Source organism: Oncorhynchus nerka, linkage group LG23, assembly GCF_034236695.1.
Source record: "Oncorhynchus nerka isolate Pitt River linkage group LG23, Oner_Uvic_2.0, whole genome shotgun sequence".
NCBI classification, from domain to species: Eukaryota; Metazoa; Chordata; class Actinopteri; order Salmoniformes; family Salmonidae; genus Oncorhynchus; species Oncorhynchus nerka.
Window position 1 is genome coordinate 15,125,191 of NC_088418.1, and position 143,481 is coordinate 15,268,671.

General features: G+C 45.7%; 6 protein-coding genes and 2 pseudogenes across 18 annotated transcripts in view; 3 read left to right on the forward strand and 5 right to left on the reverse strand.

Moving 5' to 3' along the window:
- Positions 1-4,576: 4,576 nt before the first annotated feature.
- si:dkey-21e13.3 (uncharacterized protein LOC100150043 homolog) lies at positions 4,577-10,432 on the reverse strand. Its single transcript, XM_029628710.2, has 5 exons — positions 10,057-10,432; positions 8,989-9,093; positions 7,513-7,635; positions 7,307-7,432; positions 4,577-7,194 (listed from the first exon to the last, which is right to left on the reverse strand). Exons 1-5 carry the CDS (start codon positions 10,280-10,282, stop codon positions 6,719-6,721), a joined length of 1,056 nt encoding a protein of 351 aa, XP_029484570.1. The 5' UTR covers positions 10,283-10,432; the 3' UTR covers positions 4,577-6,718.
- A 1,816-nt stretch (positions 10,433-12,248) lies between these two features.
- On the reverse strand, positions 12,249-22,616 carry LOC115106153 (uncharacterized). The gene is made up of 6 exons (XM_029628711.2): positions 22,552-22,616; positions 20,848-20,910; positions 19,734-20,419; positions 18,239-18,419; positions 17,993-18,122; positions 12,249-17,795 (listed from the first exon to the last, which is right to left on the reverse strand). The coding sequence occupies exons 1-6, from the start codon at positions 22,562-22,564 to the stop codon at positions 17,135-17,137; spliced, it is 1,734 nt and encodes a 577-aa protein (XP_029484571.2). The 5' UTR covers positions 22,565-22,616; the 3' UTR covers positions 12,249-17,134.
- A 1,482-nt stretch (positions 22,617-24,098) lies between these two features.
- LOC115106336 (uncharacterized) lies at positions 24,099-28,018 on the reverse strand. 2 transcript variants are annotated; one of them, XM_029628948.2, is made up of 6 exons: positions 27,896-28,018; positions 27,485-27,559; positions 26,197-26,722; positions 25,479-25,679; positions 25,277-25,406; positions 24,099-25,177 (listed from the first exon to the last, which is right to left on the reverse strand). In XM_029628948.2, exons 3-6 carry the CDS (start codon positions 26,570-26,572, stop codon positions 24,685-24,687), a joined length of 1,200 nt encoding a protein of 399 aa, XP_029484808.1. In that variant the 5' UTR covers positions 26,573-26,722; positions 27,485-27,559; positions 27,896-28,018; the 3' UTR covers positions 24,099-24,684. The 2 variants fall into 2 exon arrangements, with proteins under 2 accessions (XP_029484808.1, XP_029484806.1); XM_029628946.2 differs by lacking the exon at positions 27,485-27,559.
- Positions 28,019-36,669: 8,651 nt separating this feature from the next.
- LOC115106337 (neurotrypsin-like) lies at positions 36,670-66,336 on the forward strand (annotated as a pseudogene).
- Positions 40,719-46,083, reverse strand: LOC115106338 (E3 ubiquitin-protein ligase TRIM21-like; annotated as a pseudogene).
- A 3,884-nt stretch (positions 66,337-70,220) lies between the features above and the next one.
- On the reverse strand, positions 70,221-107,581 carry LOC115107178 (calcium/calmodulin-dependent protein kinase type II subunit gamma-like). 10 transcript variants are annotated; one of them, XM_065007882.1, is made up of 23 exons: positions 107,362-107,579; positions 104,978-105,072; positions 93,195-93,254; positions 92,339-92,393; positions 92,124-92,189; positions 89,506-89,578; positions 85,627-85,729; positions 84,075-84,158; positions 83,672-83,766; positions 83,235-83,357; positions 82,193-82,276; positions 80,159-80,201; positions 79,136-79,195; positions 76,120-76,160; positions 75,850-75,933; positions 74,853-74,891; positions 74,709-74,754; positions 74,463-74,543; positions 73,468-73,605; positions 73,217-73,292; positions 73,039-73,133; positions 72,719-72,955; positions 70,221-72,475 (listed from the first exon to the last, which is right to left on the reverse strand). In XM_065007882.1, the coding sequence occupies exons 1-22, from the start codon at positions 107,427-107,429 to the stop codon at positions 72,723-72,725; spliced, it is 1,842 nt and encodes a 613-aa protein (XP_064863954.1). In that variant the 5' UTR covers positions 107,430-107,579; the 3' UTR covers positions 70,221-72,475; positions 72,719-72,722. The 10 variants fall into 10 exon arrangements, with proteins under 10 accessions (XP_064863954.1, XP_064863953.1, XP_064863956.1 ...); XM_065007881.1 differs by having other exon boundaries at positions 74,463-74,546; XM_065007884.1 differs by lacking the exon at positions 74,853-74,891 and having other exon boundaries at positions 107,362-107,580.
- Positions 107,582-125,916: 18,335 nt separating this feature from the next.
- Positions 125,917-130,459, forward strand: LOC115107179 (endothelial PAS domain-containing protein 1-like). 3 transcript variants are annotated; one of them, XM_065007891.1, is made up of 9 exons: positions 125,919-126,192; positions 126,692-126,858; positions 127,047-127,345; positions 127,470-127,554; positions 128,695-128,795; positions 128,975-129,138; positions 129,307-129,413; positions 129,541-129,742; positions 130,034-130,459. In XM_065007891.1, exons 1-9 carry the CDS (start codon positions 126,167-126,169, stop codon positions 130,080-130,082), a joined length of 1,200 nt encoding a protein of 399 aa, XP_064863963.1. In that variant the 5' UTR covers positions 125,919-126,166; the 3' UTR covers positions 130,083-130,459. The 3 variants fall into 3 exon arrangements, with proteins under 3 accessions (XP_064863964.1, XP_064863965.1, XP_064863963.1); XM_065007892.1 differs by lacking the exon at positions 129,541-129,742 and having other exon boundaries at positions 125,917-126,192; XM_065007893.1 differs by lacking the exon at positions 130,034-130,459 and having other exon boundaries at positions 125,917-126,192; positions 129,654-129,741.
- An 8,515-nt stretch (positions 130,460-138,974) lies between these two features.
- Positions 138,975-143,481, forward strand: part of LOC115107180 (glutamate dehydrogenase, mitochondrial) — a 28,426-nt gene continuing 23,919 nt past the window's right edge. Inside the window, exon 1 of the mRNA XM_065007894.1 lies at positions 138,975-139,558. Within this exon, the coding sequence (XP_064863966.1) occupies positions 139,171-139,558 (388 nt within the window). The 5' untranslated portion in view covers positions 138,975-139,170. The remainder of the gene's footprint in view (positions 139,559-143,481) is intronic.

Genomic DNA, 143,481 nt, shown 5'->3' on the forward strand with positions numbered 1-143,481 from the left:
CTCCAAACTGTTCCTGGATGGTTGGGAGAAGTTGCTCTCAGAGGATGTGTTGGTACCATTCTTTATTCATGGCTGTGTTAGGCAAAATTGTGAGTGAGCCCACTCCCTTGGCTGAGAAGCAACCCCACACATGAATGGTCTCAGGATGCTTTACTGTTGGCATGACACAGGACTGATGGTAGCGCTCACCTTGTCTTCTCCGGACAAGCTTTTTGTCCGGATGCCCCAAACAATCGGAAAGGGGATTCATCAGAGAAAATGACTTTACCCCAGTACTCAGCAGTCCAATCCCTGTACCTTTTGCAGAATATCAGTCTGTCCCTGATGTTTTTCCTGGAGAGAAGTGGATTCTTTGCTGCCCTTCTTGACACCAGGCCATCCTCCAAAAGTCTGCCTGCTGCCATTCCTGAGCAAGCTCTGTACTGGTGGTGCCCTGATCCCACAGCTGAATCAACTTTAGGAGACGTCTTGGCGCTTGCTGGACCTTCTTGGGCGCCCTGAAGCCTTCTTCCCAATAATTGAACCACTCTCCTTGAAGTTCTTGATGATCCGATAAATGGTTGATTTAGGTGCAATCTTACTGGCAGCAATATCCTTGCCTGTGAAGCCCTTTTTGTGCAAAGCAATGATGACGGCACATGTTTTCTTGCAGGTAACCATGGTTGACAGAAGAAGAACAATGATTCCAAGCACCGCCCTCCTTTTGAAGCTTCCAGACTGTTATTTGAACTCAATCAGCATGACAGAGTGATCTCCAGTCTTGTCCTTGTCAACACTCACACCTGTGTTAACGAGAGAATCACTGAAATGATGTCAGCTGGTCCTTTTGTGGCAGGGCTGAAATGCAGTGGAAATGTTTTTGGCAGATTCAGGTCATTTGCATGGCAAAGAGGGACTTTGCAATTCATTGCAATTCATCTGATCACTCTTCATAACATTCTGGAGTATATGCAAATTGCCATCATACAAACTGAGGCAGCAGACTTTGTGAAAATGTATATTTGTGTCATTGTCAAAACTTTTGGCCACGACTGTACTTTCCTGCAACACGCCTCACCCAATGTGGTACGGATCTGCAATTGTTTTATACCTTATAACTGTAACCTTCATCATTAGCTAGCCAGCAAACTAGCTACTAGCTAGTAGTCATTGTTGGCCACTGCTAGCGGTCTTCACCTTTAGCTCAGACGCTAGCCAGCTTTGGCTCGGATGTTTACCTGCCAGTCTGCACAGCGCGAAATCAACCCTGAGCATAACGTACTGCTTTTCTCCACCGCATCACCGGATTCCAGCCGCAAGCTCTGGACCATTACACCGGATCGTCGCAGCTAGCTAGCTGAAACCGAGTGACTACTGTTGGCTAACGCCTCTGTCCCGAAGAAAGCACCAGTTATCCTTGAGCTAGCCTCGAGCTAGGCCCATCTCCCGACCAGCCGACGGAGTATACCAGCTAATTATTGGGCTACAATGCCAATTAGCCTGGAACCTTTATTGTCGACACGGAGCGCCGCCGATCCACCACGACTGGTCTGCCGACGTAATCATCCGATGTGGTTTCAACAGGCTTTTCCATTGCCATGTCCCCGAAGACCCATCTGCTAGCCCCGGCCAGCTAGCTTTCTGATTGCCGTGTGTCCCGCTCCCCTAGTGTAGTAGCGACTACCGAATGGCTCCGACTCACCTATTGTTGCTCATCGGACCCTAAGATCACTCGGCTACACAGCTGATGCCTGCTGATCTGTTCATTAACACTGTACCTCATTTTGTTTATCTGTCGGCCCCAGCCTCGAACTCAGGTCCTGTATCTACCTAACTGACCCTCTCTGCCCATTCATCGCCATTTACCCATTGTTGTCTTAGCTCTCCCGACAAACACCCACGATTGCTTTATGCCTATCTCTAATGTCTATATGTATTGTCTACTGCTCAACATGCCTAAAATAGCTCTTTTGTCCCACCCCCCACGAATGCGGAGACCTCACCTGGCTTAACTGGTGCCTCCAGAAACGCAACCTCTCCCATCGTCACTCAATGCCTAGGTTTAACTCCACTGGACTCACTTCCTACCATACCCTTGTCTGTATATTATGCCCTGAATCTATTCTACCACACCCAGAAATCTGCTCCTTTTATTCTCTGTTCCCAATGCACTAGACGACCAGTTCTTATAGCCTTTAGCCATACCCTTATCCTCCTCCTCTGTTCCTCTGGTAATGTAGAGGTTATCCCAAGCCCTGTAGCCCCCAGTTCTACACCTATTCCCTAATCGCTCTCATTTGTTGACTTCTGTAACCGTAAAAGCCTTGGTTTCATGCATGTTAACATCAGAAGCCTCCTCCCTAAGTTTATTTTATTCACTGCTTTAGCACAGTCCGCCAACCCGGATGTCCTAGCCTTGTCTGAATCCTGGCTTAAGAAGGCCACCAAAAATTCTGAAATCTCCATCCCCAGCTACAACAATTTCCGTCAAGATAGAACTGCCAAAAGGGGGCGGAGTTGCAATCTACTGCAGAGTTCTGTCTTACTATCCAGGTCTGTACCCAAACAGTTCGAGCTTCTACTTTTAAAAATCCACCTTTCTAGAAATAAGTCTGTCACTATTTCCACTTGTTATTAACCCTCCTCAGCCCCCAGCTGTGACCTGGACACTATATGTGAATTGATTGCCCCCCATCTATCTTCAGAGTTTGTACTGTTAGGTGACCTAAACTGGGATATGCTTAACACCCCAGCCGTCCTACAATCTAAGCTAGATGCCCTCAATCTCACACAAATGATCAAGGACTCTACCAGGTACAAACCTACATCTGTAAACAAGGGCACCCTCATAGATATCATCCTGACCAACTTGCCCTCCTACTGCACCTCTGCTGTCTTCAACCAGGATCTCAGCGATCACTACCTCATTGCCTGCGTCCGTAATGGGTCCGTGACCACCCCTCATCACTGTTAAATGCTCCCTAAAACACTTCAGCGAGCAGGCCTTTCTAATCAACCTGGTCCGGGTATCCTGGAAGGATATTGACCTCATCCCGTCAGTAGAGGATGCCTGGTTGTTCTTTAAAAGTGCTTTCCTCACCATCTCTTCAACCGATCGCTGCCCGCACGACTAGCATCACTACTCTGGACGGTTCTTGCTTAGAATATGTGGACAACTACAATTACCTAGGTGTCTGGTTAGACTGTAAACTCTCCTTCCAGACTCACATTAAGCATCTCCAATCCAAAATTAAATCTAGAATCGGCTTCCTATTTCACAACAAAGCCTCCTTCACTCATGCTGCCAAACATGCCCTCGTAAAACTGACTATCCTACTGATCCTTGACTTCGGCGATGTCATTAACAAAATAGCCTCCAACACTCTACTCAGCAAATTGGATGTAGTCTATCACAGTGCCATCCTTTTTGTCACTAAAGCCCCATATACTACCCACCACTGAGACCTGTATTTATGTTACATTTATTTAACTAGGCAAGTCAGGTAAGAACAAATTCTTATTTTCAATGACAGCCTAGGAACAGTGGGTTAACTGCCTTGTTGAGGGGCAGAACAATAGATTTTTACCTTGTCAGCTCAGGGATTTGATCTTGCAACCTTTTGTTTTTTTGTCTAACACTCTAACCACTAGGCTACCTGCCGCCCCAAAAGCTCTTGTTGGCTGGCCCTCACTACATATCTGTCGCCAAACCCACTGGCTCCAGTTCATCTATAAGCCTGTGCTAGGTAAAGCCCCGCCTTATCTCAGCTCACTGGTCACCATAGCAAACAACCACCCATAGCACACGCTCCAGCAGGTATAGTTCACTGGTCATCCCCAAAGCCAACACCTCTTTTGTCCGCCTTTCCTTCCAGTTCTCTGCTGCCAATGACTGGAACGGATTGCAAAAGTCACTGAAGCTGGAGACTAATATCTCCCTCACTAACTATAAGCATCAGCTGTCTGAACAGCTTACCGAGCACTGCACCTGTACATATTCTGTCCCTCTCCTCGCCCCTACCTGGGCTCGAACCAGGGACCCTCTGCCCACCTCGTTACCCATCGCTCCACAAAAGCCACAGCCCTTGCAGAGTAAGAGGAACAACTACTTCAAAGTCTCAGAGTGAGTGATGTCACCGTTTGAAGCGCTATTAGCGCGCACCCCGCTAACTAGCTAGCCATTTCACATCGGTTACATACACAGCACATCTGTAAATAGCCCACCCAACTACCCGCATTCCCATATTGTTATTTTTTTTGCTCTTTTTCACCCCAGTATCTCTACTTTCACATCATCATCTGCACATCTATCACTCCAGTGTTATTGACTGTACATTTGTCTATCCCATGTGTAACTCTGTGTTGTTTTTGTCGCACTGCTCTGCTTTATCTTGGCCAGGTCGCAGTTGTAAATGAGAACTTGTTCTCAACTGGCCTACCTGCTTAAATAAAGGTGGAATAAAAATAAAAAATAAATAAAATGTCATCATCATTACTTAAATTAAAAACTCAACAATTCTCAGTTTTATAAATACAATTATTTGTGTGAAACTAAAAGTGAAATACGACTCAGACTCATCCAAACTCTAGCGGTATGGTAGCTCAATGTAGGGCCGTTTCATGCAAGAAACGGAAGTAAAAAAACACAGCTAATTCAAAATCCTCTAACCTAACAGCAGAGCACATTCGACACACCCCACACCCAGATAAAACAATGACATATATTTCACCGGATGTATAAATGTGTAACATCCGTTTGGCAAATTTACTAATCGACGAAAAATGTGATCCCAATAGTTTTCTGTTCCCAAAACTAAAATATGCTACGAACAGAGTGAACTAAGTTTTGTAGACTTTACCCTTTGCCAATTTTTAAAAATGGCATTGTTTAGGAGTGCAAAGGCGAATTGAGTTATTGAAAACGCGCACATCACAGTTGGCGTTTCCCAACGGAAATATGCAAATATCACAGGCACAAAAGCCGTATAGCGCGGCAAAGGTGACCCTATACTAGTCTCATCATTCTACGACAAACACACATCTATTTATATCTAATTGGATTAAAACAAAACTTGTCTGACAACTTAAAGATTTGAAACCACTGTGTTCATCACGAGGGACAAACATTATGTTAGATGACAGCTGAGGTATGTTCACAGGGAGCGTCGTAGTTACCACAGCCACAAAGTCAAAATCCCCGCCTATCTACAATTTATCTTCTTAAAATGTAAAAGGAGACTTTAAACCGTAACTACACTGCTAACCTTATATCTACCCTAACCTTAAATTATGACAAAAAAAAGCAAATATTTGTCTTCATTATTTTTTTACGATATAGCCAATTCTGGCTTTGTGGCTGTGCTATCTAGTGGAAACCCCAAGGGGAGAGACAACGAATTTGATTATTCCACCGGGAAATGAGTTAGATTTTCCCTGACCATTAAATATAAAAATTCTTACAGTAATAATTCAGCTGAAATCTTACAGCATGTTAGTTGTAAAATTGTGAGAATATGTAGATTATCTAAAAACGTGTTAAGCCCTATTTTTCCATTTTTAAATAATAGTTTGTTCATAGCATATGACATGTGAAAATGAAATCTACAACTTACTATTGTTCATACTATTTACTGTTGAGTGTCACAGTATGAGTCATAAAACCCGGAAATTGTTCCAATTGTTCCATCTGGGATGTTATAACTACTTCAAATGTCTGTTTCGTGTAAGAATACCCTGGCATTACGTTTCGATAACCACGCAAATCTCTCTGACAAGGTAACGTTCATCAATAATTAGCATTGCGAAATTTTGAGAGTAAATTGAGGCGCATTTATTGATAAAACTCACCTTGTCCGAGAGAGAATTACACGGCTATTAAAACGTCATGCCAAGGAACACCTACACCAAACACACAATTAATTATACTTTATTTATTCACAATGTGAAAAATTAATGTCGGAAAAAACATTGGAACCATTTCCGTTTTTTTAATGCATAAAATCAAAAAAATAATGAATAGCTAATAAAAAAAAGCACAATCTGAGCTTTCTAACAGTGTAAGGCATTACTAAGTACTGTTCATGGTGTGTGGGTAAATCCATTTGAATTTAATCACTTTTTGACAGCATCACTTTTGATTAAGCAAAATTTTTCAAACATGTTCTCCCATTTAAGAAGTGGTCAAAAAGGGACATCTTAGACCTGAATGCCAAAACCTTCAAAAGATAAAGGTTCTCAAAGTTGACCCATTTGCATACCCCGCCATACCATGACACATGTCTTCATCACTGACTGAAAAAGGTAAACAGTTGAGTTTGATATCATTTAAAAGCGTACAAAGCAGGGTTGTCAAACTATTTTAGAATTTCTTAAAAACAAAATAAAGAAATAGATTTGAATCTTTAACGTCAATTTTGAAAAGAAATTGATTTATTTCTAATTGGGTAAGGTACATCCAGATCCCCAACACCCACAGTCATCTCGGTTTCTGTCTGCAGTCCTGATGTATCTGTAGTGACTTTCAGAGTCAACCTGTTTGTAGTTCATAAAATGCCATGTTTGTAGTCCGTTCCTCTCTAAGGTGTGAATGAGTTCTCCTGTTTGTCATTGATAGAATACCATATTCATAGTCAATGAAAAATGTTTTTCGTTCATAATATGGTGCGTTGTTTGTAAACCATGATATACTGCCATGTTTGTAGTCCATAATATGCTGCCATGTTTGTAGTCCATCCCCCTCTCAAAGGAAGATGTGGAAGATCAGTGACTTGAGGCTCCTACTGTTGGGAATGTTCTGAACGGAGTACTTGATGGCTTTGTAGAACCTAGGACACGTTCCCAGGTGAGAGAGTGGTGAACGTCGCACTGTCCGGCGGTTGTTATGCATTGTCCAGAACCCGATGGAGTAACGGGATAACACCTCGATGCTGACGGTGTGTTGCCCGGGCGACCACTGGGTCAGTCTGACGACTGTAACCATGGAGCCAAAGCCGCAGGAGTGACAAGTCACGCCACGAAACACAGACTCCTCGGGACATAGTGACACGCCTCTCTCCCACGATATACCTCCATCCTCCCCCCCTTCTCCCATGTCACCTAGGTTACACAGGGCCACAAGACACACACCCTCCAGAGCCTGGTTGCTTTTAAAACCCAGCAGGATTCCAACCAGCCTAGGGACCGCGCCCAAACGCAACAACTGCTCCTGTTGACACCCTGAGAGAGAGAGAAATATGTGTAAGAATGGTTAGGTTAAGGGCTTAGACTTGAAGCGTTAGATATAAGGCTGTGGTCGAGGGTTAGGGGTCAGAGGTTAGCGATGACTCACGGCTCTCGTAGCAGATACGAGCGATAGCGCGGCCAGCGTGTATCAGCAGCTCCTGATCCCTGGAGACCAGCACAGACAGCAGAGCAGATGACACCCCTGTCTCCCCACACCTCTCCCTGATCACCGCTGATGGAGAAAGAAGCAGTGAATGACAACCATGAGAGGCAGAGAGAGAGAGGCAGAGAGAGAGAGAGAGAGAGACTTACTTTCTCTGGCCAGTTCTGACACCAGTTTAGCAGTCATTAAAGTAAGCGGTCCTCTCCTCCTAAGGGCTTGAGCCAGAGTAGGTAATACACCACTCACTGCCACCTGTTCCGCAGCCCCACGCTCTACACACCACACACACAAAGAGAGATGAAATGCACAGCATCATATTAACAAGCGCAATATACACTATTTACTGTATTCTCCCTCCATTTACCTACAAGCCATCCAGGCATGCATGTGAATACTGTGTGTGCGTGACTGTGTGAGTGTAACCGATGTGAAATGGCTAGCTAGTTAGCGGGGTTCGCGCTAATAGCGTTTCAATTGGTGACGTCACTCGCTCTGAGACCTTGAAGTAGTTGTTCCCCTTGCTCTGCAAGGGACGAGGCTTTTGTGGAGCGATGGGTAAGGATGCTTCGAGGGTGGCTGGTTCGAGCCCAGGTAGAAGCGAGGAGAGGGACGGAAGCTAAACTGTTTCATGAATAATGTGTGTGCCATGTAAACTCAACAAAAAAAGAAACATGCCCTTTTCAGGACCCTGTCTTTCAAAGATCATTTGTAAAAATCCAAATAACTTCACAGATCTTCATTGTAAAGGGTTTAAACACTGTTTCCCATGCTTGTTCAATGAACCATAAACAATTAATGAACATGCACTTCTGGAACGGTCAGGAGATGCACTGCAGTACTTAATGCAGCTGGTGGCCACACCAGATACGGACTGTTACTTTTGACCCCACCTTTGTTCAGGGACACATTATTCCATTTCTGTTAGTCACATGTCGGTGGAACTTGTTCAGTTTATGTCTCAGTTGTTGAATCTTGTTAAGTTCATACAAATATGAACACATGTTAAGTTTGCTGAAAAAAATCTGCAGTTGACAGTGAGAGGACCTTTCTTTTTTCGCTGAGTTTATGTACATTGTGTATGGTTTGTTTACGTGTGTGTGAGTTTAATCCAGGCAGGTTAATCAACCCTGTGACCTTTTCGCCTCTCCCTCCCATTTCGTCTCTCTTTCTCCCTCCCTCCCTCTCTCAGACACAAACGGCTTAGCGACTGTTTATTCCAATTGGTCACGCATCCAACTCTCCCGCTCTCAACCCCTTCCTTCCTTCTCTCTCTTGTTCCTCACTTGTTACCACAAATTTCTCTTCTTTAAATGTGATTTTAAACCTAACCTTAACCCTAAACTGAAAAACACACTGCTAACCCTAACCTAAAATAAAACCAAAAAGCTAATTTTGGTGTTCATGAATTTCTACGATATTTGGACTTTGTGGCTGTGGCAACTAATGGAAACCCCTCCCTCCCATCTTGTTTAACAATAGCTTGGCTACTGTACATAATATACTTTTGGAGAATAGACTAAATCGAAGTTCTCCCTTGAAAGAAAGGCCACCTTTTTGTGTCATTTTTGGTTTCGTTGGCAGGTAATGTCCTCTTTGCTGTGGTCAGAGGTGTGTGTGTGACTCACGTTTTTCCTGTATGACAGTAAGTACTGTTTCCAGGTGAGGTCGGAGTTCATCCTCGATGAGATCAGTGCTGACCACAATGGCATCTAATGCATTAGTGAGAGGGTCTGAGAGGATGAGAGAGAGATGCTTGAATATGAATACTTCCTGTACCAGTTTGCTTGTTACGATCTCCCTATAACCATAGTACAGCATTGGTTAATACGTTTGGCTGGGAGACCTGGGGTCAAGACCCTTCAATATGAACCCTGGCACAGTAAAATTATGGTGAGCTCTGGCATCGTTTTCATCCCACTTCAAGTACCGATTTGAAATGAATAACATTGTACCACATATACATGACAGCGCTATAGACACCACAAGCAAACGTAGCAGACATGAGTCGGCCTCGTGATGAGGTACCCCTGTCCGTGAACCAAGTCAGTTTCACCTTCAGCCCAGGAGGGAATTACCTATTGGTTTAACGGTCAAGACGTTGGTTTCTCCCATTGGGGACACGGGTTCAGATCCCAGCCTGTGACACATACAACACGTACCCTACAGAGTAGTGTAAACCTAAGTGACCATGTCAGTATATACTTAATATATAAGGCACGAGGGTTGTGGCATAAGGCATAAGGCCACGGCTAAGTGTCACTCCGCTTTTCGTTGTGCAACAGCTCTTAGCCGTGGTATATTGGCAAAATACCACAAAACCCCGAGGTGTCACTGGTTACCAACGTAATTTAGCGGTAAAACAAATAAACGTTTAGTCATACCCGTGCTATATACCACGCCTGTCAGCCAATCAGCAGGGCTCGAACCACCCAGTTTATAATGTACTGATATAGAAGTGTAAGGTACATAGCAACAGCAGCTGTGTCAGGTCGCATAGTAATCCCCTCTCCTGTGGCGCGCTGTACACACTGGTGCCATGCTAGTGTTCATATCAAATGAAGCAATATCCGTGGTGTAATGCTCAGTGCTCAATAGTATGTTTAGGTAGGTGTGTGGCTCAGTCCAACACAGCGTAGTGTCTATCTTCACACAACAAACTTTTTTTTAAAAACGCAATTCTACTCAACACTCACCTTTGGGTACCACTGGCAGTAGTCGACCGGAGTCACTGGTCGGCCGCAGTCTATCCATGTGTGTATTGTGGGTGTGTATGCGTGCATATGTGTCAGTATAGACTCCCATCCGGCCTTTTTGTTGCAGTTGTTTCTCAAATCGTCTGTCAGCCAGACAATGTTCTCTACACACTTCTGCACTCCCCTCCTTTCTTATCCGTATCTCTTCGCCAGCTTTCTGGAACATCTGTCTGTTGCTGTTTCAGACACCGTCTTATCCTTTCTTTCTACCTCGTCTCTCTTCCCTCCTCTATGGTACACTCAGCAAGCCCCGAATCCATTTATTTCCTTCTTGCGTTTTATGTTACATATTCCGTACTCCCGCTCTTTCAGGCGTTTTTCTTTCTCTCCCTCCCTCCCTCCTCCTCTACACTAATACAGAGTAAATCCTAATTCCCTGCCAAGCTGCTCTCCCTCGGTTCCTCCCTCCCTTTCACCCGCTGTGTTGGCAGACAATTCATTACCACAGTAAAAATATCCATATAACCTAGCGGTCATACAGTGACATGGTTCCAATCGTTTTCTACCCTTCATTCTTCTATGGGATTTTAGAAACACTTAAAATTCCTTTTATCAAGGTGACTTTTATCAATATATTTGCCTGTATTTCATCAAATGAAATGCTGATTAGCTGTTAATGTGGCTATCATAAAGAACTACGAATGCCATGATGATTTGGACGAGGCTGCCAAATCTCGGCAAAATTAAGAATCTCTGGATTAACTATCTAAAGTTAGCTAAATGTTGTAATCAATACATTGGCAACATTTCTTTAAATTAACAATTCTGAACCGTCTTGGGCAAGTTCTGAATTGACATAATACCTGTTAGCAAAGGTGTCAGCACAGGTGTCAGCTAGAGATGACATGAAGGACCTTGCAGGGATTTATAGTCTTGCATGATGTCTACTTTGATGTTAATTAGCACTTTCGAATCAGAGCTGAATATATTGATAAAAGTCAACCTTGTCCAAAAGAGATTTGCATGGTTATCAAAACGCCACGCCAGAGTAAGCCTACATGAAACACAGCCCTTATTCTAGGCGTTTCTAAAATCCCCTTTGGGAAAAACGAATGGTGGAAAAAGGATTGGAACCATTTCCCTGTTTGACCGCCAGTTTGATGGGGCTTTATAGGCCCTTGGCTTGTTGGTTGACTTGACCGATTTACATTCGGCTGAATGAGCAAGGTGTTTTGCTAATCCTTGTACGTGAGGATTTCTTACTGGGTAGTTCTTTAGAATGCAGGATGATTTGTAGATCAGTGGTTCTGCACAGCACCTTGCTCAAACCATTTAAAATGTCCTTATTGTTTTGTGTTTTGAAAAAAAGGTTAAGGCTAATAATGCTCTGATCATTGTCTGATCGCTCCCAACCCATAAGAATCCCCACCCAGTTTACGTTAAAATGGTGGAAACACTCTACGGGCGATTAACTCCCCCCTACTGCAAGCAGTGAGGACAGCAGGAAAGAGTGATCTATGATCCTGCCTGTCCAGATGGGAGGAAGGCTCATCTCAGGGGTTAAATACTTTTCAGATTTCTGCAGCATCTGTTTATCTAACTTGAGGTTTAGCCTCTATAGTCCAATGAGTGTGTGTTTGATACAGCCAGAGGCTGACTGTTAGTTTTATGGTTACTATCTGGTTGTCTTTAGTTTATAGATATTAAACATTCCACATTTTCTTTAGATGTACATGGTTTTTTTCCCCGATGAGGTGAACAAGCAATTAACCCTCCCAATTTGACTTTTGCTGTTCTAAAATGGATGTACAGCCTTGGAACAGCTATGATTGCAGCTTAGGCTCGCAGGCAGTTTTTGGCCTAGCATGCTGTTGGATTTGTTGATTTTAAGTGTGTAATAAGCCCAACCTTTCTAACCACCAAGAGGATAATCTAGCTAATTAGACAGGCATGTCAGTCTGTTAGCGCTTCATCAAACGCAGAACCAGATTGTCTTAGTTTCAATCTCAAGCCTGTTGTTAAGCACAATAACCTGTTCATGGTTGGAATTAAACACATGCTAAATCGGACATAGGAAAGTCTGAAATTTGGTTGAACGCGGCACGTGTATAACTACAATCAAGTGGGACATTACTGAGTTTCCTAGTTCGGACTAGCACGCGAACGAGGCAAGTCAGAGACATATTCAAGTCTTGTGTGGGAGCAACGTTTTTATTTATAATTGTAAACAAAACAGAAGTAACCAAGAGCTAAAAAGTATAAAGACATGTCTATGTGAAACTAAACATTTACCAAACCACATCCATTTACAGAGTAGAAAGTCTGCACTAGGCTCTACACATATATTCTGCCTCAATGGCAAGGTTCATGCTAAAATGGGTTATATCTATCTAGTCCGCCATCTCTCTCTACGTGTGAGGCAGAGCTGCTCGCTTCCTAAAATCTCTCTGAATTTACTATAACACCCAACCGCCAGTGAGTGAGATAGAGACATCAACTAGAGACATCAACGAGCTTCAGCAACTCTATAGAAAAGGATTCTCAAACCCCACTGCATGTGCAGGATTTTGGTCCATCCCTGCTCTAACACCCCTGATTCTACTAATTGTCTGTTCATCAAGACCTTGATTATCTGAATCAAGTGTTAGCAGTAGCTCTTCAGGACCAGAGTAGGAGAACCCTGATCTAGGCATGGCTCTCTCAACACAAAGGAATCACCATGCTTTGGAAAATTACAACTTTAATATATAAAGTTGTCCCAATAGTCCATATTACAGTAATTTACAATTTAGTCAATGTGTTCTTATATCCTTCTTCCATTTCTCTGTCCTCACATCACTGAGTGCTCAGTCCACTTCCAAAATCAACACTTGGCCCCTATACCCCCTAGGTATAATAATGGCATCGGAGGGGATGGCTGCCGTTTTACGGGCTCCTAACCAATTGTGCTATTTTGTGGGGGTTTTTCACATTGTAACTTGTTTTGTACATAACGTTGCTGCTACTGTCTCTTATGACCGAAAAGAGCTTCTCGAAATCAGAAAAGCAATTACTCACCTCGAACTGGACAAAGATATTTTCTTTAATGAGTCCGAAGTGAAGGATATACTGCTTCTCCGAGACCAGGCCCAAATCCCTGTCATTCGCGTGAAGAAAAGACGGAAATATAGGGGGTGGAGATCGGTTCTATTGGCCAACGTTCAATCACTGAAAAATAAACTGGATTATCTCCGTTCAAGACTGTCCTACCAACGGGACATTAAAAACGAAATATCTTATGTTTCACTGAGTCGTTGCTGAACGACGACACGGATAATATACATTTGGCTGAGTTTTCTGTGCATTAGCAGGACAGAACAGCTACGTCTGGTAAGACGAGGGGTGGGGGTGTCTATTTGTCAATAACAGCTGGTGTGCGATGCCTAATATTAAGGAAGTCCGGGGTATTGCTTGCCTGAGGTAGAGCACCTCATGAGAAGCTGTAGACCATACTATTTACCAAGAGAGTTGATCTATATTTTTTGTAGCAGTCTATTTACCACCACAAACCGATGCTGGCACTAAGACTGCACTCACCGAGCTGTATAAGGTCTAAGCAAACAAGAAAATGCTCATCCAGAAGAGGCGTTCCTAATGGCCAGAGACTTTAATGCAGGCAAATTTAAAACTGCTTAACCTCATTTTACCTCACCTAATTTCTACCAGCATGTCACATGTGCAACCAGTGGGAAAAAAATATTCTTGACCAACTTTACTCCACACAAAGAGATGCATACAAAGCTCTCCCTCGCCCTCCATTTGGCAAATCTCACCATAATTCTATCCTCTTGATTCCTGCTTACAAGCAAAAACTAAAGCAGGAATTACCAGTGACTCAATCAATACAGAAGTGGTCAGATGACGCGCCACAGGACTGTTTTGCTAGCACAGACTGGAATATGTTCGGGGATTCATCCAATGGCATTGAGGAGTATACCATCTCAGTGACTGGCTTCATCAATAAGTGCATCGACGACATCGTCCTCACAGTGACCATACGTACATAACCCAACCAGAAGCCATGGATTACAGGCAACATCCGCACCGAGCTAAAGGCTAGAGCTGCTGCTTTTAAGGAGCGGGACACTTATAAGAAATCCTGCTATGCCATCAGACAAATGATTAAAAATAGGCAAAGCGTCAATACAGGACTAAGAATGAATCCTACTACACCGGCTCTGACGCTCGTCGGCTGTAGCAGGGCTTGCAAACTATCACGGACTACAAAGGGAAACCCAGCCACGAACTGCCCAGTGACGCGAGCCTACAAGACGAGCTAAATGCCTTTTATTTGGTCATTAGTATTTTATTAGGATCCCCATTAGCTGTTGCAAAAGCAGCAGCTACTCTTCCTGGGGTCCAACATGAAACATAATACAGAATGACATAATACAGAACATCAATAGAAAACAGCAGCTCAAGGACAGAACTACATACACATTTTTTAAAGGCACACGTAGCCTACATATCAATACATACACACAAACTATCTAGGTCAAATAGGGGAGAGGCGTTGTGCCGCAAGGTGTTGCTTTATCTGGTTTTTGAAATCAGGTTTGCTGTTTATTTGAGCAATATAAGATGGAAGGAAGTTCCATGCAATAAGGGCTCTATAATATTGGATGTTTTCTTGAATTTGTTCTGGATTTGGGGACTGTGAAAAGACCTCTGGTCGCATGTCTGGTGGGATAAGTGTGTGTGTCAGAGCGATGTGTAAGTTGACAATGCAAACAATTTGGGATTTCAACACATTAATGTTTCTTATAAAAATAAGAAGTGATGCAGTCAGTCTCTCCTCAACTCTTAACCAAGAGAGACTGGCATGCATAGTATTTCAGCCCTCTAAATACAATTAAGAGCAAAACGTGCCACTCTGTTCTGGGCCTGCCGAAGCTTAACTAGGTCTTTTCTTGCAGCACTGACCACGACAGGACAATAATCAAGATTACACAAAACTAGAGCCTGCAGAACTTGCTTTTTGGAGTGTGGTGTCATAAAAGCAGAGCATCTCTTTATTGCGGCTAGACCTCTCCCCATCTTTACAACCATTGAATCTATATTTTTTGACCATGACAGTTTACAATCTAAGGTAACGGCAAATAATTTAGTCTCCTAAACTTGTTCAACATCCACACCATTCATTACCAGATTCAGCTGAGGTCTAGCACTTAAGGAATTATTTGTACCAAATACAATGCTCTTAGTTTTAGAGATGTTCAGGACCAGTTTATTACTGGCCACCCATTACAAAACATACTGCAACTCTTTGTTAATGGTTTCAGTGACTTCATTAGCTGTGGTTGCTGATGCGCATACAGTTGAATCATCAGCATACATGGACACACATGCTTTGTTTAATGCCAGTGGCAGGTCATTGGTAAAAATAGAAAAGAGTGGAGGGCCTAGAGAGCTGCCCTGCGGTACACCACATGCTCGCTTCGAGGCAAGCAACACTGAAGCATGCATGAGAGCACCAGCTGTTCCAGACGACTGTGTGATCACACTCTCCGTAGCCGATGTGAGCAAGATCTTTAAGACAGGACAACATTCACATATTACCAGGACGTGTACTCAGAGTATGCGCGGACCAACTGGCAAGTGTTTTCACTGACAATTTCAACCTCTCCCTGACCAAGTCTGTAATACCTGCATGTTTCAAGCAGACCAGCATAGTCCCGGTGTCGAAGAAAGCAAAGGTAACCTGCCTAAATGACTACTGCCCTGTAGCACTCACGTCGGTAGCCATGAAGTGCTTGGAAAGTCTGGTCGGCTCACATCAACACCATAATCCTGTAAACCCTAGATCCACTCCAATTCGCATACCACCCCAACAGATCCACAGATGACGCAATCTCAATAGCACTCCACACTGCCGTTTCCCACCTGAACAAAATTAACTCCTGTGAGAATGCTGTTCATTGACTACAGCTCAGCGTTCAACACCATAGTGCCCACAAAGCTCATCACTAAGCTGAGGACCCTGGGACTAAACACCTCCCTCTGCAACTGGATCCTGGACAACAACACATTACCACACTGATCCTCAACACGGGGTGCATGCTCAGTCCCTCCTGTACTCCCTGTTCACCCACGACTGCGTGACCAAGCACGATTCCAACACTATCATTAAGTTTGCTGACGACACAACATTGGTAGGCCTGACCACCGACAACGATGAGACAGCCTATAGGTAGATCAGATACCTGGCAGTGTGGTGCCAGGACAACAACCTCTACTTCAACATGATCAAGACAAAAAGGAGCGGATCGTGGACTACAGGAAAATAATGGCCGAACACACCCCCATTCACATCGACAGGGCCGTAGTGGAGCGGGTCGAGAGTTTGAAGTCCCTTGGTGTCTACATCACTGGCAAACTATCATGGTCCAAACACACCAAGATAGTCGTGAAGAGGGCACAACAACACCTTTTCCCCCTCAGGAGACTGAAAATACTTGGCATGGGTCCCATTATCCTCAAAAAGTCCTAGAGCTGCACCATCGAGAGCATCCTGACCGGTTGCATCACCGCCTGGCATGGCAACTGCTTGGCATCCAACCGTAAGGCGCTACAGAGGGTAGTATGTACGGCTCCGTAACAGCTTCTACCCCAAGCAATAAGACTGCTGACCAATTAACCAAATGACCAACCGGACTATTTACATTGACCCCCCCCCCTCAACTAACCTGTACCCCCGCACATTGACCCGTATATAGCATTGTTATTGTTACATTTCATTTTTTTGTTTATTTTGTAAATATTTTCTTAACTCTTTCTTGAACTGCATTGTTGGTTAAGGGCCTGTAAGTAAGCATTTCAAGGTAAGGTCTACTACACCTGTTGTATTCGGCGCATGTGACAAATCAAATTTGATTTGCTATACCTATCCAATTGCTTTCACCTATCCAATCCCCTCATATCTAGGCCTACACAAGTGTAGGAACCAGAAACTGTTTCTGGAACGAGGCTATGTTTCTGTTGGCGCAACTGTTGGGGTTTCCTTTCTGCTGGAGTTTGCAGCTACACATTCTGTAACTTTTCAATTCGTTTGTGTACATCCAGTTGCTGAGTTTCCTTCTGTGTTGCCAGGAGTTCTCTTTTTGGCCATCTTTGCATTCCCCTCTTCCTCGGTATCCGTGGCAACGTGTGGGGAGGGGTTTAGCTTAACCTTCTTACCCCTCCCCTTCTCCTGAGCCGCTTCCTGTTTCCTGTCTGAGGCCCCTGAAGCGGCTCTCTTCCTGTAAGATCCCCTGGGGCCACGCTGGACGCCTCGACCCTTCTGATGTTTCAGTGGTTCCTTAAGGAGCTGGGTGTCTGTCTGGGTCTCGTTCTGGGTCTCTTGGCAGCACCGCAGGGGCTTGTTGTGGGGCTGGGCTATCACATAGAGACGTTTCAAGGGGGGTTGGGAGGCGAATGGGCCCAGGGGCGTCGGATTGGTGATAACAGGGGGGGTGACGAGGGACACGGATGTCTGAAGGGCCGGAGAAGGCCTAATTTTGACAGCCGTCCTAGTGGGAGTTTGGTGTGAAGGCATGGTGTTCACTAGACAGGCGATTAGCTGCACCTGGTAGTCAATGAGGGTAGAGATGATGTCGAAGGTGGCGTCCATCACGCCCGTGCTCATACCGTGGGTCACGTTGTCCATCAGACGACTGTTAGCTGGGTCCCTGAAACACAGTCTCATCTCCTCTAGCTGGGCTCTGAGAGGGGTGGGGGAGGAGTGAGGGGACTAATTAACAAACTGACAAATAGGAAAAGATTAAACGATGACAGTTACATCATTTTCCTATCTTTGGGACATATTCAGAAGTTAAGATGCTTTGAAATACCAGTAGTAACTGGCATTGATGAATGGATAACCTTGGACCCAACAAAGTATACGTCTATGAGAGCTTACTTGGTATCGATGATCTTGGACCAGTGCTGCACAGGGTTAGTCTCCTCTATGAGCTGCTCGGCCATATTGGTGAAGTTGAGGTGTTTGATAGCTAGGGACTTCATGTCACTACACAGCATTGTGGTGTCACCTGAAGGAACATACACACGTTACAGAAGTTGAGGTAATCGCTTTAGGTAGCTAGGGACATGCCACTACCCAGCGTTCTTGTGTCACCTGGAGAAAATCTCTCTCTCCCTCTCTTACCCTCGGTGAGCCTGGAGAAGGCACTGGTGATATAGGCAGGGATCTCGATGGGGGGGATTCCAGCCTTAATCAGGTTTTTCACCAATCTGTTCTTGCTGTCTTGGTCTGCAGGGTTCTTCCCAGTGTACATCAGCAACGTTCTCACTGACATCTTCTCTGGCGCACCCATCCTCCTCAGCACCTATCAATCAATGGGTAAATATCAATCATTTCAATGACCATTGAACAGTCCCAGATCCCAAAGTGTACCTTTAATTTAAATGAAAACAATATATACTGAACAAAAATATAAAACACAACATGTAAAGTGTTGGTCCCATATTTCATGAGCTGAAATAAAAGATCCCAGAAATGTTCCATACGCACAAAAAGCTCATTTCTCTCAAATGTTGTGCACAAATTTCTCCTTTGCCAAGATAATCTATCCACCTGACAGGTGTGGCATATCAAGAAACTGATTAAACAGTATGATCATTACACAGGTGCGCCTTGTGCTGGGGACAACAAAAAGGCCACTCTAAAATGTGCAGTTTTGTCGCACAATACCACAGATATCTCAAGTTTTGAGGGAGCGTGCAATTGGCATGTTGACTGCAGGAATGTCCACCAGAGCTGTTGCACTGAGAATTTAATGTTAATTTCTCTACCATACGCTGCCTCCAATACCGTTTTAGAGAATTTGGCAGTACGTCCAACCGGCCTCACAACCGTAGACCACATGTGGAGCCCAGGACCTCCACATCCGGCTTCTTCACCTGCAGGATCGTCTGAGACCAGCCACCAGGTCAGCTGATGAAACTGAGGATTATTTATGTATGTAATAAAGCCCTTTTGTGTGGAAAATCCTATTCTGATTGGCTGGGCCTAGCTCCCCAGTGGGTGGACCTATGCCCTCCCAGGCCCATCCATGGCTGAGCCCCTGCCCAGTCATGTGAAATCCATAGATTAGGGCCTAATCAATTTATTTCAATGGACTGATTTCCTTACATGAACTGTAACTTTATAAAAACTTTTTTTGCCCTTTTTCTCCCCAATTTCGTAATATCCAATTGGTAGTTGCAGTCTTGTCCCATCGCTGCAACTCTCATATGGACTTGGAAGAGGCGAAGGTCCAGAGTCATGTCTCCTCTGAAACACGACCCTGCCAAGCCACACTGCTTCTTGACACAATACTCACTTAACCTGGAAGCCAGGAAACACCGTACAACTGCCGACTGTGTCAGCGTGCATGCGCCTGGCCTGCTACAGGAGTCGCTAGAGCGCAGGCCAGACCCTCCCCTAACCCGGACAACGCTGGGCCAATTGTGTGCCAACTTATGGGTCTCCCGGTTGCGGCCGGCTGCAACACAGCCCGGAATCGAACCCGGTCTGTAGTGACGCCTTAAGCACGGCGCTGCAGTGCCTTAGACCACTGCACCATTTGGGAGGCCTAAGTCGTTCAAATTGTTGCATGTTGCGTTTATATTTTTGTTCAGTACATGATATTTACTATTACCTCTTCTTTGTGGACCAGGTATGGCTGCGGTGCAGGTCTCACATCTCCGTGTTGCAGCATAGAGACCACCTCTGCCACGACAGTAGGGGTCTGAGTCTGGGCATCAGCCTTGGTTGGGGCTGCATCCCTGGCTGTCAGAGACTTGGGTTGGAAGTGAACCATCTTCCTAGTCTGCCTTGGAGCATTAGGAGGGTCTGTTCTCCCTACTGCAGGCTGGACTTGGGCTTTGACACTGGCTACAATCTGGGATTGAACTGTGATCCCAGTTGGAGTCTTGATCTGGGAATGTCTTGGCACTATTTTCCCAGCTATAGTTTGGGGTTTAATTGTGATCCTGGCTGTAGTTTGGGGTTGAGTCGTGATCCTGGCTGTAGTTTGGGGTTGGGTCCTGACCCCAGCAGCATTCTGGGGCTGAGCTAGTACATAGATCTGTTTCCTAGTGCCTGGTACCTGGGTTTGCGTCGAGCCCCCAGCAGAGAAAGGTTGGGATACAATAAAGATGCGTTTTGTGGATGGGACTGGAGTCCGGGTTCGGGTTGCATCTGTAGTGGGAGTCCGAATCTGGATTTGTGGCTCTTTAGGAGCCCGCCGGGGCATGGGTACTACGTAGATGCGCTTCTTGGGGACACCGACTGATGTTTGAGATTGGGTTACGACCACAACTGGAGTCGAGGCCTGGGAAGTCCCTGGCAGTTTGGAGGGAAGTAAAAGCATTTAAATCCACAGTAACTGTGTTGTTTTCTGACATGTACTTTGCAATTTGATACGTTTGTTAACGTGTATTCAGCCAGCACCTCCAAGTTCATGCTAAATGATCTGTCTTTTCTCTAGTCACAAAAATACAAGCCGAGAGAACCATATACCTACCGGCTCTCTAAAAAAGTTGGGTTAACAATTATTCCCTGTGGACATTTGTATATTTTGAGTGGTTGAAGGACTAACCGCTCAGACAACTGGTAGAGTAAGTTCAAATGTAATTTTATTCAACATTTTGGCTTCTAAGGAAAACTTTGACAATTTTGCAGGGAGAAGTTTCAGACTTTACATCAAGCATTGGTATAAAAGTCTGATTGTTATGGCAACCTTAAATTCAGGCTTCAGACAATGTACATACCTGCATATCTCTCTGCCTTCTTGGACAGATGGATCATATCCTTCCCCTCGGGGGTTCTGTTCCCTGCAATTCAATTAGAGAAGTCCTTAGTCACCAGCAAAGCAGGGTTTCTTATCAATCCTGGTCTTGGAGATGTGTACACATTTCATTATTGTCCAGTACGAACACATTAAATCAGCCAATCAAGGACTGGATAATTAGTTGATACTAGTTTGTCAGGTCAGGTGTGTTATTGGCAGTGCACAGCTAAAATGTAAATGTGCAACCCTTGTGGGTTCCGAGAACGATGGAAGCGTTGCAAGTCAATGCACACACCGAATCACCACCTTCCCTCCCACACACTCCCCTGCCGCATTCAAAACAACTGGGAACTCTGAAATCCCAGACTTACGAGCGTTCAAAACAACTGGGAACTCTGAAATCCCAGACTTACGAGCGTTCAAAACAACTGGGAACTCTGAAATCCCAGACTTACGAGCGTTCAAAACAACTGGGAACTGTGGGGGGGAATGAGCTCTGACTGGTGAAATTGTTTTTGAACAGTCTCCCAAGTCAGAAACTCTGGCATCTTTCTAGAACTGACTTTCCGACCTGAAGATGACTGACCTCATTTTTTCCAAGTTCACGTGCCGCGTTCAAAACAACTCCATGTCAAATCATGAAGTCTGATCTTCAGGTCAGAAAGTCAGCTCTCCAGAAAAAGGCCAGAGCTCCCGAGTTTGAATTCTGAGTAGGATGACCGTTCAAATCAAATTTTCCCAGTCAAAGCCAGTTTTGTTTTTAGTTCCCAGTTGTTTTGAAAGCACTGAAGTCTGAGATTTCCCAGTTCCCAGTTGTTTTGAACGCGGCAACAGTTGTCTTGAAAGCGCCATCCTTTTATTTCTCCTCCTGCTGTCTGTGACAGTCCAGACATATCAAAGATTTTTATAACTAACCCAAGATAGACCACAGCCTGTCGTTTCCAATGAGAGCAAATTAATCATAGTAGGTAGAACAAGCAAGGGGGTGGGCAGACCCAAGCATTAGCCAGTGAGATCCGTTATGGAACGCCTACCCTGTGACCCTGTACCCCGCACTTTTTTTTTTTTTTACTTTGGTAAAGTCTACAAAACTTTGTCAACTCTGTTCGTAACAGATTTGAGTTTTGGGAACAGAAAACTGTAATGATATCTAATGTTTAATTGATGAGAAAATTATCTGAATGTCAGCCAAAATCCATCTCACTCCATCTCCTCCCACTGCCGGCCACTAGGCTTCCTTTCATCACCATGTGGAAACGCCAACCGGATGCTTAAGATTTATACATCCGGTGAAACATCTGGATCATTGTTCAAGCTGTGATATCATCATCATCATCATCATCATACCCAACCAGCTAGCTAATTAGCTGCAACATCATGCTGATAGGCAATAACTAGCGTACAGCTAACACATAAATGCATGCATTTGAAATGCAAACAGTCACAAACTCGTTCATTTTCAGACTGGCTAGCAAAAGCAAACATCACAAACTAGCTATCGCTTGTTAGCTAGCTAGTTAGCTACTTTGCTAGTACAACAGTTAGCTAACATTACAGTCTGTGTTTACTAGTTAACAAACACCTTGTGAAATGTATATAGTTACGTTAATATTTACTAATTAATATCCATGCACTCCCAATCGCTAGTGTGTTTATGCGAGGGTGAAATAATTTAGCAAGCTACCTGAGGGCTCCATGTTGATGATGCGCTATAAGATAACGCTGATGTGCGGCCAAAAATATCTGCCGTCTGATTGGTTTGACGCTGAAAATAATAGTGCACAGTGATTGGCTTGAATCTACAACGACCCAATAATATCTCTGCAAAGTGAATATAAATGTCCTGTTCAAAACAACTTCCAACTCCGGAACTCGGAAATCTCTGACTTTGAAAAAACTTCGGAAATGTACATATTACATCGACTAACCGGTGCCCCCCGCACATTGACTCTGTACCGGTAACCCCTGTAGATAGCCTCGCTTTAATTATTTGTTACTTTTATTTATATATATATTTTTAAACTGTATTGTTGGTTAATTAAGGGCTTGTATAAGCATTTCAGTGTAAGGTTTGTTTGTATTCAGCGCATGTGACAAATCAAATTTGATATTTGGGCATTTTTGTGCTTTCAAGACAACTGATATACAGGTCAGAAAGATCCCGAGTACCCAGTTGTTTTAAACGCTGCTTCTTAATTATTTTTTTTTTTTTTTAAAGATGTCACCTTTATTTAACCAGGTAGGCTAGTTGAGAACAAGTTTTCATTTGCAACTGCGACCTGACCAAGATAAAGCATAGCAGTTCGACACATACAACACAATTACACGTGGAATAAACAAACAAACATTTCTAACAAACTTTCTAGAACTCCGACTTTGTGACCTTAAGATCACTGACGTCATGATTTGACCTTATCCCAGTTGTCTTCAAGACACCAAGAGATCTCTACTGTCTTTGCTGTAACATTATCCATTGTCCATGTTTTGTTGTATCAGTGCTACATTTTGAGGACATTTGACTAAATAGGTGTTCCTATAGGTTGAGAAACACTGGTCGGGTGTTCGGAGTCTCCACCGGCTGAAAAGTGATTGCATTTGTTTTGAAACTGATGGCTTGTGGTTTGTTGACAACTGTAGCATTTTAGCTAAACCTAATCCAGTTATGGTTGGAATGGAATGATAAACATATGGAAACCATGTTTGACTCCAATCCATTTATTCAATTCCAGCCATTAATGAGCCCGTCCTTCTATAGTTCCTCCCACCAGGCTCCGCTGACTTACATTGCAGGTTAGGAGAATGAGGTTAAGGTTAGCTAAAATGCTACAGTTGTTAATAACTGTTATCCCAGACAACTAGATGGAGCAGTACTGGTAGCCACAACCGTACAAACCACCAGTATCATAACACCGGCTGGCCCGTATGTCAACCGCGTGCAGTTATGACTTAAGGTTTAAAGGCATCACGTGAAAAACATTTTTGCTCTCGTGATAAAACATGTGATGTACTTTATCTGCCTTCTCAAAGAAAATTAATTTGAAAAGATGCACCATGTTTCTGAATGATGCTGCCAGATTACTATTCAATTTGAGAAGGGCGCTCCTTCCTTATGGCTTTTTCCCGGTAACGTCACAGGCCACCCCGGTTCAGCTTAGTCAAACTCCCTCAGTGAAATAGATCAGATACTGTGCCAGTGATTCTGTCAGAAATAAAGAACATCATGGAGGTTAATTAATAAAATGAAAGCTTTAATACAAGTATTTCAGCAATCCAGGTTTCAATATAAACATACAATCATTGACAAAGTACTGGCATGATGTGTTCCCTATGTTACAATCATGGAGATTGAGAGGGCTATAACTAGTCCACTCATGATATAAATAAACGGGGCTATCAAATACCAGATGAGTAGGTGGAATGAAGGGATTGCCTTAACCCAAAGACCAGAATTAAGACTCATTTCTACATTGTAGGTTTTTCAATATAATCAGTTATCTTTGGATTGACTTGAATTCCACTTGAACAAAGCTGCGTTCTTCACCTCTGTGCTAACTGACAACAAAAAAACTAAATTCAATTGATTGAATTTATCAGTAGGCAAGAGCTGCAACATTCAAAAACAAAACTCTAAACCAGAATGCTGTGAGGTCACTGAATGCCTCCCTCTCAGTGTTTAGGGTTCTGTGGGCCAGAGCAGAGTTGTGTCTTAACATCACAACGTTACTAAGACAGTTCCGCTCCCAGCTTCCCCATGGGAAAATATTAAGCAAAGTCTGATTCCCGTGTTAAGCATTGTTTGTTCAACCGTTAAACATCTTCAGATCTGTCCTGTGGCATTGAGGCCGCTGGAGATGGTCTCGTAACCAACAGAGACAAGTGTGAGAACACTGCTCTCCACATCCTCCGGCTGACAATGCTCTTGATCCTGCTGCTGGGTTGTATCCATGGCAACACCAACCGGAGCTCCAGACTCCTGCAGCCGCATCTTCTTCCTGCCTCTGCCCCTCCCTTTGCCCTTCCCTGGCCCTTTCTCTTGACCTTTAACCCCGCCCAGCGACCCGTGCAATTTGTCGTTGCCGTTGTCTCTGGGCTTGCGGTGGCGGCGGCGGATGCGTCTCATTGGAGGGCCGGTGTCGACGGGATCGGTTGCCGCAGCGCCAGACAGGATGCGAATTTGTTTGTCGATCACCATGGTAATCATGTCGAGGGCGGCGTCGAGCATCCCGAGGCCCAAGCCGTGAGTCACGTTGTCGAACGACGCACTGTTGACCGGGTCACGAAAACACTTCCTCATCGCTTCCAGGTGGCTCCTATCGCAGAATAAAGGTGTGTTAGGGTCGGTCTCACTGTACAGAAAACGTATAGATCATAGTTAACTCGTGATTACACCGTGCTGTAACCACACTAACCTGGTTTCTATGACCTTGGACCAGTGTTGGACAGTGTTGGTCTCTGGAATAAGCTGCTTGGCCATGTTGCCAAAGTCTATGTAGTCATGGGAAAAGTCCTTCATGTCGTTACACAGGGCTTTGGTGTCACCTGGAAAACACAACAATCTATAAAGCAAAGCACAAGAGATGCTCTCACTCACACACACACACACACACTTACCCTCTGTGAGCTTGGAAAAGGAAGAAGACACAGAAGTAGTAGTACCAGGAGTAAGACCCAGTATATTTAGAGACTCCTGCAGGGTTTTCTTGCTGGCCGGGCCACGGCTGACCCTGGTGTAGGCTGCTAGTGAACGCAGAGACATCTTCTCTGGAGCCTCCAGACGACGCTTGATCTCGTCATAGGGTATCAGGTACTTGCCTAGGACCAGAGGAACAAGAGACAAATTGTGTTGAGTTTTCTACTTATTCCATACTAATATTTTCTTAACTGACTTGCCTAGTTAAATTAAGGTTAAATTGAGGCCAACCTTCCACCTGGAAAGCTACTGGGTGTGCAGGGTTTTGCACCAGCACTGGTCTAACAACTGATTCAGTTAATTATGGTCCTGAGAATCAGCTGATTAGTACAACCAGGTGTGTTCGAGTAGTACTTTTTTTTCTTCTTCAATTTAACCTTAATTTAAATAGGCCAGTTAAAAAAATATTCTTATTTACAATGACAGCCTAACGCAGACGACGCTGGGCCAATTGTGCACCCCCCTTGGGACTCCCAATTACAGCCAGATGTGATACAGCCTGGATTCGAACCACTGAGATGCAGTGCCTTAGACTGCTGTGCCACTCGGGAGCCCATGAACATCCTGCAGAAAGAGAGGTCTCCAGTAGGAGGGGCCACACCTGGCCTGATTCCCTCCGTCTCTGGCTGTGGTACTTACGGGCCTTGGAACTCTTCATGTTGGGGTCCAAGAGAGACGACACCTCTGCAAACGGAACATGGGGTACGTGGTTGTGGTTCGGAGCGGCATCCTGGGTCTGGGACATGTCCTCTGCTGGGATCTGAATCTGGGCTTGCATCTGGTTCACGTCCCCCATTTGCTGCTGGCCCTGTCCATCCTCCAGCACCATGGAGGGGAGATTGGATAACCCTTGTAACCCTGTCAGCCCCCCAACCATCATCTGCTGCGACCCCCCCTGTCCGACAGAGTTGGTCTGTTCTGAGGAGACTTGGAAGATGCCCATGGCAGGTTTAACCACTCTGAACACCATGTTGCCCTGGGAGTCCACCCCCGCCAGGCTCTGATTTGATTCCATCTGCTCTGATGTCACTTCCTCTTCAATTCCTGGGTGACTGTTTTGGAGTGAGGAAGAGTTTCTCCTGAACCTTTCTATATTTGTTTGCAACGTCCGGGGTAGGATGAGAATGAGCTTACACACTGCTCTAAGGTCAGTTATGGGTAAAGTCTGTAGGACAGAAAAAAACAGACATCAAACTTCAGTCTACAGAGTAATAGTCATCATTAATAAGCCATTACAATAAAATAAAAATCTGTGATTTCATAATTAGATTCCCCAAGTACCTCACATCCAGACTAGGGTTGTTGTTTTTATGTATCTCTTATTTCATCGAGTCGCTATGCAGTCCATGCTTCAAAAATGTGAATTCTTCAACCCTTCCGTTAGCCCGCCATTTTTTGTTTGTTGAAATCCGTACATTTTAATAAAACGTTAATAAAATACAACGACCGACTGTTTCCTTGTTGATTTTCAATTGGCGAGTTACCCTCTTAGAGGAACAGCAATGAGAAAACAGTCGGTGGTTGTTTTTGAATAACGTTTTATTAAAAAGTATGGACTTCAGCAAACAAAGGCACGCAGATGAGAAACATAGGTACATAACAAGGGTTTGAGAATTTTCACTTTCGAAGTATCGACTGCATAGCGAGTCGGAGGTTCGTTTCTAAAACTCTAGTCTGTGCCCAACTTGTGAATCATCATGGAGTTGAGGTACTCGACTACCAATTAAATAAATAATTCCCACCAGTCGCAGATATTTATCCTCTTTCCCACCCTCTCCAATTCAGCAATGTATATTACTTATATTTAAGATTCTATTCTGGTAAATAATTAATGTCTATAACATTTGTATGACATATTGTGGGCTCGTAATAAGAACGCTTTGTCGTCATGCAAAAAAACAACATTAGGAGTTTTGACGTCACCCACGCGCACATCGGAGGCGCTCCGGCCGGACGTCGCTAGCAAGCTAGGTATCTTCTATTTGGCAAGGACACCTGCTTCCTATGTAAATCCAACACAGTGCATTCATTAAAAGCATGTCGCTAGCTACTCAGATGATAGATTGGGCCCAATAAAGTTTGTTAGAAGTACACAGTAACTGCTACCGTTGCAAGTTACCCGAACCACAGTCGCAATTCTGTTTAGTGAAAAGTAAACCGTTAATATTCGCTATTTTCGTCTAAACCTAAACATGGCTGGATAGGCCTCAAAGGGGGAAGGTAAGCGCCTTTGATAAGGCCCAATCGAAATTATTATACAACACATTCAGAACAGGTTGCACAACATTTTCGCGCTAACCTTCACTGCAGTGCAACTAGTGAGGGTTTTCCGACTCACCACTTTGCTGTTTGCGTTTTCCTAACGGCCAGCTGATCCTAGAACGGTGCGTGTGGAGACAGGAGACATTTTCCTTCTTCTCCAGATCTGCTTCGGCGGGTTGCAAATCAGCTCTAGATCTTCTTCTTCTTCTTTGATGAGGTTTAACGGAGGTTGGCATAATGCAAAAGTTGCATTACCGCCACCTACTAGACTGGAGAATAACTCCCTTATACGTTGCTTGAAAAATACATTAATATGCAAATACCCTACCATCTAACACAACACTCACAAAAAAGACATATATACAGTACCATTCAAAAGTTTGGACACACCTCTCATTCAAGGGATTTTCTTTATTTTTACTATGTTCTACATTGCAGAATAATAGTGAAGACATCAAAACTAAGAAATAACACACATGGCTCCATGGCTGTCATCAAGGCAAAGGGTGGCTACTTTGACGAATCTCAAATATAAAATCTATTTTTATTTGATTAACAATTTTTTGGTTACTACATGATTCCACATGTGTTATTTCATTGTGTTGATGTCTTCACTATTATTCAACAATGTAAAAATATTAAAAATAAAGAAAAACCCTTGAATGAGATGTGTGTCCAAACTTTTGACTGGTACTGTATATTTTTGGGATTTTCATTAACTTTAATCCATAGTCCTTCGAAAGAAGTATTGTTCACATATTTTTTTAAACATTTGTATCTAAAAGCATAATAGATATAATTCATATTTTGGCATATTTATTACATTTTGGCAATACCCAGGCCTCCACAGTATTTCATCTGTAGGTGCTACAGATATTGGTCTAATAAATATATCTGTAATATGAGTAGAAATTTTATTTCAATAACAATTTTCTTACATTAATTAAGGATATATGTCAACAATCCTTCCTCCAAATTACCATTCTATGAATTAGATTTCCTGAAATTCCCCCAAATCATGGTATTTTTGTTGTTGTTGTCCTGGTTTCATGTGGACTCACCCCATTTCCTGTTGTGACGACCTGGGCTCATAGTACAGGGGTAGTGTGTTGCCCCATAATGGTACAGAACTTCCGGTTCAGTCAGAGGTTATGTATGACATTGACCTTAAAATGGGTGTGGCCACACTTTAATCTCCACTCACTCAAGCTTACACACACACACACGCACACACACACACACACACTTCTTCTCATCACTGACTCCATATGGAGGGGGCGGAGATGCCGGTGGAAGAGAGAGTTCCTGTAAACATCTCTTGACGCACACACTCTGCGGTGGATGATATCGCTGAACACCATCCGTGCCGGCGGCAGGAGATGATAAACGATCTGTCGCTACACAGTGCTGCTGAAGACAAACACCCCCTCGCCTGTCTGTCTGTCTGTCTGTCTGTCTGTCTGTCTGTCTGTCTGTCTGTCTGTCCCTGTACCGCCTAACTCTCTGTTCATCTCTGTACCTGTCTGTCCCTGTACCGCCTAACTCTCTGTTCATCTCTGTACCTGTCTGTTTTCCTGTGTGACTCTCTATCTGTCTGTCTGTCTGTCCCTGTACCCCCTCGCTCTCTTTCTCCCTCTCTCTAGCAGTACAGCATATTCACACATCCTTACAACCCACACAGGGAGGGTTAGTACTGTGTCTGTCTGGTTGCCTCAGAGGGAAGGGTGTTGAAAAGGAGAGACTCTGAGTTTTACTGATCCGTTACCATACCAACTGTCTTAGCTGTGGGAGCTGGCTCTTTTTAATGGGACGGTTTGGGGATGAGGAGCGGGGGGGTAATGGGATTGGAACCTAAGCCTCTGGGTAGGATTGTGGAACACACACACACACACACACTCTACAACGGCATCATGAAACCTCATGAAAGCTTCAGATGTGCGTGTGCTGTCATCACTCAGCCTGTGTTAACTGAAGTTAAATCTTCAAAGCTCCACCTATTATGACCCAGTGAAGATATCCATCAGAATAGGACAGAAGCCTACTCATGGCCTGATTCCACATGTCTAACTCTAATGCTGCAGTCTAATTCTAAATTATAATTCTAATGTATTCTATACGTGATTATCCCTGGTCACATCCTCCCCTGTCGAACAGTATGAGTGCTATTGTAGCTTCTCAAATTAGCAATAGGAACTGGAGAGAGAGCTCTGTCAACCACTCAGATATGTAGTAACCCTTGTGTTGCCATGACAACTGCACGTTTGTAAAATCAGCACTGTACCATGTGACTCTTGTGTAGTAGGCGAGGTACAAGCTGGGTATGGAACAACAGCAACAAAGAAACAGGGACAGGTTGTGTGTGTGAGTGTGCCCTGTTTTGCTGAGTAGCAACAAGGTTATAGGTAGGTGTGATTCAGCCCGATTCCAATCCCCTCACTAGCCTCCATCATAAGGAGAGTCAAGAAGAGCCAAAGGAAGGGTGCAAATTATCTGATTTGAACCATGCTTCTTCTTTGGCTGGAGGAGGTGAAGGAAAGGAGACAAGGAGAGTTGGATGAGAGAGAGAGATAATACAATCATCTTCACATTGACAGGCTGGAGGAGGTGAAGGAAAGGAGACAAGGAGAGTTGGATGAGAGAGAGAGATAATACAATCATCTTCACATTGACAGGCTGGAGGAGGTGAAGGAAAGGAGACAAGGAGAGTTGGATGAGAGAGAGAGATAAGATAATCATCTACACACTGACAGGCTGGAGGAGGTGAAGGAAAGGAGACAAGGAGAGTTGGATGAGAGAGAGATAAGATAATCATCTACACACTGCATTGGCTTTCAGCTCAGCACAGAGCTAACCAGAGAATCAGCAGTCGCCTGCTCAATACACACACACACTCACACAGGCAGAGCAGAGATCTGGGTTAGAGATAACAAACCTTTAACAATGAACACCAAACTTCAAAGACTTGTGAAGACAAAAACACATTTAGCTTTTAACTTCATGAGGGCTTATGCCCTGAAGTCGGTAGATAAAACAAAGTCTGTAAAAAAAGACGAGTAGTTTTTCTAATTTCTCTACAATCCAAGAAAAAATACGTTCCATAAAGAACCGAAAAGGGTTCTATCGCTTGCTTCATACCCCTTAAAGTTCTAGAACCCTTTTGTAGCGTTCTTTCATCAGAACCCTAGGGATTCTTCTTCACGGAACCAAAGGTAGCCCCATTTATAACCCTGTATGGTGCAATTTATTAATTAAGGCTTCTACTAATGAATAGTAATATTTCTAGCAAAGAATATATTAAAATTGGGACTGTCAAATGATTGAAATGTAATTGAGTTAATCACAGGATTTGCTACGATTAATCGCAAATTCTGAAATTAAGATTTTGTTTATATAAAAACGTTACACTAATATTGACATATTGATTTGGTCAATTGAAAAAGCGCACTTTCTTTAACCTCAATGTCAATTTGTTTTTACATGGTGTTATTTTCAGTGCGTTTTCAGTGTGTTTTCAGTGTGTTTTGAACACTTTCAGACAATGTGATTAATCACGATTAAACAAAAATAGTGCACTAAAATTACAAACATACAATAAATAATTAAAGGATGGACAAAAGACTACCCACATAGTTTTTAGATTGTATTGTCATCACAGTCACATTCAAACACAGATCAGGTAATGCTAAGGCAATTTGGAAATATGCACTGGTGGCCAGGGAGGCATCTCTTTGTTCGAATGATGGCCCATGCCAATCATGGTACAAATGCTGGCTGACTTCTTTATGGAACAGTAGGCCTGCAGTATGGGTTGTTGCCTGGCCGGAGAAGAAAAACGGAGCAAAAACACGAGTTAATCTTCAGAAATAAACATGAGTTAATCGGCCAAAATGAAGACAAAATGCCATGCAGATACAGTTGAAGTCGGAAGTTTACATACACCATAGCCAAATACATTTAAACGAAATTTTTCACAATTCCTGACATTTAATCCTAGTAAAAATTCTATGTCTTGGGTCAGTTAGAATCACCACTTTATTTTAAGAATGTGAAATGTCAGAATAATAGTAGAAAAAATGATTTATTTCAGCTTTAATTTTTTACAAGTTTACATACACTCAATTAGTATTTGCTAGCAATGCCTTTAAATTGTTTAACTTAGGTCAAACATTTCAGGTAGCCCACAAGCTTCCCACAATAAGTTAGCCCATTCCTCCGGACAGAGCTGGTGTAACTGAGTCAGGTTTTTAGGCCTCCTTGCTTGCACAGACTTTTTCAGTTCTGCCCACACATTTTCTATAGGATTGAGGTCAGGGCTTTGTGGCCACTCCAATATCTTGACTTTGTTGTCCTTAAGCCATTTTGCCACAACTTTGGAAGTATGCTTGGGGTCATTGTCCATTTGGAAGACCCATTTGCGACCAAGCTTTAACTGATGTCTTGAGACGTTGCTTCAATATATCCACATAATTTTCCACCTCATGATGCCATCTATTTTGTGAATTGCACCAGTCCCTCCTGCAGCAAAGCACCCCCACAACATGATGATGCCACCCCTGTGCTTCACGGTTGGGATGGTGTTCTTCGGCTTGCAAGCCTCCCCCTTTTTCTTAAAAAAATAACTATGGTCATTATGGCCAAACAGTTCTATTTTTGTCAATGTAAATTGTCTAGTGGCGATTGTTATGAATTGTTCAGCAGTCTAATGGCTTGGGGGTAGAAGCTGTTGATCCTAGACTTGGTGCTCCGGTGCCGATTGCCATGTGGTAGCAAACAAAACAGTCTATAACTTGGGTGACTGGAGTCTCTGACAATTTTATGGGCTTTCCTCTGACACCACCTATTGTATAGGTCCTGGATGGCAGGAAGCTTGGCCCCAGTGATGTACTGGGCCGTTCACACTACCCTCTGTAGCGCCTTATGGTCAGATTCTGAGCAGTTGCCACACCAGGCGGTGATGCAACCGGCCAGGATGCTCTCGATGGTGCAGCTGTAGAACCTTTTGAGGATCTGGGGGCCCATGCCAAATATTTTCAGTCTCTCCCAAGCCCATTGGGGAGTTGCAGCAATAAGACAAGATCGTAAATACCAATTGATATCACGAAATTGGGGGTAAAATTTCATTTTTTTAAATAGATAAAATGTGAATGCATCATTAAAGTTACACTATCAGTTTTACATTTTTCTTTAAGAAAATATTAAAGTTTAGATTGAATAAACTTCCCCGTTCTTGAAAGGAAATTTGCCTTGAAAATATTAGAACCATAAATCAATTATCAAGTTGAGATGAATAGGAACAGGCAAAACATTATGTTAAAAGCAAAAGCAATAAAATTTTCTGTAAAACAGTTGAAAAATAACATTGAATGTAGTGACATCTGTCTTTGTGATGTGAAAATTAAAATGTAGGTTCATATCGGATTAGAATTTGGCAAACTTATGTGTGCAGGTTTCTGACTTTGGTTTCAAAATGATTTCCGTGTTCTCAACAGACAGGTCATAAACATTTCTAATAGTATGGGTAGTTAAGTGGGGCATGGGTCTAAGGCGCTGCATCTCAGTTCTAGAGGTATCACTACAGTACTTGGTTTGAATCCAGGCTGCATCACATCTGGCTGTGATTGGGAGTCCCATAGGGTGGTGCACAATTGGCCCAGCATCGTCCAGGTTTGGCTGGTGTAGGCCATCATTGTAAATAAGAATTTGTTCTTCACTGACTTGCCTGGTTAAATATAACATTCTAAACCAGCAAGGGTCATGCAACTGAAATGTGTTCAAATCTAGTAACAGGAAATAGAGACATTGCTGCGTCTTCAAACATGGACTAAATGGTTTGTGTAACCAGGTCACTGTTGTGTTTCTGAAAACAGAGCTGTGGAATGCAACAAACATGACAAAATCATTCAAAGATATGCAATAAAATTTGGCAGTGAGATCCAAACCTCACTGACTGCTTTTGTAAATCAGATATCAATATGAATTCAATAACTTGTAAGTCCAATGTGCCAGGTTCAAGGTAAAAGCAATTCATGACAGATATTCATATTTGCATTTTAGTAATTTAGCAGACACTCTTATCAAGTACAACATTAGGGGTGAAGCAATTAGGGTTAAGTGTCTTGCTCAAGGGCACATAGACAGAATTGTTTTTGTCTGTTCGGGATTTGAACCAGCGACCTTTCGGTTACTGGCCCAATGCTCTTAACCACTAGGCTACCTAAAGAAGTTAGACAATGACATCACAGGTGGGTGTGGCCAACAGGCCGATTTAACCATTTGCACCGTTGCAACACAAAGCGATCCTTTGCACATTCACATATTTGTCCAGCATTGTGTGTGACATCAAAGGGAGAAGACTATGATTTCATGTGGACACCGCGCATGGATTTGATGTTGTTGTTGGCATAAACTAAAGCAAAACTTGTTCGCTTCTTGTTGAGAAAACGTCAGGGTTGTTCTACAAGACAGGACACATTAATCAAGTAAGACATAAGACAACAAGGAACATATGACATGGACAAACATAGGCCTATATGGGACATAGAGGAGGAGTTGTCTGGTCAAGGTCTTCTGTAAAAGTCACTTCAAAATGGGGGAGAATCATAACCTCCCATTCACAATACTAAAATCCACTGGTTTCATTTCAGAGCTGAGTGTGCTATAGAAAACCAGCCAGGCTGACATGTTCCCCTACTAAATGTGCACATAAACAGGAGCATCGAGCCGATGCCAAGAAATCCATCCAAAGACTCAGCTTTCTGTAGAGCCAGTGATGAGGCATAATGTCAGAAAGAAAACCGACAGTAGAAGGTTGTCACAGAGTTGAAATCGGAAATCATCAGAACAGTTCATCTTCGCTGTGTAAAGGAGTCAATCGTCATTAGAACAACAAGCATGCAAATGTTAATTTCGCCAATGACATTAGACTATCGTGTGTAGGCTATCAATAAACAGCCACCCAGGCAGCTACTGGCTATCATAGGGAGTGAGATAGAGACATGCAGCATTGTCATAAGAGAGCAAGCTACAAACCAGAGATCATGGAGCCTACAAAACAATGGCAAGTGTGGGCGTTCTAAAGCTAAGATGACGATAATAGGAGTTTATCATCAGAATCCTAAGGGCTGTACAGTGCCGAGATCAGAACTGGGGTCAATTCCAATGGTTCCAATTCTAATTCTGCAGCAGTTTAAGGGACAGTTCTCAACCGAAAGTGGTGCTCGTCTCCTCAAGGTGCAGTGGGGATGTTTTATTTGATTAGGATCTCTTTCCGTCCTGTTTCGGACTAATCTTCCAAGAGTCCTTGTGTTTCTGTTCAGTGGAATGGATGTGAGAGAGGTTTAGGTTTAACCCAGAGGCTCTGGCTCCAATCCCAGTACCCCCCCCCCCCCCCCCACACTCCCCATTCCCAAACCGTCTCATCGAAACGAGCCAATCCCCACGCTAAAACCGTTGGTATGGAAACGGACCAGTAAAGCTCCAAATCTCTCATTTTTAACATCCCTTACTGACAAAGGCGCGCACACACACACACACACAAAAGAACCAAAGAATTCTATATACAACACTATATATACAAAGGTATGTGGCCACCACTCCTCTTTCTGTTTACCTGTCACTGTTCTGTATATCTTATTTTGTATTAGAATTTTTTTTTTAAACTATAACTCTTTCTGTCTGTCTGCTCTTTTATGTTTATATAGGAATTGTATGCTTGTCTTTACTACAAGGTACCTATACACCTTTCTTGTGTGTGTTCAATTAAACATATTTGATCAAGGCTACTGATCACATACTGTATGTTTGGTTCAGCTCTGTGAAGTCTTCAGCATCAAGCCTTCTCGTGGACCTGTAGCCAGGTCCAAGCTGGTAGGCCCGAATCCACTAATTTGAAGGGGTGTCAACATACTTTTGACCTTGCTCCCGAGTGGCGCAGCGGTCTAAGGCAATGCATCTCAGTGCAAGAGGTATCACTGCAGTTCTTGGTTCGAATCCAGGCTGCATCACACCTGGCCGTGATTGGGAGTCCCACAGGGCAGTGCACAATAGGCCCACCGTCGTCCGGGGTAGGCCGTCATAGTAAAGAATCATTTGTTCTTAACTGACTTGCCTAGTTAAATAAATAAAAACATGTGTATGACCTCTGATGTAACATGAAAGACCAAATAAAATGTATTTATTTTATTTCAGTGATTTAAATAAACAGGAATGTCAAAGTTATTTGTGACAGGACACTAGCGATATTCATAAAAACATTGAAATAATAAAAAAATCCACTTTAAAAATAAAATAATGTGCAGATCCCCTGCAGAACCTCTGTAGACCCCTAGGAGCCCGCGGACCCCTGATTAAATACCCTTGATTTAGTCACCTTCATTTTGGCCATCCTATAAAACATGGACCATTGGTTTTCTCTTACACAATTAACAAATGGTCAAAATATGCTTTTGTAATTGGACATCCTATTAATTAATTGATTAATTCTACGAATATATATGCTCTATGGCATATCTATTGATATTCATTTCCGGAGGGGGCTCTGTGGCTTCATCATAGGCAACTTTAGCCGAAACTCCCACCCCCAAAAAAATTTTTACGCCAGAATTGCAAAAGTGATGTGCACCGCAGTGTTCGTCTGGTCAATACTCGGGCCAAAAGGCTGTCCTGATGGTAGTCTAGTCTTCCTTTGAACTGACAGCAGTACCAGTAGTAATGGACCTCACAGCAGTAGGGGTGAGATGTGTTGAGACACTCGAACGCTTTTTCATATTGTCAGCGGACAATATGAAAAAGCGTTCGAGTGTCTCAACACATCTCACCCCTACTGCTGTGAGGTCCATTACTACTGGTACTGCTGACACATGTGGTGTGGCAATTAGATCAGGATCAGCTAACGGAACAATTAGATCAGGATCAGCTAACGGAACAATTAGATCAGGATCAGCTAACGGAACAATTAGATCAGGATCAGCTAACGGAACAATTAGATCAGGATCAGCTAACGGAACAATTAGATCAGGATCAGCTAACGGAACAATTAGATCTCAACCGAAAGTGGTGCTAGTCGCCTCCTCCACTCAAGGCGCGGAGGTGGTGTGGGTGTGTGTTTCTGTTCACTCGAAGGGGTGTGTGTTTTATTCCGACACCTCACATCATCAGAGAGAGAGAGAAGACAAAAGGAGAGGTTTTTGGTTGAAACGGGAGATGTTTCTGTCGTATCATTCATAAAACCAGTTTACCAGGCCTACACCTTCGCGCGCTCTATTGGCATCCTCTTTCGAGTCCGTGCGCGGTGGTGAATAGCGATCCACCTCGCGGTCAGTTTGTGACAGAGATGGGAGAGGTGTGCCATTTCTTTACCAGGCTGTGACACTGACACAGCGGCCAGGATGGATCCAAACACCCGGAAAATGATGCTTCTGATCGGCCTCAACTGCCTCTGGCTCCAAGTGCTGTCAGAGGTAAGCTACTACGATCAGTAGCCAATTTAGTGGCCCCTATGTGCTATAATTGCGTTCCTTTTCAAGGTGAGACCTTTTTTTCTCACACTTTCATATCCCGTACGTAGACTATGTTTACTCTTGCGAATATCTTGGAAAAAGTCTATCTTGCAAAACAGATGTGATCTAAATTAAATTAACCTTGAGAAATACGGTCAAATAAAACAACAGTGTCCCTTTTCTTTTTGAAGGTGCGCCCCCCCACATTTTGTCCACCGACATAACGGTCATTAGGCTAGGTGCTATAGGCTACGTTTTTATAATGGTTGGAATCACATACTTCATTATAATGGAACATTATTTCATTTTTGTTGCGTTTTTTCATTGTCATTTCATTCAACAATACTTGGTTTTAGCCTATAGGTACCACAAGGAGGTAGAGCGAGACTAATTGTGCTGGACGAAGCCGTTTGAATGTAGCTGCAGGCATTAGATCACCTTTATTATCAGGCATTAATAATATACATTATTGTTCCGCGTCAGTGTTTGCACACAAGAGTCTGTTTTATGTCTTTGTCTAATTGAGCGGATAAAGCGAGGTTGCGCGCACACACGCACGCACGCACGCACACACACACACACACACACACACACACACACACACACACACACACACACACACACACACACACAGGCACGGTTCCCTCATGGCGGGGTGTCATAGGAACCAGCCCGTGCCTGTTTTCCCCTGGTGGCGCGTAGATGTACAGTTTCACCACGCGCTGTTTCCCGTTGTCGCAGCAATTCAATCACCCAGCCCTCCAGCAGAACATCAGCACCATCTGTATCTGCAATATGCATTATGTTGTATTGAGACACAATGTAGCCCTATTGCCTATAGGCTTACGAGTGAATCATTTCTCAATAGGCCTACAACTGTTGCTCCGTATTCGAAGTTATCCTTTCAAGCAGATAATCCCGAGTTGGTACTATATTACTGTCTCATGGATCCCTCAACAAGCATCTTTTAGTTAAGGAGATTGGAGGGGTGAGGTGAGGTGGGCTGTGGCTAGATGGTTTACAGCTATGGATTGAAGTGACTTTTCATAGTAGGTTAGTAGAGTATTTTAGCTAAACCTAATCATTTTCCTAACCTTGACCTAATTCTCCTAGCCTGCTGCTTAAGTTCTCCTAACCTGCTACAAATAGTAACTTCTGTCTGTTGAGGTGTGTGTAGGCTAAGACTGGTTGTGGGAGGGTCAGGGGTCAGGGGGGAAGCCAGTGTGGTGTTAATGACACAGAACTGGTTTGGTGAATCATGTGAACACGCTCATGTGAAGAGAAACCTTGCCTGAGTCCTGAAGACTTGTGTTAGCTCCCAGAGCTATTGCTTAGGCTTTAGCTTAGCGGGCTCTGCTGACTGTCTTGTGGTGGATATCTGTGTGTGTCTGTACCTGTTCTCTAACCCTGTCTCTCTGTGTGGCTATGCAGACACCTGTGGTGTACAGATTTGAGGCTATCGGTTCCAATACCAACACAATTTTACCATTTAGAATGCATGCCCAGTACACTGATTCATTCTAAGTGGTATGTTAGTGTGAATATCGAGCCTCTCTCTGTCCAGATGTGTTGGCTTGGTCTCAGCTGTGGTAACATCTGATATGCTGATATGCTGATGTAACAGTATGATAACCGTGAGATTGATATGAGTGGAGATATCATCAGCATGTTAGGTTTTCATCAGAAACCCCTGTTCACTGTGTAATATGATTAGCCAGGGCAATATCACAGGGAGGTGACGCTCGTGTGTGTGTGTGTGTGTGTGTGTGTGTGTGTGTCTGCCTGTGCTTGCATTCTAACTCCCTTGAGTGGAAATGAACTGTCGAAGTCAAGGTGAAGAGGATGAAATGTTCATAGATGTTATCTGAGTCCTCTTTTATCCAGTTTCTTCTCCTCTTCTTGTCTCTCCTCTCTCTCTGACCTGGTTTGTGTGACTATGAGAGGCTGTACTACACAGCATTCTGTCAGATACTATCTGAAACGGTCTCATACTTGCTTCTTCATGACTCAGGTCTCTGTATTCTGCATGTCTGTGTGTCTGAAGTGTTTGTACTTGTGACAGGAAGGAATTTAACCTGCATCGTCTGCACATCACAAGACAAGCCCACTGAGCTAAAGCCTCTTAGACAAGGTCATTCATCATGCGAGCGGGGTTCAACAAACCACTTTGGTTACTTTTTTGACGTTTGTCTTTTATTGGTGGTAAATCCAATTTTCCCTCTTGAGGGTCAATATAGTATTTATTTCTTCTGTAACAGATATGATGTGAAATGTTGACAGTAGGTTGTGTTATCTGACGTTGTGTGATTCTGAAACTATGTCTGTGTTCCTCTCCTCTCAGGTGATAGCTGATGACAGTTATTTAAACGAGGTGCAAAACGCAGGTAGGCTAACAATCCCTTCTTTTCTCTTCTTCCTATTCTCCCCTTTCCCTTTCCCTTCCCCCTTTCTTTCTCCTATTCCCCTCCCCCTTTCCTATTCCCATCCCCATTTCCCTCTCCTATTCCCCCTCCTATTCCCTCCCCCTTTCCCTCTCCTATACCCCTTCCGCTCTCCCCTCTCCTATTCCCCTCCCCTTCCCCCTCCCCCTTTCCTCTCCTATTCCCCTCCCCTTTCCCTCTCCTATACCCCTTCCGCTCTCCCCTCTCCTATTCCCCTCCCCTTCCCCCTCCCCCTTTCCTCTCCTATACCCCTCCCCTTTCCCTCTCCTATTCCCCTCCCCTTCCCTCTCCTATACCCCTTCCCCTTTCCCTCTCCTATTGCCCTTTCCCTCTCCCCTCTCCTATTCCCCCCCCTTCCCCCTCCCCCTTTCCTCTCCTATTCCCCTTCCCCTTTCCCTCTCCTATTCCCCCCCTTTCCTCTCCCTATTCCCTCTCCCCTCCCCTCTCCTATTCCCCTCTCCCTTTCCCTCTCTTATTTCCTCCCTTTCCCTCTCTTATTTCCTCCCCTTTCCCTCTCCTATTCCCTCCCCCTTTCCATCTCCCCATTTCTTTGTGCTCCATAAAATGTCCCACCCCTTCTTCCCCTACTCATATAGTCTCCCTTCCTACTCACTCATGTCCTTCTAGACTCTTTTTCCCCTCCTCCCATTTCCTCCATCCATCTCTATTCCTTCTTTCTCTCTGTGGCTGGTGGTTGTGATAGGGGTGGGGTTCCTTCTTTCTCTCTGTGGCTGGTGGTTGTGATAGGGGTGGGGTTCTCTCGCTCACTGCAAAGGCCAGCTGATTCATCATTTCTGGTCTCACTCCAAGTGTCAAAATCCACAAAGCACACATACTGTATGCACACACACAAGCATCCAAATCCCTGCAGTGCTAATGATTCATTGAGACCTTTTGATGTTACAGCGTCAAGGAAAATAAACCCCTCCCACTGTCCTCTGGCCAATCAAACAGAAGAGTCTTTAATTTTTTAAATTTATTTACAACACACATCAAATCACACTCAACCAACATCAAAACACACTGCATGTAAACACACAACAACATTTTCCCCTCATCCTGGTCTAAATCATAAAGGCATATTTCTCTATATATATATAAAGACAGCAGAGTCTCTAACTGGGCAAGGGATGGTTCTGATTGGGTGAAATATGCGTGAGGATTTGTCTGGGATATGATGATGCAAAAGGCCCTCCTTAGTTTTATTAGCGTACAGTACATCAGTATGCTTTACTATGGTGTGTGTAGCTGATGGTGTAAACATGAGTATCATGAGTGTGTGTGTGTGCACTGCATGTATGTATGTTAGAGCACAGACAACCCCCCCTCAACTATGTGTGTTAGAGCACAGACAACCCCCCCCCCCATATACTCTCTCTGTGTTAGAGCACAGACAACCCCCCCATATACTCTCAACTCTCTGTGTGTTAGAGCACAGACAACCCCCCATATAGTCTCAACTCTCTGTGTTAGAGCACAGACACACCCCCCCCATATGGTCTCAACTCTCTGTGTGTTAGAGCACAGACAACCCCCCCCATATAGTCTCAACTCTCTGTGTGTTAGAGCACATATGGTCTCAACTCTCTGTGTTAGAGCACAGACCCCCTCATATGGTCTCAACTCTCTGTGTGTTAGAGCACAGACAACCCCCCCCCCATATGGTCTCAACTCTCTGTGTGTTAGAGCACAGACAACCCCCCCATATAGTCTCAACTCTCTGTGTGTTAGAGCACAGACAACCCCCCCCCATATAGTCAACTCTCTGTGTGTTACCACACCCCCCCATGTGGTCTCAACTCTCTGTGTGTTAGAGCACAGACAACCCCCCCATATGGTCTCAACTCTCTGTGTGTTAGAGCACAGATACACACCAACCCCCCCATGTGGTCTCAACTCTCTGTGTGTGTTTGTGAACCGTGTCAAATGCTCATTGAGAATGTGAAATGGATTATGGGAGCTGAGAGAATGATGATGGTTCCCATAGCGATGGAGGAGAGTGTGGTTGTCGTAGCAACGCAGTATTGTCGTCCTAGTGATCGGTGTTGGTATGTGTGTCTGCATGCGGTGATTGGCGCTTGGCGTTTACAAACTGATTCATGATGCAATGATCAGTTATTATTCCAATTAAATTCAAATAGGCATTATGGAATCTTGACAAAAATCGAAACATTTAATAGGCCTACAGAATATAATGCAATTCTCTTATCAGTGCTGCAGGGAGAGAAGGAGATGGAGGGATACAGGAAAGAAGAGGAGTCAGTTCCAAGCAGAGGGACTGGGGGATAAGAGATGGTGTGTATAGCAGGCTAGAGAGTCAAAGTTTTTAGTCATTTAGCAGACGCTCTTATCCAGAGCAACTAAGGTTAATAAGTGCCTTGCTCAAGGGCACGTCGATGATTTTTCACCTAGCCGGATCAACGTTTTGAACCACAGATCCTTCCAATGGCGCTATCATTGTACCGTCGTAATTATCACAGGGATTGAAGTACGGATAAAGTTTCTCAGTGAAGGTGTAGCCAGTAGAATAGTAGATATAAGACCTGGCCTCCACATTTATAGTTACAGTATATAGTAATATTTCAACCCAGTACATAAAACATTTACCTATAGACTATATACAGTTGAAGTCGGAAGTTTACATACACTTAGGTTGGAGTCATTAAAACTTGTTTTTCAACCACTCCACAAATTTCTTGTTAAACAAACTATAGTGTTGGCAAGTCGGTTAGGACATCTACTGTGTACATGACACAAGTAATGTTTCCAACAATTGTTTACAGACAGATTATTTCACTTATATTTCACTGTATCACAATTCCAGTGGGTCAGAAGTTTGTATACACCAAGTTGACTGTGCCTTCAAACAGCTTGGACAATTCCAGAAAATGATATCATGGCTTTAGAAGCTTCTGATAGGCTAATTGACATAATTTTTGTCAATTGGAGGTGTACCTGTGGATGTATTTCAAGGCTTACCTTCAAACTTTGTGCCTCTTTGCTTGACATCATGGGAAAATCAAAAGAAATCAGCCAAGACCTCAGAAGAAAATTGTAGACCTCCACAAGTCTGGTTCATCCTTGGGAGCAATTTCCAAATGCCTGAAGGTACCACGTTCATCTGTACAAACAATAGTACGCAAGTATAAACACCATGGGACCACGCAGCCGTCATACCGCTCAGGGAGGAGACGCGTTCTGTCTCCTAGAGATTAACGTACATTGGTGCGAAAAGTGCAAATCAATCCCAGAACAACAGCAAAATACCTTGTGAAGATGCTGGAGGAAACAGGTACAAAAGTATCTATATCCACAGTAAAACGAGTCAAATATTGACATAACCTGAAAGGCCGCTCCGCAAGGAAGAAGCCACTGCTACAAAACCGCCATGAAAAAGCCAGACTACGGTTTGCAACTGCATATGGGGACAAAGATCATACTTTTTGGAGAAATGTCCTTTGGTCTGATGAAACAAAAATAGAACTGTTTGGCCATAATGACCATCGTTATTTTTGGAGGAAAAGGGGAGGCTAGCAAGCCGAAGAACACCATCCCAACCGTGAAAAATGGGGATGGCAGTATCATGTTGTGGGGGTGCTTTGCTGCTGGAGGGACTGGTGCATTTCACAATAGATGGCTTCATTAGGAAGGAAAATTATGTGGAGATATTGAAGCTACATCTCAAGACATCAGTCAGGAAGTTAAAGCTTGGTCACAAATGGGTCTTCCAAATGGACAATGACCCCAAGAATACTTCCAAAGTTGTGGCAAAATGGCTAAAGGACAACAAAGTCCAGGTATTGGAGTGGCCATCATAAAGCCCTGACCTCAATCCTATAGAGAATTTGTGGGCAGAACTGAAAAAGCGTGTGCGAGCAAGGAGGCCGACAAACCTGACTCAGTTACACCAGCTCTGTCCGGATGAATGGGCCAAAGTTCACCAAACGTATTGTGGAAGGCTACCCGAAACGTTTGACCCAAGTTCAACAATTTAAAGGCTACCAAATGCTAATTGAGTGTATGTAAACTTCTGACCCACTGGGAATGTAATGAAAGAAATAAAAGCTGAAATAAATCATTCTCTCTACTATTAATCTGACATTTCACATTCTTAAAATAAAGTGGTGATCCTACCTGACCTAAAACAGGGAATTTTTACTAGGATTATATGTCAGGAATTGTGAAATTGTGAAAAACTGAGTTTAAATCTATTTGGCTAAGGTGTATGTAAACTTCCGACAACTGTACATAACACCATATTACTTCAGTTATTATTTATTCTCGTCATTGCGGCATCAGATAATATCATGTGCTAAAGTACAACATTGCATTCAGTCTGTGTGATTGACAGGACAGATGACGAATGGGGCTAAGTTTGGACCAAGCTCATTATCACAGGTGTTGAAGTATGGATAGAGTTTCTCAGTGAAGGTGCAGCCAATGAAAGAGTAGATATGAGCCCTGGCCTCCACATTGTAGAAGGAGACCAAACCCCCTCATAGTCCACAAACACCCCTACTTTCTGGGGCTTCTCTCTCAGGGAGAGAGGGACAGGGGGAGAAGTGTAGGCCTCATAGATATCCTCACCCCTCATATACACAGCCCAGAGGCCATTGAAAGGGCTCATATTTATGTCATCTTTCCTGTTGATGGACTCCCTGGCCACTCCTAACAGCCACTCAGCTTTTCCCTTCACCTGCACCTCGTAGTAGAATCTCCCCGAGGAGAAACTCTCTTTTCCCAGGACAGAGAGGTGATTCAAAAACCTCTCTGGGTTATAGAATTTCTTTGCGTTGTCAGGGAGTTTCTGCCATGTGCCTCCATATCTCACTTTTTCTGGTCCCTAGACAAGATGAGCAATGGATGTGCTGTATCAGGGTCCAGGGTCACATGCGCTGACCACTGCTGAATTGTCTTCAGCTCAACATCACACAACCTCTTCACCGCTCTCTCTAGTTCTTCCTGAAGTGTCTGCTCCAGCTCAGACACAGCTCTCCTCAGTCCCCCCAAACACATATCACTGTGAACACTGACCTCAGACCAGTCCTTTGTGTGTTTCGGGGTACACAGGGATGGGAAGGTCTGGAGGAGGAGGAGGTGGTCCTCAGTGTGTGAGTGCTGCTCCAGCTCAGTGCTTCTCCTCTGTAGCTCAGTCATTTCCTGCTCCAGCTGTTTAATGAGCCCATCAGCACGATTCTCTGCTGCTTTCTGCTTCTCCTCAACCACCTCAATGAACTCAGCCTGGCTTCTCTGAATGGAATCCATCAGATCACTGAATATCTGCAGGATGTCCGCTATTTCTCTCTGTGCATCTCTCTTGTTGAGCTCTACTGAGTGTTTGACCTCCTGAACCTTCTCTAGTCGCTCCTGGATCATCTGCCGTATCTGTCGCTCCATCTTCCCCAGCTGAACCTTCCTCTCTCCACACTCTTCCTCTAGTGGGACGGCGTGGTGAGTCTTGTGGTCTGTCTCAATGCAGAACTGACACACACACGTCTGGTCGGTCCTACAGAACAGCTCCAGCAGTCTGTCATGCTTCTTACACATCCTGTCTTCCAGGTTCTCCATGGGGTCTATTAGCTTGTGCCTTTTCAGGCCGGTGACTCTCTGATGAGGCTGCAGGTGAGTCTCACAGAAAGAGGTCAGACACTCCAGGCAGGACTTCAGGGCCTTGAGCCTTGTCCCAGTGCAGACGTCACAGGATACTTCTCCTGCCTCGGCAGGGGACTCGTCTGTGTCTCTGATTCTGATCATCTTAAAATGATCTACAACATCTCTGAATGCTGTGTTGATATTGAGCTCTGGTCTTGTGTAGAATGTCCTCTTACACATTGGACACTGGCACAGGTCAGTTGTATCCCAGTATCCGCTGATACAGACCTTGCAGAAGTTGTGTCCACATGGAGTGGAAACAGGCTCAGTGAACACATCCAGACAGATAGAGCACTGGAACTGCTCTTCAGACAGGAGACGGCTAGAGGACGCCATTTCTGGAACACAATAAAATAACTATAAAATACTTCCTGGAATGAGTCAGCATTTAGACCGTAAACTGGTGGGGGGGGGTTTTCTCACTCTCGCAGTGACCTCGGGTATCCTGAATGGTAGTTGCGATCCTGCTGTCAAGGTTTTTCCATCTCCCTCTGTCTCTATTTCTCTTACTCACCTAAAAATATTGTGTTTTCCTTTAATTTCTCGACAAACGTAGATTCTTAAGCTGCAATGTTATCTTTCTGAGGAACAGGATAATGGTTGTTTCTGTGTGCAGTTTCTTCCTCTATATTTAACTTTCACTTCTGCAAAGTGACATCACTCCACTCCTTATCTGCTCTTTGCATAGCTTTGCTCTTAAAGGGACAGCATTGATATTTCATCTGCCTGTCTGAAGTCTCTGCTGAGGGTTCAGGTTCTAGCATTCTGGGGCCCCTGCGTGACATTTGGTTGGGGGCGGGGCAAACTCCTGGCAAATTTTACTGTGGAAAGAAACATTTCCAGTTTAAGTTGATTTCCTGCAATTCTACACATTTTTCCATGGGGCGAAGTGTAAACTGCAACACAATATAACACATTTCATAAAATTCTAGTCATTTTGCCATAGTAAGTTGAGAACCCGACTGAGTTTTCTAGACAGTTCTACTCAAACGGAGCTGACGGAGGTCCGTTGGCATCGTGTTCCAAAAATTCAGCCGCACAAACGTACATAGAACTACGTAGAGAGGGATGCAAACGTACATAGAACTACGTAGAGAGGGATGCAAACGTACATAGAACTACGTAGAGAGGGATGCAAACGTACATAGAACTACGTAGAGAGGGATGCAAACGTACATAGAACTACGTAGAGAGGGATGCAAACGGATCTCCGCCGAACTCCGTTTGGGATGCAAACGATTGTCATAGAACTCTTAAGGGATGCAAACGGATGCCTGCAACCGGCTCTGTCAGATTCTCAGGTTAACGTGTCAATTGCTTTAATAAGCCATTGACGTTTTGTGGAAAAATAAAACAGAATCTGTTACTGACAAGATTATGGTTTAGCTTCTAACATAACAGGCCGTTTTCCTGGATACAGATTAAGCCTAGTCTTGGACTAAGAATCACTTTCAATGGAGAGTCCACGTCTGTCTATTCCAGGGCTGTTTATTCCACGTCTGTCTATTCCAAGGCTGTTTATTCAATGGCTTTTTATTCCATTTTTTTTTATTCCGGGGCTCTTTATTCCAGGACTCTTTATTCCAGGACTCTTTAGTCCGGAACTCTTTAGTCCGGGGCTCTTTAGTCCGGGGCTCTTTATTCCGGGGCTCTTTAGTCCGGGGCTCTTTATTCCAGGGCTCTTTAGTCCGGAACTCTTTAGTCCGGGGCTCTTTAGTCCGGGGCTCTTTAGTCCGGGGCTCTTTAGTCCGGAGCTCTTTAGTCCGGGGCTCTTTAGTCCGGGGCTCTTTAGTCCGGGGCTCTTTAGTCCGGGGCTCTTTAGTCCGGGGCTCTTTAGTCCGGGGCTCTTTAGTCCGGGCTCTTTAGTCCGGGGCTCTTTAGTGCGGGGCTCTTTAGTCCGGGGCTCTTTAGTCCGGGGCTCTTTAGTCCGGGGCTCTTTAGTGCGGGGCTCTTTAGTCCGGGCTCTTTAGTCCGGGGCTCTTTAGTCCGGGGCTCTTTAGTCCGGGGCTCTTTAGTGCGGGGCTCTTTAGTCCGGGGCTCTTTAGTCCGCTCTTTAGTCGGGGCTCTTTAGTGCGGGGCTCTATAGTAGTCTTTACGGGCTCTTTAGCTCTTTAGTCCGGGGCTCTTTAGTCCGGGGCTCTTTAGTCCGGGGCTCTTTAGTCCGGGGCTCTTTAGTCCGGAACTCTTTAGTCTTTAGTGCGGGGCTCTTTAGTCCGGGGCTCTTTAGTCCGGGGCTCTTTAGTCCGGGGCTCTTTAGTCCGGGGCTCTTTAGTCCAGGGCTCTTTAGTCCTCCAAATCCAAGATGGCGTAGCAGTAAGTCGTCCTGTCATATCGTCTCTCTGTATATATCGTCTCTTTCTCGTTTTACTTTTTTTTTTCTTCGCATATCTTTAAAAACATTTTGCTAAACCTAAGCTTCCAAATACTCTCCTGCAACCCGCCTCACCCAATGTAGCTACTTTTTCCTAAAGTATTTATATTTACTTCGGAACCGGAACCCCTCAACTGAAGCTAGCCAGCTAACCACCAGCTATGCTAACGGTCTTCAGCTAACCGGTCATCAGCTAACCTTTAGCTCGGAAAGCTCTCGCCAGTTCGAACAACGCGACGCTAACCAGAGCATAACGGACCTATTTTTTTTTATCCCCGGATTCCCATCGCAAACGGAACATTTTTTAATTTTTTTCTCAGCTGGATCTTCACAACTAGCTATCGAGCTAAACCGCAACCCTGGTTGATTACTACTGGCTAGCGTTCCCACCCACGTAGCTTGAAGATAGCCCGGCCAGAGCCCTTGTGCTGCCACCGTAGCATACTCCTGGGCTACAATACCCGGACCCACGACCGGTCTATCGATGTCACCGCTTGAAGAGGAATAAACAGACTCACCCCATCGCGACGTCCCCAAAGGCTAACTCTCTAGCCCTCGCTATCTCCTTGCCTGCTAATTCGGCCTGCTAACTGCTAGCTTGTTTAGCCCAGGTCCGCTAACTACTACCTTGTTTACCCCGGCCTGCTAACTCTCAGCTTGTTAGCACAGGCCTGCTAACCGTCTGCAGCGCCGCGTCCCAAACACCCAGTGGCCCATATGTACTTTCTATCTCTTCCCGATTTTCTTTAAAATTTGTTTATACCTTCCGGAAACCTGCCTCACCCAATGTGATACGGAATCGCTATTATTTTTAATTTTTAGAACAGACTCAAGAACCTCCAGAAGCTAACCAGCTAACTAGCTACAAGCTATTTAGTCATTGTTCGTTTTTAACCTGGATAACACTCGCCAGTCCAGCTCCCCTGCCCCATCCACCGCTGCCCCCTGGACACTGATCACGTGGCTACATAGCTGATGCACGCTGGACTGTCCATTAATCACGGTACTCCATTCTGCTTGTTTGTTTTATCTGTCGGCCCCGTTGCCTAGTCAACGCCATTTTACCTGCTGTTGTTGTGCTAGCTGATTAGCTGTTGTCTCACCTACTGTTTTAGCTAGCTTTCCCAATTCAACACCTGTGATTACTGTATGCCTCGCTGTATGTCTCTCTCAAATGTCAATATGCCTTGTATACTGTTGCTCAGGTTAGTTATCATTGTTTTAGTTCACAATGGAGCCCCTAGTCCCACTCCTCTTACCCCTGATACCTCCTTTGTCCCACCTCCCACATATGCGGTGACCTCACCCATTACAACCAGCATGTCCAGAGATACAACCTCTCTCATCATCACCCAGTGCCTGGGCTTACCTCCGCTGTACCCGCACCCCACCATACCCCTGTCTGCGCATTATGCCCTGAATATATTCTACCATGCCCAGAAACCTGCTCCTCTTATTCTCTGTCCCCAACGCTCTAGGCGACCAGTTTTGATAGCCTTTAGCCGCACCCTCATACTACTCCTTCTCTGTTCCGCGGGTGATGTGGAGGTAAACCCAGACCCTGCATGTCCCCAGGCACCCTCATTTGTTGACTTCTGTGATCGAAAAAGCCTTGGTTTCATGCATGTCAACATCAGAAGCCTCCTCCCTAAGTTTGTTTTACTCACTGCTTTAGCACACTCTGCTAACCCTGATGTCCTTGCCGTGTCTGAATCCTGGCTCAGGAAGGCCACCAAAAATTCAGAGATTTCCATACCCAACTATAACATCTTCCGTCAAGATAGAACTGCCAAAGGGGGTGGAGTTGCAGTCTACTGCAGAGATAGCCTGCAAAGTAATGTTATACTTTCCAGGTCCATACCCAAACAGTTCGAACTACTAATTCTGAAAATTACTCTCTCCAGAAATAAGTCTCTCACTGTTGCCGCCTGCTACCGACCCCCCTCAGCTCCCAGCTGTGCCCTGGACACCATTTGTGAATTGATTGCCCCCCATCTAACTTCAGAGTTTGTTCTGTTAGGTGACCTAAACTGGGATATGCTTAACACCCCGGCAGTCCTACAATCTAAGCTAGATGCCCTCAATCTCACACAAATCATCAAGGAACCCACCAGGTACAACCCTAACTCTGTAAGCAAGGGCACCCTCATAGACGTCATCCTGACCAACTGGCCCTCCAAATACACCTCCGCTGTCTTCAACCAGGATCTCAGCGATCACTGCCTCATTGCCTGTATCCGCTACGGTGCCGCAGTCAAACGACCACCCCTCATCACTGTCAAACGCTCCCTAAAACACTTCTGTGAGCAGGCCTTTCTAATCGACCTGGCCCGGGTATCCTGGAAGGACATTGACCTCATCCCGTCAGTTGAGGATGCCTGGTCATTCTTTAAGAGTAACTTCCTCACCATTTTAGATAAGCATGCTCCGTTCAAAAAATGCAGAACTAAGAACAGATACAGCCCCTGGTTCACTCCAGACCTGACTGCCCTCGACCAGCACAAAAACATCCTGTGGCGGATTGCAATAGCATCGAATAGTCCCCGCGATATGCAACTGTTCAGGGAAGTCAGGAACCAATACACGCAGTCAGTCAGGAAAGCTAAGGCCAGCTTCTTCAGGCAGAAGTTTGCATCCTGTAGCTCCAACTCCAAAAAGTTCTGGGACACTGTGAAGTCCATGGAGAACAAGAGCACCTCCTCCCAGCTGCCCACTGCACTGAGGCTAGGGAACACGGTCACCACCGATAAATCCATGATTATCGAAAACTTCAACAAGCATTTCTCAACGGCTGGCCATGCCTTCCGCCTGGCTACTCCTACCTCGGCCAACAGCTCCGCCCCCCCCGCAGCTCCTCGCCCAAGCCTCTCCAGGTTCTCCTTCACCCAAATCCAGATAGCAGATGTTCTGAAAGAGCTGCAAAACCTGGACCCGTATAAATCAGCTGGGCTTGACAATCTGGACCCTCTATTTCTGAAACTATCCGCCGCCATTGTCGCAACCCCTATTACCAGCCTGTTCAACCTCTCTTTCATATCGTCTGAGATCCCCAAGGATTGGAAAACTGCCGCAGTCATCCCCCTCTTCAAAGGGGGAGACACCCTGGACCCAAACTGTTACAGACCTATATCCATTCTGCCCTGCCTATCCAAGGTCTTCGAAAGCCAAGTCAACAAACAGGTCACTGACCATCTCGAATCCCACCGTACCTTCTCCTCTATGCAATCTGGTTTCTGAGCCGGTCACGGGTGCACCTCAGCCACACTCAAGGTACTAAACGATATCATAACCGCCATCGATAAAAGACAGTACTGTGCAGCCGTCTTCATCGACCTTGCCAAGGCTTTCGACTCTGTCAATCACCATATTCTTTATCGGCAGACTCAGTAGCCCCGGTTTTTCGGATGCCTGCCTTGCCTGGTTCACCAATTACTTTGCAGACAGAGTTCAGTGTGTCAAATCGGAGGGCATGCTGTCCGGCCCTCTGGCAGTCTCTATGGGGGTGCCACAGGGTTCAATTCTCGGGCCGACTCTTTTCTCTGTATATATCAATGATGTTGCTCTTGCTGCGGGCGATTCCCTGATCCACCTCTACGCAGACGACACCATTCTATATACTTTTGGCCCGTCATTGGACACTGTGCTATCTAACTTCCAAACGAGCTTCAACGCCATACAACACTACTTCCGTGGCCTCCAACTGCTCTTAAACGCTAGTAAAACCAAATGCATGCTTTTCAACCGATCGCTGCCTGCACCCGCAGGCCCGACTAGCATCACCACCCTGGATGGCTCCGACCTTGAATATGTGGACACCTATAAGTACCTAGGTGTCTGGCTAGACTGCAAACTCTCCTTCCAGACTCATATCAAACATCTCCAATCGAAAATCAAATCAAGAGTCGGCTTTCTATTCCGCAACAAAGCCTCCTTCACTCACGCTGCCAAGCTTACCCTAGTAAAACTGACTATCCTACCGATCCTCGACTTCGGCGATGTCATCTACAAAATTGCTTCCAACACTCTACTCAGCAAACTGGATGCAGTTTATCACAGTGCCATCCGTTTCGTCACTAAAGCACCTTATACTACCCACCACTGCGACTTGTATGCTCTAGTCGGCTGGCCCTCGCTACATATTAGTCGCCAGACCCACTGGCTCCAGGTCATCTACAAGGCCATGCTAGGTAAAGCTACGCCTTATCTCAGTTCACTGGTCACGATGGCAACACCCATCCGCAGCACGCGCTCCAGCAGGTGTATCTCACTGATCATCCCTAAAGCCAACACCTCATTCGGCCGCCTTTCGTTCCAGTACTCTGCTGCCTGTGACTGGAACGAATTGCAAAAATCGCTGAAGTTGGAGACTTTTATCTCCCTCACCAACTTCAAACATCAGCTATCTGAGCAGCTAACCGATCGCTGCAGCTGTACATAGTCTATTGGTAAATAGCCCACCCATTTTCACCTACCTCATCCCCACAGTTTTTATTTATTTATTTACTTTTCTGCTCTTTTGCACACCAATATCTCTACCTGTACATGATCATCTGATCATTTATCACTCCAGTGTTAATCTGCAATATTGTAATTATTCGCCTACCTCCTCATGCCTTTTGCACACATTGTATATAGACTCCCCTTTTTTTCTACTGTGTTATTGACTTGTTAATTGTTTACTCCATGTGTAACTCTGTGTTGTCTGTTCACACTGCTATGCTTTATTTTGGCCAGGTCGCAGTTGCAAATGAGAACTTGTTCTCAACTAGCCTACCTGGTTAAATAAAGGTGAAATAAAATAAATAAATAAAAAGTCCGGGGCTCTTTAGTCCGGGGCTCTTTAGTCCGGGGCTCTTTAGTCCGGGGCTCTTTAGTCCGGGGCTCTTTAGTCCGGGGCTCTTTAGTCCGGGGCTCTTTAGTGCGGGGCTCTTTAGTGCGGGGCTCTTTAGTGCGGGGCTCTTTAGTCCGGGGCTCTTTAGTCCGGGGCTCTTTAGTGCGGGGCTCTTTAGTCCGGGGCTCTTTAGTCCGGGGCTCTTTAGTCCGGGGCTCTTTAGTCCAGGCCTAGGCTGCTTTTCCTTTGACTCCCCTCTCTTTCTCTCTTCCTCTTTCACTCTCTTCCTCTCCCTCTTTTGCTCTCTTCATCTTCCTCTATCTTCCTCTTCCAGATTGGAATGAGGTATGAGGGGTACAGCCTCTGGGAAAGACTGTGTGTGTGTTTGGCATAGTTAGATGATGTTCAAGGAAAGCCAAGCTGTGTTTTTGTGAGAGATAACTATTGCAGCCCCTCTCTCTGTCCTGGCCATTAATCACAGGGTGTGTGTGTGCGTGTGCACGTGTAAGTGTGTCAGCCTGCATGTGTGTGTCTGGCAGAGTGTGTGCTGCATAAACTCTGTAGTCAGATTCAGCTCAGTGACAATAGAGTCTGATTCTGCTACTCTATGGAACGTGTGCTACATCTCTCTCTGCCTCTCTCTCTCTCTCTCTCTCGCTCTCTACCCCCCTCTCTCTCTGCCTCTCTGTCTCTCTCTCTCTCTCTCTCTCTCTCTCTCTCTCTCTCTCTCTCTACCCCCTCTCTCTCTGCCTCTCTCTCTCGTTCTCTACCCCCATCTCTCTCTGCCTCTCTCTCACTCTCCCCCTCTCTGCCTCTCTCTTCCTCTCTCTTCCTCTCTCTGCCTCTCTCTGCCTCCTCTCTCTCCCCTCTCTCTCTGTGTGTGCCCCCTCTCTCTGCCTCTCTCTCACTCTCTACCCCCTCTCTGCGTCTCTCTCTCTCTCTCTACCCCCTCTCTCTACCTCTCTCTCTGCCTCTCTCTCACTCTCTACCCCCTCTGCCTCTCTCTGCCTCCTCTCTCTCTCCCCCCCTCTCTCTGCTCTCTCTCCCCCTCTCTCTACCCCCCTCTCTGCCTCTCTGCTCTGCCTCTCTCTACCCCCCTCTCTCTCTACCCCCTCTCTCTCTGCCTCTCTCTCTCCTCTCTGCTCTCTACCCCCCCCCCTCTCTGCCTCTCTCTGCCTCTCTCTCTGCCTCTCTCTACCCCCCCTCTCTCTCTGCCTCTCTCTCTCTCTCCTCGCTCTCTACCCCCCCTCTCTGCCTCTCTCTGCCTCTCTCTACCCCCTCTCTCTACCCCCTCTCTCTCAATACAAGGGTGTTATTTACATGGGAAACACATGTTAACATTGCCAAAGCAAGTTAAATAGATCATAAACAATAGTGAATTAAACAGTAAAAATGAACAGTAAACATTACACTCACATGAGTTCCAAAACAGTAAAGACATTTCAAATGTCATATTATGTCTATAAATAGTGTTGTAACGATGTACAAATGGTTAAAGTACAAAAGGGAAAATAAATAAACATAAAAATGGGTTGTATTTACAATGGTGTTTGTTCTTCACTGGTTGCCCTTTTCTTGTGGCAACAGGTCACACATTTTGCTGCTGTGATGGCATTTTGCTGCTGTGATACATTTGACAGGAGGTTAGGAAGTGCAGCTCAGTTTCCACCTCATTTTGTGGGCAGTGTGAACATAGCTGTCTTCTCTTGAGAGCCAGGTCTGCCTACGGCGGCCTTTCTCAATAGCAAAGCTATGCTCACTGAGTTTGTACATAGTCAAAGCTTTCCTTCATTTTGGGTCAGTCACAGTGGTCAGGTATTCTGCCACTGTGTACTCTCTGTCAAGGGCCAAATAGCATTCTAGTTTGCTCTGTTTTTTTGTTAATTCTTTCCAATGTGTCAAGTAATTATCTTTTTGTTTTCTCATGATTTGGTTGGGTCTAATTATGTTGCTGTCCTGGGGCTCTGTGGGGTCTGTTTGGGTTTGTGAACAGAGCCCCAGGACCAGCTTGCTTAGGGGACTCTACTCCAGGTTCATCTCTCTGTAGGTGATGGCTTTGTTGTGGAAGGTTTGGGAGTCACTTCCTTTATTGAGGTGGTTGTAGAATTGAACACTTATTTTCTGGATTTTGTACATGGTGAATTCTGCATACAGAGTCTCAATTTGGTGTTTGTCCCATTTGATGAATTCTTGGTTGCTGAGCGGACCCCAGACCTCACAACCATAAAAGGCAATGGGCTCTATGACTGATTCAAGTACTTTTTGCCAGATCTTAATTGGTATGTCAAATGTTCCTTTTGATGACGTTGAAGGCCCTTTTTGCCTTGTCTCTCAGATCGTTCACAGCTTTGTGGAAGTTACCTGTGGCACTGATGTTTAGGCCGAGGTGTGTATAGTTGTTTGTGTGCTGTAGGGCAACAGTGTCTAGATGGAATTTGTATTTGGGGTCCTGGTGACTGTACATTTTTGGAACACCATTATTTTGGTCTTACTGAGATATACTGTCAGGGCCCAGGTCTGACAGAATCTGTGCAGAAGATCTAGGTGCTGCTGTAGGCCCTCCTTGGTTGGTGACAGAAGCACCAGACCATCAGCAAACAGACATTTGACTTCAGATTCTAGTAGGGTGAGGCCGGCTGCTGCAGACTGTTCTAGTGCCCTCACCAATTCATTGATATATATGTTGAAGAGGGTGGGGCTCAAGCTGTATCCCTGTCTCCCCCACAGCCCCGTGGAAAGACATGTGTGTGATTTCTGCCAATTTTAATCAGGGGACTTGTTGTTTGTGTACATGGATTTTATAATGTCGTATGTTTTCCCCCAACACCGTTTTCCATCATTTTGCCTAGCAGACCCTCATGTCAAATTGAGTCGAAGGCGTTTTTTGAAATCAACAAAGCATGAGAAGACTTTGCCTTTGTTTTGGTTTGTTTTGTTTGTCAATTAGGGTGTGCAGGGTGAATACATGGTCTGTCGTACAATAATTTGGTAAAAAGCTAAAATGACATTTGCTCAGTACTTTGTTTTCACTGAGGAAATGTACCAGTCTGTTGTTAATGATAATGCAGAGGATTTTCATAAGGTTGCTGTTGCTGACGCATATCCCACAGTAGTTATTGGGGTCATGTCTGGGGGGGGGGTCTCTCTTTCTAGGCCTCTCTCTCCCTGACTTTCTCTCTCTCTCCCTGCCTCTCTCTCTCTGACTCTCTCTCTCGGCCTCTCTCTCTCTCTCTCTCTCTCGCCCCTCTCTCTCTCTCCCTGCCTCTCTCTCTCTGACTCTCTGACTCTCTCTCTCTGACTCTCTCTCTCTGCCTCTCTCTCTCTCCCTGCCTCTCTCTGACTCTCTCTCTCGGCCTCTCTCTCTCTCTCTCTCTCTCTCGGCCTATCCTCTCTCTATTTCGGGCCTCCCTCTTGGGCCTCTCGCTCTCTCGGGCCTCCCTCTTGGACCTCTCTCGGCCTCGCTCTCTCTCGGCCTCTGCCTCTATCTCGGTCTCTGTCTGACTCGCTCTCGCTCTCTGCCTTGCTCTCTCTCTCTCTCAGCCTCTCTCTCTCTCTCGGCCTCTGTCTGACTCGCTCTCGCTCTCTGCCTTGCTCTCCCTCTCTCTTTGCCTCTCTCTCTCTCTCTCTCTCTCTCTCTCTCTCTCTTCTCTCTCCCTTTCTCTCTCTCAGCCTCTCTCTCTTGGGCCTCTATCTCTGTCTCTCTTTGTCTGCCTCTCTGTCTCTCTATATCTCAGCCTCTCTTCTCAGCCTCTCTTTCTGTCTCTGCTCTCTTGTGGCCCCCCTGTCTCTCTTTCTCTGCCTCTCTCTCTTTATCTGCCTCTCTCTCTTTCTCGGACCTCTCTCTTTCCCGGCCTCTCTCAGCCTATCCCTCGCTCTCAATCACTCGCTTTCTCTCTTGGCCTCTCTCCCTCGCTCTGCCCCTCTCACAGGCCTCTTTCTCTCTCTCTCCGGCCTCTCTCTCTCGGGCCTCCCTCTCTCTCTCTCTCTGCCTTGCTCTCGCACTCTCTCTTTGCCTCTCTCTCTCTCTTTGCTTCTCTCTCTCTGCCTCACTTTCTCTGCCTCTCTCTCTTTGCCTCTCTCTCTCTCGGCCTCTCTGCTTCGCTCTCTCTCTCTCTGCCCCTCTCTCTCTTTCTCTGCCTCGTTCTCTCTCAGGCCTCTCTCTGCCTCTCTCTAGCTCTCGCTCTCTCTCTGCCTCGCTCTCTCTCTTCCCCTCTTGCTGCCTTGCTGTGTGTGTGTGTGTGTGTGTGTGTGTGTGTGTGTGTGTGTGTGTGTGTGTGTGTGTGTGTGTGTGTGTGTGTGTGTTTGGTTCAGCATTATGTTTGCGTCAGCAGCAGTTTCATTTAGCCTTTGTTTGTTGTTTATGCCTCCTCCACTAATTCCACCTCTAAAGTACAGTGTACACTCCTAAGGGATTTCTCAGACTACAGAGTGTACACTCCTAAGGGTTTCTCAGACTACAGAGTGTACACTCCTAAGGGTTTCTCAGACTACAGAGTGTACACTCCTAAGGGTTTCTCAGACTACAGAGTGTACACTCCTAAGGGATTCTCAGACCACAGAGTGTACACTCAGACTACAGAGTGTACTAAGGGTGTACACTCTCAGACTACAGAGTGTACACTCCTAAGGGATTCTCAGACTACAGAGTGTACACTCCTAAGGGTTTCTCAGACTACAGAGTGTACACTCCTAAGGGATTCTCAGACTACAGTGTGTACACTCCTAAGGGATTCTCAGACCACAGAGTGTACACTCCTTAGAGGGTGGCCTCCACCATTTTGAGTAAGGGTGGGAGTGGGAGGTAGTGTATTATAGACGTCCCCTGCTGTGTCATTTGATAGTGTGAATTAATACAGAACTGGTCTGTACATGAATATAGAGGAACCAAGGGGATTTTGAACAAGGACATTTTCACTCTTCTCCTGACTCTCCTCCTATGCTTTTCTCCTTATCTCCTCTCCTTATCTCCTCTCCATATCTCCTCTCCATATCCTCTCTTGCTATAAATCTCCCATCCCAACTGTCTCTCTTGTTCAGAGGGAGTCATAATTATGACAGTATCCTCTCTCTCTCTTGTCCCATCTCTCTCTCTCTCTCTCTCTCTCTCTCTCTATTCAGCCCCTCTCTCCTGTTCGGAGGGTTTTACAGAGTTGGGTTTCTATAATGGCTCTGTGTCTCAGACGGACTCTGGCGCCCCCTGCCTGCGGTGGGCAGAGTTTCCAGACTACGTGCTGCAGTACCCTGGCCGAGGCCTTGGGGAGCACAGCTACTGCCGTAACCCTGACAGAGAGTCCAACCCCTGGTGCTTCTTCAGACAGACCTCTGGGGCCATCGGCTGGGCCTACTGCGACTGCCACCAGGGTAAGTTTATAGCAAAAATACTTTATGTATACATAGAGATAATATACTAAGCAAATCCAGAATTATATGCCGGGCCTACTGCGACTGCCAGGGTAGCCGTGTAGTGATTCCACTGAGCCCGTCCTCCTATAGCTCCCCCATCAGCCTCCTTTGCTGTACAGAGTATCTACTCTGTATTTTTTCCAGACTATTGATTGGCTGATGTACCTGTCCTTCTCACCCTCTCTTAGGTGCAGCTCGGCTGGTGGGCGGGACATCGTCAAGAAGTGGACGTGTGGAGGTGTACCTGAATGGCCAGTGGGGGGCGGTGTGTGACTCTCATTGGACAGACAGAGATGCCAGTGTGATCTGCAGACAGCTGGGGTTGAGGTAAGAGAGTTGTAGGAGTGTGTATGTTTGTGTGTGTGTGCCTCCTCATTGAGATCGGCATTGTAGCATCGCAGCATTTCCGTTTCAACTGTAAGACTGTGTGTGTGTGTGTGTGTGTGTGTGTGTGTGTATGTGTGTGTGTGTGTGCCTCCTCATTGAGATTTGTAGCAACTTTCCGTAAGACTGTGTGTGTGTGTGTGTGTGTGTGTGTGTGTGTGTGTGTGTGTGTGTGTGTGTGTGTGTGTGTGTGTGTGTGTGTGTGTGTGTGTGTGTGTGTGTGTGTGTGTGTGTGTGTGTGTGTGTGTGTGTGTGTGTGTGTGTGTGTCTGTCTGTCTGTCTGTGTGTGTCTCCTCAGTGAGATCGGCACTGCTTTGCAGCAGTCCAGGTTCGGCTCGGGCTCCGGCCTCTTCCATTACGAGCGGCTGAGTTGCCGTGGTGATGAGAGCTCCGTCAGCCAATGCCAGAGCAGGACATTTGTTACCAGGGACTGTAGCCATGGAAACGAGGCGGGAGTTGTGTGTGCTCCACCAGAAGGTCAGTAGGAAGCTAGAGAGAAGGAAACACAGTGCGTACCTCGTGCCCCTACTCAGCATCCATATTTTGCTGTTGTATCCTCCCCCAGGCAGTGCTCTTCCTCTACGATTGGTTGGAGGAGAAGAATACTTTGAGGGGCGTGTTGAGGTGTTCCACAGTGGTAGGTGGGGCTCTGTCTGCGATGACCAATGGGACGACAGAGATGCAGAGGTGGTCTGTCGACAGCTGGGCTTTGGGTGAGTGTGTGTGTGTGTGTGTGAGAGAGAGAGAGAGAGAGACTATAGGAGTAAATATATTGAAGCTAGAGGAAGAGTCATTATTGTTGTTTTGACCCATGTGTGTTTAGGGGTGTGGCGAAGGCCTGGTCGTGGGCTCACTTCGGACAGAGCTCAGGTCCCATCCTATTGGACGCCGTGAGGTGTACAGGAAATGAAGTCTTCCTGGACCAGTGTCTTCATGGAGACTGGGAACAGCACAACTGTGACCATATGGAAGACGCTGGGGTATCCTGCAGCCCCTACACAGGTACACACACATAATTCATCCACGCACGCACTTACGCATGCACACACACACACACATCCCAAAAACGGATATAACGTGCACACATATGATTTAATGTGTGTGTGTGTGTGTGTGTGTGTGTGTTCCAGACGGTGTGGTGCGGTTGGTAGGAGGAGACAGTCCATGGGAGGGTCGTGTTGAAGTGTTCCACTCTGGGGACTGGGGTACGGTGTGTGACGACCACTGGACTCAACAACACACACAGGTGGTCTGTCGACAGCTCGGATACAGGTGTGTGTGTGTGTGTGTGTGTGTGTGTGTGTGTGTGTGTGTGTGTGTGTGTGTGTGTGTGTGTGTGTGTGTGTGTGTGTGTGTGTGTGTGTGTGTGTGTGTGTGTGTGTGTGTGTGTGTGTGTGTGTGTGTGTGTGTGTGTTCAGGTGTGACAGTGTGTGTGTGTGTGTGTGTGTGTGTGTGTGTGTGTGTGTGTGTGGGTGTGTATACTGCAGGCATGATATGGGCTGTTGTGGTGACCATATTACCGCCGCACCGGCAATCATAAGTCATGACCCCAGTAAAATTTCAGGTGACAGTTATGCACTCTGGACATGTGTTGGTAGTACCCATCTCGCTAACGATCATAAGATCCTAATGGCCTGGTACTCAGGGCTCTATTGTCCCTCCATCAGGTCCTATTGGCCTGGTACTCAGGGCTCTATTGTCCCTCCATCAGGTCCTAATGGCCTGGTACTCAGGGCTCTATTGTCCCTCCATCAGGTCCTATTGGCCTGGTACTCAGGGCTCTATTATCCCTCCATCAGGTCCTAATGGCCTGGTACTCAGGGCTCTATTATCCACCCATCAGGTCCTAATGGCCTGGTACTCAGGGCTCTATTGTCCCTCCATCAGGTCCTAATGGCCTGGTACTCAGGGCTCTATTGTCCCTCCATCAGGTCCTATTGGCCTGGTACTCAGGGCTCTATTATCCCTCCATCAGGTCCTAATGGCCTGGTACTCAGGGCTCTATTATCCACCCATCAGGTCCTAATGGCCTGGTACTCAGGGCTCTATTGTCCCTCCATCAGGTCCTAATGGCCTGGTACTCAGGGCTCTATTATCCCTCCATCAGGTCCTATTGGCCTGGTACTCAGGGCTCTATTGTCCCTCCATCAGGTCCTAATGGCCTGGTACTCAGGGCTCTATTATCCCTCCATCAGGTCCTATTGGCCTGGTACTCAGGGCTCTATTGTCCCTCTAACCATTCTGACATCAATATAGATGCTTTCAAAAAATCAAATAAAACACTTATTCAAAACAGTATCATGCTTTTAAAACTCACCTTGATTTGATCAATTTGAAGAACAACAGGTTGAAACGGAGTGGAAAAACATGGTTGTGTGGATGTTGTTTTCAAAACCTAACACAACGAAATGGACTGCGCTTTCTAAGGCGATGATTCATGGATTAATAGACTAATGATAAATGGACTTCAGGAAGAATAGCTGCTGCTTTCGCAACAGCTAATGGGGATCCAAATAAAATACCAAATACGAAAAATTCACCCATAACATATTAGAGTTTATACCCATATGCCTATATAGGAACACAAGCCCGAAAACAACATCTGAATTCAAATAATTATTGTGCCGGTACACAATACATATCCTTCAGCATATTACACATGGCAGAAAACACGTTTTACAAAATGTCTTTTGGTACAAAGTTGGTCTAATCTCCAACATTAATCCAATTCTAGTAATCGCCCTTTAGTGATGACTGTATTATTATACATACTGGATGGACAGGTTACGTTATGCTGTGCTCCAAACGTTCGATCTATGAGTCTGGGAGAGAACATATAGGCCTAGGCCATGCTGTTGGTTCATTGATTGTGCATGACGACCGAGCCTACAATTATAGTTGATTTGTATTTGATTTTTGAGTAGCCTAGTAATAAGGCATTTTGTATATTTTCATATTGAATAGGCGGACACCTTTTTAGCTACAGAATATCTCACCACTGTCCGTTTCCATGTGCTCCTTCACCCCTTTCTACAGCGCGCGGAGAGAGGGGTGTGTTTCGTTGTGAAAACACGCTACGATCGTGTGTGTGTGTGGAAACCTCCATTTGCTATTCCAGTGCATACGGATGACGTTATTTTTCCCTTGCCCCTGTTCCTGGCCATTCTAAATCAAATCTGACACAAAAATCTCTGAAACTGGACACACTTATCTCCCTCACTAGCTTTAAGCACCAACTGTCAGAGCAGCTCACAGATTACTGCACCTGTACATAGCCCACCTATAATTTAGGCCAAACAACTACCTCTTTCCCAACTGTATTTAATTAATTTATTTATTTTGCTCCTTTGCACCCCATTATTTTTATTTCTACTTTGCACATTCTTCCATTGCAAAACTACCATTCCAGTGTTTTACTTGCTATATTGTATTTACTTTGCCACCATGGCCTTTTTTGCCTTTACCTCCCTTCTCACCTCATTTGCTCACATTCTATATAGACTTGTTTATACTGTATTATTGACTGTATGTTTGTTTATTCCATGTGTAACTCTGTGTCGTTGTATCTGTCGAACTGCTTTGCTTTATCTTGGCCAGGTCGCAATTGTAAATGAGAACTTGTTCTCAACTTGCCTACCTGGTTAAATAAAGGTGAAATAAAAATGAATAAAAATATTAGTAAAGACAAGATTAAATTGAGAATAGTGAAACTATTATAATTTGATGACAGTGGAGCGTGTGTAGCCTGGGGCAAGGAACAGAGCCCAATATTTTATTTTTTATTTATTTTATCTTTATTTAACTAGGAAAGTCAGTTAAGAACAAATTGTTATTTACAATGACGGCCTCCCAAAAGGCCTCTTGTGGGGACGGGGGCCGGGATAAAAATAATAATATATATAAATAAATAAATATGGGACAAAACACACATCACAACAAGAGAGACAACACTACATAAAGAGAGACCTAAGACAACAACATAGCAAGGCAGCAACACATGACAACACAGCATGGTAGCAACACAACATAACAACAACATAACAACATGGTAGCAGCACAAAACATGGTACAAACATTACTGGGCACAGACAACAGCACAAAGGGCAAGAATAGACTATAGTCACATCATGCAGCCCATATATGTTTTTGATTTCTAACACGTTCTAAGGTTTGTAATCGTTCACAACTAAAGTGACCAAATAACTGTAAATCTGGCATATAGGACCTGTTTCAAATGTTCACTTTTACACTCAACGTAAACACTTCATATGCTCACTCTTAAGTTAAGTTAAGTTCAATTCAATTCTTCTTACTATAAAATCATATAATATAAAATAATGCCACGGGACTTCTAAGCATATCTTGTCAGCTAAATGAACAAGCCCAGTGTCCCAGTGCCTATGGCATGGTGCATAGCCTGATAACACACAGTAGGTCAACTCCTATTCTGTTCCTCTGAACTACATTTTCTCCATGTCATAATGTTTCTTTAGACCTGAATAAAATAAAGGATTTATTATATATTAAATAGATTTATTCAACTTTTAAAAATGTAAATGTTCCAAAGGTCTGCATCATGCGCTGAGGCGCTTAACTGTCTATGTTAATTAAAGATCATTTACCGGGAGACCGGCAGTCTTGGGCATGACAATAACCGGTTGACTAAATTTCATGACCGCCACAGCCCTAGGGGTTACACTGGGAAGAGTCTTGTTGATGATTCCTGTAACCAGAAAACCCACCCCACTGTTTAAATGTAGACTCAGTAATATGACATCACCGTAAAAGTTTAGACATCAACAACCACCACAATGTGCCTTTTTAAGTTGATGTCATTTCAACTTCTACCTCTAGAGGGCATGCTGAGGTGGTGACTGACAGAACGTTCGGCGGTGGTTCTGGTATCATCCTGTTGGACCATGTGCGTTGTGAGGGGACGGAGTCGTCCCTGCTGGACTGTCGCCATGGCACCTGGGGCCGTAGCGACTGTTCCCATGGAGAGGACGTGGGCGTGCGATGCAGGGCCGGACCTAAAGAGGAAGAGACCAATGAGGTGCCGGCTGTTGCACCTGCCACAGGTGAGGCCTACTCCGACAGCAATACGGCCAAGCGACCATCAGGCCTTTTCATTAGCTTGTACAAGTATGTTTGTGTTGCAGGTCCTCTGTTGCGTCTGTTTGGGGGTGGTAGCCATAACGAAGGTCGTGTGGAAGTCTATCTCCATGGAGACTGGGGGAGTATCTGTGACTCAGGCTGGAACGATCTGAACGCTGCCGTGGTCTGCAGACAGCTGGGCCACAGGTGAGTGTGTCTGTGTGTGTTCACAGACCTTTGTGTTGAAGAGTAGCTTCATTCAATACAGCATTTGTAATATCTCCTCCGTCTTTCACTCTCCCACTCTTCCCCCTTTTCCTGTTCTCCTTTTCTCCCTCTCCTCCTCCTCCTCCCTCAGTGGTCATGCGGTAGCAGCAGGTGGGTTCGGTCGGGGGAAGGGTCCTGTCCACCTGGACCAGGTGAGGTGTACCGGGAAGGAGGACTTCCTGGGGGAGTGTCCGTCTCTGGGCCGGGCCCGTGACGGCTGCAGATGGAGACAGGATGCAGGGGTGAGTTGTAACCACGCCCCCCGAGCAACAGAGGGCCAGGCCAGGCCAAGTGAGCTCACCTGTGGAGTGAGGAAGATTGTGGAGGAAGGGAACGAGAGGAAGAGTGGAGGAGAAGGAGAGAATGTACTCAGGTAAGAGAAGCTTAACGTACAGCGTAGATACACAGAATATCACACGACTCATGAGAAGACACAAGTTAACGCGCACAAACACCACACACAGACACTCTACCCTCCTCTCCCTCCCCCTCTCTTCTAGGACATTGTGGCCATGGCAGGTGTCAGTGTGGTTGGGTTCTGAGGGGAAAGATGGCCATCCTATCTGTAGTGGTACTCTGATCTCTCCCTGCTGGGCCCTGGCCTCCGCTCACTGCTTCACCAGGTGAGACCTCTCCTTTTCCTTTCTCCTCTCCTTTTCCTTTCTCCTCTCCTTTTCCTTTCTCCTCTCCTTTTCCTTTCTCCTCTCCTTTTCCTTTCTCCTCTCCTTTTCCTTTCTCCTTCCTTTTCCTTTCTCCTCTCCTTTTCCTTTCTCCTCTCCTTTTCCTTTCTCTTCTTTTTCCTTTCTCCTCTCCTTTTCCTTTCTCCTCTCCTTTTCCTTTCTCCTCTCCTTTTCCTTTCTCCTCTCCTTTTCCTTTCTCCTCTCCTTTTCCTTTCTCCTCTCCTTTTCCTTTCTCCTCTCCTTTTCCTTTCTCCTCTCCTTTTCCTTTCTCCTCTCCTTTTTTTAGTCATTCCTTGTTTCTACTTTCAGCGCTCACATCCTCTTTTTCTGCCTTCATTTCTTTTATCCAATTTTATGTCCCCGTTTTCCAAACACTTACACCTGCTATCTCTCCCTCTCCCCCTCCCAGGTTTGGTATTGGCCCGTCTCAGTATGTGGTACGCGTGGGGGGTTCTGACAGAATTCTCACCCCGGAGCGAGTGGTGGTCCATAGAAAGTTCAGAGCAGATCAGGGCCCTGGGGGTCATGACCTGGCCCTGCTGAGGCTGCCCAGCCCCAAGGATCACTGTTTGACCTTTGACCCCCACACCAACGCCGCCTGCCTCCCCACCCCGGATGCTGCGGGGGGGAAGACCCCCTTGTCCTGCATTGCCGCGGTTACCGCTGGCTGGGACGGCCCAGGTATGCCTCACTTTCCACTACCTCTTAACTACAACCTCTAAGGATATATGGTTTAGTGCTGAGATGTTAGTAACTTATTCCTCCCTACTGTACTGTAGACGCTGTGCTCCAGTCCTGGGTACCCCTCCTGACGTCATGGCAGTGTAAGAAGCGTTATGGAGATGGTTTCTCCTCCCACGGCACACTGTGCGCCGGCAGCCCCCCTGACACACGCCGTCTCCACGGGAACAACGGTTGCCAGGGCAACTGGGGCGGTGGGCTGGTATGTCAGGGGGAGGGAGAGCGATGGGTGTTGACCGGGATCGTCTCCGGGGGTTACGGTTGCAGCGACCCCTCAACCCCGGCGCTCTACACACGGGTCAGCCGGTTCCGGGGCTGGATCGAGGAAGTCACACATACACACACAGGAGTGGGACATACACACACACACAATCCTGACCAGTTGAAACAAACACACTGACGATCAATCCATACACACACACAACCAGCACAGCAATATACACACACACACACACACACACACAACCAGCACAGCAATATACACACACACACACACACACAATCACAATGAACACAAACACAATCAGCATACAGACACTCACAATAAACACACACACACTCTTGTCTGATCCAGGACACGCCATTGGCTCACCGGCTGTGTCATGTGACTGTCAGAGGAAGAGGAGGAAGGATAGATGATGATGGAGGAAGAGGAGGACATGTTGGAAAAGGAGGGAGAGCAAGAGGAAAGATACAAGAGAAGAAGAACGAGAAGAGATCCACCTCTGCCCCCCTGACCATGTAGACTTGTGTGTGTGTGTGTGCATGTGTATTACACTAGCTATGGGGTGTGTGCATTCATGTATGTGTGTCATCTGTGTGTGTATCATATGTGTGTCTGGGAGGGGAGGTGCTGTAGTGATAATGTGTAGCTAGACGACATGCTTTAGGTAGTAATTTCTCTGACAGTGGGGTTGAGTTTCTTGTGATGCCCTATTTGAATGTGAAGTCTGTCCAGAATGATCTGTTATTCCTTAGTGGTAAAAAAAAATAATATATAAGCTGTTGTTCAAAAGCTGTTCTCGAATGTCTAATATCACGTTCGTATTCCTGAAGATGCTATCTACCTTGGATGGGACTGTCGCTTCTTTCAAATGCCAACTGGAGAAGCTCGTCTCTCTCGTTTCAAATAAACTGGACTTTCTTGGGGGGGGGGGGGAGGGGGGGCTCAAAACTGGACTCTTTATTTGGCGGCAGTTAGCCTTGAGGTTTAGGCCAGTAACCTGAGGGTTGTTGGTGCCAGTTCCCAGCTACCATCTGCCGTTGTGCCCTACAGTAAGACTCTACTGCTCCAGGGATTCTGCGCTGTGGCATACACTGTGCCTCTCAACGGCATTGCGACATCACAAAAAACAAAAGGATATTCTATGCTACTCTATTTTTCGCTCTCCTGTCAAAGCCATGGAAAGCCAGGGGGTGGATCGTATTCATCATTTTTCTACTGATCTCCCCGAATGGCTCTAGTCGTTAATGTTGTGTGTAAATACTTCTGATTGTTTATGTGTTGCATTAATTAACGTCTGATATTCCTCTCGTTTTTCTATGACCTCAGTAGCAGACGGTGTTGTCATATTCAGAGGCATCATTTATCATATGCTTGAGGGAGAAGTTGCCCCTAACCTGAGATCTAGGATCAGATTAGCCAACTCCAGATGATATGGCATCAAACATATGGAAACCATGTGTTTGATGTATTTGATACCATTCCACCAATTCTTCTCCAGCCATTACCAAGAGCCCTTCCTCCCCAATTAAGGTGCCACCAACTTCCTGTGGGGAGGATGCAAAAAGATCTGACCCAGGACCAGTGGTTAGGTGAAACTTCTACCAGCTCATATACAGTATGGCCCTGATGATCGTTTTTTTGTTTCTAACTGGCTCAATCAGGTGTGGAAGCATCTTGTATTCCATAACTGTTTCTCTCAAACAGGAAATGCTCCTATTCCCTTCTTCTTCTTCGTTTATCCTCGAGACTCCCGTCTATCCAGTAACATGTGGTTTGTCATGTATAATCATTACATTAACCTCCTCCTTGTGACTTCATGTTTGAGTAAAACGGTTCAGTCATACTAAGGCGTCTATTCAGTCCGTATCGCGGAAGTTCAGCGTAACAGCGTGATTGACATTTAAAGGCAATGTTCCCACGTTAGTGGAGACGGCGTTCACGGTAAACGCCGCAGATGTCGTCTCAAACGTCTCTGACCTTCACATTTCTACCGTAAGTCTTCAGCGATACAGATTGACTAGAGTCCTAAATCAATGGAAATATTTCCATAGCTGGACACATTCCACCAAACCCACATTGCATACTGTACCAAGTGTGTGTTTGCTCTTAGGAAGCAGTAGTTTGCAAACACAGACACCGCATAAACAAAGCTTCTGTGGGTTTGATTGAATTCGAGACAGAGTTCACCATGTCTCCGTTTGAAGCTGTGAAGAGTCTTGACTCAGTAGAAAAGTAAAACCGTCTTACAGACATCTGTGTGTTCCTCAGACTGGTCTGTCCTGAAACACGGTGAACTATTGAAGAGTATTGTGCTGGTCTCTATTGTCTGGTCTTTAGAACATCAAAATAAATGTCTTTTTTTTGTCTGTTCTTTACAGAGGAGTATCACTGTAGAACAGCTGCTTGGTGACGACAGTGAGCATAGTTTCTAATATCTGTATCTACATCATCACAACCACTGGGGGGGGGGCTGCACAGCTGGATGGAGTCCCACATAACTTCCAGTCAAACCCCACAAAACTGAGGTGGATACAGAGACCTGAATGTGCTACTTTAGTTCAATGCATTCATTGTAAACCCGTTTGGATAAGAACCTTGATAAGTTTGCTAAATGACTAAAATGTTGTATGGTGTTTTGGCCTACATGTTGATTAAAAGGTGCAATATGTAGAAATCGCTCCGACATTTCCTGGTTGCTAAAATTTAAATAATTTGCTTAATTTTAGTTGACGTGACAAAACAGCCAAGTCGCAGTTGTACCTGGTTAAATAAAAGGTGAATATATTTTTTTAAAGCACTCAGTGTAGAGAATCACTGTACCATCTAAACCACTGACATTTCTTTCAGCTGTTTGAAGCTGGTGTACCAAACAGAAAGTAAAAGAGAAAACAAAACTTAAGAACGGGAAGCATAGAAATACTTCAAAGATCACTAATCTGACAGAAAGAACAGGTTGTCTACTGAAGCTGGTATACAGCAGGAAGCTGATCTACAGCAGGAAGCTGGTCTACAGCATGAAGCTGGTCTACAGCATGAAGCTGATCTACAGCAGGAAGCTGATCTACAGCAGGAAGCTGATCTACAGCATGAAGCTGTAATGCCACCGTGTGGCCTCAAATAAAGCTATTCTCTAGCGACTCCTTCTGTGCTACATCTTAACCCAGGGCACCAGACCATGTGAGGCAATGACAATATAAATGGACTTAAGATACCGGTGGAGACCAGGGGTAATTCTCAATAGTCTTTTGTTAAATTCCTCATCCTCTCCCTGGCCGTCTCTGTCTCAACCTATCAAAGGGAAGCGAGGAGAGTATTCGAAGACATTACAAGCGGGTTTTCCTCGTTTCCCCTCACCTCTGTCTCAAAACGTCAGAGGTAGGCTTAGGGCTCAATTCAATCCGTATTGCGGAATGTCCGAGCTTGAAATGTAAAAAGTCATTTCCGATTGCAGCATTTAACGTGAATGCTGTCTCCACGAACACGCAAACATTGCCTTTAAAATTAAATCATGCTCTAGTGCTGAAGTCACACAACACGGATTGAATCAAGCCCTTAAGTATCACGTTTGGAAAAGGATGGCGTCCCTCTGACATTTTAAAGAGGCAGAAGACGGGAGAGAAACAAGGAATTGAGGAAAGACGTGAGAATGAGGGTTTTTATTCCCGGTTCATGTCAACATGACGTCTGTAACCTTTGAGAAGACAAACGGGTAGAGAACAAGAGAGAGCGACAGATGGCCAGAGAGATGGACAGCATGCTGGAAATGTGACGGTAGGTCAGTGAATGTGTGTGAGTCAGTATTAGTGTGGGTGTGTGTGCGTCAACGTGTGTGGCTGTGGTGGATATTGTGTGTGTAGAAGCTGACCTGCAGCAGTGTCCTCATTAATCACAGAGAAGACCGGGACCGAGAGACTTGTCCTACATCTGACACACACTCACGGGAGTACGCAGTCCGCCTTAAATAAGGTTACACACGGGAGTACGCAGTCCGCCTTAAATAAGGTTACACACGGGAGTACGCAGTCCGCCTTAAATAAGGTAACACACGGGACTACGCAGTCCACCTTAAATAAGGTTACACACGGGAGTACGCAGTCCACCTTAAATAAGGTTACACACGGGAGTACGCAGTCCACCTTAAATAAGGTTACACACGGGACTACGCAGTCCGCCTTAAATAAGGTTACACACGGGAGTACGCAGTCCGCCTTAAATAAGGTTACACACGGGAGTACGCAGTCCGCCTTAAATAAGGTTACACACGGGAGTACGCAGTCCGCCTTAAATAAGGTTACACACGGGACTACGCAGTCCACCTTAAATAAGGTTACACACGGGAGTACGCAGTCCACCTTAAATAAGGTTACACACGGGACTACGCAGTCCACCTTAAATAAGGTAACAATACTGCCCTAAATTAGGTGCAGACTATATAACACCGTCGTGTCACCTTAAATGAGAACACAACATGACTGGAAATCTTAAGAGACTTCTAAGGTAGACACACCATCAATAGATTCAGGTGAACAGTCACAGTAGCAGAGCAGGGCCATGTTAATCAGGCCACGCACTACAGTATCATCAGTATGAAGCAATCAGTGGAGGCTGGTGGGAGGTACTATAGGAGGATAGGCTCATTTTTGACTCCGTTCCATTAATGCCATTCCAGACATGATGATCCCATCCTCCTATAGCTCCTCCCACCAGGCCTCCCCTGGAAGTAGTATACGGGACACGCATTGTAAGAGCTAGCAGGACCTTGGAACACTGGTTAAACTGTTTGTTTCGGATATGAAAAGAGACAGACAAAAAGGTGCTGAAATATTTTTATTAAATACTTTCAAGATCCAAGTTGAATAACAAAGCTATGATAAAGGACCTACTAACATTGAGACAAACACGTGATCGTCCTCAATTCATGGTTTTATTTTACCGTACATAATGATCATGCAACAAAACAAAAAAAAAACTCCAGCGTCCAACGACTGCTGGGGAAAGAAAGCGCAGGCCGACAGGTTAACATCACAACGCAGGGAGAGTACTGACCATGAGCTTCATAACAAGCTAGGGCTCCGCAATCCTTTTTGTCATTAAATAGTTTTTAATCTCATGTCACCTATTCAATATTCTGGATGGAGGCAGGTTTTTCATTTTTATTTCAAAAGATGCAAATATGATATTGTTAGCATATACCCTTATCCTCTACCCTAGTTCAGGTAGGTGCATGGTGGAGATGCTTAAACTGAAAACATGCATACATCTCTCTCTGGTTTCATTCCACAGATAATCTCTGAACTCTCTACCGCTCTTCTGTCACCTGAATGGCCAATATAAGGACTGAAATACCACTGAGGGGGTGAAATTAAATGAATACATTTACTGTTCATTTTAATTGATTATGTTGTCTCCACGTTCACCCTCTATTCCCTTTTCCCTGTGTGTGTGTGTGTAACAGATTTCTATCCTCAACAACTGATCTTGATTAAGTCCCTTCCTTCCCTGTGATATTATAACCAGCTAGTCTGATCAGTTAAAAAGTTGGTGTAACTTTAGTGTGTGTGAGATATAGATATATATATAGTAGAGTGCAGAACTTTGCAAACAGTAAACAAAAACATTGTCAACAAAACCCAAACCAGGAGACAGACAGACACACACATAGAAACAGACACCGCTCTATAAATGGGGAGAATGAAGGACACTGTTACTGATGGAGGGACTCCGCATGAAGAACAGATGAAAACACACTACCAGGGTGTCACCATGGAGACAGTACAGCGGTGAAGATATGTTACAACGCCTGACACACCAGAGTGTGTAGGTGTGAGCAAGTGTGTTCACGATATGCATTTACACAGAACGTGTGAGACTGGAGGCTCAGGACGTGAGGATAGAGTAAGAATTTGGGCGGGAGGCGTGCACGTGTTGACGTGTGAGCGCCCTTGTTGATCGTCACACGGTGTCAACCACATGTAGACGTCAGAGGTCATGTCAAAATGGGGTCAGGAACATGGCCATGGGACTACGGCTGGTGTGTGTGACCAGATGATGTTGACCCCTTTGTCGTGCCTCTGAATGAGTCTCAGACTTATACACACACACACCATCTAAAACACACGAGGGTGGGAGTGTGAAATGGAGAGGGGTGAGGAAAGGGAGAGAGCGAGAGAAAACATGCAAAATGCAGACGCCTTTTCCCCAAAAGTCCCTCTCTCCTCCCACTGCAGACAGATAAAACAGACAGGCCATACACACTGCAGCTTCACTTTTACAATAAAACCCCTTTTAAAACTCAGTCACTTACAATTCGTCTCAAACAGACTCGGACACAGTCCACAGAAACGCAACGTAAACACAAGGCTAAAAACACAACAGAAACAAAATCGCTCTTGAATGCACCCCCCTACCTTCCCTTCTCTTAACAAAACTACACCAGCAAAAAACACAGAAACGTGTAAAAAGCCTACAGTTGTACACTTTGGTGTTTCCTCACATCAAGTTATTACATCCTTTCTGATCGAACCGACTGTCCTTCCGTCCAGAATTCTGCTAGGGAATTCTCCATTTACAAAACCCAACATGTCACCTCTTACAAATCACACACATTCTCCTCTCCTCTCATTCGACGTATATATAAATGCTTGGTAGGGTTGGGTGTTGTCTGATACTAGTCATATATTATCCTGTATACTTACAACTCATTGTCATATCTGGCATTACAAGTTCATTAACCCTTCATTCCTCCCCCCAGCTCCTCTCATCATCTCAAAATGGCTGCCGTGGACGGGAGACAAAATGGCTGCCGGGTGGGAGGGGTCAGAGGTCAAAGGACAAGCCCTCCTATTGGGCGTCAGATGCATGCATCATTCCCACAGGGGCGGAGTCCACACTCGGCCGGCCCCCAGCGGATCAAAGGATAGACGGGATTGGTTGGTGTTGCAGAGAGGGTGCAGTCTTGCCCGGCCGGGCACCTGGCATGGGCCAATCCACAAAGAGGACACGCCGCCAAAACACACTAGCCGAAAACACGCCCCAAAAAACTCACACTCCGACTGGAGTGTTTGTACACCTGAGGGAGATCGAAACAGAGACAAAGAAAGAGAGAGACAAAGAAAGACAAAAAGAGAGAGAGAGAGAGAATGGGAGCAAACCTTTAATCCCTTGAACGTTCTAAAAAGTGTGTGTGTGTGTTAAAGGTTAAAGGTGAGGCTTAGGTTTTGGGGTTAAGGTTCAGTAATATATACGAATGGGAATCAATTGTGTATCTCCACAAGGTTAGTTATACACACACACAGTTTATTTGTGTACATACCAGATCACTGCAGGGGTGCGGCCGGAGCACCAGAGCAGTGGAAATGGACGTTGAGCCACTTGCTGTCGCGGCGATGCCACACCCTGGTCTCCTCCGATTGGCTGGAGCGGGGTCGGCCCTGGCCATCGACGAATTGTGTAAGGCGGATGTAGGCGATGCAGGCAGCCTCCTCTCCAATCAGATGAACGTGGGGGTTCAGCAGGGTGGTGTGGACAGGCTTACTGTTCTTACTCAGCACTGTAGCAACACAGAAAACATGTTTGGATCTCTGCTGAACTCCGTTGTATGTCCAGAAGTGTATGAAATAGCGAAAGACTCACAGTTGTCAAAGTAGAACTTGTGGAAGTCCATTCCCTCCACCAGGTTCCCCAGAGCTTCAGGCTCAAAGGAGGTCAGACCTGGATCACAGATCCTCCTGATGAGGGAGAAGAGAGAGCGACAACATTAGGTTCATGTTAGTAACTAATCAGCCGTGTGAAACAACGTAGCTGTACTCACGTGTAGGCCTCAAAGTCTCCATTGTTCACAGCTTCAATCAGCTGTTCAGTTATCTTGATGATCTCCTGCTTACGGGCTTGAGAGAGGAGAGAGAGAGATGGAAGTTCAGCAATCTAGCTAAATAGGAACTACTTTACATCTTACCCGCCAGCATAGCTCTACTCTCTCTCTCTCTACCTCTTCTCTTTTTCTCTGACAGCTCCATACTAGTGTGTATATCTCTCTCTCTGTGTGTGTGTGTGTGCGCTTACTGTGCTGTGCTGTGGTACTGGCTGTTACAGGGACATTGTTGCTCCCTAGTGGAGCAGACTGAGCGTGCTCCGACTCGGGGTTGGAGCCTTGATCAGAGCCGTTCCACGCCATGCGCTTTACGTCATGCAGAGGAATGGCTGGAACACACAACGCATGGTCACTCGCATACACACACACACATGCAGTTAGACACATGCATACCACTCGTACACACAACATGAAGGAACAGTAATGATGGATGTTGGTTCATGAAAAATGAAAAAGGCATTGAAACAGACCGTGGGGGGAGGGCTGAGCAGCTCAGCTGACGGGGAAGGAATCTACTTCCTGTATCATGATTTTACACTACGTGTCCCTGCATTCCACATGAAGGGAAACACATTTCTCTCTATGAAAACTGACGATACACATTAAGGATGGCTCTCCAATCAGCAATTTGAGAAGCAGAACAGAGGCCTGCCATTGGATCACAGCATGTAAGAGCACTGGCCAACAGGAGAGCAGCGTTTTGAGAGAGAAGGGGAGCACCGTGGGGGAGGAAGAGAGAGGAGGAGTAAAAGTAGAAGACGCATGTCCTTCACCCTCCTGTTCCAGAGATGGACACAGTGAAGATGGAGGAAGAGAGAGAGGCTGAATCCTTAACCAGCCCCTCACCCCAACCAACACTGAGGGCCCTCTGTTGTCACGTGTTGCTGACTAAACTCAGAGGGTGACTTTCAGAGGAGAGAAAAATCTAACCCATCAACTTCGGGACACACACATTTAAATAATACAATTTACACCTTTTTTTATTCATTGTTTTACAATATCTAAACCTCAACAGTTAAACGTTTAATTTGGGAGCCATTTCATCAGTTACATGTGTCAAGTCAGGAAATAAGACAAACAAAAACAGGTGAATATAATTAGGCCGACGTGACTATCAAAGGATCCTATTAGCCCCTACGTCATTGGGACGACCACAAAAGGCTGTGGTTGCTGTGAAAACACTTACTGGCAGGCGAGTTGTCAGACGAGGTCAGAAGAGCGGGCATCTCGTCTGTAGCACTTCCCTGACTCATCATCACAACGCTGTCTGCTAGATTAGAACACACACGGACAGACACACAAAATAATGCGCATGTACACACACACGGGTGAGTCACACACACACACACAGCTAGCTATATAGCACAGGCAGGTCATCCTATCAGAAACAATATGTTAGACCACAAAGAGAGGAAGAGAGTCATTTTACTACCTTTCATATCCTCATCCTCATTTGTGTTGCTACTCTCTGTAGAACCCTGGAGAGAGAGAGAGATAGTGATGAGAGAGATTAACGACACACAGTGTGAGTCTGACTCGTATGTTGTTAACCTAACTGCACACCCAACACCCTCACCTTGACCCCATCAGCAGCAACCACTGTATTTTGAGATTCCTGGGAGAAGGGGAGCATGGAGTTAAGTCTGGTCTCTCACACACACACACCACACACACGAGCCTGGGGGTTAGGGTTGGAGATGATATTAAGATGGAGGAGGAAGGATTTAGAGGTCCATGAAGGGTCCAAACTTAAACACTCCAACACACACAAGACCACTAGGACCACTAGGAAGAGACGGGAGAACAGTATGGAGGGTAGGTTGCTAGGGAGGGATCATGGACTTTAAGTTGCTAGGAGGTTGGAGTGCCAGGAGAGGAGACCGTGATGAAGGGAACGGGGGAAGAGAGGAGGTTAGGGTGCTAGGAGAGGAGATGAGGCTGAGGGGAATGGAGGTGGTTAGGGTGCTAGGAGAGGAGACCGTGATGAAGGGAACGGGGGAGGAGAGGTTAGGGTGCTAGGAGAGGAGACGAGGCTGAGGGGAATGGAGGTGGTTAGGGTGCTAGGAGAGGAGACCGTGATGAAGGGAACGGGGGAAGAGAGGAGGTTAGGGTGCTAGGAGAGGAGACGAGGCTGAGGGGAATGGAGGTGGTTAGGGTGCTAGGAGAGGAGACCGTGATGAAGGGAACGGGGGAGGAGAGGAGGTTAGGGTGCTAGGAGAGGAGACTGAGGGGAATGGAGGTGGTTAGGGTGCTAGGAGAGGAGACCGTGATGAAGGGAACGGGGGAGGAGAGGAGGTTAGGGTGCTAGGAGAGGAGACGAGGCTGAGGGGAATGGAGGTGGTTAGGGTGCTAGGAGAGGAGACCGTGATGAAGGGAACGGGGGAGGAGAGGAGGTTAGGGTGCTAGGAGAGGAGACTGAGGGGAATGGAGGTGGTTAGGGTGCTAGGAGAGGAGACCGTGATGAAGGGAACGGGGGAGGAGAGGAGGTTAGGGTGCTAGGAGAGGAGACGAGGCTGAGGGGAATGGAGGTGGTTAGGGTGCTAGGAGAGGAAGTAGTGGTTAAGGATCCGTACCATTTGTGCGGCGGCCATGCTGTTGTCCTTCATGGCATTGATGGCACTCACTATGCTGTTCTTACTGTTGTTGTTGGTCGTAGGCTGAGACACACAAATAACAAAACTCAACTGAAAAGAGTCAAATCTTAATTTCCCTCTTTACATATACAGCCTGTAATTCTCCACTAAATCAAGTGATCTCCTCACCACCCCTGTGAGCCAGAAGGGGTGTGTGTAGAGAGAGAGAGAGAGACAGCTAGCTATATGACATCAGATTGAACTCCTTACCTTAGCAGCATCCGCCTTCTTGTTAAGTAAGCTTTTGCATGCTGTAAAAAGAGAGAGAGATAAAGCAACAGAAGAGCTGAAACATCTCTCCTCAACCTGGTCCCCACAGGATGTCCCCCTCAACCTGGTCCCCACAGGATGTCCCACTCAACCTGGTCCCCACAGGATGTCCCACTCAACCTGGTCCCCACAGGATGTCCCCCTCAACCTGGTCCCCACAGGATGTCCCCCTCAACCTGGTCCCCACAGGATGTCCCCCTCAACCTGGTCCCCACAGGATGTCCCCCTCAACCTGGTCCCCACAGGATGTCCCCCTCAACCTGGTCCCCACAGGATGTCCCCCTCAACCTGGTCCCCACAGGATGTCCCCCTCAACCTGGTCCCCACAGGATGTCCCACTCAACCTGGTCCCCACAGGATGTCCCACTCAACCTGGTCCCCACAGGACGTCCCACTCAACCTGGTCCCCACAGGATGTCCCACTCAACCTGGTCCCCACAGGATGTCCCACTCAACCTGGTCCCCACAGGATGTCCCACTCAACCTGGTCCCCACAGGATGTCCCACTCAACCTGGTCCCCACAGGATGTCCCACTCAACCTGGTCCCCACAGGATGTCCCACTCAACCTGGTCCCCACAGGATGTCCCACTCAACCTGGTCCCCACAGGATGTCCCACTCAACCTGGTCCTCACAGGATGTCCCACTCAACCTGGTCCCCACAGGATGTCCCACTCAACCTGGTCCTCACAGGATGTCCCACTCAACCTGGTCCTCACAGAATGTCCCACTCAACCTGGTCCTCACAGAATGTCCTACTCAACCTGGTCCCCACAGGATGTCCTACTCAACCTGGTCCCCACAGGATGTCACATCAGTCAGCACCCTCCCCTCCATGGATTGAAAAGCATTGGATTGTTGTGAACATTGACTAAAGGGTATTTTCAACACTATTCATGACACCCAAGGCAGTCTATTCATTCTTCATCCACAAAGGGGAGTGAACAAGTGTACACTTCAGGGAGAGCTATAGCAGAGCCAAGTGGATGTTAATGTAAACCACTGATTTCCTTTAGGAGGCTCCAGTCAGTCAGACATCCATCCTGCTGCTGTTGTCACTGTTTTTAATGGGCTGCATGCATCGTCTTGGTGATGCTTACCTTCCGTTAACAAGTGGGAGAGAGGAGGAAGACAATAGAGAGAGACAGACATGTTTTAGGCAGTGGGCATCCTTTAGTTGTTGGTGGTGGTTTGTGCACTGCTGTGCGTGTGTTCTTACTGTGCTGTGGTACTGGCTGTTACAGGGACAGTGTGGCTCCCTAGTGGAGCAGACTGAGCGTGCTCCGACTCGGGGTTGGAGCCTTGATCAGAGCCGTTCCACGCCATGCGCTTTACGTCATGCAGAGGAACGGCTGGAATAAACAAAACGGACCAACCATGCAGCATTCACGTCATCTACAGTTCCCAAGGTGCATACCTACCATTCAACACACAGCAGAGCTGGGCCCTGACTGGTTAACCATTCAGCTCTGCCACGTCTTCAACCCAGCTGCCCAGCGGGCGGGCTAGCACGGAACCCGTTCAAACACCCTCAACATGCACCAACTTCTTCCAAATGATCGCGGTCCGACGTTATCGGTCGAGTTCCAGGTCAACTACATTACAGACTACATTTCATTGCAGCAACCAATGGCTGCTAGCCACAACATGGCAGTGGGCGTCGGATGAACTGACATGTTAAACACCTGCGAGCAGGCAGGCAGGCCTCTGCAGTGTAGTTGTCCTGGAACGTGGCCACCACTAAGAACGTTCACCTTACAACAGTGGCTATTTTCAGGAAGACACGAAGGGAAGAGTAACTTTCAAATGGTCCAATCCAGTTTCTCCCTGTCCTTCCTCAAGTGTGCCCTCAAACCAGTCCAATCCTTTCACATCTAGGAGGGGAAGTGAGTGAGTGCACACTTCAGGGAGAAGGGTAAATGGAGTGTATAGGGCATACAAGTTCACATGCAGCAAGGTAACACAGCCACATTGTTCACACTTGACATCTTGTATTGACTGCAGCTCGCCACACTTTCCTGTGCTACAGTGTGACGATGTGATTGGGGAAGAGAGCGCATCATAAGCAAAGAGCAAAGTCCGCCTCAGCCATACACAGCAGAGGGGGCAAGCAGTGACGTGGTGGCGGGGAGGCTTACTGGCAGGCGATTGGTCCACTCTCAGAGGAGAGCTCTGTGATTGAAGGGCTCTACCGTTCGCTTCTGTCAATCACCCTCATGCGGAACCCTAGAGCACCAATCGCACGCTCAGGGGAGACACTAACTCCTGCCCCTTGTTATCGCTTCAACACTCTACTATAACCCTACCTTCTAGAAACACCTATAGATATGAAAGGATTTGCTAGGTGTAAATATTATGGAAGTAGCTCCACTATGATTGGCTGGATATCATTTTTTCCATATTGCTTACACCTATCCATCCAACCCTTTCAGAAACCGTATACCGTTTCCTAGTCCACATGGGATCGCCGACCTTAGTTCCCCCCCCAGGTCAGACGATGGCAGCGTGCCTCTCCCGCTCCTGTCCATCCTCCAGTCAGTCAGTCGCCACAGATACACGCCCCCCCCACCAATCCCTCCCCCCTCAACCCCCTCATGGCCGTGACCACAGGACGAAGGTGGGGAGGGGGGTTGATATACTGATGAATTTGATGCTTTCTGATGATATGAGGCTGAGTGGTATTGTTAACAGACTATGTGTAGTTTTACATGCATTTAGCCTGTGTGCATAGTATTCGCATCATCCTTAAAAACATCCATATCGTACTCTCGTTCGTGTGTGTGTGTGTGTGCTAGCATGAGCTGCATGCAGTAGAAAAAGGGGCTAGATAACCTGCTGACCCCTTCAGAAGTTAAAGAAACCATGGTGCTTCCTTTTAGTATGATGTGGGAGGGGCTTAAACAGGAATCCGGAAGTGTGTGTAGAGGAAGTAAGAGGGCGTGTCTCTGTGACGTACCTTCCTGCGCCAGCGAGGCGGTGGAGGACACAGCAGCAGGGTTGGTATGCTGCCGGCCCACTATTGGACAGAAATACTCAAATTGGGAGGAGCTATGCAAATCTGGGCTGGCCTAACCCAATACAGTGACCAATCACAAATGACACCCTATTCTCCATATAGTAGCCAAAAGTAGTGCACTATACGAGGAGTAGGATGCCATCTAGGACGTAATACCCCCCTTCCTTTAGGGCCAGGTCTTAACCTCTAATCATCTTAGCTAGTAAAGGAGAGAAAGTAGAGCCTTAAATATGGCCCGTCCTCTGTCAAACCACACCTCCTAGTACTGACACACACTCCAGAGCCGACAAGAAGAGGGAGAAAAGTGTTAGACACATAGATGTAAACACATAGTACTGCTGGAAATATTACATTCTAGAATGGCACCTCCTCCTAACACCTCCTTGTACTGACACCTAATGGCACCTCCTCCTAGCACTGGCACCTTCCTAGCACTGGCACCTTGTGGCACCTCCTCCTAGGACTGACACCTTATGGCACCTCCTCCTAGCACCTAGTACTGACACCTTATGGCACCTCCTCCTAGCACCTAGTACTGACACCTTATGGCACCTCCTCCTAGCACCTAGTACTGACACCTTATGGCACCTCCTCCTAGCACCTAGTACTGACACCTTATGGCACCTCCTGACACCTTATGGCACCTCCTCCTAGCACCTAGTACTGACACCCTATGGCACCTCCTCCTAGCACCTAGTACTGGCACCTCCTCCTAGCACCTAGTACTGACACCTTATGGCACCTCCTCCTAGCACCTAGTACTGACACCCTATGGCACCTCCTTTCACCTCCTCTTCTCCTTCAGAACTTGTGTTCTGAAAACACACACGTCTCCGAGCACTCACACACTCCTCCTCTCGGCCTAAAAACCTACATTAGGTAGACTCCAGGGAGGAGGGAGAGTAGAGCCCTCTGTCCTCCTCCCTCAGTCAGTAACTGGAGCGAGGGAGGAGACACACCCACCTGAGAAGTTTCTGGACACCAGCATGGTGGTGAGGATCGCTCCCTAGGAGAGAGAGAGAAGGGATAATTAATGAAGAGATATGATCACGAGGGGTGTGGTAGGGTAGGGGAAAGAGGATCCCTTTGTACATGTAATTCCAGACCCGTTGGTTTTATGTAGAAGGACTGAGAAGCTCAGTTGTGGTGACTTCTTAAAAGGACATTCTACTCCATTCTAAATGATGCAGACATAATTTCTGGATTTCCACATCCAATGTGTCCAATAACATATTGGTAAAAATGTGGTTTAGAGGGGAGGAATACAGGGAGGAGGAGGTGGTGGTCTAGGGGGGAGGTATACAGGGAGGAGGAGGTGGTGGTCTAGAGGGAGGTATACAGGGAGGAGGAGGTGGTGGTCTAGGAGGGAGGTATATCTAGGGGGAGGAGGTGGTGGTGGTGGTCTAGGGGGAGGTATATAGGTAGGAGGAGTGGTGGTGGTCGGAGGATATAGGGAGGAGGAGGTGGTGGTGGTGGTCTAGGAGGGAGGTATACAGGGAGGAGGTGGTGGTGGTCTAAGGGGAGGGTAAATAGGGAGGAGGAGGTGGTCTAGGAGGGAGGTATATAGGGAGGGAGGTGGAGGTGGTGGTCTAGGAGGGAGGTATATATAGGGAGGAGGAGGTGGTGGTCTAGGAGGGAGGTATATAGGGAGGAGGTGGTGGTCTAGGAGGGAGGTATATAGGGAGGAGGAGGTGGTGGTCTAGGAGGAGGTGGTGGTGGTGGTCTAGGAGGGAGGTATATAGGGAGGAGGAGGTGGTGGTCTAGGAGGAGGTATATATAGGGAGGAGGTGGTGGTCTAGGAGGGAGGTATATAGGGAGGAGGAGGTGGTGGTCTAGGAGGGAGGTATATATAGGGAGGAGGAGGTGGTCTAGGAGGGAGGTATATATAGGGAGGAGGTGGTGGTCTAGGAGGGAGGTATATATAGGGAGGAGGTGGTGGTCTAGGAGGGAGGTATATATAGGGAGGAGGAGGTGGTCTAGGGAGGTATATATAGGGAGGAGGAGGTGGTCTAGGAGGGAGGTATATATAGGGAGGAGGAGGTGGTCTAGGAGGGAGGTATATATAGGGAGGAGGAGGTGGTCTAGGAGGGAGGTATATATAGGGGGAGGAGGGAGGTGGTCTAGGAGGGAGGTATATATAGGGAGGAGGAGGTGGTCTAGGAGGGAGGTATATAGGGAGGGAGGAGGTGGTCTAGAAGGGAGGTATATAGGGAGGAGATGGTGGTCTAGGAGGGAGGTATATAGGGAGGAGGAGGTGGTCTAGGAGGGAGTTATATAGGGAGGAGGAGGTGGTCTAGGGAGGAGTTATATAGGGAGGAGGAGGTGGTCTAGGAGGGAGGTATGTGGGAGGAGGAGGTGGTCTAGGAGGGAGGTATGTGGGAGGAGGAGGTGGTCTAGGAGGAGGAGGTGGAGGTGGTCTAGTCTAGGAGGGAGTTATATAGGGAGGAGGTGGTGGTCTAGGAGGGAGGTATATAGGGAGGAGGAGGTGGTCTAGGAGGGAGTTATATAGGGAGGAGGTGGTCTAGGAGGGAGTTATATAGGGAGGAGGAGGTGGTCTAGGAGGGAGTTATATAGGGAGGAGGAGGTGGTCTAGGAGGGAGTTATATAGGGAGGAGGAGGTGGTCTAGGAGGGAGGTATGTGGGAGGAGGAGGTGGTCTAGGAGGGAGGTATGTGGGAGGAGGTGGTCTAGGAGGGAGTTATATAGGGAGGAGGAGGTGGTCTAGGAGGGAGGTATGTGGGAGGAGGAGGTGGTCTAGGAGGGAGGTATGTGGGAGGAGGAGGTGGTCTAGGAGGGAGGTATGTGGGAGGAGGAGGTATATCGGGAGGAGGAGGTGGTTTAGGAGGGAGGTATGTGGGAGGAGGAGGTGGTCTAGGAGGGAGGTATGTGGGAGGAGGAGGTGGTCTAGGAGGGAGGTATGTGGGAGGAGGAGGAGGTGGTCTAGGAGGGAGGTATGTGGGAGGAGGAGGTGGTCTAGGAGGTAGCAGCAATAGTGTACCTTGAGTTTCCTCCGAGCGTTGAACTTGCGCAGACATTCCACTGTCTCCTGTCTGTGGATCATAGACGCCACGGTGGAACGTTGCTATAGGAGGGGACAGAGACGAGTATCAAACACTATACAAAACTGTATGTATGTATGCATGTCCATGTCCGAATACCTGTACTTCATATTTAAATAGTAGGTGGATTTTTAGTATGCAAAAATAGGTTTTATATATTAGGTGAAATGTCTCAAATTCAGTCTGCACTTAATTTCCAGAATGTCATATACATAATTAATTAATTTAATTTCCTTAATGTCTATACATTAAGAAAATATAAACTCAACAACTTCACAGACTTTACTGAGTTACAGTTCATATGAGGAAATCTGTCAATTGAAATAAATTCATTAGGCCCTAATATATATGGATTTCACATGACTGGGCAGGAGTGCAGATATGGTTGGGCCTGGGTCCACTCACAGCCAGGCAGAGCCAATCAGAATTGGCTTTTTATTACATACAGGAATACTCCTCATTAGATTATACATTCTCGGCACGGGGGAGTCTAGAATGTTGTACACCAGGGCCTCCTGGGTGGTGCAGTGGTCTAAGGCACTGCATCGCAGCGCTAGCTGTGCCACCAGAGACTCTGGGTTCAGCCCAGGCTCTGTTGCAGCCGGGCCGGGCGCAGTGCACGCTGACCAGGTGGCTAGGTGTACGGTGTTTCCTCCGACACATTGGTGCGGCTGGCTTCCGGGTTGGATGCGCGCTGTGTTAAGAAGCAGTGCGGCTTGGTTGGGTTGTGTATCGGAGGATGCATGGCTTTCGACCTTCGTCTCTCCCGAGCCCGTACGGGCGTTGTAGCGATGAGACAAGATAGTAGTTACGAACAATTGGATACCACGAAATTGGGGAGAAAAGGGGGTAAAAAATGAAAAATATATATATATAAAAAAATAATGTTGTACACAGTATGTCATTTTAGTAAGTAGTAGGCAAGACAGGTTTTGGACGCGGTCGCCGTGTGTGTGTGTGTGTGTGTGTGCGTGCTCTTACGCAGATCCATGGATGTTTGAGAGCCTGATCAGCAGTGATTCTCTTGGAAGGATTAATAGTCAACATCTGATTAATAAGGTTCTTAGCCTCTGGAGTAACAGTGTCCCACTCTGGAGAGGGAAACTGGGGGGGGGAGAGAGAGACAGGAAGAGAAACAGAAAAAAATACCATGATCTGCATTATGTCCATAACAAACAGATTTCTTCACAATCAGTCTTCCTACAATTCAGAATGTTAACGTGTGTTTGAATGTCTTAGTACCAGTCTTCATTAACTATATAACCTGAATACTAGACACACACACCTCTGCAATGCGTCAGGAGGCTGATAGGATCAATAGCTGGGGTGCAGCTCTCAATCTGACACTATTAAAAATTCCCCAGCTGTCCAGCCAACCCCTGCATAGTACCCAAACACAGATACACACACAAACTCACATCATAGGCCCCAGCCTTGATCTGCTGGTAGAGTTTGTGTTGGTCTTCATCCCAGAATGGAGGATAGCCCACCAACAAGATATACAGAATAACACCTAGAGAGAAAGAGAGAGACAAAGAGACAGAGACAAAGACAGAGCGAGAGAGAGAGAAAGAGACACACAGACCGAGAGAGAGAGAGAGAGACAGAGAGAGAGGGAGACCGAGACACAGAGACCAAGAGAGAGACCAAGAGAAAGGCAGAGAGATTGGTTCAGTTTTCTGTAAACCCTGGTGTAAGATGGATGACCTCTGCACCATGGCCTCTCTTAAGCAATGGGATGGTGACACACATTACCCAGTAGTCACTAGATGATTATTTAGATTTGTTCTCCGTCTACAGTTAAAGAGGTTTAAGGCTTACCACAGGCCCATATGTCCACAGGCTTGCCGTAGGCGTCCTTCCTCAGGACCTCAGGGGACAGGTAGCCAGGGGTACCTGCGAAACCTGCCCGACAGATAAAACAAAATGGTTTCACACTTACATTGTCCTGGAAATAACATTCACTTTGTCTGCAGCAAAGTGGTGAAATCTGTCTGGTGGTACCAGACAGAAGAGTGGTCTGGTACCACCAGACAGAAGAGTGGTCTGGTACCACCAGACAGAAGAGTGGTCTGGTACCACCAGACAGAAGAGTGGTCTGGTACCACTAGACAGAAGAGTGGTCTGGTACCACTACACAGAAGAGTGGTCTGGTACCACTACACAGAAGAGTGGTCTGGTACCACTACACAGAAGAGTGGTCTGGTACCACTACACAGAAGAGTGGTCTGGTACCACTACACAGAAGAGTGGTCTGGTACCACTACACAGAAGAGTGGTCTGGTACCACTACACAGAAGAGTGGTCTGGTACCACCAGACAGAAGAGTGGTCTGGTACCACTACACAGAAGAGTGGTCTGGTACCACTACACAGAAGAGTGGTCTGGTACCACTACACAGAAGAGTGGTCTGGTACCACTACACAGAAGAGTGGTCTGGTACCACTACACAGAAGAGTGGTCTGGTACCACTACACAGAAGAGTGGTCTGGTACCACTACACAGAAGAGTGGTCTGGTACCACTACACAGAAGAGTGGTCTGGTACCACTACACAGAAGAGTGGTCTGGTACCACCAGACAGAAGAGTGGTCTGGTACCACCAGACAGAAAAGTGGTCTGGTACCACCAGACAGAAGAGTGGTCTGGTACCACCAGACAGAAGAGTGGTCTGCTACCACCACACAGATGGTTTGTGTTTTGGTTCATCAGGCTTGTTTCCTAACACTACAAGCTTAAGTAACCCATATCTCATTTACTGCAATGAGCCAGTACATATGCTTTCTACCTACACAAATACACAAATTACTCATCACACAAAATACATTTGCAAGACAAGCCAAGCCAACAGTCTGTTTAAGAAACTCAATATAATCCAACGCATCTCCAAATCCCTCCCAGACAGCCTACCTAAACCCTTTGATGGGTTCTTCCTGGTTAACTCCCAAATCCACCCATTCAACCAGACACTGCAATAGCCTTCACCCTCCCTGCTGCCGCATTTCAGTCAATTCTCTGTTCGAGACGGAGGTTCCATACTCTGGAACTCCTATCTTCACATTGACAAAACACAATCATCCCTCAATGACTAGGGGTCAGTCTGATGACCCAAACTACCCACTCGTCCCCTCCATGTAGCCTGTGGCTCTCACACATAATCAAACATGGTTCATGTTTACTGTGTATATCATGTAAAAATAAAAGTGCGCTTGTTTAGCAGATTTAACCAACTTTTTTTTGTACTTATATACATTTTTGTGGATTTTTTGGGACTTCCAACCTAACCTGCACACCGTTTCGGATTTCACTTCGTTTTCTTTGGTGCAAATAAACCAAACCTAAACACGTTGGATGAAGGGTGTGTGTGGTCTTACCGAACCATGCCTGTTGGTCCCCCTGCACCTCGATGGCCAGGCCAAAGTCTGCCAGCTTCACCGCAGCTCCCTTCAGCTTACTGGCCAGGAGCAGGTTCTCAGGCTGGGGAAGTAGAAACAGAGAGAGTGTACAGGGGAAGTAGAAACAGAGAGAGTGTACAGGGGAAGTAGAAACAGAGAGTGTGTACAGGGGAAGTAGAAACAGAGAGTGTGTACAGGGGAAGTAGAAACAGAGAGTGTGTACAGGGGAAGTAGAAACAGAGAGTGTGTACAGGGGAAGTAGAAACAGAGAGTGTACAGGGGGGTAGAAACAGAGAGTGTGTACAGGGGAAGTAGAAACAGAGAGAGTGTACAGGGGAAGTAGAAACAGAGAGTGTGTACAGGAGAAGTAGAAACAGAGAGAGTGTACAGGAGAAGTAGAAACAGAGAGAGTGTACAGGGGGAAGTAGAAACAGAGTGTACAGGAGAAGTAGAAACAGAGAGTGTGTACAGGGGAAGTAGAAACAGAGAGTGTACAGGGGGAAGTAGAAACAGAGAGAGTGCACAGGGGAAGTAGAAACAGAGAGTGTGTACAGGGGAAGTAGAAACAGAGAGAGTGTACAGGGGAAGTAGAAACAGAGAGTGTACAGGGGAAGTAGAAACAGAGAGAGTGTACAGGGGAAGTAGAAACAGAGAGAGTGTACAGGGGAAGTAGAAACAGAGAGAGCGGGACAGAGATGCATTTGTCAAATGTGTAATTCCTTTTGTTCTTCTGTACAGTTCTGACAAGGCAACATTTACACATGCAAATCAAAGATTATTATTACATTCAGTTGGGAGAGAAAAAAGGGGGGGGGGGGTAAGGAGACATGAAGGAGGAAGAGAAGGCGCGTAAGAGAAAGATGAGTAAAGATCTCTCATATAATTAAAATCATGCATTCTACTGGACTAGGTACTCAATTTGCATTTCTAAACTGGGTGGTTCGAGCCCTTAATGATGATTGACTGCTACGATATATCAGACCGTATACCACGGCTTTGACAAAACGTTTATCCAATTACGTTGGTAACCAGTTTATAATAGCAATAAGGCACCTCAGGGAGTTTGTGAAATAAGGCCAATAGACCACAGCTACGGGCTGTATCCAGGCAGTCCTCGTGGTGTCGTGCATAAGAACAGCCCTTATATGGCTAATATACCACGGCTATCACACCTCCTCTGGCCTTATTGCTTAAGTACATATATGATTGGATGTATTTACTCACTGGATCATGTGACGCTTGTATTTGAAGGTGAATTACATACCTGGCGTGTGTACTGGCCTTAACACTGATGATAGTTTGATATCAAAACGTTTGCAATTTAATTTTCCCCCTTTCATTTTATGCACAATGCACTTTTTGGGCATCATGATGGCCCAATAAATCATTAGTATTTTTGCATTTAAGCATGTGTTTTGGATTTGTCCACATTCGACAGTGTGCGGGTCTCCATCTCTCCTAAGACTCTCTCTGCGGCCATATATGGACATAGGGTTGTAGTCATGGAAACCACTTGGGAGTCATTTAAACAGCCCTGCAGACTGCATGCTAAGTGTACTGCGTGTATGCGCTCGTTTGTGTGTGTGTGTGTGTGTGTGTGTGTGTGTGTGTGTGTGTGTGTGTGTGTAAAGGACTGCAGTAAAAGCCTACTCAGGATAAAAGGCCAACAAATCAGCCAGACAGCAAACAAGAGGTAATACAGCTATCCTCAGACACCAGGGATGTGCATGGTTATTAGAATATTCAAAATAAGCCTATTTTAAAACACTGAAAAGGCTTTTTCTAAATTCAATTATCCATGTAACATTGTTACATACAAGGACACACCATGACATTTCAAATGATTCATTTAATAAAACAAACTTTTCAAATGTATTTTTTTTTAATGACATATGCCCCACAAAAAGCCTGGTAGCCATCAGGTAGCCATCAGGTAGCCATCAGGTAGCCTTCAGGTAGCCTTCAGGTAGCCTTCAGGTAGCCTTCAGGTAGCCATCAGGTAGCCATCAGGTAGCCATCAGGTAGCCATCAGGTAGCCTTCACGTGTGTAGCTTGTTGTTTATGTTGGCCAATCAAAGTGGCAAAGAGGCTCAATGTGGAGCAAGTGGACTGAGAGTTCACCAATGCAATGCAAGATGGAATTAAAAAGTTAGCGAAATGAAATGGAGTATTCTACAGTGAGCAACAAACAGGTAGGCTGTTTTATCTGAAAGGGTTGAGGACAAAGTGCAGCATGTGGCCTCAATAAACCTGGCTAGCTTCTCCAGACTACTGCAGTCAAGATAGGCACTATTATATGGGAGGGAGAATAGTCGGCGAGCTGTAGGGGAGTCGGCGAGCTGTAGAGGAGTCGGCGAGCTGTAGGGGAGTCGGCGAGCTGTAGGGGAGTCAGCGAGCTGTAGGGGAGTCGTAGTGGAGTCGGTGAGCTGTAGGGGAGTCGGCGAGCTGTAGGGGAGTCGTAGTGGAGTCGGCGAGCTGTAGGGGAGCCGTAGCGGAGTCGGCGAGCTGTAGGGGAGTTGTAGCGGAGTTGGCGAGCTGTAGGGGAGTCGTAGCGGAGTCGGCGAGCTGTAGGGGAGTCGTAGCGGAGTCGGCGAGCTGTAGGGGAGTCGGCGAGCTGTAGGGGAGTCGTAGCGGAGTCGGCGAGCTGTAGGGGAGTCGGCGAGCTGTAGGGGAGTCGTAGTGGAGTCGGCGAGCTGTAGGGGAGTCGTAGTGGAGTCGGCGAGCTGTAGGGGAGTCGGCGAGCTGTAGGCAAGCTGTAGGGGAGTCGGCGAGCTGTAGTGGAGTTGTAGTGGAGTCAGCGAGCTGTAGGGGAGTCGTAGCGGAGTCGGCGAGCTGTAGAGGAGTCGGCGAGCTGTAGTGGAGTTGTAGTGGAGTCAGTGAGCTGTAGGGGAGTCGGCGAGCTGTAGGCAAGCTGTAGGGGAGTCGGCGAGCTGTAGTGGAGTTGTAGTGGAGTCAGCGAGCTGTAGGGGAGTCGTAGCGGAGTCGGCGAGCTGTAGTGGAGTTGTAGTGGAGTCAGCGAGCTGTAGGGGAGTCGGCGAGCTGTAGGCAAGCTGTAGGGGAGTAGGGGAGTCGAGCTGTAGTGGAGTTGTAGTGGAGTCAGCGAGCTCTCTCCCTCCGTCCGTCTTCTCTCGCCGCAGCTGCAGCAATAAAGCCCCAGCCTCACTCACGTGCACAGTAGTGCTCATGTAAATGTTACCATGCATTTCGAATATCTTGATCTCCGGCAAGAAAGAAAGAAAACCATTTCATAGTGAAATTATTTAAAACCCTACCAGATACATGCTCAGACTATGTCAAAGCGATTCACTTCTGTGTTCCATCTATTCCGGGTCACATGAACAAAGAGCCATCCAGTGATGTGTCTTCATGGTGTTTCGTTGGAAGACCCATCTGATAAGAATCCATTATGTTTATCCCAACCAATCAGCCGCGAGGAGCCAGGCTGCAGTGATGTCACGGGGGTTGTCATGGTAACCACAGGGTTAATCTCTCAGTCTCTTGTCTTGGACACCTTTACTTTGAGTCAGGACTGTGTGTGGTCCGTGACTAGGAGTCCTTGTTTCCTTGCCATTGGGGAGAGTAGACCATAAGTTTGCCCTCTCCCTGCTTACGTGCAGATGACACTAACACACACACACACACACACCCCCCCCGCCGGTCAAGGATAGACATGTGGTGTGTGTGTGTGAGAAAAAAGATTAGGGCTAAAGAGGGGGAAACAGAGAGGGAGGGGACAAGTGAAACAAGGAATAGTGGGTGGGATGGAACTACAAGAGCAGTGCGTTGCCATGGCCACGAGCAAAGGTGTGTGTGGTAGTCATAGCAACAGGCGGCCAAACACACACGCTCACCACTCACCTTGAGGTCCCTGTGGACGATGTCATGCTGGTGGATATGTTGAACACTCTCCAAGATCTGGTTAATACACTGACTAGAGAGGAGAGGAGATCAAGTTAATACACTGACTGGAGAGGAGAGGAGATCAGGTTAATACACTGACTGGAGATCAGGTTAATACACTGACTGGAGATCAGGTTAATACACTGACTGGAGAGGAGATCAGGTTAATACACTGACTGGAGAGGAGATCAGGTTAATACACTGACTGGAGAGGAGAGGAGATCAGGTTAATACACTGACTGGAGAGGAGAGGAGATCAGGTTAATACACTGACTGGAGAGGAGATCAGGTTAATACACTGACTGGAGAGGAGATCAGGTTAATACACTGACTGGAGAGGAGATCAGGTTAATACACTGACTGGAGAGGAGATCAGGTTAATACACTGACTGGAGAGGAGATCAGGTTAATACACTGACTGGAGAGGAGATCAGGTTAATACACTGACTGGAGAGGAGATCAGGTTAATACACTGACTGGAGAGGAGAGGAGATCAGGTTAATACACTGACTGGAGAGGAGATCAGGTTAATACACTGACTGGAGAGGAGATCAGGTTAATACACTGACTGGAGAGGAGATCAGGTTAATACACTGACTGGAGAGGAGATCAGGTTAATACACTGACTGGAGAGGAGATCAGGTTAATACACTGACTGGAGAGGAGATCAGGTTAATACACTGACTGGAGAGGAGATCAGGTTAATACACTGACTGGAGAGGAGATCAAGTTAATACACTGACTGGAGAGGAGAGGAGATCAAGTTAATACACTGACTGGAGAGGAGAGGAGATCAAGTTAATACACTGACTGGAGAGGAGATCAGGTTAATACACTGACTGGAGAGGAGATCAGGTTAATATAGTGACTGGAGAGGAGAGGAGATCAGGTTAATATAGTGACTGGAGAGGAGAGGAGATCAGGTTAATACAGTGACTGGAGAGGAGAGGAGATCAGGTTAATACAGTGACTGGAGAGGAGAGGAGATCAGGTTAATACACTGACTGGAGAGGAGAGGGGATCAGGTTAATACACTGACTGGAGAGGAGATCAGGTTAATACACTGACTGGAGAGGAGATCAGGTTAATACACTGACTGGAGAGGAGAGGGGATCAGGTTAATACACTGACTGGAGAGGAGATCAGGTTAATACACTGACTGGAGAGGAGATCAGGTTAATACACTGACTGGAGAGGAGATCAGGTTAATACACTGACTGGAGAGGAGATCAGGTTAATACACTGACTGGAGAGGAGATCAGGTTAATACAGTGACTGGAGAGGAGAGGAGATCAGGTTAATACAGTGACTGGAGAGGAGAGGAGATCAGGTTAATACAGTGACTGGAGAGGAGAGGAGATCAGGTTAATACACTGACTGGAGAGGAGAGGGGATCAGGTTAATACACTGACTGGAGAGGAGAGGAGATCAGGTTAATACACTGACTGGAGAGGAGATCAGGTTAATACACTGACTGGAGAGGAGAGGGGATCAGGTTAATACACTGACTGGAGAGGAGAGGAGATCAGGTTAATACACTGACTGGAGAGGAGAGGAGATCAGGTTAATACACTGACTGGAGAGGAGAGGAGATCAGGTTAATACACTGACTGGAGAGGAGAGGAGATCAGGTTAATACACTGACTGACTGGTTAATACACTGACTGGAGAGGAGAGGAGATCAGGTTAATACACTGACTGGAGAGGAGATCAGGTTAATACACTGACTGGAGAGGAGATCAGGTTAATACACTGACTGGAGAGGAGATCAGGTTAATACACTGACTGGAGAGGAGATCAGGTTAATACACTGACTGGAGAGGAGATCAGGTTAATACACTGACTGGAGAGGAGATCAGGTTAATACACTGACTGGAGAGGAGATCAGGTTAATACACTGACTGGAGAGGAGGAGATCAGGTTAATACACTGACTGGAGAGGAGAGGAGATCAGGTTAATACACTGACTGGAGAGGAGAGGAGATCAGGTTAATACACTGACTGGAGAGGAGAGGAGATCAGGTTAATACACTGACTGGAGAGGAGAGGAGATCAGGTTAATACACTGACTGGAGAGGAGAGGGGATCAGGTTAATACACTGACTGGAGAGGAGAGGGGATCAGGTTAATACACTGACTGGAGAGGAGAGGAGATCAGGTTAATACACTGACTGGAGAGGAGATCAGGTTAATACACTGACTGGAGAGGAGATCAGGTTAATACACTGACTGGAGAGGAGATCAGGTTAATACACTGACTGGAGAGGAGAAAAGAGGAGAAAAATCAATGATCCAGTCATCACTAAACGTGTATGTTTGTACTGAAAGCTCAACAGGTTACTACAATAGTGGTTCTCAGCCTTAGTTTTGTCACTGTTACATGCTTGGATTACCCCTGAAGTACCCCCTAATGAGCATTTGACCAATAGGTCCATGTTCCTTTGAGACTTCCCAGGTACCCCATGTGGATAGGCCAGTTAGCAAAGATAAGAAATCATGCCACTCTCCCACGGTTTTGACCTGCGCTGTGCTACGCAGCTGCCTAACCATGGTAACAGTAAGTAGGGAGGGCCCACCTGGCGTCGGCCTCGCTGTAGTACTCCCTAGCAACGATGTCTTCAAACAATTCTCCTCCTGTCACCCTGAGAGACAGAGACCGAGCGACAGAGGAGAGACCGAGAGGGAGAAAGACAGAGGAAGGAGGACCAGATTGTTATCATACATAAAGAAACCTCTTTCATGGAGGCACATGCACAAGCCAGGAAGGTCAGTGTGTGTGTGTTATACTCACAGGTCAAACACAAGGTAGTGAAAGCCTTCCTCTGAGATACTGTCATGTAGCCTCACTAGATAGAAAGAGAGGGTGGAGAAGAGGGAGAGAAAGGGAATTATGAGATTTAACAGTGGAATACGTAATGGCTACTTAGTTTGACATTCTAGATCTGACTTAATGTATAGTTTTGTTTAAGGGTTTAGGGTTGGAGGTTAAAGGTTATGTAAAAAGGTACATTTGTGTGTAATAAGTAGCAGGTCCTCCCTGCAGCAAGTACAGTATGAGTGTTCATCTCTCCCGTCCCTCTCCCCCGTCCCTCTCCCAGTCCCTCTCCCAGTCCCTCTCCCCGTCCCTCTCCCAGTCCCTCTCCCAGTCCCTCTCCCCGTCCCTCTCCCCGTCCCTCTCCCAGTCCCTCTCCCAGTCCCTCTCCCCGTCCCTCTCCCCGTCCCTCTCCCAGTCCAAGGTTTATATGAAGCTCAGACAAATGAGAAGGAGAGAGAAAGAGAGACGGAATGAGAAGGAGCGAGAGAGGCAGAAAGAGAGAAAGATAGACAGAATAGAGAAAGTATAAAAAGAAGAGAGAGACAAGGAGGGAGGGGCAGAGCAATCTGGGACACTGAAGAGAGAGCCAGAAGGGAGAGGGAAGGAGGGATAGATGATAGAGGGATGCACACTGAAAGAGACAGTACAAAGTCGTCATTGACTCATCAGTATGGCCTCATCTCCCCCCCTCCATCCTACTGGTCAACAACTTTGATTTGAACAGAAAATAAGCATTATTGAAGTCCCATCCATTCAGGTTTTATTGTCCTCAATTAGATTACTTTTCATAAACCTGAAATTGAAAATAAAACAAGTAGAGAAACAGACCTACCTATGTTTGAGTGTTTGAGCAGGCGGCAGATACGCGCCTCTCGTTCCAGCTTCTGGTGATCTGAGGAGAGAAAAACGCCGTTAGAACCGGCCAATGAGAGCTTATTCAGTTAGAAAACAGGCTAATGAAAGGTTTATAACAAGGTGAACACACAGGGTGAGACAGCTCCACACACACACACAGGGTGAGACAGCTCCACACACACAGGGTGAGACAGCTCCACACACACACACACACACACAGGGTGAGACAGCTCCACACACACACACACAGGGTGAAACAGCACCACACACACACACACAGGGTGAGACAGCTCCACACACACACACACACACACACAGGGTGAGACAGCTCCACACACACACACAGGGTGAGACAGCTCCACACACACCACACACACACACAGGGTGAAACAGCACCACACACACACACACACACACACACACAGGGTGAAACAGCACCACACACACAGGGTGAGACAGCTCCACACACACACACACACAGGGTGAGACAGCTCCACACCACACACACAGGGTGAGACAGCTCCACACACACACACACAGGGTGAGACAGCTCCACACACACAGGGTGAGACAGCTCCACACACACACAGGGTGAGACAGCTCCACACACACACACACACACACAGCTCCACACACACACACACACACACACACACACACACACACACACAGGGTGAGACAGCTCCACACACACACACAGGGTGAGACAGCTCCACACACACACACAGGGTGAGACAGCTCCACACACACACACAGGGTGAGACAGCTCCACACACACACACAGGGTGAGACAGCTCCACACACACACAGGGTGAGACAAGGTGTGTATACTGTGTGTGTGGATGTTGCTCGCAGCCCCAGCTGTGGAACATTGCTGTGCCAGCACTTTTGCCTAGCAGGGGACACATGATGAAATTGGAACACACACACCTGACTACCACCTCAAACAATCTTACATAATTCTGACACACAACCCCCCCCACCGTCATCACCGTTAACAACAGATGTGAGAGGTCAGAGGTAATCCGGGGTGACCCTGGCTGGGAGTCAGACTGTTTGTGTGACTGCGTTGACACGTATTATTCTAATGAAATATCAACTGCTGTAGGGCTCCAAAACAGAGACCGCACACATTTATTTACATTCATTTAATCACAGTATTTCAGTTTGATTTCACAGACCCTTTTGCCGAATGTTTTTCACTAAACACTCATTTCAAAACACATTGCAGCACATCCCATTTAATATCGCAACACTGAATATCTTAAACTCAATAACAACAACTGGCAATTTCATTATCAGACACCCTGGCTAACAAACCAGTATTAGACCCACGCGCAGACAGACTGTAACATACACAACTGGCTTTCTCATCACCTTATCATTTCAGTCCAGTAAATACACTACTCCTACACTACTGCTAAACAGCCTCACCTCCTAACACACACATCTCCTCAACAAATAATCCTTTCTAGCCCTCCGTCTCCCCCTTCATCCATCCCTCCTCTGATCCCCTTCTCCCCCCATCACTTCGGTCTCCTTCCATCACTCTCCCCCTTCATCCATCCATCCCTCCCTCCTTCCATCCCCCCCACCTGATCCCCTTCTCCCCCAATCACTTCGGTCTCCTTCCATCGCTCTCCCCTCCTTCCATCCCTCCTCTGATCCCCTTCTCCAGCCCCCCTGATCCCCTTCACTTCGGGGTCTCCTTCCATCCCTCTCCCCATTCATCCCTCTCCTCTGATCCCCTTCTCCCTCCCCTGATCCCCTTCTCCCCCCATCACTTCGGTCTCCTTCCATCCATCCCTCTGATCCCCTTCTCTCCCCCATCACTTCTCTGCCTCCCATTTCTCTCCTCTTCCCTACCACCTCGCTCTCCCTCCCTCTTCCATCTTTCCTACTACCCCTCTCCCGCCCCTCTTTCTTCTCCCCATGTAGGCTCTAGATTCTCTCCTTCTCTCTCCTGCAGGGACAAACTACAGCAACCCTAGTCTCATTTCACTACTGACGCAGCAGAGAGAGAAACCGAGAGGATTACATGAAAATGTCCATATGCAGAAAGAGGATCACAACTCCCCATTGCGTGTGTGTGTGTGTGTGTGCACGCGTGCGTGAATGTAGCATGGTTTACTGCAACTAATTGCTGATTCATTCAATTATTTGTTGACGTGTCCCTGTGTGGGGGCGTGCACGGGTGTACAATGCATGTGGTGTATGTGTGAAAACAACATGAACTTTGTGTGATTTACTGCCAAGTTAACGTGAAAACGTGACAACACGTCCTCGTGAAATGAATGTGAATTCATGAAAATGCACTATTTGGATATATGTGATAGCATGACACTACACGGGACAACATTCGAGCTCACGCGAAAGCCCAGGTGTCAAATATCATTTAGAATATTTAACTTTGAAAGGTATAATTGACATTAATTCAATTTCAACAGTCATGGTCCCCTGCAGGTTTTGTCTAGTTTCCGGTTTGTTCCAGGGACGTCCCCAAGGACATTGTGTCATGGTCCCCTGGAGGTTTTTGTCTAGTTGCCATGAAAATACAGTAAATATACAACTAGTTACTGTATTTTTACAACTAAATGAAGGCGTTAATGTTAAAGGACAGTATGCTGACTCAACCTCATTTGAACTCACAACCTCTTGGTTGCTAGCTACCTGACGGTCCAGCTGCTCCACCAGGCCTGTTGGCATAATAGAGATTGGAAAGAATAAATTCTTGCACTTTGCCTAAAGTTCAGATTTTAATTACTGTAAAATCTTGTACTGTGACCACAATTGGGACTCAGCCTTAAAAGGGGATTTGAACTAATAACCCTTTGCTCGTTAGACTGCAGCTACACCACCAGATCTATGAGCGGGAAAGAGAAATGGCCACAGACTTGTGGAAATGTCACAGATGAAATCATGTGTTTTTTCCTCATAAGGGTAGTAGATGGTGCAGAGATTGCTGCTGGGTAATTAATTACTGGCACTTCCTACTGTCCTGTAATTGGCCATCTGCTCCACAGCCATGTTGCACCAGGGGGAGAAGGAGAGGTACGCGACACACACACACACAACTCTAGCCCCCCTCAGATTATGACGGTGTTTAGCGCCGCTTTCAGATACTTATTACCCATGGGGCAGTGCACTAGCTCACACAGGCCCAATGGGGCTAATAACAACACTCAAATCCTACTAGGCACACTGCCACCACACACACACACACACAGTGTGTGTACTGTATGAGTACTCCTCTAATGCTCGTCCTCTCTCTAAATTGCCTCGCTCTTCATCCTCCTCCTCCCTGAACACTCTCCTCCTCTCCCGACACAGATCACTGCAAGGCTGTCAGAGCCCCTCCCATCTTGGCCCACACACACACTTTAATGCTGTACTGTGCAACTCTTAATAATTGACTGTTACCATAAAAAGCTTCTAGATATTGCTGAAACTTCCTTCTTCTTGAGAAGACCAAATACCAGCCCAGTGATACCTATTATCACAACACACACACCACAAAGGGGCTAACAGGGGGGTGTGTGAGATCCTGTGGGGTCTTGGCCCCTGCTGAGATACATTTAGTCTAACTGGATTAGCCTCAATACTGACCAATCTCCTAGCTACTGACGGTGGGAGGGAGAGAGGGAACAGGCATAGAGCATAGAGCCAAGACTGCTCGAAGAAGAACAGAAGAGAAAAAAAGAGGGAGGGAGAGAGAGTGAGCGAGAGAATGCGTGTTGACTGCAGAGGAGGGCAGCTCTGAGCTGAGATGCAGCACACAGTCCCCAGACACACCGTGTGGCAGAGGCCTGCATGCTGAGAACAGTCACGGCCCTGTAGACCTACAACAGCCCACAGTGGAGCTTGGCTTTCTGCGTAAACAGTTACCACATCACCAACTACCACCCCCTCCACACACACAGAACACAGAAGTTAAATCTGCATAAAATCATTATTATTCTAAATAACTTCCAGAAGAAAAAAGACAAGGTGGTACTAGTCTCCAGCACCAGAATATTTAACAAAATGTTCAAATACAAGATAACATTTGTCGTCACACTACTTATGGTCAACTCAAGACATCCCATCAGCTGGCCCTACCCAGGCCAGTGACGTTCAAGCCCTGCCCTACCCTACCCAGGCCAGTGACGTTCAAGCCCTGCCCTACCCTACCCAGGCCAGTGACGTTCAAGCCCTGCCCTACCCTACCCAGGCCAGTGACGTTCAAGCCCTGCCCTACCCTACCCAGGCCAGTGACGTTCAAGCCCTGCCCTACCCTACCCAGGCCAGTGACGTTCAAGCCCTGCCCTACCCAGGCCAGTGACGTTCAAGCCCTGCCCTACCCTACCCTACCCAGGCCAGTGACGTTCAAGCCCTGCCCTACCCTACCCAGGCCAGTGACGTTCAAGCCCTGCCCTACCCTACCCAGGCCAGTGACGTTCAAGCCCTGCCCTATTAAATACTACCAACATAGATTTCATATTGCAACGAATAACATGTTAAATCTACCGTTTACGCGCAGTTTCTGAATACAGACACGAGGCGGTGTCTATTCAGTACCACTGCACAGTGGGAGCTTGGTCTTATCGTTAGGCTACATTGGATGAGCAGAGGCACTGTTCATTCCCCGAGACCTCCCGCCGGCTGCTTCAGTTTAAAGTCGGCCTTGTTATGACTGCACAGCGATGCAGGACATGTTTTAATTGTACAGTATTCCAGGTTTAAAAAGGCTTCTGAAGTTAGTCATTTCCACTTCGACATTTCAACCCCTACAAAAATGGCCATTATATAATCCACATGTATTTTCCTGATGTAGCAAACTGGCTCAATTTAAGATCATGTATACAGTTGAAGTCTGGAAGTTTACATACACTTAAAATGGAGTCATTAAAACTAGTTTTTTAACCAATCCTCAAATTTCTTGTTAACAAACTTTTGGCAAGTCGTTTAAGACATCTACTTTGTGCAAGACAAGTAATTATTTCAACAAATTGTTTACAGACAGATTATCTCACTGTATCACAATTCCAGTGGGTCAGAAGTTTACATACATTAAATTTACTGTGCCTTTAAACAGCTTGGAAAATTCCAGAAAATTGTATCATGGCTTTAGAAGCTTCTGATATGCTGATTGACATCATTTGAGTCAATTGGAGGTGTACCTGTGGATGTATTTCAAGGCCTACCTTCAAACTCAGTGCCTCTTTGCTTGACATCATGGGAAAATCAAAAGACCTCAGAAAAACAATTGTAGACCTCCATACGTCTGGTTCATTCTTGGGAGCAATTTCCAAACGCCTGAAGGTACCACGTTTATCTGTACAAACAATAGTACGCAAGTATAAACACCATGGGACCACGCAGCCGTCATACTGCTCAGGAAGGAGAAGCGTTCTCCAAGAGATGAACGTACCTTGCCCTCTATGACAGAATAGGACATGAAAGTATTGGTTCCCTTTAAAACATGGAGGTTCATTGGCAGCTTTGGTCTCTTACATCGTTGTAATAAAATGAGCCATTTGTATAAATATATTTTGTCAGGTTATGCCCTCTGGTCTGATGAAACAAAAATAGAACTGTTTGGCTATAATGACCATCATTATGCTTGGAGGAAAAAGAGGTACGCTTGCAAGCCGAAGAACACCATCCCAACCGTGAAGCACGCGGGTAGAAGCATCATGTTGTGGGGGTGCTTTGCTGCAGGAGGGACTGGTGCATTTCACAAAATAGATGGCATCATGAGGCAGGAAAATGATGTGGCTATATTTGAAGCAACATCTCAAGACATCAGTCAGGAAGTTAAAGCTTGGTGGCAAATGGGTCTTCCAAATGGACAATGACCCCAAGCATACTTCCAAAGTTGTGGTAAAATGGCTTAAGGACAACAAAGTCAAGGTATTGGAGTGGTCATCACAAAGCCCTGACCTCAATACTATAGAAAATGTGTGTGCAGAGCTGAAAAAGCGTGTGCAAGGAGGCCTACAAACCTGACTCAGTTACACCAGCTCTGTCAGGAGGAATGGGCCAAACTTCACCCAACTTATTGTGGGAAGCTTGTGGAAGGCTACCCAAAACGTTTGACCCAAGTTCAACAATTTAAAGGCAAAGCTACCAAATACTAATTGAGTGTATGTAAACTTCTGACCCACTGGGAATATGATGAAAGGAATAAAAGCTGAAATTAATCATTCTCTCTACTATTATTCTGAAATTTCACATTCTTAAAATAAAGTGGTGATCCTAACTGACCTAAAACGGAATTTTTACTAGGATGAAATGTTTAAATGCATTTGGCCAAGGTGTATGTAAACTTCCGACTTCAAATGTATGTTATATATCCACTTCTGACCCACTGGAATTGTGATACAGTGAATTATAAATTAAATAATCTGTCTGTAAACAATTGTTGGAAAAATGACTTGTGTCATGCACAATGTCTGTGATGTCATCACTGCATTCTCTACCGGGAAGTTGGTTGGCCCTCTGTGATATCATCGCTGCATTCTCTACCGGAAGGTTCGTTGGCCCTCTGTGATGTCATCACTGCATTCTCTACCGGAAAGTTGGTTGGCCCTCTGTGATATCATCACTGCATTCTCTACCGGAAAGTTGGTTGGCCCTCTGTGATGTCATCACTGCATTCTCTACCGGAAAGTTGGTTGGCCCTCTGTGATGTCATCACTGCATTCTCTACCGGAAGGTTCGTTGGCCCTCTGTGATGTCATCACTGCATTCTCTACCGGAAAGTTGGTTGGCCCTCTGTGATATCATCACTGCATTCTCTACCGGAAAGTTGGTTGGCCCTCTGTGATGTCATCACTGCATTCTCTACCGGAAAGTTGGTTGGCCCTCTGTGATGTCATCACTGCATTCTCTACCGGAAAGTTGGTTGGCCCTCTGTGATGTCATCACTGCATTCTCTACCGGGAAGTTGGTTGGCCCTCTGTGATGTCACGTAGGTTGATAGCAATGTATGTTTAATTTATAAAGCCCTTTTACAAAACGTCCCACTGTACCAAACATCATTACTAAACTTTAGACATACGAGTTACCACACCCGGTCTCAGGGATGGTTAACTCTGGAAATTCCTTTGGTCTCAGTTAGGGAAATCAGCTTTTAGTTCTTGCACCATGTTTGTAGAACGATCTTCAAAATGTTCTTAAAAATGTGATGTTGTTGCCTCTTGTGAAATTCAGAAAGCTGATAAGAGGACCTGATGAAATAGATACCTAGTCCGTAATACAGCTGAACGCATTCAACTTAAATGTGTCTTCTGCATTTAAGTTATATCAACAAAAGAACATGTTTAAACCCTTTTTAAAGAACCATTGCTGATATGGTTAAAACGTAACAAATAAAATACGCATGTGCAACTGGTATTCAAACATGTTGCCAGTAATGTTAGGCTAATGTCTACAGCGCCAATTTTTATTTTATTATCAGCACTGTTCAGAACCAGCACACTGAGCACCGGTTAAATATCCAAACATATTACTAGCTAGTTGGGACTCAAGGCCCCAAACACATGTTCAGTCGGCTATTCAGAACAAGCACAATTAGATCAAATGTAGGCTATTGACTATTTGGAGAGGCCTCAACCTAAGCAGTAGGCTATTGACTATTTGGAGAGGCCTCAACCTAAGCAGTAGGCTATTGACTATTTGGAGAGGCCTCAACCTAAGCAGTAGGCTATTGACTATTTGGAGAGGCCTCAACCTAAGCAGTAGGCTATTGACTATTTGGAGAGGCCTCAACCTAAGCAGTAGGCTATTGACTATTTGGAGAGGCCTCAACCTAAGCAGTAGGCTATTGACTATTTGGAGAGGCCTCAACCTAAGCAGTAGGCTATTGACTATTTGGAGAGGCCTCAACCTAAGCAGTAGGCTATTGACTATTTGGAGAGGCCTCAACCTAAGCAGTAGGCTATTGACTATTTGGAGAGGCCTCAACCTAAGCAGTAGGCTATTGACTATTTGGAGAGGCCTCAACCTAAGCAGTAGGCTATTGACTATTTGGAGAGGCCTCAACCTAAGCAGCAGGCTATTGACTATTTGGAGAGGCCTCAACCTAAGCAGCAGGCTATTGACTATTTGGAGAGGCCTCAACCTAAGCAGCAGGCTATTGACTATTTGGAGAGGCCTCAACCTAAGCAGTAGGCTATTGACTATTTGGAGAGGCCTCAACCTAAGCAGTAGGCTATTGACTATTTGGAGAGGCCTCAACCTAAGCAGTAGGCTATTGACTATTTGGAGAGGCCTCAACCTAAGCAGTAGGCTATTGACTATTTGGAGAGGCCTCAACCTAAGCAGTAGGCTATTGACTATTTGGAGAGGCCTCAACCTAAGCAGTAGGCTATTGACTATTTGGAGAGGCCTCAACCTAAGCAGTAGGCTATTGACTATTTGGAGAGGCCTCAACCTAAGCAGTAGGCTATTGACTATTTGGAGAGGCCTCAACCTAAGAAGCAGGCTATTGACTATTTGGAGAGGCCTCAACCTAAGCAGCAGGCTATTGACTATTTGGAGAGGCCTCAACCTAAGCAGTAGGCTATTGACTATTTGGAGAGGCCTCAACCTAAGCAGTAGGCTATTGACTATTTGGAGAGGCCTCAACCTAAGCAGTAGGCTATTGACTATTTGGAGAGGCCTCAACCTAAGCAGTAGGCTATTGACTATTTGGAGAGGCCTCAACCTAAGCAGTAGGCTATTGACTATTTGGAGAGGCCTCAACCTAAGCAGTAGGCTATTGACTATTTGGAGAGGCCTCAACCTAAGCAGTAGGCTATTGACTATTTGGAGAGGCCTCAACCTAAGCAGTAGGCTATTGACTATTTGGAGAGGCCTCAACCTAAGTAGTAGGCTATTGACTATTTGGAGAGGCCTCAACCTAAGCAGTAGGCTATTGACTATTTGGAGAGGCCTCAACCTAAGCAGTAGGCTATTGACTATTTGGAGAGGCCTCAACCTAAGCAGTAGGCTATTGACTATTTGGAGAGGCCTCAACCTAAGCAGTAGGCTATTGACTATTTGGAGAGGCCTCAACCTAAGCAGTAGAGGCTCAAAAATCCAGTTACCTTTTGAAGTAACTCCTCTGCCTGCCACTCCAGTCCACATTTCACCCACAGAACTTAGGCAACAATAACAGGACTCCTCAAGTTAAGACAAGTTTAACTATATGGTCATAACATATAACACTCCAAATGAATAGGAGTTGAGAAGCACTCGGAAGCAAAGCAGTTTAACCACCGCCTTCGCCCAATCCTGGTTTGTCCATATAATCAGTGTCGAAAAATAAATAAAAAGACTGCAACTACTGCAGCAGCTTGTTATCTCACGCATCATATTCAGTCCCGGCAGATTCTTCAGTCTTCACGCAGAATCTGCCCACGGGAGATAACCTGGTGGGGGGGTGGGGGCAGCCTGTCTCATCACAGGAAGACCAGCCCCCCCCAGCGCCTCGTAAGGGGGGGCTGAGAAAGTCCAGGAGTACAGGGTGAGGTACACAGTGTTGAATCTTGTTTTCACCCATGTCTCAGTCTTTGGCCATGTCTAGACTTGACAGTTCATGCAGATGTATTATTCTGATCATAGAGGTCAGATCATGGAATTCCGAACATGCGTATACACCTAAGTACATTTAAAATGTCTTTACCGTGTCCACAGTGTGTCTGGATTCCTGGTGGAATAGGCTAAATATGATAACACAATTGATGGTAGTAGCTAACTATCCAGCTAACCTCTGTAGCTAGCTAGATAACAAGCAACGATGAAGAGATTGCAAACATGTTAGCATAACTCTAGCCAAACAAACAAAACCAGTTTTCTAAATATTAGCTAGCATTTATAAGGCCAGCAAACACGTTCCTCACACGCTAGGAACGTATTTCCTCCAACGTTATAATGAAAAGGTGCCTCTCGGTCCCAAAACACACATTTTCCAGAGACTTGTGGGAGGAGTGCTGATGACGTCGCCCACTGTATGCGCTTTCGGTATCCTGATTGCATCCAGACTGAGGAGAAATCCCTGACCACCTTCTGAAGTGGTCAGACAGATCTGAACACAATCACACCAAAGAGACACTTTAATGTGTCTAGACCTGTCTTTACAATGCGATCTTCGTATTCTGACAGCAGAAGTGACATGTATGTGTCAAGTGTAGACACAACCTTTGACAACTGGGCTGCAAGGTCGATTGCTTTACAAATCTTACCAATGACTTGGCTGCAAGCAAAGCTTCTGCCACCCCTGGAACCGCATCTTCCAGCTTAGCAGTGTCAAGTGCGTATTTTAGCACGGTGTTGCACAAGTGAACCTGGAAGTCAAGCCGTCGGTAGGGTGCAGCGATCATATTACGATCCCTGGTCCTTCACCCAGACAACTTTTCAGCACAGCTGGATCGAAACAAAGCACAGCTGTCTTGGCATCTTCTGGGCGGAACGTTGCTGTAGCTAGCACTCAGCTTTTCAGCTAAAACTCGAGGGTAATGTCGGGCAGGTTATTGCCATGTTGTTTACCTTGCGGTAAACGTCAGTCCACATATCTGTGATCATCCCCAAGTCATTTATATCAGCTATTGCATTGTTGATATCGCTGACCACTTCAATCCTCTTTATGAGTGCCGTTTTGTGGCATCTCCGTGATGTGGTTGTGGGGTCTGGGAGCACAGTGTCAGAGATGCGGCCATGACTAGCCACACATTTATTAGCTCTTTAGATATATCAACAAACACCGTGCCTTGAACTGTGTGAAAGGACATAATATCTTTGCAACAGAAAGCAACACACTTGTGATTTCTGATTTGACTTTGGGCGGTAAATGTTTTGGGGCGAGAGAGAAACGATGTCATGCTCGGTTGCTGACTGGTACCTGCTCCTGTTGTGAGGCGGCCGCTGCATCCTCGTGTCAATGCGGCGCTGGAAAGAGGTGCCGGTTCGCTTGCTGCCGTACTTCAAAATCGCAAGGCAGGCTCGACACTTCACATGTCCAGTGGACATCTTAGTTTCAACGGTCACAACTAGATTTCCACATGCCAGCCTTTTCCACTTCATTTGGGATTTTTACAAGCTTTACTTTGGAGTTTTGTGTTTCACTTCCTCCGTATCCATTGTGAGTGCAGCTAGCTAGCTAGCAAGCAAGCATCATCAACCACCACCACACACACAAATGTATTTATTTTGGTCATTTTTGAGCCCAGCCCATACCCTCGTTATTAATGAAAGAAAAGGCCCTACCCGATGTATAATGTTGAGGACCGGCGTGCTTGGAAAGCAGAGCTCTACACATCTGACGTAGGGGCTGGGTGATGTATCGCTAATACTGGTATAGATTTTTTACCATCTATAACAATATTTTGATACTAATCAAATGTTATGTCACATGCTTCTTAAACAACAGATGTAGGCCAACAGTGAAATACTTACAGGCTCTTCCCAACAATGCTAAATCAAATGAAGTGCTTCAAAATGGACTACTTTAGTGTCAGTTTTGTCCTAGTTTAGGTGAGTATAACACCATCACAACGCATCACAAAATTAATTTGTTGTCATTCAAGGATTATGCACAAAACAGATTGACAACTTTCGTTATTCAGAAACACAAAATACAGTCAAATAATGATTAGATATTTTGGCCATATCACCAAAGCCCTAATTTGACATGTGTGACACACAGGTCTGTACAACAGATCATAGCAGTGCTTCCGCTATATGCATTTAGCAGTGACGCACCGCTTTCCCTCTGTGTGTGTGTGTGTGTTACTGTACCCCTGGCGGAGAGTTTCTTGGTGTTGATGATTTTGGCGGCGAACTCCTGACCTGATGACTTCTTCACACATCTTCGCACCACTGAAAACGCTCCCCTGGAAACAAGGAAAGCAACGGTCAGTTCTGGGTTGTGGGATTTCTTTTGTTGCAACAAACATGCAGGGCAACACATACTGGCGCACACACACGCGTTGGCCACACCGTCAACACTGATGCATAGCATGGAGTCATACACCTGAAACGATGACAGTCTGCCGTAATTGAGGACACCCAGATTACAGAGCTCCTCTTCTCAAATACAAGTCCACAGCAACGCTGGTTTTCTTCCTTACCCTCGTAAAGCAATGAACCACTAAGCAGACCTTGTAGAGAAAACCAGTCGTACCGGAGACCAGGATTAGATCTGCTGTAGTATAGCCTTTAGGCTAGCTACCACTGTATGTACAATACAGCTGGGATGACCAACCCTCTCCTACGGCTATTGGCGGAGCATGCTTTTGGACCAGCCCTGCTCGATCACACAGCGAATCAAAGCCTTAGATTTAACAGGTGTGTTAGAGCAGAGCTGAAACTAGGCTAAACCCTGCAGGCGTGAGCCAGTAGCCCTCCAGGAGGGGTGGCCACACCTAAACTAGAGGACAGAGAGTTAAACTCCTCTCCTAGCTCACTGGCACTAGCCCACTGCTACAGTAACTGCGTAGATCTGTTGGTATGGCATGATGATTGCAACAGCAGGAATGTGGGTTTGATTCCTGCTGGGGCCACCCATAAGAAAATGTTTAAACGCAGCAATGTAAGTGTCTCCTAAATGGCATGTTATATAAACAGTCTACAAAACATTAGGAACACCTTTCATAATATTGACTTGCACCCAAAACAGCCTCAATTGTTCGGGCCATGGACTCTACAAAGTGTCAAAAGCATTCCACAGGGATGTTGGCCCATGTTGACTCCAATGCTTCCCACAGTTGTGTCAAGTTGGCTGGATTTCCTTTGGGTGGTGGGCCATTCTTGATACACACAGGAAACTGTTGAGCATGAAAAACCCAGCAGCGTTGCAGTTCTTGACACTCAAACCAATGTGCCTGGCAACTACCACCATACCCCGTTCACAGGCACTTAAATATTTTGTCTTGCCAATTCACCCTCAACGGCACACATACACAATCCATGTCTCAATTGTCTCAAGGCTTAAAAATCCTTCTTTAACATGTCTCCTCCGCTTCATCTACACCGATTTAACAGGCAACATCAATAAGGGATCATAGATTTCACTTGGTCAGCCTGTCATGAGAGCAGGTGTTCCTAATGTTTTGTGAACTCAGTGTATATTAATAAAATAGTATTTTCCTTTCCCTGTAACTGCTGAGTTACTGGTTCAAGAACCACTGAATGTTCCCCCTATATCACTACACCCTTGTTGTTGATAATGACAAGAGTCGACTACATGTCAGAGAAACATCTCTGTTGTACATAAATTACTACCTGAAATGTCCACAACGTTGTGCCCTAAAGAACGCACCCCAGGTGTGTGCACTTTGATCAACCAATCAGTGGATCAATAAAATGCCATTGAGATAAGAGAAGCCCTAGACACATCGACTATACCGAGGGTCTGGGGCTAACGGAATAATAACACAAGACATCCATCTACAGAGTCCAGAGAGGATCGTGCCTCCGACAGATGCCCGTAATAATACAACGGCCCGGTTCTCTCAGGGGGGGGAAAAAAACATCGAAATTCCGAGAAACAGCATCACCCTGCACTTTTAAGCCACAGCGGCATAGTCTGTGCTGAGAGGCTTATAACGCTACATATGGCATTTATGAACGGCTGCTGCGTGAAAGCGGGTGGCGTTTTACATAATGTGCTAACATAATTCTGCTTTGGGAAGGAAGCGGTGTGGGCTATAACTATCGTCTACGTCCGACACAACTGCAGTAGAGACAAATCGCCTAATATTGTACAAGCAGACAGTTAAACTAGCTAGCATGCATGCTAACATTCAGCGCTGTCAAGCAGGCTGCCAACGTGCCATGCCAGCAAATGTCAGAGTGCTTTCGCTCAAACGCTTCCTGCCTGACTAATTCAGCAGACGGAAAGACAAGGCGTTGACACACTAGTAGACATTGCTAGCTGTGCTATCGCATTTTACAGACACCGTGCAGGAAATAAATACGCTGTAAACTCTGTCCCTAGAACCTACGACACGCAATATAGCTGCATTTAGTCAACAACCAGATAAAGACAATATGATCAGGCTATCCCAGTTAGCTGGCTAAAGAAGGAGCGAGTCGCGTACGGGGTGGGGGAGAAGAAGGAAAGACGGACGGAGAGGCAGAGCAGTAGCAAAAGGCTATAGCTAATGACGACAGTCGCTTACTTCCCGAGCTCCTCGTAGAGTTGGTATTCGTCTGTAAAGCGGGTGGAGGTAACGATAGTAGTAGCCATGGCTGAGAGTGGGCTCCAAGCCTCGGTCAGGTTCACGGCAGGCTGGGTCGCTCTCTGGGTCTAGGGGAGGATTGTTAACCTCCGATACTAGCTACGGCACTGACAGGCTGGGACAGAGAGACTGGAGGGGTTGGTGGAGGCGGAGAGAGACGGGGGAAGAGCAGAGAGAACCACGCGAGACTTGAGCAGGATTTTTGAGCAGTCATGTCATCAGCGCGGGGTAGCAGTATTATTCGGTGTGAATCAGCGATCCGCGAGCTGTAGCGGAAAACAACTTTTGTACTGATTCTGTTTGAAGACTTTTAAAAACCCTTGCTCACTTGTCTTGAATTCGTCATTGGTCTGACCGAGATAAGTTGATATGTGACAGCAACGTGGCCTAAAGAAACACTGCCCATTGACCACCGTCAAAACGTCGACGTTCATGGGATGTTGACATTTGGTCCGTCCACTCTGGCCTTGATTTCAACATCCACAGATGTACTTTGTTTTGTCCAGACCAAATCTGAACCATTCATAGATGTCTATGTTTCACAAGTTAAGACAGAGTTCAGCACAGTAATGTAGAGTATTAGTGTATTGCAGTATAGTATACTGTACTGTACTGTACTATACTCTGCTGAACTCAACTGTAATCTACTGTAAAACGCGGTCCAAATTTATGAGACATTGACGTCGAGACAGACCAAATTTGGTCTTGTTTGAGGGTGGAGCTAATTATAATAATACCCAGCATGCTTTGCAAATGTTCCTGTTACATTTACATTTGGGGCTTATAGTAGACACGCCTTTACAGAGCAACTTACAGTCAGTATATGAAACCAAGATAGATAAACAACCATATATCACAATCATAGCAATAACAACTTTCCTGTAACCGTTACTGTGAATTCTATTGTAGTTGGAAGTGTTCTGTTGCTTTTTCTGTAGGTCTGAAAACTTCAATTATGGTCATTGTCTGTTCCAAAGGGTTTGTAAAAGCTAACACACAATGTCTTACGAAGGTATTCATATACTTTCACTTTTTCACATTTTGTTACATTACAGCCTCATTCTAAAATGCATACAATTATTTTTTCCCCCTCATTAATCTACACATTATACCCCATAATGACAAAGTTAAAACAGGTTTTTAGAAGCTTTTGCAAATGTATAAAAAAATGTATAACATAAGAATTTAGACCCTTTGCTTATGAGCCTTGAAATTGAGCTCAAGTGCATTCTGTTTCCATTGATCGTCCTTGAAATGTTTCTACAACTTAATTGGAGTCCACCTGTGGTAAATTCAATTTGGAAAGGCACACACCTGTCTATAAGGTCCCACAGTTGACAGTGCAAAAACCAAGCCATGAGGAATAAGGAATTGTCCGTAGAGCTCCAAGACAGGATTGTGTGGAGGCACAGATCTGGGAAGGGTACCAAAAATGTCTGCAGCATTGAAGGTCCCCAAGAACAATGGCCTTCATCATTCTTAAATGGAAGAAGTTTAGAACCACAGACACCATAGAGGTGGTCTCCCGGCATAAACTGAGCAATCGGGGGAGAAGGGCCTTGGTAAGGGAGGTGACCAAGAACCCAATGGTCACTCTGACAGAGATCCAAAGTTCCTCTGTGGAGATGAGAGAACCTTCCAGAAGGACAACCATCTCTGCAGCACTCCACCAATGGTAGAGTGGCCAGACGGAAGCCTCTCCTCAGTAAAAGGCATATGACAGCCCGCTTGGAGTTTTCTAAATGACCCAGACCAGGAGAAACAAGGTTCTCTGGTCTGATGAAACCAAGATTGAAGTCTTTGGCCTGAATGCCAAGAGTCATGTCTGGAGGAAACCAGTCACCACTCATCATCTGGCCAATACCATTCCTACGGTGAAGCATGGTGTTGGCAGCATCATACTGTGGGGATGATGTTCAGGGACTGAGAGACTAGTCAGGATCGATGGAAAGATGAAGGGTGCAAAGTACAGCGAGATCCTTGATGAAAACCTGCTCCAGAGCGCTCAGGACGTCAGACTGGGGCGAAGGTTCACCTTCCAACAGGACAACGACCCTAAGCACACAGCCAAGACAACGCAGGAGTGGCTTCGGGGCCAAGTCACTGAATGTCCTTGAGTGGCTCAGCCAGAGCCTGGACTTCAACCCGATCGAACAGCTCTAGAGAGACTTGAAAATAGCTGTGCAGTGATGCTCCCCATCCAACCTGACAGAGTTTGAGGAGATCTGCAGAGAAGAATGGGAGAAACTCCCCCAAATACAGGTGTGCTAAGCTTGTAGTGTCATACTCAAGGCTGTAATCTCTGACCAAGGTAGATCAACAAAGTACTGACTATAAGGCTTGAATACTTATGTAAATGTGATATCAGTTTATTTTTAATACATTTGAAAAAATGTTCACTGTTTTTGCTTTGTCGTTATGGGGTATTGTGGCATATGATTGAGTGTAGTCTGGCCCAGGAGTGGGAAGGTGAACGGAAAGGCTCTGGAGCAACGAACCGCCCTTGCTGTCTCTGCCTGGCCGGTTCCCCTCTTTCCACTGGGATTCTCTGCCTCTAACCCTATTACAGGGGCTGAGTAACTGGCTTACTGGGGCTCTCTCATACCGTCCCTGGGAGGGGTGTGTCACCTGAGTGGTTTGAGTCACTGATGTGATCATCCTGTCTGGGTTGGGTTGGCGCGCCCCCCCCCCCCCCCCCCCTTGGGTTGTGCCGTGGCGGAGATCTTTGTGGGCTATACTCAGCCTTGTCTCAGGATGGTAAGTTGGTGGTTGAAGATATCCCTCTAGTGGTGTGGGGGCTGTGCTTTGGCAAAGTGGGTGGGGTTATATCCTTCCTGTTTGGCCCTGTCCGGGGGTGACCTCGGATGGGGCCACAGTGTCTCCTGACCCCTCCTGTCTCAGCCTCCAGTATTTATGCTGCAGTAGTTTATGTGTCGGGGGCTAGGGTCAGTTTGTTATATCTGGAGTACTTCTCCTGTCCTATTCGGTGTCCTGTGTGAATTTAAGTGTGCTCTCTCTAATTCTCTCTTTCTCTCTCTCGGAGGACCTGAGCCCTAGGACCATGCCTCAGGACTACCTGACATGATGACTCCTTGCTGTTCCCAGTCCACCTGGCCATGCTGCTGCTCCAGTTTCAACTGTTCTGCCTTATTATTATTATTGGACCATGCTGGTCATTTATGAACATTTGAACATCTTGGCCATGTTCTGTTATAATCTCCACCCGGCACAGCCAGAAGAGGACTGGCCACCCCACATAGCCTGGTTCCTCTCTAGGTTTCTTCCTAGGTTTTGGCCTTTCTAGGGAGTTTTTCCTAGCCACCGTGCTTCTTCACCTGCATTGCTTGCTTTTTGGGGTTTTAGGCTGGGTTTCTGTACAGCACTTTGAGATATCAGCTGATGTACGAAGGGCTATATAAATACATTTGATTTGAGATTGAAGAGGGGGAAAAAACAATTACATCTATTTTAGAATAAGGCTGTAACAAAATGTGGAAAAGGTTCATGGGTCTGAACTCTTTCCCAAGGCACTGTAAGTGAATGTGACAGGAGGAATAATACATATTCCATACTGCAATCTTTATTTTCCTATTTCAATAAACCAATGTTTTATTTGATCATGCTTTCTTCATTGACATGAAGATATAAGTGAATGCATATACGGATTGAAATTTGGCTGTAGAAATAATGTTGTCTTTATAACGTCCGTGAAATACGTATTTTCAACTTCTGTAAATGACGTCTTTTCAATATCCAGAAAATACATATTTTCGACTTTCATTCAAAACCCAAAATGAACCTAATTTCAACATCATTTTGTTCACTGGGTGGCCATTATCTACAACCCTCAAACTCAACTCTGGACCTGGAAGCCAGTTCCACTGCGTTTCTCCATTGTTCCCATCTAATCAGGGACTGATTTAGACCTGGGATACCAGGTGTGTGCAATTAAATATGAGGTAGAACAGAACCAGCAGGCTCCGGACCTCATAAGGTAAGAACTGAACACTCCTGGCCTGTGGTCTTCACCTATCCAATCCAGGAGCACCCCCCCCCCCCCCCCAAAATGACATTATTCTCATCTATTCTGTTGATCATCCATGCAAGGGATGAACAAAGCCTTTATTGCACACTGACTCACCATCATGTAGGGTTGGTCCAGCAGTAGGCTTGGCTTGAAAGCAAAACAGCGGAGGCAGCAAGTTATGTGATTTTGGAAAATTTGATTCCAGTCCTACAGATCGGGATAAGGATTTGGTCATCTAATCTGAGCTTTAATCAGGATCAAATTTCATTTTTGTGTTTTTCGAAAGTCAAAGGTAGTGATTATGAAGATGGTTTTGTGATGAAAATGTGGATCATCTTTATCCCACTGGAAGGATGGATTCAGGGTGGATTTAGAAAAGTGAAACCAAGAAATGTCAATGCAACTAAAGTCAATCTGACAACCAAAGGTTTATTATGTTTCATTGATCCTAGCTATGTGGTCAGTTGTTACATTGCAAAGTGTCAATTAAATGCTTCTACTTAATTATAAGTGATATGCAGGCTCTATTATTTTCTCTTACTTTAATTAATGTATAGTTTCCTTATCTTTGTTCCCCTATGACAGTGTAGAAGTAGGAACACAACCTATCCAGTAGATAGCTGTGTAGGCCAGTTCAAAGCATCTGGATCAGAATGACAAACGGCTAAATAACAACCAGATCGATCGGATCCTGGATAGCAAAAAAGAGGATTACAGAATCCAGATGATTCTGATCCAGATTCAAAGTTTTGTAAAAAATGGGCCCAGGTTTATTTGACAAAAACATGTGGAGTTCCATGCCATAGTCATTTTACAGTGCAGGACAAAAATAAAGCTAACATGACACAAACTTAAAGAAAATACAAAACTAGACTTCAACCTCGTTTTTCTGTGCGGTCACAATTTATTTGGATATTCCCATATAGATGATCTACAGACGGTCATACTATCAACAAAACGTTAGGCCATGAGAACTATTCCAGCAGGACAGAATTCCCTGATTGGTTATCTCCCTCTACCCACCTCTATGGTCACGTGATGACAGATGGCGCCCATGGCAGGAGTACTCTATGATCACGTGATGACAGATGGCGCCCATGGCAGGAGTACTCTGTGGTCACGTGATGACAGACGGCGCCCATTGCAGGAGTACTCTATGGTCACGTGATGACAGATGGCGCCCATGGCAGGAGTACTCTATGGTCACGTGATGACAGATGGCGCCCATTGCAGGAGTACTCTATGGTCACGTGATGACAGATGGCGCCCATGGCAGGAGAACTCTATGGTCAGGTATTTATTAAACGGGCAGATTTCCAATCTGAGTCCTTACAACTAAGAAGAAGGAGCCAGCAAGCCAGCCAGCCAGCCAGCCAGCCAGCCAGCCAGCCAGCCAGCCAGCCACTACTGAAGCTCTGGCTGTTTGCAAGTTCATTTCTGGCGTGAACGGTGGAACACTAGAACCGGACTTAAGTGTCTGAGTGGTTGGTGATGAGCTGAGACGCAGTAAGATGGTGGACAAGGAAAAAGGAAGAAAGTGGAACATATTCTGAATAAATAGGGAGTGAGTTGGGGATTGCACAAGACTTCTGGATGATCTGGTGAAGGAGAAGATGATAATAAAGATAACATAAAGGGGGAAAGTGGGAACTGGTTTGAGTGACTATGAAAACTTGAGACATCTGTGGCATTGTGTTGTGTGACAAAACTGCACATTTTAGTGTGGTCTTATATTGTCCCTAGCACAAGGTGCGCCTGTGGAATGAGTGTCTTGCCACACCTGTCAGGTGGATGAATTATCTTGGCAAAGAATAATTGCTCACTAACAGGGATGTAAACAAATATGTGGACAAAATTTGAGAGAAATAAGCTTTTTGTGCATTATGGGACATTTCTGGGATTTTTTTTTCAGCTCATGAAACATGGGACCAATGTTGCATTTATATTTTTGTTCAGTATACTTCTCGCAGCTATGGCTTTGTGACAACATTTTTGGTGTGTCACCTTGCGAGTTTCCATTAGCTCAGGAAGTGTCATATTTCAGGGAAACGCACAAAGAACCCCATGTGGGAATCAGTTAAAACAGCGCTCTGTATCTTTGTATTTGTAAAATCATTTTGGGGTGATATGAAAGTAGTTTCTGAGGTTTCCAAACACATTTTGCATGCAACGATTATTGACAGTGTCAGGATTCGGGACAGTTGTAGGTGTACACATTGGCCTCGCTGTGGTCAATGGTTCTGATGAGATCCCGATGGCAGCACGGTCTTAGGATCTTGAGACCTACTCAATACGCAACAGGAATTCATATCCTCATTCACACACTAGCACGCGCACACACATTTAACCTGCGATCAATATATATAGAAATCAATGTGTCTGCTCTGACAGGAGACCGCTCTAGCCCAGTGAATCAGAATGAGAGCGAGAGTGTGAGAGACCTTATCGTTATCAGAGACATTATCCATGCTATCAATTCTGAAGCTGAGTGGTGCTAAGAGATGATGTCACAGAGACCCAGAGTGGTTTGCTAAATGTCTAATGTAGCATTCGCCGCAGACCATCAGGTGTGTGTGTGTGTGTCAGAGTGCTTCCTGAGTAGCATTGCTCTCTCAGCAGTCTCAATGGAGAGACCATAAACGCCAAAGAGTCATTCAGAGTAGAGATGACATAGTCCAGTTTAATGGAGAGCTTCAATTGAGGAATACAGAGAAAGAAGGAAAGGGGTCAGAGAGAGAGAAGCTGACAGACCCAGTTTACCTCAGAAACTCATACAAGTTGTACACTTATCATGTAGTGATGCGGCCAACACAGAGGTAGGTGTGTAGCACTGCGATATGACAGTTTCCTCCCCCTCCTTCAACTACTTGCCGACCCTGCCCTTGCCTCCTCTTCCTCCTCCTACAATGTTTATGTAATAGTAACTCCTTTACCTCACCCTCCCTACACACTCTGCGAGAAGGACAAAAGGAAGAGAGAGAGAAAAGAGACGAGGAAAGAGATTTCAGTTGGGTTCAGCAGAGAGGGGGAGAATGTCATACTGGTGGAGTTTGTTTGGAATGGCCCCGGGTGGGTGGAGATTTCACTTAAGGGCCAATGGAATGGTCTAAAATGAGCAAACTCCACCCACCCGGGGCACCGGGCCATGCAAAACTAACTCTAACACTGTTTTACCGTTTGACTTAAAGGGCAAGCTGTAGTTGAAACAACAACAAAGCGGCCACATCGCCAACTGTTTTAGTACACAGCTATGGGGATGGAGAAATGTTACCACTCTCAAATTCATAGACAGAGCTATGGTTGCAAGGACTGACCATCCATGAGATCAACATTATAGTTTACAGTGTTTGTTTACAATTGCATTGTTTACAAACACAGGAGTAAAAATATATATATTTCGGGGTGATGGGGTACGACAGTTGAACTAAGCTCATAAGGCATTTATAAGTTACATTGTTCAACAATCAATGTTAATTTATGTACAAAAATGTATGTAGAAACTGCAGGTTACCCCTTTAATGCCACTGTCATGTTTTCATCACATCAATAATGCATCAGATGAGGTTATTAGACTGTGTGTGGAGGATGGAGGATGCTGGGCTGGAGGATGCTGGGCTGGAGGATGCTGGGCTGGGGCTGGAGGATGCGGGGCTGGAGGATGGAGGATGCTGGGCTGGAGGATGGAGGATGCGGGGCTGGAGGATGGAGGATGCTGGGCTGGAGGATGCTGGGCTGGAGGATGCTGGGCTGGAGGATGCTGGGCTGGGGCTGGAGGATGCGGGGCTGGAGGATGGAGGATGCTGGGCTGGAGGATGCTGGGCTGGGGCTGGAGGATGCTGGGCTGGGGCTGGAGGATGCTGGGCTGGTGGATGCTGGGCTGGGGCTGGAGGATGCTGGACTGGGGCTGGAGGACGCTGGGCTGGGGCTGGAGGATGCTGGACTGGTTCTTTCCTCTTTTTCTCCTCCAAGCTTACCCCACTTTCTCTCTCTCTCTCTCTCTCTCTCTCTCTCTCTCTCTCTCCTCTCCCTCTATCCATAGCTTACCCCACTTTCCTCCTCTCTCTCCATAGCTTACCCCACTTCCTCCTCTCTCTCCATAGCTTACCCCACTTTCCTCCTCTCTCTCCATAGCTTACCCCACTTTCCTCCTCTCTCTCCATAGCTTACCCCACTTTCCTCCTCTCTCTCCATAGCTTACTCCACTTTCCTCCTCTCTCTCCATAGCTTACCCCACTTTCCTCCTCTCTCTCCATAGCTTACCCCACTTTCCTCCTCTCGTTCTCTCTCACTAGCTTACCCCACTTTCCTCCTCTCTCTCCATAGCTTACTCCACTTTCCTCCTCTCTCTCCATAGCTTACCCCACTTTCCTCCTCTCTCTCTCTCTCTCTCTCTCTCTCTCTCTCTCTCTCTCTCTCTCTCTCTCTCTCTCTCTCTCTCACTAGCTTACCCAACTTTCCTCCTCTCTCTCTCAATTCAATTCAATTCAAGGGCTTTATTGGCATGGGAAACATGTGTTAACATTGCCAAAGCAAGTGAGGTAGACAACATACAAAGTGAATATATAAGGTGAAAAACAACAAAAATGAACAGTAAACATTACACATACAGAAGTTTCAAAACAGTAAAGACATTACAAATGTCATATTATATATATATATATATATATATATATATATATATATATATATACAATGTACAAATAGTTAAAGGACACAAGATAAAATAAATAAGCATAAATATGGGTTGTATTTACAATGGTGTTTGTTCTTCACTGGTTGCCCTTTTCTCGTGGCAACAGGTCACAAATCTTGCTGCTGTGATGGCACACTGTGGAATTTCACCCAGTAGATATGGGAGTTTTTCAAAATTGGATTTGTTTTCGAATTCTTTGTGGATCTGGGAGAAATATGTATCTCTAATATGGTCATACATTGGGCAGGAGGTTAGGAAGTGCAGCTCAGTTTCCACCTCATTTTGTGGGCAGTGAGCACATAGCCTGTCTTCTCTTGAGAGCCATGTCTGCCTACGGTGGCCATTCTCAATAGCAAGGCTATGCTCACTGAGTCTGTACATAGTCAAAGCTTTCCTTAATTTTGGGTCAGTCACAGTGGCCAGGTATTCTGCCGCTGTGTACTCTCTGTGTAGGGCCAAATAGCATTCTAGTTTGCTCTGTTTTTTTGTTAATTCTTTCCAATGTGTTAAGTAATTATCTTTTTGTTTTCTCATGATTTGGTTGGGTCTAATTGTGCTGTTGTCCTGGGGCTCTGTAGGGTGTGTTTGTGTTTGTGAACAGAGCCCCAGGACCAGCTTGCTTAGGGGACTCTTCTCCAGGTTCATCTCTCTGTAGGTGATGGCTTTGTTATGGAAGGTTTGTGAATCGCTTCCTTTTAGGTGGTTGTAGAATTTAATGGCTCTTTTCTGGATTTTGATAATTAGTGGGTATCGGCCTAATTCTGCTCTGCGTGCATTATTTGGTGTTTTACGTTGTACACGGAGGATATTTTTGCAGAATTCTGCGTGCAGAGTCTCAATTTGGTGTTTGTCCCATTTTGTGAAGTCTTGGTTGGTGAGCGGACCCCAGACCTCACAACCATAAAGGGCAATGGGCTCTATGACTGATTCAATTATTTTTAGCCAAATCCTAATTGGTATGTTGAAATTTATGTTTCTTTTGATGGCATAGAATGCCCTTCTTGCCTTGTCTCTCAGATCGTTCACAGCTTTGTGGAAGTTACCTGTGGCACTGATGTTTAGGCCAAGGTATGTATAGTTTTTGTGTGCTCTAGGGCAACAGTGTCTAGATGGAATTTGAATTTGTGGTCCTGGTGACTGGACCTTTTTTGGAACACCATTATTTTGGTCTTACTGAGATTTACTGTCAGGGCCCAGGTCTGACAGAATCTGTGCATAAGATCTAGGTGCTGCTGTAGGCCCTCCTTGGTTGGTGACAGAAGCACCAGATCATCAGCAAACAGCAGACATTTGACTTCGGATTCTCTCTCTCTCTCTCTCTCTCTCTCTCTCTCTCTCTCTCTCTCTCTCTGTCTCTCTCTCTCTCTCTCTCTCTCTCTCTCTCTCTCTCTCTCTCACTAGCTTACCCCACTTTCATCCTCTCTCTCTCTCCCTCCCTATAGCTTACCCCACTTTCATCCTCTCTCTCTCTCTCTCTCTCTCTCACTAGCTTACCCCACTTTCCTCCTCTCGTTCTCTCTCACTAGCTTACCCCACTTTCATCCTCTCTCTCTCTCTCTCTCTCTCTCTCTCTCTCACTAGCTTACCCCACTTTCCTCCTCTCGTTCTCTCTCACTAGCTTACCCCACTTTCCTCCTCTCGTTCTCTCCCCTAGTTTACCCCACTTTCCTTCTCGTTCTCTCCCCTAGTTTACCCCACTTTCCTCCTCTCCATTCTCTCTCCCTCCTCCTTCTTTTTTTCTAGGACATGGTGATCAATCAGCCTAGGGGCTCAGGGAGTGCAGTACCCCAACACAGGCGTGCACACACAACATAGAGGGGAATAGGACTGTGTGTGTGTGTGTATGTGTGCGTGCGTGAAGTGACAGTTCATTACTGTGTGTCTAAGTCTATGCTACTATCTATAGTCCACACTCTGCTCTAAATACTGTGACCTACTACCTGCCCACATCCTGGTTGTGTGTGAGAGAGCATTCAAGAGTCTTTACCACCCTCTAGTGAGGAATGCTGTGTAAAGGCATACAGTATGGAGAGTTAAGGAGGGAGGTTGGACTCTGTGTGGGATAGATGAAAGCAAGCTGCATGACTGCGTGTGCTGTGTATATGTGTGTGGTGTATATGTGTGTGGTGTATATGTGTGTGGTGTATATGTGTGAGGTGTATATGTGTGAGGTGTATATGTGTGAGGTGTAAATGTGTGTGGTGTATATGTGTGTGGTGTATATGTGTGAGGTGTATATGTGTGAGGTGTATATGTGTGTGGTGTATATGTGTGTGGTGTATATGTGTGTGGTGTATATGTGTGTGGTGTATATGTGTGTGGTGTATATGTGTGAGGTGTATATGTGTGAGGTGTATATGTGTGAGGTGTATATGTGTGTGGTGTATATGTGTGTGGTGTATATGTGTGAGGTGTATATGTGTGTGGTGTATATGTGTGCGGTGTATATGTGTGTATATGTGTGTGGTGTATATGTGTATATGTGTGTGGTGTATATATGTGTATATGTGTGTATATGTGTGTGGTGTATACAGTATGTGTGTGGTGTATATGTGTGAGGTGTATATGTGTATATGTGTGTGGTGTATATATGTGTATATGTGTGTATATGTGTGTGGTGTATACAGTATGTGTGTGGTGTATATGTGTGTGGTGTATATGTGTATATGTGTGTGGTGTATATATGTGTATGTGTGTGGTGATTATGTGTGAGGTGTATATGTGTGAGGTGTATATGTGTGTATATGTGTGTGGTGTATATATGTGTATATGTGTATATATGTGTGTGGTGATTATGTGTGTGGTGTATATGTGTGTGGTGATTATGTGTGTGGTGTATATGTGTGAGGTGTATATGTGTGTGGTGTATATGTGTGAGGTGTATATGTGTGAGGTGTATATGTGTGTGGTGTATATGTGTGCGGTGTATATGTGTGAGGTGTATAATGTGTGAGGTGTATATGTGTGTATATGTGTGTATATGTGTGTGGTGTATATGTGTATATGTGTGTGGTGTATATATGTGTATATGTGTGTATATGTGTGTGGTGTATACAGTATGTGTGTGGTGTATATGTGTGAGGTGTATATGTGTATATGTGTGTGGTGTATATATGTGTATATGTGTGTATATGTGTGTGGTGTATACAGTATGTGTGTGGTGTATATGTGTGTGGTGTATATGTGTATATGTGTGTGGTGTATATATGTGTATGTGTGTGGTGATTATGTGTGAGGTGTATATGTGTGAGGTGTATATGTGTGTATATGTGTGTGGTGTATATATGTGTATATGTGTATATATGTGTGTGGTGATTATGTGTGTGGTGTATATGTGTGTGGTGATTATGTGTGTGGTGTATATGTGTGAGGTGTATATGTGTGTGGTGTATATGTGTGAGGTGTATATGTGTGAGGTGTATATGTGTGTGGTGTATATGTGTGCGGTGTATATGTGTGAGGTGTATAATGTGTGAGGTGTATAATGTGTGAGGTGTATATGTGTGAGGTGTATATGTGTGAGGTGTATATGTGTGTGGTGTATATGTGTGCGGTGTATATGTGTGAGGTGTATATGTGTGAGGTGTATATGTGTGTGGTGTATATGTGTGCGGTGTATATGTGTGAGGTGTATATGTGTGTGGTGTATACAGTATGTGTGCGGTGTATATGTGTGTGGTGTATATGTGTGAGGTGTATATGTGTGTGGTGTATATGTGTGTGGTGTATATGTGTGAGGTGTATATGTGTGTGGTGTATATGTGTGAGGTGTATATGTGTGAGGTGTATATGTGTGAGGTGTATATGTGTGCGGTGTATATGTGTGTGGTGTATACAGTATGTGTGCGGTGTATATGTGTGTGGTGTATATGTGTGATATGTGTGAGGTGTATAATGTGTGAGGTGTATATGTGTGAGGTGTATATGTGTGAGGTGTATATGTGTGTGGTGTATATGTGTGCGGTGTATATGTGTGAGGTGTATATGTGTGTGGTGTATACAGTATGTGTGCGGTGTATATGTGTGAGGTGTATATGTGTGTGGTGTATATGTGTGTGGTGTATATGTGTGAGGTGTATATGTGTGTGGTGTATATGTGTGAGGTGTATATGTGTGTGGTGTATATGTGTGTGGTGTATATGTGTTTGGTGTATATGTGTGAAGTGTATATGTGTGTGGTGTATATGTGTGTGGTGTATATGTGTGTGGTGTATATGTGTGTGGTGTATATGTGTGTGGTGTATATGTGTGAGGTGTATAATGTGTGAGGTGTATATGTGTGAGGTGTATAATGTGTGAGGTGTATATGTGTGAGGTGTATATGTGTGAGGTGTATATGTGTGTGGTGTATATGTGTGCGGTGTATATGTGTGAGGTGTATATGTGTGTGGTGTATATGTGTGAGGTGTATATGTGTGTGGTGTATACAGTATGTGTGCGGTGTATATGTGTGTGGTGTATATGTGTGAGGTGTATAATGTGTGAGGTGTATATGTGTGAGGTGTATATGTGTGAGGTGTATATGTGTGTGGTGTATATGTGTGAGGTGTATATGTGTGTATATGTGTGTGTGTGTATATGTGTGTGGTGTATATGTGTGTGGTGTATATGTGTGTGTATATGTGTATATGTGTGTGGTGTATATGTGTGTATATGTGTGTATATGTGTGTGTATATGTGTGTGGTGTATATGTGTGAGGTGTATATGTGTGTGGTGTATATGTGTGAGGTGTATATGTGTGTGGTGTATATGTGTGTGGTGTATATGTGTGTGGTGTATATGTGTGTGGTGTATATGTGTGTGGTGTATATGTGTGTGGTGTATATGTGTGTGGTGTATATGTGTGAGGTGTATATGTGTGAGGTGTATATGTGTGTATATGTGTGTGGTGTACATGTGTGAGGTGTATATGTGTGAGGTGTATATGTGTGTGGTGTATATGTGTGTGGTGTATATGTGTGTGGTGTATATGTGTGAGGTGTATATGTGTGTATATGTGTGTGGTGTATATGTGTGAGGTGTATATGTGTGAGGTGTATATGTGTGTGAGGTATATGTGTGTGGTGTATATGTGTGTGGTGTACATGCTACTTATGTGTTGTTAGCAGAACATGGCAGTGACGAGTCATGTTTTATTACAAAACATATTTACAGCCAATACCTTTGTTTGAGAGTAAAAAAAAAAATTTAAAAACCAAGACGGCTAATCCTTCAGGGCTTTACTCAGTCAAAACAGGTTCAGGTTTCTGTTATAAGTCAATAATATTCTAAAATAATTTGTATATGCTTCTCTTTTTGGTTTCGTTCTCTAAACATTGCTGTGTTTGGTGGAGCCTCAGCTTGTATCCTTGGCATTCCTACAGAAGGGTCTGAGTGTCTCCATCTGAATAAAAGTCTATTAGTTATCCCCCCAATATCTTCTTCACTTCATTTAAAATACAACATATCTACATATTTACATGACGTGGCTCTAATCCTCTTATCTGTTAATTAGAAATGTGTTATCAGATATTGGGGCGATTCTATACAAGAATGGCCCAAAGATATTTAAGATGTTTTGGGACTGAAATCCATAGAAAGGATGTGTGGCATACTGTTGAACACTGTTTAGAGAAATAACTGAATGAAGTTGGGAAATGTGTGACATTTGTGCCTTCCTAGGAAATGTGTGCCTTCCTAGGCCTTCTTTAAGACTCTACAAGTCGTCTGTAGATGCCGCTACAAACAGTCGTGTTGTCATTTGAAACCTAGTGTTTAGATGAAGAATACAATATTTGTACATTCATTTATGGATCATTGAATATATAAAAGTGAATATCTTAAGTACCATTTGATTTGATTTGTTCTTGGACAACATACAATCTAACAATCTACTCTACAGTGTCTGAGTGCCTGTGGGTTTCCTCTCCTCCCTTGTACTTGATGAATGAATTAAGATCAGTAATTAGTAAGAAACTCGCCATACCTAGTTTTCTAGAGTTTCATTGAAAGGAAAAAACTCAAATCTGCAGACACTAGGCCCTCCACCCTGCTCTACAAGTACAGAACATTTCCAGAGTGGGCTCCCTGCTACTTTTGGAAATGTTGAAGAAGCCCATTGTTCGACTTCCTGTCCGATTTTAGATGTGCAGGCGTTGCATTGCATCATCCAATGGTTGTATGCAACGTCATCGACTGCAGGCGGGCATCAGATTGTTATATCATATAATAGTATTAGTTGATACTGTATGTGAAATACCTATCCAGGATTGTTATATCATATAATAGTATTAGTTGATACTGTATGTTAAATACCTATCCAGGCGTTGTAAGATCTGACATGTGTCTGCGGTGTAGTCGGACAGGATCTCAACCATTTTCTCATTGCAGGAGGAACTCGAGGCAGCCCTGAGGCCCTTACAGGAGGAACTCGAGGCAGCCCTGAGGCCCTTACAGGAGGAACAAAGTCTTTCGCTGAATGTACACAGGCAGCCCAATTTTGATCTTTTGCCCAATTATTGTTAAAAGAGCTGATCTGATTGGACAAAGGACCAAAGAGGGGAGAATCAGGAGTATTGAGGGGAAGAGGTTCAGGAGCAAAGAGGGGAGGTTCAGGAGTATGGAGGGGAGGAAGTTCAGGAGTATTGAGGGGAAGTTCAGGAGTATGGGGGGAGGTCCAGGAGTATTGAGGCCAGGAGGTTCAGGAGCAAAGATGGGAGGTTCAGGAGTATTGAGGCCAGGAGGTTCAGGAGCAAAGATGGGAGGTTCAGGAGTATTGAGGGGAGGAAGTTCAGGAGTATTGAGGGGAAGTTCAGGAGTATGGGGGGAGGTCCAGGAGTATGTAGGGGAGGAGGTAAATGAGAAGTTTTGGAAACAGAAATGCAGAGGAGGGGAGGGGAATAGAGGAGGGGAGGATGATACAGGAGGAGAGGGGAATAGAGGAGGGGAGGATGATACAGGAGGAGAGGGTGATACAGGAGGAGATGAGAATAGAGGAGGAGAGGGTGATACAGGAGGAGAGGGGAATAGAGGAGGGGAGGGTGATACAGGAGGAGAGGGGGATAGAGGAGGGGAGGATGATACAGGAGGGGAGGAGAATAGAGGAGGGGAGGATGATACAGGAGGAGAGGGGAATAGAGGAGGGGAGGGAATAGGAGGAGAGGGTGATACAGGAGGAGAGGAGAATAGAGGAGGAGAGGGTGATACAGGAGGAGAGGGGAATAGAGGAGGGGAGGGTGATACAGGAGGAGAGGGGATAGAGGAGGGGAGGATGATACAGGAGGGGAGGGAAATAGAGGAGGGGAGGATGATACAGGAGGAGAGGGGAATAGAGGAGGGGAGGGAATAGGAGGAGAGGGTGATACAGGAGGAGAGGAGAATAGAGGAGGAGAGGGTGATACAGGAGGAGAGGGGAATAGAGGAGGGAGGGTGATACAGGAGGAGAGGGGGATAGAGGAGGGGAGGGTGATACAGGAGGAGAGGGCGATACAGGAGGAGAGGGGAATAGAGGAGGGGAGGGTGATACAGGAGGAGAGGGGAATAGAGGAGGGAGGGTGATACAGGAGGAGAGGGCGATACAGGAGGAGAGGGAATAGAGGAGGGAGGGTGATACAGGAGGACAGGGGAATAGAGGAGGGGAGGGTGATACAGGAGGAGAGGGGGATAGAGGAGGGGAGGGTGATACAGGAGGAGAGGGGGGATAGGGGAGGAGGAGGGTGATACAGGAGGAGAGGGGAATAGAGGAGGGGAGGGTGATACAGGAGGAGAGGGGGATAGAGGAGGGGAGGGTGATACAGGAGGAGAGGGGATAGGGAGGGGAGGGTGATACAGGAGGAGAGGGAATAGATGAGGGGAGGGTGATACAGGAGGAGAGGGGAATAGAGGAGGGAGGGTGATACAGGAGGAGAGGGGAATAGATGAGGGGAGGGTGATACAGGAGGAGGGGGAATAGAGGAGGGAGGGTGATACAGGAGGACAGGGGAATAGAGGAGGAGATGGTGATACAGGAGGAGAGGGGATAGGGGAGGGAGGGTGATACAGGAGGAGAGGGGAATAGATGAGGGGAGGGTGATACAGGAGGAGAGGGAATAGAGGAGGGGAGGGTGATACAGGAGGACAGGGGAATAGAGGAGGGGAGGGTGATACAGGAGGAGAGGGTGATACAGGAGGAGAGGGGATAGGGGAGGGGAGGGTGATACAGGAGGAGAGGGGAATAGATGAGGGGAGGGTGATACAGGAGGAGAGGGAATAGAGGAGGGAGGGTGATACAGGAGGACAGGGGAATAGAGGAGGGGGGTGATACATGAGGAGAGGGTGATACAGGAGGAGAGGGGAATAGAGGAGGGGAGAGTGATACAGGAGGAGAGGGTGATACAGGAGGAGAGGGGAATAGAGGAGGAGATGGGAATAGAGGAGGTGAGGGTGATACAGGAGGAGAGGGAATAGAGGAGGAGAGGGGATAGAGGAGGAGAGGGGAATAGAGGAGGAGAGGGGAATAGAGGAGGGAGGGTGATACAGGAGGAGAGGGGAATAGAGGAGGAGAGGGGAATAGATGAGGGGAGGGTGATACAGGAGGAGAGGGGGATAGAGGAGGAGAGGGTGATACAGGAGGAGAGGGAATAGAGGAGGAGAGGGAATAGAGGAGGAGATGGGAATAGAGGAGGAGGGGGATAGAGGAGGAGAGGGGGATAGAGGAGGAGAGGGTGATACAGGAGGAGAGGGAATAGAGGAGGAGAGGGGATAGAGGAGGAGAGCGTGATACAGGAGGAGAGGGGAATAGAGGAGGAGAGGGGAATAGAGGAGAGGAGGGGGATAGAGGAGGAGAGGGGGATAGAGGAGGAGAGGGGGATAGAGGAGGAGAGGGGAATAGAGGAGGGGAGGGTGATACAGGAGGAGAGGGGGATAGAGGAGGAGAGGGTGATACAGGAGGAGAGGGAAATAGAGGAGGAGAGGGGGATAGAGGGGGATAGAGGAGGAGAGGGTGATACAGGAGGAGAGGGGGATAGAGGAGGAGAGGGTGATACAGGAGGAGAGGGGAATAGAGGAGGAGAGGGGAATACAGGAGGAGAGGGGAATAGAGGAGGAGAGGGGAATAGAGGAGGAGAGGGGAATAGAGGAGGAGGGGAATAGAGGAGGAGAGGGTGATACAGGAGGAGAGGGGGAGAATCTGAATTGTGCTTGAGTTTCTTCTTCTGTAAACCGAGGGAAGGTTTAAAAAGAGGACTAATTTTTGTATCTGTGCCATTATGGTGTCTGTGACAACATGGGCAGTGCCATTCAGGCTATCTCCATTTTTATTTTGTGTTTGAAAAAAGCATTAAGTTGCTATTGGGGATTCACCACCACCTACAATGGTGGAGTCCTGAAACAAATATTGTGTGTAATTCATTTTATTGTGGCCACTAGGTAGCGGTGATATAGTTTAAAGACATTTACAAACCAGAGAGCCCAATTTGAAGAAGAAGACGATGCTCTGCTCTTTGGCTGATCACTCCCAACCCATAGGAATCCCCACCCAGTTGACCACTTTAAAATGGTGGAAGGCCTCGATGGCAATGTCCATGCTAAAACTGGTTCTAATCCATCTAGAACCCTCTGTCTACCTCTATGTTCCAGATTGAAGTCCAGATTCCTGATAACCACCCTGTTATACTGCAGGTTCACATCAGTACTGACAGTAGAGGGCAGCATAACTGCATAACTCTAGCGTTATTTTGCTCTCTGTCTCTAGCTCTGTTTCTCTTTCTATCTCACACACACACACACAGGGTGTTTCCACACGTGTGTGGATGAACCACCATGTTACGGTGTGTTTTGGGGCAGGATCCTAGAAAATTGACCTATCAGGTGTTGGGGTTGTAGGGGCCAGTCACAAGTGGATAGTGGAGGAAACGACAGCTGTCTACCATCAGATCAGCCGAACGGAGCGGACTAATATATTTAGTAGATTTTATTAAACTTTTATTTTCATTTATCGATTGGTGTGAGTGAAAACTGTGTTACGAAATCTGGAGCAGAAGAGCAGAGAGCACCATCTCTACACAGCATGACCCCGGAGAGAGAGAGGAGGAGGTAGGATTTCTAGCTTCACATCAGATCGTAGAGCAGAAAACATGTTTAATATCATAACTAAAAATAGAGAATCAGTTCACAAATGTAAATGTTTTTAAATGATACATTATCTTATTCATAGTGCATTTCACCTGCATATATTTGCTTGAGTAACTGCATTGTGTATTTGAGAATACACTCAGGTCCAAAATTACTGGCACCCTTGATAAAGACGAGCAGAAAATACTGTAGAAAATAAATCCCACTGTATTTCCTTATTATTCAATCTTCAAGGAAACCTTTGACTCAGTCTTTCACGCCACAAGACAACCAGTCAGTCAACATGTGCCTAGTCAACACTTTTTAGGCATTAATTAATGGGAACTCCATAGAAAGTGGGTGTTGTGGTGTGCCTTAGATGTAGGGTATGAAGAGTTTACCCACCATGCACCCCACCACACACATTGTCATTATCATTGTACTATTTCTCTCTATCTTTCTCTCTGTCTCTCTTCCTTAGGATAATGAGTTGTGAAGCAGCGAGGGCTAGGCGGAGAGCAGAGTCTCAGGTGTTGATTGACATGTCTCAACTCCTCCCCCTCCCTTCCTCCCTCCGCCCACAGCTAGACAAACCCTCCATCATACGACTAACCATCAGCTACCTACGCATACACACACTGCTCTCTGGTACACACACACACACACACACACACACACACACACACACACACACACACACACACACACACACACACACACACACACACACACACACACACACACACACACACACACACACACACTCACTTTCTCTCTCACAAACAAACAAACAAATACACACACCCAGTCATGTTGTTTATGTCTCTTTATCCTAGGCTTTGCTGACCGACAGACGTGGGAGAGGAGGGACGAGGAGGGAGAGAGGGAAACGAGGGAGGAGCGAGAGAGGGAGACGAGGGAGAGGAGGGAGGAGGGAGCGAGAGAGAGGTGGGCGGAGGGAAATAAGGAGGCGGGAGACAGGGAGCTCGGGGAGAGCAGGGAGGAGCGAAAGAAGGAGATGGGGGAGACAGATCTATACCTGAGGATTCTGGGTGGCTTTGTCGTCGTGGTAACGACAGAAGGAGACATGATCTACCTGTCAGATAACATCAGAGAATACATGGGTTTAACTCAGGTACTTACACACACACACACACACACACACACACACACACACACACACACACACACACACACACACACACACACACACACACACACACAAACTGAGTGAATTATATATGAATGTTTTTCTCCAGGTGGAGTTGATGGGGCATAGCATATATGATTTCACACACCCCTCTGACCATAAGGAAATCAGAGACAACCTTGACCTCACTGCAGGTGTGTAAACAGATGTAGGATCTTTATTTGATTACTCTTTTTTTGCTGATAATTGTCCTGCAGTGTACTGGAGATGTAAAAACATTTATAAAGTTTGTAATTTCCATTTTAAAATGTCAGACTTAATTTGACCTAACGAAAAATGTATCAACCCCTACAAATAATGGCCATTAATTAGAATCCACATAATAATACACACTTCCTGTTGATGAACAATTTTTATCCTTCTGTAGCAAACTGGCTCAAATTAAGATCATACATCTGTACATATACAGTACCAGTCAGAAGCTTGGACTCACCTACTCATTCAAGGGTTTTTCTTTATTTTTACTATTTTCTACATCATAGAATAATAGTGAAGACGTCAAAACTATGAAATAACACATATGGAGTCATGTAGTAACCAAAAAAGTCTGAAACAAATCTAAATATATTTTAGATTTTAGATTCTTCAAAGCAGCCACTCTTTCCCTTGATGACAACTTTGCACACTCTTGGCATTCTCTCAACCAGCTTTTTGAGGTAGTCACCTGGAATGCATTTTAATTAACAGGTGTGCCTTGTTACAAGTTCATTTGTGGAATTTCTTTCCTTCTTAATTAAATAAAGGTTAAATAAATAATAAAAAAGTGCTCAGCATATATGGGAACTCCTTCAAGACTGTTGGAAAAGCATTCCAGGTGAAGCTGGTTGAGAGAATGCCAAGAGTGTGCAAAGCAGTCATGAAGGCAACGGGAGGCTACTTTGAAGAATCTAACATATCAAATATATTTTGGGTTACTACATGATTCTATATGTGTTATTTCATAGTTTTGGTTTCTTCACTATTATTCTACAATGTAGAAAATGTCAAAATAAAATAAAACCCTTGAATGAGTAGGTCTGTCCAAACTTTTGACTGGTACTGTATGTGTGTTAGTGGTGTGTTCTGCTTTTACTGACTAGGTATGGTATTTCCTTACAAAATAATTGATTCTGAAATGGTTCTGTGGTAGTTGTGAAATGGTTGTCTGAGAGTTGTGAAATAGCTGTGTGATGTTTGTGAGACAGTTGTGTGGATAGTTGTGAAAGGGTTTTGTCATAGTTGTGAAATGGTTGTGTGATAGTTGTGTGATGGTTGTATTGTGTTTGTACTTCCAGAGCGGAGCAGGTGTGGAGGACTGAGAGACTTTCTGATGAGGATGAAGTGTACAGTGACTCACAGAGGAAGAACTGTCAACCTCAGATCAGCCGGCTGGAGGGTGAAGATTAACTTCAAATAAACCTTTAGTTACACTTTTCGTGCCAAATTGTCCCTGTCATCAGGATAGAGTTGACAAACAACATCTTTTTGGTGACTAGAAAAAGGTGTATTTACCGTTTGTAAATTCCAGTTAAATGTGTGTGTTTATGTGTGTGTGTGTTACTGTTGTTGTGTTAGGTGCTGCAGTGTCGAGGGTGTTTGAAGGTGTGTGTGTCAGGACCCTCTCTTACTTGTGTGCTCTTCACCTGCCAGCCCCTGTCCCTCACACACACACTCCTACACACACACACCTTCACCAGCCATCACAGCATGGACATGAGGTTCACTTACTGTGACCAAAGGTAACACACACACTCAGATTCGCACACAAACACACGCATGCACAAACATACAGATACATACGCACTCCCACAAACACACATAAAATATACACAAAACCATCATCTGTATGTGTGTGTGTGTGTGTGTGTGTGTGTGTGTGTGTGTGTGTGTGTGTGTGTGTGTTGTAGGGTGACTGGGTTGTTAAGTTATCGTCCAGAGGAGTTGCTGGGTGTCTCTATGTATGATCTGTGTCACACTCTGGACTTACACACTCTGACCAAAAGCCACCAGAACCGTGAGTACACACACACACACACACACACACACACACACACACACACACACACACACACACACACACACACACACACACACGTATGTCCTGTATTAGAGGCACTAACAAGATGCCCCCCCCCCTCCAGTGTGTTCTAAGGGTCAGTCAGTGAGTGGGGTGTACAGGGTGTTGGTTAGAGGGGGAGGGTACATGTGGGCAGAGACTCACAGTGCTGTCATCTCCAAACCCCGCCCATCACAGCCACACCCATCACAGCCACACCCATCACAGCCACACCCATCTAGACCCTCACCGCCACTCTTCGTCGCTTGTGTCACATACATCCTCAGGTAGGAGGGGCCACAGAGTGTTCACGTTATGTATGCTGTAGCCATAGTATTGTAAAGAGTATTTTAGAGATAGCATTGTAGAGATAATATTTAAGAGATAGTATTGTAGAGATAATATGTGAGATACCATTGTAAAGATAATGTTTAAAGAGACAGCATTGTAAAGATAATGTTTAAAGAGACAGCATTGTAGCTGTAGCATTGTTGCCACTATGTCACAACGTGTGATGTTGCTGTAAGTGTGTGTGTGTCTAAGGACAGCGTGTATGTGTGTGTGCGTGTGTGTTTCAGTGGTGTTGAAGAGCCAACTCAGCTTCTGTCTCTGGGCCAGATGAACTGAGGGGAGTAACCTCTAGCCCCTCCCTGGACCTCTTTTCAGGAAGGACATTTTTCATTCTATATAACAATTCTGCATTTTCTACATAAAATCTTAGCTGTATTTAGTATAGCTGTAGCTACATAGTGTGAAACAGACACTGTGAAGATATTAATGTGATTAAGACTGTTTGCTAATAAATAATCATATCCACTTCTGCAAAGGCAGTGTGCAATGCTTTTGTTGCCTGTGGTTTGTGATTGATAAACTGTTGAGCGAAGGTTATAATCAAAGACGCAGGAAGTTTTGGGTTTAGACTAACGTTATACAACAGTTTTCCCCTTCTCATATCATCACTCCCTCTCCCTGGCTTTTCTGAATGTATGCTGTGTTCAGGTGCTCGTCAGTTGTGTTGTCGGGAGCTTCCATTCATGTGTTTTTTGGTCGAAACAATTTTTCAACCAATGCGATTTTTGCTAGCTTGATAAGCATCCTGTAGTTGTCAAAAACGGATTTGTCGTCATCTTTTGGTTGAAAAGGTCAAAGGTCTGGGAAACGAAACAACATCACCTGACTACAACACACACACAACTACATCCTGTGAGGTTTTCCTCTGGGCGACATCACCTGACTACACACACACACACACACACACACACACACACACACACACACACACACACACACACACACACCTGAGGCCAAGTGGAGGTCCATCTGAGATGTGAACAAACAGACAGACAGACACGAAACGAAACCACAACTTCCTGCAAAGAGACATTCAACTGGGGCGTTCTCGTGGGAACCTTTTCAACTCTTCACCTCTCAACCGTCCTACACCCACGCACACACACACACACACACACACACACACACACACACACACACACACACACACACACACACACACACACACACACACACACACACACACACACACACACACACTGATGCATTACACACTCCCTCTACCTCCTATATTTCAGACCCATCCCTCTACAGAGACACCCCTGGTCTCAATCTACTATAGACACACCAAGTCTCAATAATCTACTATAGACACCCCTAGTCTCAATAATCTACTGTAGCGACCCCTTGTCTCAATAATCTATTGTAGTTTCCCTCTACAAAGAAACCTCTGGTCTCAATAATCTACTTTAGACAACCCTGGTCTCAAAAATCTACTGTAGACACCCCTAGTCTCAATCTATATAGACACCCCTGGTCTCAATAATCTACTGTAGACACCCCTACTGTAGACACCCCTACTGTAGACAGTCCTAGTCTCAATAATCTACTGTTAACAGCCTTGGTATAAATAATCTACTATAGACAGCCCTGGTATCAATAATCTACTGTAGACAGCCCTAGTCTCAATAATCTACTTTAGACAGCCCTAGTCTCAATAATCTACTGTAGATAGCCCTAGTCTCAATAATCTACTGTAGATAGCCCTAGTCTCAATAGTCTACTGTAGACAGCCCTAGTCTCAATAATCTACTTTAGACAGCCCTAGTCTCAATAATCTACTGTAGACAGCCCTAGTCTCAATAATCTACTGTAGACAGCCCTAGTCTCAATAATCTACTGTAGACAGCCCTAGTCTCAACAATCTATTGTATTTTATTTTCTTCATCTACTTCCCTCAACCTGCACTGATGTGAAAAAACTGGACTAGACAAATGAAACATTGTAGTCATACTCCATACTACTTTCCTCAGTTCTGATGTCAGATCAGATGAATGAGATATATGGGTTATATGAGGAGAAGAGGGGATGTACCTCTAACCTGCACCCCCGCATACTGACTCGGTACCGGTACCCCCTGTATATAGCCTCGCTATTCTTATTTTATTGTGTTACTTTTTATTATTTAGTTTATTTGGTAAATATTTTCTTAACTCTTCTTGAGTTAAGGGATTGTAAGTAAGCGTTTCTACACCTGTGAAAAATAAAGTTAGCTTTGATATGATTTGATTAGAGGAAGACACTGTAGACTGTTGAGGCGACAGGTATCCCAGCGGGTAACTGAAAGGTTGCTGGTTCGAATCCCCTAGATGAAAAATGTGTCGATGTGCCCTTGAGCAAGGCACTCAACTGTAATTTCTCCTGTAAATCGCTCTGGATAAGAGTGTCTGCTAAATGACTGAAATCTAAATGTAAACTGCGCTGAGAGCATCAGCAGGTGCTGGAGGGTTGCTGGAGCCATCTAGTGGCTAATAGGTGTCAATGCTCCTCTTATCAGCTGTTACTATTGTGTTTTTACAGGGCAGTGTAATACACTATGGTGGCCAGATGGAGGCAGCATAGTAGTCTGAATGATCTGCTGCTGGGGGCAACCTAACCCCCCCACCCCCTCTCTGTCCACATGCACATTAACCTTCTGCATATCACATTTCTCTCAACCCTGGGAAGGCAGCTGTGGCTGGGCTATGCTGGTCAGGCAAGAGCCAGGCTCCTGGAGCTCCACCAGGCCCCAGGTCCCTCACACTCCACCGGGTCACCTTGACTATAAGCAGGGTCCAAACCAGGAAGTGTCACCCTGAAACAGTAACAGTCAGTCAGTGAGGGGTTACCCTGTGTGACGGGAATAGCCCTTTTTGACAAATGAGTGACTTAACTAAAGTAAGAGATTTAATCAAAGATTAAGATAATTGTATAGTTAACGCTTCTGTTCCCTCCCTCTTTTCTCTTCAATTCGCTCACTGTGAAGAGACAAGAGGGAGATGGAGAGGGACACTTTGACTTTACATAGGTCTATATTGAGACATTCTCATGAGAGAGTGGAGCAAGATAGAAAAAGCGAGGAGGGAGAGAGAGAGAGAGAGAGAGGGAGAATTCTCCTGGTAATTGAGTTTGGACTGGAACAGTTTCCATCTCACTCCTCTGACTCTCCTCAGTTCCAAGCTCAGCTCTTTTCTTTGGAAAAGTAAAAAGAACTAACGCTTTCTTTATCATATTCTACGTGACATGAGTTACATGTTTGCTCTACACAGTGTATTTATATCTGAACATTCGGTAACGTTGTCGCCCTCCTGAACAGACCCCTCATCCCCCTCCCCCCTCCTCAGCCAGTGGTCGGTGGGTGTTGTCCGGTCGTCAGCCAATGACGGGCCAGCATTCACCCTTTGACACATGACCATGATAAATCACTGACTGGCAGCGTAGAGCGGACAACAAGAGGGAGGAGAAGGGGAAGGAGGAGAGGGGGAGGGGGTGAGTGCGAAAAAATGTAATGTGGAGAGAGAAAGAGAAAAGGGGTAGAAAGAAAAGGAGAGAGAGGAAAGGGTATAGAGAAAGAGTTAAGAGAGAGAGAATAAAGAGAGAGAGTTAAGAGAGAGAGAGTAAAGCGAGAGAGAGTTAAGAGAGCGAGTTGAGAGAGAAAAAGAGAGAGAGTTAAAAGAGAGAGAGAGTTGAGAGAGTGAGTTAAGAGAGAGAGTAAAGAGAGAGAGAGTTAAGAGAGTGAGTTAAGAGAGAGAGAGTAAAGCGAGAGAGTTAAGAGAGCTAGTTGAGAGAGTTAAGAGAGAGTAAAGAGAGAGAGAGTTAAGAGTGAGAGAGTTAAGAGTGAGAGAGTTAAGAGTAAGAGAGAGTTGAGAGAGAGTTAAGAGAGCGAGAGAGAGAGAGAATTAAGAGAGAGAATAAAGAGAGAGAGTTAAGAGAGCGAGTTAAGAGAGAGTTAAGAGTGAGAGAGTAAAGAGAGCGAGTTAAGAGAGAGTTAAGAGAGAGAGTAAAGAGAGAGTTAAGAGTGAGAGAGTTGAGAGAGAGTTAAGAGAGAGAGTTAAGAGAGCGAGAGAGAGAGAGAGTTAAGAGAGAGAATAAAGAGAGAGAGTTAAGAGAGAGTTAAGAGAGAGAGAGAGTAAAGAGAGAGAGAGTTAATTAAGAGAGAGAGAGTAAAGAGAGAGAGAGAGTTAAGAGAGATAGAGAGTTAAGAGAGAGAGAGAGTTGAGAGAGAGAGAGTTGAGAGAGAGAGAGAGAGAGTTGAGAGAGAGAGAGAAGGGTCAGGGTCCATCCCTCTCTAACCATTATTAGTATTAATAGAACACCTGTTATAATGGGACAGGGATTGTAGTCAGGAGACACACAGCTCTAGGATGGATGCATCATAGTGAAGTGATGTGTGACTGACTGGGTTTAACCTGTGTTGTCTCTGTGTTGAGGTGTTGAGGTGAACCACGCTCATGTGTTGAGTAACCTTGATACGTGTGTGTGTGTGTGTGTGTGTGTGTGTGTGTGTGTGTGTGTGTGTGTGTGTGTGATCCCAGATGGCCTCACCTTAAATCAAATAATAATGTGATGTTCCCGCTGTGTTTGTGGAAGCGTGAATGTCAGTACCAGGACCCAGATGATCAGATGTTATCTGGTGTTCAGAGTCCAATAGGTGCAGGCTGGGGTCAGGGCCTCTATTCAGACAGACTCAACACAATTTGGTTGAATATCTGTAGATCTCCTACACAGAGGAACGTACAACCTCACACGACTACATACAGCTAGCTACACACCCAGTGGAAATACGGGACACTCGGACAGGTTTTTAGGAATTTGTCAAATGTACTACACACACACACACACACACGCACACACGCACACACGCACGCGCACACACACACGCACACACACACACGCATACATACATGAGTGCGCACACATGCGTGTGTATTGTCAGAATTCCTAAAAACCTGTCTTCGTGTTCATATTTCCACGGGTGGGGTTGTGTGTAGTTGTGTGTATGCTATCCACAGGTAATGAACTGAACTCCAGTATGAACTTGATCTGATCAATCTACTCCCTGACTGTCCATCTAGTTTTGTGGACTATTTAACATGGAGCGTCTCTACGTTTTTCTGTCTTTTCAGAGCTACTTTTCGTAGTTCACACAGAGTGTTTCTTGGTAGTCTTAAGCAAATCTACTTTGAAACAGAAGTATCCACCTCACACACATGGTTATGGGTTAAAGGCCTACTCTCTAGTATAGTTATTGACTTTCCACTCAAGGGTAGCTTCCCTACACAACATAATCAAATCAAATCACAAAATAATTTCAAACAACATGGGCAGGACTGGACTCGTCAGTTTCAGGGCTTATTCAGGAATGTCAGGAACTGTGTAGACACAAGGCTCTGTCTTAAAGAGAGAACAGGAGTGGTCAGTGGTGAGGAACTGTGTAGACACAAGGCTCTGTCTTAAAGAGAGAACAGGAGGGGTCAGTGGTGAGGAACGGTGTAGACACAAGGCTCTGTCTTAAAGAGAGAACAGGAGGGGTCAGTGGTGAGGAACTGTGTAGACACAAGGCTCTGTCTTAAAGAGAGAACAGGAGTGGTCAGTGGTGAGGAACTGTGTAGACACAAGGCTCTGTCTTAAAGAGAGAACAGGAGGGGTCAGTGGTGAGGAACGGTGTAGACACAAGGCTCTGTCTTAAAGAGAGAACAGGAGGGGTCAGTGGTGAGGAACTGTGTAGACACAAGGCTCTGTCTTAAAGAGAGAACAGGAGTGGTCAGTGGTGAGGAACGGTGTAGACACAAGGCTCTGTCTTAAAGAGAGAACAGGAGGGGTCAGTGGTGAGGAACGGTGAGAGCAGTGAGAGTTGAGCTGCCAGAGAGAGAGCACTGAGAGTTGAGGTGCCAGAGAGAGAGCAGTGAGAGTTGAGCTGCCAGAGAGAGAGCAGTGAGAGTTTAGCTGCCAGAGAGAGAGCAGTGAGAGTTGAGGTGCCAGAGAAAGAGCAGTGAGAGTTGAGCTGCCAGAGAGAGAGCAGTGAGAGTTGAGCTGCCAGAGAGAGAGCAGTGAGAGTTGAGCTGCCAGGGAGAGAGCAGTGAGAGTTGAACTGCCAGAGAGAGAGCAGTGAGAGTTGAGCTGCCAGGGAGAGAGCAGTGAGAGTTGAGCTGCCAGGGAGAGAGCAGTGAGAGTTGAGCTGCCAGAGAGAGAGCAGTGAGAGTTGAGCTGCCAGGGACAGAGCAGTGAGAGTTGAGCTGCCAGGGACAGAGCAGTGAGAGTTGAACTGCCAGGGACAGAGCAGTGAGAGTTGAGCTGCCAGGGACAGAGCAGTGAGAGTTGAGCTGCCAGGGACAGAGCAGTGAGAGTTGAGCTGCCAGGGACAGAGCACCAGATAGAACCTTCTGCCGGTGTGTGTGTCTTGTTAAAGCAGGTCATCAGTGGACAAGAGAGGGGGCACGTCTCAAAATGGACCTCTGCCAGGGGTGAGAGGAGGGGAGCGCTAGGTATTAGACCACTACCCTTCATACTGTCTTGTCACTCCGGTAGATCTCTTCTACTCATGGTGGTACAGAAGAGAGTGCACCCTGGACCCAGCAAAGGAAAAACAGGTTGGTCAGAGGGCCACATCCTGATTGGACGCTGTCTTATCTCTGGTTTATGATTGGCTCAGACCAGGCAGTAAATTAGTCCTACTGACAAACACAGCAATTGAGGACAGCCATAAATAATATAATCATTCAACAATAACTACAATAAAAGGATATACACACTCTTTGATCTCTCTCTCCCTGTACCTGAGCTGATCAAAGTGGGAAGGGAAAGAGGAGAGAGAGACAAAGTGCAGATCCATATCTGCATGTCAGAGCCACTGGCTCAGCTCATTCTCTACCTCAGCCAGTCTCCGCTGGGGGCACATCTGTCTCTGCATGTCAGAGCCACTGGCTCAGCTCATTCTCTACCTCAGCCAGTCTCCGCTGGGGGCACATCTGTCTCTGCATGTCAGAGCCACTGGCTCAGCTCATTCATTACCTCAGCCAGTCTCTGCTGGGGGCACATCTGTCTCTGCATGTCAGAGCCACTGGCTCAGCTCATTCATTACCTCAGCCAGTCTCTGCTGGGGGCACATCTGTCTCTGCATGTCAGAGCCACTGGCTCAGCTCATTCTCTACCTCAGCCAGTCTCCGCTGGGGGCACATCTGTCTCTGCATGTCAGAGCCACTGGCTCAGCTCATTCTCTACCTCAGCCAGTCTCTGCTGGGGGCACATCTGTCTCTGCATGTCAGAGCCACTGGCTCAGCTCATTCATTACCTCAGCCAGTCTCTGCTGGGGGCAGATGTGTCTCTGCATGTCAGAGCCACTGGCTCAGCTCATTCATTACCTCAGCCAGTCTCCGCTGGGGGCACATCTGTCTCTGCATGTCAGAGCCACTGGCTCAGCTCATTCATTACCTCAGCCAGTCTCCGCTGGGGGCACATCTGTCTCTGCATGTCAGAGCCACTGGCTCAGCTCATTCATTACCTCAGCCAGTCTCCGCTGGGGACACATCTGTCTCTGCATGTCAGAGCCACTGGCTCAGCTCATTCTCTACCTCAGCCAGTCTCCGCTGGGGGCACATCTGTCTCTGCATGTCAGAGCCACTGGCTCAGCTCATTCTCTACCTCAGCCAGTCTCCGCTGGGGACACATCTGTCTCTGCATGTCAGAGCCACTGGCTCAGCTCATTCTCTACCTCAGCCAGTCTCCGCTGGGTGCACATCTGTCTCTGCATGTCAGAGCCACTGGCTCAGCTCATTCATTACCTCAGCTGGGTGCACATCTGTCTCTCTGAGCAGACACTTCCTGTCACGTTTCTACTTATACACCAGCGACTGATGAAGACATCAGCTTATACTGAATGATGTGCAATTTGTCTTTTTGATGCAAGGCAGGGAGCATCCCTTCAATGTACCTTGTCTGTTATGCCTTTCTTAAGAGTGCTGGGCAACTATCAGTTATACATCTGATCTGTTATAACAGATGTTCTCACTACATGATTTGACAGCGAACGAGAGAGCCATCTGTAACAGACAGGTGCATTGACGATAGGATCTTGTCTTTCATTATATAGGGCTAACTTTGATGGAATAACCATTGCAACCTTCTGTATGTTTCACAGTCATACACACTAAAATCAAACGGTTCTATATAGTACCAAATAAGGGCTGTTTGGCTTGTATCCACAGCGTGTCAAAGAGGAAAGAACCATTTTTAAAAACCCTTTTTGGTGCTATATGGAACACTTTTTCATGGTTCTTTATAGAACCTTTATGGAGAATGGTTCTATAAATAACCGTTCTCAATCTCATAGGTTCTTTGTAGAACCATACAGGGTTTTCAATTCTGGTTTAACAGCCATATTATATACAAATTCCATCGGTTTTCTTACTATGTTTATTGACAAATTCAATTAAATTCAAATTAAATTCAAAAGAACCATTGAAGGACTCAAAGTGTTCTTTGGGGAAGTATGGTTCCACATAGAACCATCACCCTTACCAAAGAACCATTAAGGAACCCACATTCTTTTGTGTGTAGGCCTACATTCTTTGGTCTTACTTTCTCATTAAAATAACTACCTCTTACAAAAAATACAATTTTTGATTTCCATTATTTTCAGTCAGACTGTCATAGTACACAGGAAACTCTCCGGAGTGTTAAATCAACATTGAAAGTGTTGTCTGTGTGGAACCATAAAGACACCATAACAGTGCTAAATGTTTGAGAAGCCTACGCATAAAGAAATGTGGGTTCCTCAAGGGTTCTTTGGTAAGGGTCGTGGTTCTATGTGGAACCATACTGACCCAAAAAACCCTTTGAGCACTTGAAAAGTTATTTGCAGTGTTAATGATGTATATTTGTTTACACTGGACATGTTTGTGTGCAGGCATAGGGACCTAGAATACCACACAATTAAATGCTCAGGATCCCATCAGAATAACTCCACAATTGTCTCATTAGAAGAATCAGAAGCTGGATTTATCTGTGAATATGTAAGCTATATATCGTACTTGCACAATAAACATTTGACATAGGCCACCTACAACTGCTTTCAAAGAGGGACACACACGGGATCGCGCTTTGTTTTCTGTCTCTTGCGGACGCGCGGCCCGAAATGAACCTCCTTCATAGAACTGTACCCTCCTCTTCCGCGTGCATCCCGGTCCCGGAGGCGTCCAAGCCTTGGTGGTCAGCGCAGACTTAAAGTGAACGAGCGCGCACTTCCAACGGCCATTCAGTCGGAAGAGGGGACACAGTGAAGGTGTGCTGCTGTGCCGTTTAGTCATCCCTCCCTCTGACCGGTTAATAGATAGATACCCCCGTCGCTGTTGTTTTACTCCCCCCCAGTTAAACGGTTAGATCGATCATGTACCGGTACTTCGGGGAGCTGTTATCCCGCGGGGCGGGCAGTGCCCTGGCCTCGGGCTGCGTGGAATCTGCTCTCCCAGCATCGGCCGCTCTGATGCGGGTCCGACAGTATAGCGAGCAGCCCGACGACCCCAACTTCTTTCGTATGGTGGAGGGTTTCTTCGACCGCGGAGCCGCCATCGTTCAGGACAAGCTTGTTGAGGACCTGAAGAGCAGGGAGACCCCCGAGCAGAAGATGAAACGAGTGAAGGGGATTCTCCGCATCATCAAGCCCTGCAACCACGTCCTCAGCGTCTCTTTCCCCATCAAGAGGGACAACGGAGAGTGGGAGGTAGTGGAGGGCTACCGCGCACAGCACAGCCAGCACAGGACGCCCTGCAAGGGGGGTAAGATACTGCCACGCGCCGCTTCCTGCTTCTTAACTGTCCTTCGGGTGGTTGTGCGGTTGCGAAATTAACTATCTAGCTAGGTAGCTCATTTGGCGATCCCATTACTCAGCTGTGAGAGAACAGCTGCACTGACTCTGTTTAGCTACCGTTAGCTAGTTACTGTATAGATAGCTAGCTGCATCTCCTAGCTGCATCATCAGTAGGGTGTTAGAGGACAACATGAAACTGTGGTTCGTTCTGGTGTTATACGTTGCTTTCCAAATTATAGAGCGCCTTGTCAGGAGCACAGAACGCTTTATTTCATGAGGATACGATTTACCATTGCTGAGATATCTTATTTTCAAGAGTTCAGAAAAGGTCGCGGACAGGTAGGTCAGTGTTACTAGAATCTGTTGTCAATAAGGCACTCAATCACCTGTCCGGATTCCTACGTTCGACACCAGATTTGATTTGCCACATGCGCCGAATACAACAGGTGTAAACCTTACAGTGAAATGCTTACTTACTTTGGTCCAATAACTCAGAATATCTCAAGATAGGATGGTCATATTGTTTTGACATTTTCAAGGTTTACAGAGATGACTCAAATAAAATAAAAACATTACATTAAAATGCTGTATTATGCAAATGAACCATTTAATATGCAAATTAGGCATAATACATCATTTCAGTACTTTAAGACCAATAATGTAAAGTAGGACAGAGTCTATAACAGTTTATGAAATGTGTATAAAACTTTTATATTGCTTTATGCAAATTAGATACTTAATATGCTAATTCGTCTGTACAGCAGGCGTCACTCTCTCACTCTCCTTCTTGGGGAAATAGCCCTTACACAGCCTGGAGGTGTGTTGGGTCATTGTCCTGTTGAAAACAAATGATAGTCCCACTAAGCGCAAACCAGATGGGATGCGTATTGCTGTGGTAGCCATGCAGGTTTAGGTTTGCCTTGAATTCTAAATAAATCACTGACAGTGTCACCAGCAATATACCATCACACTCCTCCTCCATGCTTCACAGTGGGAACCACACATGCAGAGATCATCCGTTCACCTACTTTGCATCTTACAAAGACTCATCATACCAAAGGACCGATTTCCACCGGTCTAATGTCCATTGCTAGTCTTTTTTGGCCAAGCAAGTCTCTTCTTCTTATTGGTGTCCTTTAGTAGTTGTTTCTTTGCAGCAAGGTCTGATTCACACAGTCTCCTCTGAACAGTTGATGTTGAGATGTGTCTGTTACTTGACCTCCGTGAAGCTTTTATTTGGGCTGCAATCTGAGGTGCAGTTAACTCTAATGAACATATCCTCTGCAGCAGAGGTAACTCTGGGTCTTCCTTTCCTGTGGCGGTCCTCATAAGAGCCAGTTTCGTCATAGAGCTTGATGGTTTTTGAGACTGCACTTGAAGAAACTTTCAAAGTTCTTGACGTTTTCCGTATTGACTGACCTTCATGTCTTAAAGTAATGATGGACTGTCGTTTCCCTTTGCTTATTTGAGTTGTTCTTGCCATAATATGGACTTGGTCTTTACCAAATAGCACTATCTTCTGTATATCACCCCTACCTTGTCACAGCACAACTGATTGGCTCAAATGCATTAAGAAGGAAAGAAATTCCACAAATTAACTTTTGATAAGGCACACCTGTTAATTTCAATGCATTCCAGGTGACTACCTCATGAAGCTGGTTGAGAGAATGCCAAGATTGTGAAAAGTTGTCATCAAGGGAAAGGGTGGCTACTTTGAAGAATCTCAAATATTAAATATATTTTGATGTGTTTAACACTTTTATGGTTATTACATGATTCCGTATGTATTATTTCATAGTTTTGATGTCTTCACTATTATTCTACAATGTAGAAAATAGTAAAAATAAAGAAAAACCCTTGAATGAGTAGGTGAGTCCAAGCTTTTGACTGGTACTGTATATATCACGCTTATGTTATATTTAGTAGGCCTAGAGTGACTAATCATACGCCCAATCCTGTGCCACCTGCATACACACACACACACACACAGCACACGCACAGCACATCACACATAGCCTCACACATAATATGGACACACGCAGCCTCACACACACACATTTCTCATGAATACAGTGGGTTAAATCAGGGTCACACAGTGTTTCTTGGTCATCTTAAACAAATCTACTTTGCTACAAAAGTACAACTCACACACATAGTTATGGGCTTAGAAAAAAGAAGACACCTGTACCATGTCAGATATAGAGTTGAATTGTATTACATTTGGAGTTTGCATCCCAATATTACACTTTATCACAGAAGACGGAAATATAACAAAACCGTTTGACATAGAAACATTTTCGTCAGTTAAAAAAAAAAATGTTTGAATGGTTTAATAAAATATAAATAACATTCGACCCATGAGGCCAAAGAGGTTACTTTTGGTAATTAACTACATGAAAGGGCTATGTCTGAACTGAAAGACCGATAGCTACTAGTCTAATAAGATAGCTTACTTCTGAGGTAGGCAAGCTTACTTCTGAGGTAGGCAGGCTTACTTCTGAGGTAGGCAGGCTTACTTCTGAGGTAGGCAGGCTTACTTCTGAGGTAGGCAGGCTTACTTCTGAGGTAGGCAGGCTTACTTCTGAGGTAGGCAGGCTTACTTCTGAGGTAGGCAGGCTTACTTCTGAGGTAGGCAGGCTTACTTCTGAGGTAGGCAGGCTTACTTCTGAGGTAGGCAGGCTTAGGCAGGCTTACTTCTGAGGTAGGCTTACTTCTGAGGTAGGCTTACTTCTGAGGTAGGCCTACATCGGAATGTTATTTTTGGTGTTGATGAGTTGCTCTGGTGATGGGAGGGTGAACGGCACTGTTTCCAGCAAATAATTAGCCTAGATTAGCTTAGATTAGCCTAGGCTCAGATCAGACAGAGTCAGTGAGCTGCCTGCCAGCTGCACAAGAAGATGGATGGGACACATTTTCAATGAACTGGTATTTAGCTATGTTTTTAATGAATGTAGGGCTATAGCCACTGCATTTTTATAGCTTTTTGAGAGAATAAAACCATACAGCCAATTCTGCTCAGCACTGCCTTTCGCCCGGCTCACTGCCATAAATGAGTGACGTCAGCCACTCCCACACAACCAGCAAGCTAGCACTCGGCATGGAAATGGGGGTGGCACATGGTGAATATGGATCGATCCATGACAACCCATACATCATAAACGTAACTACGAAGCTCTATGTGGTAACCTGCTATGTGATGTTCATGTCGCTGAGACCATCTGAATGACAGTTTAACGATGTCTGCTGACCCTGAACGCCTTCAGGGTGACAGTACAACTCCGCTATGCTAGTAGCATAGCCCCCGGTCAGCTTTTTAAAACCCTTCAGATATTGACTGAATTATGTCACATAAAACATTTTACTGGCACGAACAAATAATGAATGGAATACAGGGATTTTGATTGGAATTCAGGTAAATTTTATACAACAAAAACAATTCTTAGAATGCACTCATACGTGCTGAATTTGCATAAATACACTTGGTGTATTTTTATCTATTAATAAATGAACATAAATGGTGCAACAGGGCTGTGACCACCAGAAACCGGTTCTGTCTAGGCCCACCTGCACCAGCCTTATTAATGACTGGTGTTGTCACGTTCTGTTGCATGGTTCAACAAGTGTGTCAATATCAGGATACCCCAACAGGTTTACATTGTTTAAGAGATCAGACATTCTATATATAATCTGACTGTTCCTTTTTGGAAGTTACTTTCATTTCATTTCAAGTTTGTGTTGAACTTTTTAAAATTCCACCAAAAAGGAATGTAACAGATAAATAAAGTGATCTTTCGTGTGATGTGTCGAGACGATGCATTTAAATCCCCGACGAAGCTTTAACGTTCTTATAGCTGCAACGGAAAGACAATGTATTCCATTGAGCTCGTTTCA

Coding starts and splice junctions, on each gene's coding strand:
- si:dkey-21e13.3 (XM_029628710.2), bottom strand. CDS start 10,282: ATGTTCCAGAAAGCTGGCGAAGAGATACGGATAAGAAAGGAGGGGAGT. Junction 9,094..10,056: donor ACTGCCAGTGGTACCCAAAG/GTGAGTGTTGAG, acceptor TCATCCTCTCAG/ACCCTCTCACTAATGCATTA. Junction 7,433..7,512: donor GTCAGAACTGGCCAGAGAAA/GTAAGTCTCTCT, acceptor TTTCTCCATCAG/CGGTGATCAGGGAGAGGTGT.
- LOC115106153 (XM_029628711.2), bottom strand. Junction 20,420..20,847: donor GAAGGCAGAGAGATATGCAG/GTATGTACATTG, acceptor CCAAACTGCCAG/GGACTTCCCAGGCCTCGACT. Junction 17,796..17,992: donor TCCAAGATCATCGATACCAA/GTAAGCTCTCAT, acceptor CACCCCTCTCAG/AGCCCAGCTAGAGGAGATGA.
- LOC115106336 (XM_029628946.2), bottom strand. CDS start 26,572: ATGGAATCAAATCAGAGCCTGGCGGGGGTGGACTCCCAGGGCAACATG. Junction 25,680..26,196: donor CATGAAGAGTTCCAAGGCCC/GTAAGTACCACA, acceptor CTCTGGTCCTAG/GCAAGTACCTGATACCCTAT. Junction 25,407..25,478: donor CTTTTCCAAGCTCACAGAGG/GTAAGTGTGTGT, acceptor TGTGTTTTCCAG/GTGACACCAAAGCCCTGTGT.
- LOC115107178 (XM_065007881.1), bottom strand. CDS start 107,429: ATGGCTACTACTATCGTTACCTCCACCCGCTTTACAGACGAATACCAA. Junction 79,196..80,158: donor GGTGTCCAGAAACTTCTCAG/GTGGGTGTGTCT, acceptor TCTGTCCAATAG/TGGGCCGGCAGCATACCAAC. Junction 72,956..73,038: donor CAAGTTCTACTTTGACAACT/GTGAGTCTTTCG, acceptor GTGTTGCTACAG/TGCTGAGTAAGAACAGTAAG.
- LOC115107179 (XM_065007891.1), top strand. CDS start 126,167: ATGACCCCGGAGAGAGAGAGGAGGAG. Junction 126,193..126,691: donor CCGGAGAGAGAGAGGAGGAG/GTAGGATTTCTA, acceptor TCTCTTCCTTAG/GATAATGAGTTGTGAAGCAG. Junction 129,139..129,306: donor TTCACTTACTGTGACCAAAG/GTAACACACACA, acceptor TGTGTGTTGTAG/GGTGACTGGGTTGTTAAGTT.